General features: G+C 39.2%; 1 protein-coding gene across 1 annotated transcript; it reads left to right on the forward strand.

Annotated features, from left to right (window-relative positions):
• The first annotated feature begins 6,413 nt into the window (after positions 1 to 6,413).
• Sptlc3 (serine palmitoyltransferase long chain base subunit 3) lies at positions 6,414 to 117,133 on the forward strand. Its single transcript, XM_032904299.1, has 12 exons — positions 6,414 to 6,816; positions 30,551 to 30,736; positions 42,206 to 42,360; positions 42,943 to 43,091; positions 54,064 to 54,188; positions 55,912 to 56,005; positions 71,015 to 71,120; positions 79,007 to 79,226; positions 82,599 to 82,725; positions 106,478 to 106,613; positions 111,959 to 112,088; positions 116,129 to 117,133. The coding sequence occupies exons 1-12, from the start codon at positions 6,700 to 6,702 to the stop codon at positions 116,273 to 116,275; spliced, it is 1,692 nt and encodes a 563-aa protein (XP_032760190.1). The 5' UTR covers positions 6,414 to 6,699; the 3' UTR covers positions 116,276 to 117,133.
• The last annotated feature ends 27,046 nt before the right edge of the window (positions 117,134 to 144,179 follow it).

Here is a 144,179-nt window from a genome sequence, read left to right on the forward strand (position 1 = left end):
AATATGAATACCTATTCTAACTTTATAGACATTTGTTTAGTTGTATAGATTCTGGTCTACTTACTTTTGGTGTATGCTGTTTTTATTTATCTTCATTATTTTTATAATAAATTTTATTTGAAAATAAAATTTAATAAGTAAATGTAAAAATATGCATTTTCAAACATCCCTTATAAAGATGATAGAATGACCCTTTGTTACTCTTTACTTATATTTAATTGAAATAATAATGTGGTCAGCAGTGTAACTCTTCTCTCAATTTTCCATATCACAATAACTGGATCTTGTGAGTATATTAACTTAAGTGATAAAAATGGATTTTAAAAAGTGTTAAAAGACACAAAAAATTCAGTTAGATTGGAATGTTTGATAGATCTAATTTAATACAATACTATAGTTAGAAGCAATGTACAACATATTTGCCAATTACTCAAAAATTAGCTGTTAAGTGTTAGCCCACACACAATAAAGATAAGTGTGGTGAGATAATATATGTCAATTATCTTGTCAAAGCCATTCTGTAGTATATGAGTATGTTACAATTCCCATCATGATACACAATATAAATAGTATTTAATTTACATTTTATTTTATGAAAAGAGTCCTTGGTTGATCATAATAGATTATCCATATAATTATACACTTCAGGCTTTCTCAAAGCACTCAACGTTTTGTGGGAACATCAATCATAGGTTTGTCACAGAACAAAAATAAAAACCATGTGACATTCCTAGATTGAAGATGAGAGGAAGGCACAATGGCTGAGTGATTTGAATGACCCATTAATGGTAGAAAACTGAGGAAACCAGATTCTCCCTGTTGTTCTTAGGCTAGTGAGCTCCATCTACATTCAGATCAAACACATCTGTTTCTGATGAAAGTGATGGACATTTCACTTCTATTTATCATGCCTTGCTAAGTAGGAACCGAAATGGATCTTTTTGCTAGGAAAGAATTAGGAAAAACCATTAATTTGTTTGATTTCTTTTCTACACACAAAACTTGCTCTAGAAGATGTTTCAGGACCTCTGCCTCCTTCCAATTGTAGGTTTTTATATGATGATTCAAAGTCAATAGTGTTCCTCTTTGATTCAGATTGTGGACACTTTCTATATATTCTAGTTGAGTTCTTTCTTATTGGAGACATAATAGAACTTTCTGTTTCCAAATTCTTGGAGACTTTATTCAAACAGTGTGTAGAATTTCCCACTCATACCTCTATTAATCTTCAGGATAACCTAGTATTGCTCACTCAATAAAACACATGGATTTTGGATCATCACATCTGATGGACTAGGTGGCATACATTTGTTCTAATTTAGATTCATGCACATAGCCTCTGGGACAAAGAGTTGGGCTCAAGGACCTACTTGGGAGGTGTTCAAGAAAAATGGGTAAGTAAAACAAGGAAAAAAAAGCAAGCTGATAACAGTTTCACAAATATTGTTATTGCTGAGGACAACTGACTGCCATACCACTGGCCACTAAATGAACACACGTCAGATAAAGAAGAAAAGAACAGGCAGGGGTTCTTCGCTCATGACTCCTGTGATCTTTTGGCACAAGTCTGATGCCATGAATGTGAAATCCTTAGTACACATGGGCCCACATTACAGAGCAGAGGGCATCTATAGTCACATAACCTATCCAGATACAGAGAGAGACAGCTGACACATAATAAACTGTCTTACAAGGACCACCATTTAAGTCAAAGCCTAGAGATGCCAGGGAATCTGTGGTTGTAGCTCTAGTGAGGATGTATTTTGGAGCAAAGCCGTGAGGTAGATTTGTATTGCAGATAATCTTTCGAATCTCAGTAGCCCACAAAATCTGGAGATATAAAAACCAAATCTATCTTGATCTTGATTAAAAGCTCTAAACCTAAGCAGATTAAAAGCTATAATTTCCACAAGCTAACAGACAAGTTGATGTGGTTACCTTCTGATTTCTCAATCAATTTCAATGACTTCTGGTTCAGTCCACACTTAATAATTGGTCACATAGAGTTTGCATTTTTATGCCTCTGTGCCTAAATCTTGGTATTGAGGCAGTTTTTGAAGAGACTACACTAATAAGACTTTCTCCAGACTAAATCTTTTAGGAAAATTAAGGTCTATGTAGATTTATGAGTCAACACTGAGATGTCATTAATTCTCCATAACTACTTACAGAATTGCAAAATTTTTACTGTATTGGAAAGGCAAAATAAAATACTTACTTACTGCTTGGCCAGAAGTGAAAATTTTTAAGTCCTAGTAGTCATGGTTATTTCTTTCCTTGGTGGCTAATGCTTGTCAGGTCTATATCAAAAGGGAAGTCATCCATAGTAGGCACACTGTTATCTCTCACCCTGGACCCACGTGTTTTGAGTTCATGAACTTTTTTCATTGTATATTATTCCCAGGGCTTTGAGAGGTCACCTAACCTGTTGAAATGTTGATTTCCACATCAACTCTACTCAATCAAACAGATAAAAATGAAATGATGGATACGTAATAGATTTGCATTGACTTAATTCTGTACAATGCTAACCATTCATTCTGCTCACTTTACGACAACTCTCATCTAGCTAGAGCGTCTTCCAAATGTCCTGAGAAGCCTCTGAGCATCTCTATTGTCTGCTTGGATTCTGTTGGCTTCCCTTGTGTCTGCTCCATTAACGGAGTGTCTTAGAAGCAGATGTCTGGGCAAAACAAAAAGCCATCAGAAAACATAAAATTATCACTGATTGGATTCATTTTTGCTGATCATTATGCAGGGATATGCTAACTTTTATCTTCAACAACTATCTTAAATAGTGGTTATGATCTTAGTTCTTAGAGAGAGGGAGACTGAGGGTGCTTTGTTGATGGCTATATCTGAAGACACAGCAAAAATGAAATAGGTAGTAATTATTCAAACTATTATCAAGTTTACTGATTAAAATTCATTTAGTTAATTAAAAACACTAAAATATTGCTAAATATTTATTGTTTTTACTGTTGAACCTAAAGCCTCCATTCATTTGAACAAAACTTCACATTTATTTAGATAGATGATGCAAAGCAATGACCCACCGCTGAACTCTGTACTCCTAGAAGTAATCCAATGCAAAGTACAGGTAAACTAAGGAGATTTCGAGCAGGCAACATTACACATGCATTGCAATGTGACAGAAAAGGTTCAAGAGTGAAAATGGGGAGAGGCTCAGTCAGCAAAGTGCTTGCTATATTTAAATGCTGGTTACTTACATAAACAGTCAACTTTGTTAGAGATGGGATCATGTACAAGGAGAGACTGTCTCAGAAACTAAGGAACACCAGCAACAGACATACCAAAGTAGACAGGGCAAAGCTCACAGGGCCTTAACCTTGAAAAAGAGCTATGGGCTACTAAGGAGCACAGAGGACAGGAGAATTAGACTTCTCCAGGGAAAAGCACAGTAATTGATTTTTCCAATACAAAATGGTCAGCCCTGAAAACATACATGACAACAATGCACAAGCAGAGCAGGTTACATTTAGAAATATATATGTGTATATATATATATATATGCATGCACATATGTGCATGTGGCAACAATTAGTGAGTAAAGAGGACATGAATTTGAAAGAGAGCAAGGGGAAGGATGTGAGAGGATGTGGGAAAGAAAGAGAATAGAGAAATGACATAACTAGAATCTCAAAGGAAACCAAAAACTCAAGTTGGAAAGAGATTGAAGACACCTGATACTGAACTCTTCTCCACAAGCACCTGCTAACATGTTAACATATATAAACCTGTACATACAGCCTCCACATGCAAACATGCAGGTTCAAGACCTTGTAATAGGTCTCCCTAAAGGCCTACGTGTGGTTACAAAACTTGATAGATAAGAAGAGAGGGAAACATAAGGTGCTTTTGAGATGAGATGTTTCCTTTACGTGTGACTTTTGTCTCCGCGTAGAGAGAAAATGAAGAAAAATATGAAGATGAAGAGAAGCATAAAATGGGAAACATGCAACAAAGGAGAGGAAGAAAGATCTTTTGCTCTCTAAATTGTTAGTTTGATCTTAAAATCCCCATTCAAATCATAGTTTTAGAAGTTGTGGATAAGGCTTCATGATATTCACAGCATGAGCACATACCAGTTCAAGGTTCAAGATTAGGTCTCCAGCATCAAGATTAAAATATCCTTATCAATTCTATAGAGAACAATAGAACTCAGTCAAGAATAACATAATGTCTTCACATTATCATTCTGGGTAACATGAGGCTGTCAGTCAGGCCAACAACAATCAGTCCTTTCTCCCACATCTTTATCCCTCTGTTGTGCAAAATTTAGAAGGAAATAAGCCAGCAAAGCTTTAATGCCCACCACCCACTGTAACAGCCTCAGAAGAAAAACCACAGTCAAAAGTTCATTCTGCTCTGATGACAGGAGTTGGGTCAAATGCAATAAAATTTCTGAGTTGGAAACAAATTGGGCTTGATATAGACAGCATTAATTTAATATCATTGTGCTCCAAACTTTGTCTTACTCATCCAGGCATAAGGGAGATGGGGATATTTGCATGAAAATTATAGTCATATCATCATTACCATGACCTCTTCTGGAAGTCACTTTATTCTGAGATAAATAAGACAATTCAAATAAGGATACAAGGCTCTGGCAACAGATACCATTTTCTATTATTTTGGGGGTTTTTTTGTTTATTTACTGTCTGTTCATTCATTTGTATCATTGGCCCAATAATTGAACTTTATTTCTAGATACCTGGTATTTAAAAGTCTTGATTCTGTACTAAGACAGGAAAATGGGTAATCTCCTCCCTGCTCATTAAGATTCATGACTGACACTGCTATACTAAAAGATAGTAAGATAGTAAATTAACAAGAAAATAATGCGGCCAATGTATTAAATTATAGTTTTATATGACAGTGTCATTCAAGTGGATGATTCAAAGACTCAAGGCGGATTAGTCAGGGTTTTGCTATTCATTTTACACTCAGTTAAGAAAGTCAACAAGACCTATATATTCAGTGTCTTATTAGTCTCTCTTAGCATCTCTCCTCCCAAGAATGAGACAAGGCTCCTGAAAGAGAGTCATGTGGTCTACTGCAAGATGGAGTATGTCAGAGAACTTTATAGTGAGCTCCAAAACACCAAACATTTGAAGAAAGATTAATTGCTAAGACTCATCTCAAAAGCAGGAAGTTTGGTTTCATACATTGAGGAGAGGAATCAGATTGTGATGGGATGAGGAGACAGAAATATTAAAAAGTGAAGAGAGGGTCTCAATTTGTAGTGTGGTCTAGCCTGGAAGTCACTATGCATTCCAAACTGCAAAACTGGCCTAGAATTAGCAATTGGCGTGCCTCCAGCTCTCCAATAATGGGATTACAGGAGTGTCCTGCCATACCTTAAGAACATTACTTCCAAGGCCTTCCGTTTCAGATATGATTGTCTGATCTCAACAGAGGAAAAGCACAAAGGTAAGCTCAGAAACATCAACTGTAAATGGTTGCTAAAACTCAACACGCCATAGTGCCTTTTGATGGAAAGTGGAAGAAGCAGGCCTCTGGTGATTGTTATATTGAAAGAATAGGGCTAGTGAGTACATCAAAGGTACTTGTGGAGAGTGACTTTATGGTCACCATATGCCTTACAACAATAGAGTCAGTGGCAAACTTAAGTGTCATTTTCTACTGTGCTGCAGATATAGTGTCTCATTTTCAATGCAGAAAACCAAAATAAAGAAAAGATACCTGGCTCCTTTAAGGTCATATGATTAAAAAAATAATTGAGAAATGGGGTGTTCTAATAGAGACGGTCATGGCTCCTCTAAGGTTATATCATAAAACCTAATGCATTCCTGGTAAGAAATAGAATATTCTGTCTCACGGACTTCTGTCTGTCAGTCCTAAATTTTAAATGGCCTGGGACCCTTCCACATTTCATCCTTTTGAATGTTGTATGGTGCATATGTTTCTATGTGGATTATGAATATTGCTGTTGTGATTTAATATTTACCATGGCCAGTGATAGGTGTTGACCATTTGCATGTTACTTACACAATTTAGTCACCCCCGTGTACACTCAACCATTTTCAGGGACTAATAACCACAAGCTTCTCTCCCACCTCACCTCCGAAACTCTGTACCCACTGAAAAATTCACTAATCCTTTGTCCCTGTAGCCCCTAGGAGTCACTTATGAATGTTATTTTCTGGCACAAAGAATATTTTTTTAAAAGTTTAGCTTACAAAGAAAATAATTGTAACTATATGCAAAGGGGAGAGGATACAAGAAAGAAAAAACTTTGTAAGTAGCTCTTCAGTACTTTGAACTCTGTGAATGTGCTGTGTATATCTTTAAAAGTCACTCCACCTCTCAGCCCGCCTCCTCAGTAGTTGTCGCTAAATTTTTTTTTTTTTTTTTTGGTTCCCAAGTGTCCTCAGCCTCAAAAAGCAGCTAGCAACGCAAATTCTCTTTGTAGTTTCAGAACAGGTTTGTTGCCATGGATCCCACAACGCAGCTGGAGTAGACTAGTAAAAGGTAACAACTAAAGATCTAGTCAATAGATAGGCTGCGGTTCTTCTTCTGGAAAATCCTGACTGGTAGGATTCCTTTAAAGGCTCTGCCCCAAAGTGCTTTATGTCATTACTTCAACTGCTTGAAAAGTGAAGTTCCAGGAGACCGCAGAAAGAGAACCTGCCTTGGCCCAAGCACTTCCCACTAATGGCCAATCCGAGGGACAGTGCTGGTACTAATGGGACTCTACGCAATCCCAAAACCCAGCCCGGAAAAAGACAGAGCACTGATTGTGTGAAAAATGGAATCTCGAAAGAAGCCCAGGTAAGAAGCTACCTTTTACATCTTTAACCAGCACAGCCAAAATATTTCTGTGTTTCTCTTTGCAACACTGTTTAAGCCAGTCTTTACTAAAAGCAAAAAGAAAGAAAAAAATGGTTTCTTTCATGAGATGTTTTCTTGGGTTGTCTCTGTGTTTTGCCTAATCATTTCTGTATGGCTGTTATGAAGCTTTGATGTGAAAAGGGAATTTCTTCTCCAGATAAGAAATCTGCATACAGAGTCACAAGATCCTAGATTCTTTAAAGTACAGACTTTGTAACTTTTTTTTTAACTCCGGAGCATTCTGGGGGACATGATAGTGAAAGATTAAACTCTTTGGCTCATCAAACAACCTTCTACACTCAGGATGCTTCCAAAGTAAAAGGGAAGTGAGGATAAATCTTTCTGAGATTGTAACCCTTCTCCCTGGTGGAGATGAAATGTGTCTCTGGTTGGAAGGATCTTTTGGATGTTTAATAGAGCATTGTCACAGCCTACTACATAATGACAGGCTAAAATCTATCTTTGAAATTTGACCCCCAGTATTCTTTTCTAAAAAACACTTCAGGAAGTATAGCTTAGGGTATTCTGCACTCTAAGAGCAAAGAAGCATCTTTAAAACAGAAGTTTTATTTCCATTTCATACTTTTCTCCCTCATTTTTGGAACAAGGCTGAGGTTCGGCAAAATATTTGAGAGGTTGTGCTAGGCAAGACAAATTTAAGAAAGTACTCAAAATAATGTCCCAAACCTCTGAGGTTCTTGAATAAAACCAATGTCCATGTTGCATATCATGCCCAGACTCTGGTCTGATTCACATGGTGAGCTAATCTGCTTGAGGACAAATGTGAGTAGACAGATGAGCACACTAACTGGGGTGAGTTGGGAAAGCTGTATGCCGAACCCCATGCAACCCTTCCCTTGTTCAATCACTCTAAGGATACAGCCTCTACTGGGGAAAAGTTCAGATTGTGTCAAGCACACAGAACAGACAAGGCTGGCTAGGTATCAAACTTGTAGGTCCAGTTGAGAGGGGAAGAGAATGCATTCTCAAGAGCCTGGCTTATATAGTGAAATGATATGGTCCCCCAAACATAGCCCTCTCTTACCAAAAGACGTTAGGAAGCATCTACCGGAATCCTCAGTCTGGAGCAGGATGAAGAGAAAGGGCAGAAGAGAAAGCACAGCACTGAACACCATCCACTCAGATCATTGCTAAAATGCCCCTTGTCTCTGACCTACCTGTCTTGCTTGCCACTGTTTACCTTCTAGGTTATTCTGATTCTCAGCTATTTTATTTGAACAGGGATGCCTTCAAACAAGTTTTCTTTATTTATCTTGGTTTCAAAAGTACATTTTAGTGCTTGAAAATGAAAGGGTAAATGGATAGCACAATCATTCCTATGTAAAGTCAGGACCCCAGAGGTACCTAAGTATAAGTGTACAAGACCACCCCATCCTTAGTCATGGAAGCTTCTTCAGGAGCAACTGACAATGTCGCTCCTGTGGCCTTTCTTGACAGCTCTTTTCTCACCAGTGATCCCGATCCTGTTTGCTAAGATATATTTAGATGTTTCTAAGTTGAATTTGGCTTCCACTGAGAGCCTCAGTTGTGCTTAATATTTCCCTGAAACAATAAGCTCTCCTGAGATCCTGACAGGATGAAGCTAACAAGGGCCTATTTTTCTCCCTCCAAAGTATGAAAAAAGTTCTTTAGTATCATGATCCTCAGGCAAAATTTTTAACCCACGGGCCCCTTAACAAGCTAGCCTGGACCAACAACCTTGCCTTTTGGCAAAAACAATCCAAGCATGTGGTGCCTGAGATCAGTGGTCTTCCAATGTCTGCTGGGACTTCAGTCCTATGGGACAGTGCTCAAATCCTACCAGCGTCAAGAAAGGTCCCTTTCCATTTCCTTTTCTGCTTCTTGTGCTCACACCGAAACAGTTCCCTCTTTCACACACAGTTCCTCTGTAAGGTTTCGTTGGCAAAAATTCCCCAGCATAGTAAACTAAAGGTAAACACTGTTAGGCAGATTCTTGGGAATGTCCTTCATTTTCTTCCAGGGTAGCTTGGTGTGAGCTCTGTGGTTCCAGCATGTGGGCTCAGAGGCCAAACCTCACAACTGACCAGAAGCCTGAACTATTCCATTTTGGAAATCATCTAGAGTTTCTTTCTGGAGCTTTTCTGATCCTTAATCCTATTGCCCATCTTCCCTTGGTAAAGCCCCAGATGCCCCAGGGATGAACTGAAACAGGCTTTTTATCACTGATTAAGTCCATTTGTTTGAAAGGCATTGGAGGGATCAAAGTGACTGCTACCACTCTCTTAGGAAAACGTGAATAACCACTGAGCTATGTAGACTATGCTTGAGATGTAGTCATAAGCTCATCACACAGGATGATGCTATTAAGCAATGGTAAAAAAAACTTACTCTCTGAGTTTAACGAAGAAGAAAACAAAAGTATCAAATTCAAATCATTTTCCTTGATTTTTCACCTTTGCACTCAAGCAGAAGGTATAGACAAGAGTATGAAAAGATCAGCGATGTTTACAATATTATAACTTTACACAACATTATAAAAGATACTGAAAATTTCAAATGTAAAATATAAATGAAAGGATGGACTGTAAAGCTGGCTCAGTCAATAACAGCACTTGCTTTTTTTTCAGAGGACCAGGGTTCAAGCCTCAGCACCTATATGGTGGCTCACAATCCCTCTTAACTCCATTTCTAGGAGACCTGGCACCATCTTCTGGGCTCCACCAGCACCAGGCTCGTATAAAAAATAAATCTTTAAAATATATCATTGAAGTGAGAAATTCCTTTACAGTAGCACGAAAATAAAAGGGCGTATGAGTAGATTTTAAATTAAAGTAAAAAATAATGTAGAGAAAGTGACACTTCTGAGATGCATAAAATAAAGCTAGAATAAAATGAAATCCATATATTAACGATAAAAACAATAAGATAAAAAGTTTGCAGTTCTGTCTATGGTGGTTTATAAACCTCATGTGAGTAGAACATTTCTTAAAGCAGACAAACAACTTTAAAATTATGTAGAAAATTAATAAGGAAAAATAAACAGAAAATTGCTCTAAAAAGTAATAATGAGGGAAAATAAACACTGTTATATAAGAAATAACTGAAGACTTTTATAATGACAAATAAGCATACCATAAATATTAGAGGTGATTATAAATCCAAACATAAGAATAATGGGAAATATAGACTAAAATCGTATTCACATAGAGAAAGTCATCATCACTATAGCATAAAACTCAAGATCCACAAAAGAAGAGGTTTAAAACTTACCTTGATAAAAATAAAACATTTCTTTCTGAATGACAAAAGCAAAATTTAAAAACTAAAACACATAAAATCATGAATGGGCACATTATAGGCCAGAAAAGTGTTTACACTTCACAGCATAAAATGAAAAAAAAATTCATTTATGAAGACATTTTAGAACCCAGCATCCAAAATGTCTAAATCCTGAGACAACAATGGAAAAATATATGAAAGAATATAGAATGTGAGAGGATGCTAGAGGATGGACCATCACAGAATCACAAAGAAATAAAGACCCACTTTCTCAGTGGTGTCTATGAAGTGCAAAAATCAAGATGGAATGTAGTTTAAAGAACCTAGTTATTTAGATCAGTACGACCCCAATGCTAAAGCTAATAAATAAAATTGTCAGCCACTGCTTGATGTCACATGCACATTTAATATAATGTGCCTCACTTGATTTTCATAATAATACTTCTAAACCCCTATTTATTTCCATTATTTTGTATAGATAAGGAAATTGGGGTGCTAAGAACATAAATAACTTCTCAAGGTTATAAATGCTAGAAAGAAACCCTGCCAGGAGACCATTCCCCTGGAAAGCCTTGGACCATAATTGTAAGCACAGAATCCAAGAATACTCTGCCGTTCTTCCTACTGCACATCATTCTGTAGTTGAAAGTGTTGCAGGTAACCAAAAATAATAATAATTATAATGCTCTCCAACATGTATTTATCTCTTTCAAAGCACAGGTCATTCTAAATGGCTTTCATCCACCATCTCATTACATTTTGACTTGACTTGCTTCAGCAGTTAAGGAAACAGAATGTTTAATTAAGGTCATCAGCTCATAATAATCAAAACAAAGCTTGGAAATTAGGTTTGCCCAATCCCTAATCTCAAGGCTTTGTTCCCTAATTCACACTGTCTCTCTAAACACAAAACAGTATTAAGAATAAGATATTACAAAGAGGCCCACAGCACGAAGGCACAATGTTAGTATAGACTATGGGTATTATGGGTCGCTTTATCCTTTCTATTTGGTTCTTCATAAAAATGTGAGATCATTTTCGCAAATAACTCCAAACTCACATGTTGGGGCTTTGTATATACAGCACTGCTCAACCACAGAGACACCACAGCAATGAACGATTTGCCTCTGTGGTTCACTTTGAACTTTCTAGGATAAAGAACATAGTTACCCTTGTGACTTAAGTCATGTCGACTCAGAGATAAGCACATAGGACGTGCCGGAATTAAGTTGCCTGGTACTATAGAATGCCTACCGCTTTTAGAAGCTTGCTGCAGGGTACATAGCTTCCATGAATATGTGGCTTGGTGTATGCAAATTTTTCTGAAAAGATTGATATCAGTAAATGATAGGTGACAAAAATAAATGAACAGTGAGTATAAATCATTTATGACATTTCTCATTGAGAGGTAGAATCTCATGCTGTTCCCATTGAACCGAGGTGTGACCTAATGTTTTACATAGATAGTACTAAGTATGACTAAGCAGCACCCTAGGACTTCTGAGGCTCAGTTCAAGAAGACTTATAGCTTGAACCCAGTCTTAATAGAATAGTTACTCTTGAAACTTAGATGGCATTCTTGGCAGGAACAAAGTAGATAAGAACCCAAGTAAGAGGAAGAAAGTGTGCTGTGTTCTTAGCTGAGATGTCTTAAAAGCTTGCAAACCATGAAGTAAGCTAGTTTCATGGTGGCTCCACTTTCATTGGAACCTGTCTGTTTCAATTGATTCTTGGGTCCCATCTGAGCTCTGACAAATGACAGATTTGCAAGTGTTGGTTCTCTTAAGTGTGGTGATGCCTTATGACTCAGCAGGAGGAACTGGACATGTGAGTATTCTATTTGTTTAAAATACATAGGGAAGTCATCTTTCATAGACATTTTCCATACTTGCACATACTTTGAGGAGTTTATTTCAATTACCCATTGCTCTCAAGTTTTGGTCATGATTCCTTCCCCTGTAAATAAACATCTAGCCTATTTTGTTCAGTTTTGTCTTGTTTAGAATAAAGGATTGTGTGTTTAAACTAGATATGTATCTAAAATCCAAATACATCAACTCAAAATCAAAATTATTTGCATAATTGTTTCATCCTGGGAAGACAATAAATGATTTGTCCATCTCACTGTTTTGGGATGTTGTACTAACATCTGATGCCAGAATAAACAAGCTGAAAGAACTCTCGTGATTATTTCCTAACAAAATGTCATTAGGAAATTCATTTCTTTTTCACTATCTACCGGAGATGTTCAATAGTATCTATTAAACTTAGTTATCAAACATTTCCACTCTACTGCTATTGTAGGAGAGTACTCAATAATGTCTGAAATATAGTAAAAGCTTAGTAAATCTAGACATAAATTCTGAATTCCTTCATCCAATGGAAACATCAATCTTCACATTAGTAGTATTTGTCACAAATATTTACTCTCCTTTACCATGGTCTAAATGTTGAATGAGTGATTTCCCCAGAAGTTCACAGTTAAACTTTGATACTCAGTATTGTGGTACACAGGTGATGGAACTTTCAAGAGCAAAGCCTGATGAAGTCATTAGATGACTAGAGCTTGCCCTTGGGAATAGTAAAGGTAGTTCTTTTGGTACCTTGAGTTGGTTCTCATCAGAGGGAGCTACAAGAGTGAAAACAATCCCAGAATCATTCTGCCTCTTTTTCTATATGTGATCTCTTGGGTTTTGTCATGAGGTAATAGAGACAAGAGAGCCATTGTCAGGGCCAGCACTCTTTTTTGAAGACTCAGTCTCCAAGACTGTCCAAGAAATTAACCTCTTTTTAAAATACTTAACTTCAGGCCTGCAGTAAGCAATAAAAACAAACTGATACACTTTTTCCTTAAAGCTTTTCTTCTCTTGGTTTTTAGGATGTACTGCTCTTGGTTTTTCTCCTTTATCAATAACTACTGTTTTCTAGTTTCAGTTATTTCCTGCTGAGGTCTTTGACCTACAAAGAATGGCGACCCAGGAGTCAACACTTTCATCTTTCTTCTTTTCCAATTGCATTGATTCTCATAGGCTGTTTTTCATGATGATCTGACTTTGTCTCCTCACTGCAGTAGGTCTTTTACAAACAGCTATTACACACACACACACACACACACACACACACACACACACACACACACACACACACACACGATTCCCTATTTAATCTCTGGCCTTGAATATTCAAAGAGTTCTTAAACATAACTTATGTGCAACTGAGTGCCTCTTTCCATTGCATAAACCTACTCTGGTTAAGGGACTTCACTTCTCAGTAAACAACTCCATTCTTCTTGTGGCTCATACCAAACACCTAGGCATTAGTACTAAGTTTTCTTCTTCCATTTTTCCTTTTTACATTTCTTAGGTTTTTTGCTTTTTGGTGTGTGTGTGTGTGTGTGTGTGTGTGTGTGTGTGTGTGTGTACATATGTGTGGGTACAAAAGAGGACATTAGATCCTCTGGAACCTGTGAGCTGCCTGATATGTTGGAAATCAAATTCTTTGCGAGAACAGTAAGCACTTTGACTTCTCTAGGACTAAATTTAAAAAAAAAAAAAACTCTGCTGTGTGATACGCAGGATTCATGTAACTATCAAAGTTTTACACTCTGCTCTTATGCATGCCATTGCACTTACAAACTTCCAAGAACATGATGATTAATAACTGTCTTCTTCAATTGGGAGTGGTAGCCCACACCTATATCCCAGCAGAGAAGATATGAGAGTCAGAAGGTCAAGGCCAGCCAAGCCTATAGGCTGAGAATCTATCAGAGAAAGGAAAAGACTTGAGAAAAGGAGAAAAGGAGAGAGGAAAAGGGGAGGGAGGGAGGGAGGGAGGGAGGGAGGGACAGAATATACCATCTTTGTAAAAATCACTAGGCACAAGTTCAGTTTTGACAGCCAGGTACCAGAAACTTTTGGATGACATGCAGACACTACTTTGTGTTCTATTCCAAGCCCGGTACGTTCAAGCTTTTAAAAGTAGGACGTTTTCAAGAAAATAAAGATAGAAATAAAATGTAATTCATGATGTCAGTATGATTCTTACTGCTTCTTAGAAGAAGAAAAAATGCCTAGATTAGAAAAGAAGCTGGCTAATCCCTCAGACAGGTAGGCTTGTCAGCAGATGCTAATAAGTTCTGCATTCCTCAGAATCTGACATCTACAAAAAGTCAGTTTAATCTATTTTCCCATCAGTGACTCCATACACAAAATAATTTTATAAAAACTTAACTAATAAACTTTGACATTGCTCTAGAGTTAAGAACTTTACAAATAATAATTTGTTCCATCCTCAAATAACCACATAGGCTTAAGATGTTTGTTGTGCCCATTTTCTAGATGAAGAAATAGAATATTAGCAAAGTTTCGTGACTAAACATCTAGTGATATATACAGACTTGTCCTTTTGTCTAATTTTGTCACCAGACAAAAAGGCATTTATTATAGCATTTTATTATAAACACTTGCAAACTTACAGAATTTTTAAAAAATTCTACAAAAAATGACTCAGGTATCTATTACATTCTACAGCTGGTATTTTGCTACATTCTGTTCTATATCTATTCATTATCTCTCCTTCTACTTATCCATCAATCCAAATATTTTATGTATTTTAAAGAAGTTGTAGAGCAATTATATTATGTTCCTAAACCACTCAGCATGTATACCACTAACTAGACTTCAAAACTGGCCCATAGTTCTTTTTATTGGAGGAAAAAATTACAAATATATAATGTAGGTCTTTCGGTGAGTTTTGACCCAGACTGTCTTCTGATTAATTTTACTAGATAGATTTTTCTAAGAACATTTGATTGGAGGTTTTTAACTTCTTTGGTATCTTCTGCCCCTGAGATTCTCTCTTCTATCGCCTGCATTTTTGTGGTGAGGCTTGCATCTGTAACTCCTGAACTCTTTCCTATGTTCTCTATCTCCAGTGTTGTCTCCCTCTATGATTTTGTTATTGTTTCTATTTCCATTTTTATATCCTAGATGGTTTTGTTCTACTCCTTCACCTGTTTGGTTGTGTTTTCCTATAACTCTTCAAGGGATTTTTGTGTTTTCTCTTTAAGGGCTTCTACTTGTTTACCTGTGTTGTTCTGTATTTCTTTAAGGGAGTTATTTATGTCCTTCTTAAAGTCCTCCATCATCATAATTAGATGTTATTTTAAATCCAAATCTTGCTTTTTCTGATGTGTTGGACTATCCAGAACTTGCTGAGGTGGGAGAACTGGGTTCTGATGATACCAAGTAGTCTTGGTTTCCATTGCTTAGCTTCTTACACTTGTTGTTCATCATCTGATGTTAGTTGGTGTTGCTGTCTCTGACTAGAGCCTGTCCCTCCTGTGGGCCTGTGGGCCTGTGAGTCTGTGAGCAATGAGAGCACCCCTGGGAGATCAGCTCTCTCCAGGCAGGTTTTCAGTCTGTAAACTTGAGGGACAGCCTTAGCTCTGGGCACAGATAGACAAACATCCTGCCCCGGGCTGGTCAGCGGTTTCTGTGCCCTGTGCTTTACTGGTGGATTCCTCTCTGGACAATTAGTAGAGCAAAAGTGGGGTCTTGCCTGTGGGATTAGAGTGAAAGCACTCCTAAGAGACCAGCTCTCTCTGGGCAGGTTTTGGGGCTTTCACTTCTTAACATGGGAACCAATCTGTAACATGGGAACCAATATACCAATATACAGATTTTCATCTGGTTGGGTAAAGGAGGGGCTCACCTGTCGATTTTCAACTAGAGAAATGTTGATTGTGTAGATCCACAATCCCAGTAGGATCAACAGCTACTTTTATTGTTGTTTTTAGAACATACCAGCTAGTGAAAGGTATTCTGAGATTAGAAATCCTCACAATTCCATCCATCTTTTATCTTAAAATGGAGGAATAGCCATGCAACCAGACTGCCACTGCCTTCCATTATCATCAATATGCGTCTTGGTCTCTCGATATTCAATGGAAGGTCCTTCCTGGGAAGTCACAGGAAGTTTCTTTTTTAAAACAAACAAACAAACAAACAAACAAAAACCCCTCAGTTTCACAACTGATCTCATAAAACTAGAAGGAGCAGCATGAAAGAGTAAAAAGAGATCCTAAGATAGGGGAAAGAGTTATCAAACACAAGAGATACTTCTAAGAAAGGGGAAAGGAGCTCCAAGGAAGGGAACATGGTAGAACAGAGAAGGGACACAAAGGAGAATAAACAAATGTGATATGTATATATGAAAATGCTGTAGTAAAACTCATCATTTTGTATGACCACTTTTAAAAAACATTAAAATTCAATATCATAAAATTGCATCCATCAGAAGTAAATACATTTCTTTTTCCTTCTCAAAATAAAAACTACACATAAAGCCTTCCACTTCTGCCTTAAAACATCAGATAAGAGAAATTAATTACAATTCAAGTTAAGGATTATTATAGACATAAATGCTTACTTTTAAAGTAAACTTCTACTTTAAGAATTACATTTAAAGTAAGTTTGTCCCTTTAAAAATATCATTAATCCTCATGATAAACATTCAAGTTTCACGTAGAAGTAACCAATGTTTGGAAAGATTTGATAGCCATACCTAGCAAACTATAGAAACTGGATCGTCTAACTTTTTCTTAATTGGTTATTGTGTTTGTATACTTTTCAAATGTTATCCCCCGTCATGGTTCCCCAAAGCCTTCCCCACTTCACCCTCCTCCCCCTGCCTCCACAAGGGTGCTCCCCCTCCCACACATCTGCTCTGCCCTATCATTCACAGGACCCAGGGCTTCCCCTCTCTTTGATGCCAGAAAAGGCCATCCTCAACCACATATACAACTGGAACCATGGTTCTCTCCATGTGTACTCTTTGGTTGGTACTTTAGTCCATGGAAGCTCTGGTGGTCTGGTTAGTTGATTTTATTGTTCTTCCCATTGGGTTGCAAGCCCCTTCTAACTCTTTTATTATATTATTATTATTATTATTATTATTATTATTATTGTTGTTGTTGTTGTTGTTGTTGTTTTTATTGGATATTTTTAAATTACTTTTCAAGTGTTATCTCCTTCCAAATCTTTTATGAGGGTATCCCCCCCCCACCCATCCACCCCTACCCGCCTCCCCACCCTAACATTCCCCTACACTGAGGGGTCCAACATTAGCAGGACCAAATGTTTCTCCTCCCATTGGTGCCCAAGAAGGCCATCCTCTGCTACATATGCAGCTGAAGCCATGGGTCTTTGGATTTTGGTTTAGTCCCTGGGAGCTCTGGTTGGTTGATATTGTTCTTATGGGGCTCCAAATCCCTTCAGCTCCTTCAATCTTTTCCCTAACTCCTCCAATGGGGACCCTGCTCTTAGTTCAATGGTTGACTGCAAGCATCACCTCTGTATTTGCTCTGGCAAAGTCTCTCAGGAGACAGCTATATCAGGCTCCTGTCAGTATGAACTTCTTGGCATCAGCAATGTTATCCATCACCAAATCCTTTAGCCCGAATGCCCTATTGATGTCACTCACACAATCACACTTGAATCCAGTTTCACATTGATAGGTCTATGACCTCAAGCAAAAAACTTGACATTTTTGCTTCTTCAGGTTCCTCATCTGGAGCATGGAGATAATAACAGTGCCCGGAATGAGGGTGTTCTAAGAAATAAATACATTAGCATATACAAGTTCCCAGATATTACCAGGCCCTAAGGGAAAAATACTCAATAAGTATGCACATGTTTACGCATGCAAAACACTCTGCAGCTTATAGTTCCACCCCTTTTTTGAAATATTATCAGAATATGATAAGAAGATGCATATTGAAGATGCTTTTACACAGTTATAAACACTTGAATAAAGTATCTAGTCCTCAAATGAAATTAAACTGAATGTTAGCACACCCTATTATGAGCAGATGCAGGTCTTAGGTTGGCTGTAAAAGCAATGCGGTGAATTCAGGATCCACAGTAGATCTTTCCATTGTCACGTTGAATTCTTCTCTTGGTTCTTATCATGCCTATACACATAGCCATACCCGCCTCCCCACCCTGACACACACATACATATATATGTGCGCGTGTGCGCACGCACATACACACACACATACAAAATATCCTATTGCTTATTACTCTTGCTCAAAAAAGTACTTTGACAATTAGTAAAATTGCAAAAATCTATGTGATCACAAAAGAATAATGTTTGAATTCTATCTTGGAATTGCATAACATAGAATTAAAGATTTTATACAGCATATCAGAGAACAAGACTTCCTCTATGTCTCTCTTAAAAATAATTTACCTTTGCCTCACAGTATTACATTATCGTAGAATATCCATTCTACATTATTTTCTTATAAATCTTAACCCAGGCTTACTTCTAGATGCACTATAGGAACATGAGTTAATTCAATCTCTGGTCCCTTTCCCAAGTCATTGGCATCAATGATTCAGCAGGGAATCTGGCTTATGCAATATGGTATGTTGTTCAGTTGCCTACTTTGATATTATTCCAAAAGAAATTTAACTCAACATCTTTTCAACTATTAGAATAATAATGGCAAAAGAGACCCATGTCCTCATAAAACCATATTATTGACATCAAAAATATAGCTTAGTGTTAAGTTCTCCATAGACCCAAGATTTCTGTTCTTAGAGTATAAAACTTCAGAGGGCTGATGCCTATTGGTTCAACCCAGAGAACCTAGACTTCAGAATATCATAAATCTGTAGAAATCAGTTTTTCAAAAAGCTAATCATATTAGTAAAACTTTCTTTTGTCATGATCTAAAAGATTATAATAACTCATTATCCACCACCAATATCACCATAAACCCAAAACAGAAGTGAAGCCAACATCTAAGGGATATAATGTCTGATTAAAAGTAGTCACTGAGATATATGCACATGCACTTATGTGCTTAAAGATGTATGCATGTTGTATGGATAAGAATTTATGCACAATTATCACTTTAAATTGTACCATATATTATATAAGTAAAAATGTTTAGCAAATGTCTTGCAAGAGCTGTAGACCAGCACTTAGGAAAAGTTAGAATCACTAAAGAGAGGCAGAACAATGTGAAAGGGTTGTTTTTATATTTGTCAAACTCCAATACCACAGTTACTCACTCCTACATCTTTTAAAACAGAACCATTTTGCTCCTTTTCAGGAAAACACCACCTTGGTACACTCCTCCGTTTACTGCTGACGTGGCTTTTGTTTGAGTAAACAACTGTGGCCAGTTGCCTAAGATCTCAAAATGACCTGTGGGAAAATATATTTGTCCCACTAGCAATTTCAGGTGCCTGTAAACAACACATCCCATGACGTCACTAAGATCCCAAACTAAACCTTCAAGAAGCCTAGAATTTAACATGTTTGTCAGGCAATGGGAATGACGTAGGACAAGTAGAAGAATCCCACAAATGATGGAATTTAGGCTTAGAGTTAACTAGGACAGCTAGACATTTTGTCCATGGGATCGTGCTTCCTATTAATATTCTTATTAGGCCAACCCAACCAAATATTCATAAATCCAGTCTCATATTCAGAAACAAAAGTGTTCCATACCAGCCTGAGAAAGTGATTTAGTAGCTAAAATAACAATTTGCGTGTACCAGTTTTGGGTCCATTTATTCCTCTCTCGTACCAATAGAGTATTTTGTGATTAGAAACAATGATGACTAAAAGTTACCTGTGTTTCCTACACTGGTTGATCTATGGGTGCAGGTAAATAAATATTTGTAAAAGTTAGACTTGCTCTGAATTTTGTTTTGCATTATATGACACATTGTAAGGAAAAATATAATGAGATAATTATAGTCTGGAATCAAAAAATAAATGATACTGTGAAGGTTATTTGAAGACAGTACATGTACTTTCTGTATAAGCAGAAGGTTTTCACAGAAAATAAGGTAGTTGGACACATTCAATGTTAAAAACGTGATGCAGGTTTTGTGAAGAGTCAGTAGAGGAAGAGGAGGAGGAGAAGGACGAGGAGGAAGAGGAGGAGGAAGAGGAAGAAGAGGAGGAAGAAGAAGAGGAAGAGGAAGAGGAGGAAGAGGAAGAGGAAGAGGAAAAAACGCAGCAAGGGAATAGATGTCTGAAACAAAGAACCAATTCTTAATAAACACAGGACAGAAGGATGGCAGTCGAACCCAAAGAAAATTAGCAATTTCTTCTCCAGACTCAGATGGATATTTGCTTCTGCCAAATACCACTCTCCATTCAGTCTACTGTGGGGACCAGGATGGTTGGGCTAAGCCCCAAATACAACATCTTAACATCAAGGACGAAGCAAAAGAAATCAAATCATCTGAATTCAGAGCAAAATATTACTTGAAAACTATACGCGATTTACATATCCTCCCGCATCCCGTAGCCCTACTCACATTATAATTCACCCATAAATCATTATCTTCTCAGCATTGCAAAAGACTACCTCAAGGCACACCGCATTTTGATATTCAAAACTTGTATCTATTGTTGCTTCATTGCTGTGCAATTTAAGAGAACAGCCTTGTGACTAGGAGTCAAGCTGTCCACGTCAGAATCAACTATATTCAAAGGTAATAGCTAATCAGTTGTATTAACAAAAGTAAAACAAAAATAAGAGATTTAGTCATTAATCATATCTATCTTTTCTCATGTATTTGACTGCAGATATATAGTGAATGTGTATTTCATGCTAGCCCTTATGCTAGAGCCAGCTACACACAAATAAGTCATAGGAACATATCCCAAAATTTCATCTTCTTGATCTGAATACATCTTTCCTCTATTCTTAAAATATGGTTATTTTGTGTGCTAATTTTATCTCACTACTAAATACAAAAATACTTGAGAATAGAAATTCTAAAACAAACTTCCTATGTTGTTTTCACATGACTTGCAGATGTATGCATTTAGTAGTCTTTTTTAGCTATTAGTAAGCATTAGAAGAGGAAGAATGACATCACAGTGGCTATTTTATTTCTGAATTATGTTCTAGTCTAACATGTCTCACGGTCTAGCTTCATATTTCATTTTGGCTTAAACACATGGAGTTGAGTGATTCAATTCAGATACATATTTTCTTGCTTTATTGTCTGGGCCAAGTTACTTAATGCCCTGTTTCCACACACACACACTCCCTCTCCTCCCTTTCTCCTCTCCCCTCCCTCTCCCCTCTCCCCTCTCTCCCCCTCTCCCCTCTCTCCCCTCTCCCTCTCCCCTCCCCCTCTCCCTCTCCCCTCTCTTTCCCTGTCCCTCTTCTCCCCCCCCCCTCTCCTCCTCCTCCTCCTCCTCCTCCTCCTCCTCCTCCTCCCTCCTCCTCCTCCTCCTCCTCCTTCTTCTTCTCTCTTCTTCTTCTTCTTCTCTCTCTCTCTCTCTCTCTCTCTCTCTCTCTCTGTTATTTTATTTATTTACATTTCAAATGTATCCCCCTTCCCAGTTTCACCTCTGCAACCCCCCATCCCATTGGCCCTACCCCTGCTTCTATAAGGATGCTCCACAACCACTCACCTACTCCTGCCTCACCACCCTAGCATTCCCCTACACTGAGACATCAAGCTTTCACAGGACCAAGGTCCTCCCCTCACATTGATGTCAGATAAGGAAATCCTCTGCTACATATGCAGCTGGAGTCATGGGTCCCTCAATGTGTACTCTTTGGTTGGTAGTTTAGTCCTTGGGAGCTCTCGGGGATCTGTTTGGTTGATATTGTTGCTCTTCCTATGGGGTTGCAAAACCCATCAGCTCCTTCAATCCTTCCCTTAACTCCTCCATTGGAGTCTCCATGCTCAGTCTGATAGTTGGTTGAAAGCATCTGCATCTGTATTGGTCAGGCTTGGGAGAACCTCTCAGAGACAGCTATATCAGGTTCCTGTCAGCAAGCACTTCTTGGCATCAGCAATATTGTCTGGGTTTGGTGGCTGCATATGGGATGGATCCCCAGGTGGGACAGTCTGTGGATGGCCTTTCCTTCAGTCTCTGCTTCACTCTTTGTTCCTGTATTTCCTTTAGACAGGAGCAATTCTGGTTAATATTTTTTAGATGGATGGGTGAAATGTTCTATAAATATCTATTAAATCCATTTGATTCATAACTTCTGTTAGTTTTACTGTGTCTCTGTTTAGTTTCTGTTTCCATGATGTGTACATTGGCGAGAGTGGAATGTTGGCGCCAACTACTATTATTGTGTGAGTTTCAATGTGTACTTTGAGCTTTAGTAATGAATCCTTTACAAATGTGGGTGCCCTTGCATTTGGGGCAAAAATGTTCAGAATTGAGAGTTCATCTTGGTAGATTTTTTCCTTTCATGAATATGAAGTGTCCTTCCTCATCTTTTTTGATAATTTTGGTTGGAAGTTGATTTTATTAGATATTAGAATGGTTACTCCGGCTTGTTTCTTGGAACCATTGGTTTGGAAATTTTTTCCAGCCTTTTACTATGAGGTAGTGTCTGTCTTTGTCTCTGAGGTGTGTTTCCTGTATGTAGCAAAATGCTGTGTCCTCTTTATGTATCCAGTGCGTTAGTCTATGTCTTTTTATGAGCGAATTGAGTCCATTGATGTTAAGAGATATTAGGGACCAGTGCTTGTTGCTTCCTGTTATTTTGTTGCTAGAGGTGGAATTATGTTTGTGTAGCTATCTTCCTTTGAGTTTGTTGTAAGAAGATTAATTTCTTGCTTTTTCTTGGGTGTATTGTTCTTCCTTGTGTTGGAGTTTTCCATCTGTTATCCTGTGTAGGGCTGGACTTGTGGGAAGATATTGTTTATATTTGGTTTTATCATAGAATATCTTGGTTTTTCCATATATGTTAATTGAGAATTTTGCTAGATATAATAGTCTGGGCTGGCATTTGTGTTCTATTAGGGTCTGTATGACATCTCCCCAAGATCTGGCTTTTAGCATCTCCAGTCTCTGTTGAGAAGTCTGGTGTAATTCTGATAGGTCTGACTTTATATATTACTTGACATTTTCCCCTTACTGCTTTTAAAATTCTTTTTTGTTCTGTGCATTTGGTGTTTTGATTATTATGTGACAGGAGGAGATTTTTCTGATCCATTTATTTGGGGTTCTGTGGGCTTCTTGTATGTTTATGGGCATCTTTTTTTAGGCTAAAGAAGTTTTCTTACATAATTTTGTTGAAGAGGTTTTGGCCCTTTGAGTTGAGAATCTTCACTCTCTTCTATACCGTTATTCTTGGGTTTGTCCTTTTTATTGTGTTTTGGATTTCTTGGGTGTTTTGAGTTAGGAGCTTTTTGCATTTTCTTTGACTGTTGTGATAATGTTTTCTATGGTATCTTCTGTACCTGTGATTTCCTTTTTTCTCTTGTATTCTGTTGGTGATGCTTGCATTTATGACTCCTGATCTCTTTCCTAGATTTTTCTATCTCCAAGGTTGTCTCCCTTTGTAATGTTTTTATTGTTTCTATTTTCATTTTTAGATCCTGGATGGTTTTGTTCAATTCTTTCACCTGTTTGCCTATGTTCTCCTGTATTTCTTTAAGTGATTTATTTATGTCCTTCTTAAAGTCCTTTATCATCATCGTGAGGTGTGATTTTAAGCCAGAACCTTGCTTTTCATGTATGTTGGAGTATCCAGGTCTTGCTGTGGTGTGGGAACTGGGTTCTGATGATGTCTTGCCATCTGGTTATCTCTGATGTGAGCCAGCCCTGCTGTCTCTGACTAGAGCTTGTCCCTCGGGTGAGCCTGTGAGCGTGTAAGCCTGTGAACATAGAGCACAGATGAAAACCAGAAGCTCTCAACTTCTCTTATTAGGTAAAAATAAACTTTAGATTTCGATTATAGTTGATGATATAGGTGTTTCTCTGACAGGGTAACTTCATTCTCAAAGTTCTGAAATTTTCTTTTCCTTTTTTTCCCCCGATTTTTATTTTTTTTTTTTTTTGAGAAAGGTTTCTTGACAAAGCCTTGGATGTCTAAGAACTTACTATGTAGACAAAGTTGACCTGGAACTCCCAGAGATCTGCATGTCTCTGCCTCCTCAGTGCTAGGATTAAAAACATTACAGGCATAGGCCAGTGCTGCCCAGCATCGAAACTTTTTTAACCATAAACCCAAGCAAAGTTTTGTTGATTAAGAAATTGAATTTTACCCATGCTTCAGGAGAGGAAAGAAAGGAGAAGGAATGAACTACAGTTGGCATCATTTTAGTGTTTTAAACTTTTGTATTTAATTTTTAAAAACCAAAATGAGGGGTTGGGGATTTAGCTCAGTGGTAGAGCGCTTGCCTAGCAAGCACAAGGCCCTGGATTTGGTCCTCAGCTCCGAAAAAGAAAAAATGAATTTTTGGAGGATATCTGTATTTGAACCTAGGAATTTACATGAGCTAGCCATGCCCTGCGTCTCAGCTTTTATCTTAGCCATGAAAAAAAAAAAGAATTCCAATGACATTTTTCTTGTTTTTACATGTTAAAAGATACTGATTTCTTACTGTATAAGCCACCAAACTTCATTGATGCACTCAATGAAAAATTTTTCCACACTCATAAAAGACTCAACTACTCCACCCAGTTTCTTAAGAATTGCAATGTTCTGCAATTTTGAAATATGTCTTCAGAAGTGACCTTGGTTAGTAACATTAAAATAAGGATAAACTAAGGAATATTGGATAGGCTAAGTAAAGAAATGGCACTTCATTTTACTACGTACTTTATGTTAACTAGAACTTAGCCATATTTGTCTGCAAGAGATATGAAAATGTAAAATTGCCATGGGGAGCTGAAAAAGAAAGTGAATAGTCTTTACCACACTGACAATAGTAATAAAATATTTCTAAATCATTTATCAAATTTAACAAAAGTTAGTCTTTATTTTAATTAAAAGATTTATTTATTTATTTTATGTATGTGAATACACTGTAGCTGTCTTCAGACACACCAAAAGAGGGCATCAGATCTCATTACAGATGTTTGTGAGCCACATGTGGGTTTTTAAGTAAACTTTATTTTAAAAATATAACTTGAATATAAAGTAAACATCACACACCAAAATTAACCTAACCCAAAATCTGTACATTTCAATGAACTTTTATCTAAAGAGTGAATAGCTAGATTTCGCTTTGCTTTTATGCAGCTCGACACTTTGTCACTTGATGGGAGTGCTTCCTCCATTCATGTTTGCTATGTGACAAGAATCATGGGTTGACAGCTGCCAGGTTTTCTGTTTTCTTTGGCTTGGCTTTGCTTTCTGGGTGTCTTTTATCTGGTCTAACTTTCACACTTTCTTTGGATTCAGTGAATGCTCTAGTATAATATTTTTATAACTTTAATGATTTTTTTTATTCTTGGATTCTCTTCATAGTTTCTTTGGTACATAACATAAATATACAGAGCTGGTTATGCTGCTCTGTGGTAGAGCACTTGTCTGCTGTGCATAAGCTGCTAGATTCAAGACACAATACTCATATATATATACATATATATACATATATATGTGTGTGTGTATGACTGTATATGTATGCAATATATACTTTATTTTTATACATAGGAAAACCCAATGAGCTGCAGAACTATCTTCTCAATACATTATTCCTTCTTTGTGTGCTTTTATTGTCCTAATGTTGTATCCATATATCTTACAAATTTATAAGTATCATACTCATTTACATTAAATAACTATGTCTTTTTGAGGAGGCTAAAGGAAAGTATGCAAACTAAATGATTCAAATGTACCATTAATATATGCACGCATGTATATGTCCAGATAAATGGACAGAGCAAGAGGGCCAGAGAAGTGTTAATTTTGTTGAAACTCATTTACCATTTCTTGTTCTGCTCATCAGTTTCTGTGGGCTCTCACTGCTATCTCACTTCCTTTCCTTACTCTAATGTAGATTCATTCATATCTAAGTATTTTATGCTACTATTTAGTATGTGTCTATCAACAGCATCAATAGTAAACTTTCACATATTATATTGTACAATATCTTTTAAAGTCATTTGCTAGAAAAAAAGAAACATACACATTATATTCTGATGATTGTATAATAAAGTCTTTCTTTCTTCTTGGGAGGGGAGATGACTGTATTTGAACTGCTGTTTGAGACTTTTAGACTGAAGAATTTTCTTTGGATTATTTTCCTAAGAGCTTTCTTCCGTTCATAAATTCTCCAAGTTATCATTTCTTTCACAGTACCTTTATTTTGCATTCATTTTCTTTTACTCATAAGTTCTCTCAGTTATTGTTTTTCTTGTAACATCATTATTTTACAGTAACTTTTCAATCCTGATTTTTTCCCAATCCACAATTACTGATCCCTCTACATTTAGAATATGTGTCCTTCTGGACACCATCATGTGTGCTAAGTGAGAGCCACCCATATCACCACCATCACTAGGGCAGGATGAGTTGCTTTTTCTTGCTCTTTGTCTTTATCATCCACATTTTTACTATCACATTGATGACAGTGGATCTATTTGCCTTATATCTTATTGTAGATAAAAATAAGCATCTAAATATGTAATCACTACACATCAGAAACATTGCAAGAGCTTCCAGCAAATATTCCTATAATGTTTTACTAGAATTTTTCTATCTCCTTTCTTTCCTCTCAGCTTAAGTTTCTGTTTCTGTAACTGTAAACTGTTTCTGTTTTAAGTGCTATCTCACACTTTTTCCAAGTGGCCCTAGTCATTTCCTTTTCTTTTTCTTTATGTCTGTGCATTTGGGAGCTTTGGATTGTATAAATCCTAACATTTTCTGACCCTTTTGACTTCCAATTTAAGTATACTTCAGAGTCTCCACGCCAATTTTCTAGTTCAATTATTACACACCCCTCTGAAAGGATCTCCCTTTGTTACTCACAGTAGCATTGAATTCATGGTCCTTCTGCCTCCATTTCCCATTTGCTGGGTTTCAGGTATGTGTCAGCATGCCCAAAATTTCCACTATCTTACCCTGCATTTCTCTTTGAGTCTTTTATTTGGTGAGACACTGCTACCATGACTATCTATCTCTTTCAAAAAATGTCTTTTTGGCATTTTGCAATGTATTTATTTTTATTTTATGTGCACTGGTGTTTTGACTACATGTATGTCTGTGTGATGGTGTCAGATCCTCCAGGATAGGAGTTACAGACAGTTGTGAGCTGCCATAGGTGTGCTGGGAATTGAACTTGAGTACTCTGGAAGAGCAGCCAATGCTCTTAACCACTAAGCCATCTCTCCAAGCCACCTTTTTTTTTTTGCATTTTGAACCTATTTGTAATATGTACATATGTTCATAATCTTATACTGACATTTGCCTTTGCTCTCTGTTTTTTTTTTCTTTTTGGAGTTGGTTTTAAATTACTGTCCAAAGTCACTCGCTTTTATCTGAAAGAGCTTTGTTTTTCTTCTAACATTCATGTGTCTTTGCTAAGGCCAAGTTTTGGGTCATTCCCAAGGGCAGTTTCTCTTGCCATCTCTCTCTTACTCTTTGAATAGGTTATGTTTTCCTATTTGTTTACATAGCTCCTGGGTTTATTTTTTTACTAACATTTAAAATAACAATAATAATAATAATAATGATAATGATAATAATATATTGTTGTATCCTCTGACCAAGAATTTGTGTAGATGTATCTCTGTGTATGTGTCTTTGTGTGTACATCTGTGTGACTATACGTGTATCTTTGTGCATATGTGTCTGTGTGAGTCTTTGTGTATGTTTATCTATGTCTGTGAGTTAGTTTGCTCTGGTGGCTTCCCTGAACTACTTCCATAAGATCTGTGGTATCAGAACACAAAGCTCTAAAACTGCTCATGTTTGCTCATATCAGCATTGGAATGACAGTAGTTACAGCAGGACTCTCCTATATGTCATCTTTCCTAGTCACTCTGGTAAGCTACCAGCCTCGATATTCATCACTCTTAGCTGCTTGTCCCATACTTACAAGGCAGTTGTTTTATTGCCTGTTACCCCAACAAGGCACAAGCTTGTCCCATAACCCAACTCAATCAAAATCACTTTCATGGGTGTATTTTTGAAGCCAGTCTTTGAGGTTTGGTCCAACCGCAAAAGGGCTCTCGTTAGCTGTGTACTTCTTTGCTTCTCTGGAAAACTGACTCCTGACTACAGTTTAACCTGAAATTTGTAGAGCCACTGTTGTCTTCTATGCTTCAAATTACAGAAGCATTCCTTATTTTTCTTTTAGGACATATACATACATACACATACACATACACATACACATACACATACACATACACATACACATACACTTACACATACACTTACACATACACATTCATTTACATAAGTCCCGAATTCCCCTGCTTTCTCTTTCAAATAACGTCAAGGATTTAAAGTATTGAGTGCTTTGACATTTTGCATTTTTATGATCAAACTCTCCTCCTCAATAGGTCATTGTTTCATAGCCAGCTGCAGAACAGTTCCCGTGTGTCTGTGTTTCATAAACTGGACTCTGGGTGGCACGGTAACCTTTAGAGATCTTGGCTTTTCTCTTCTACCGTGCAAATTAGGGTAAGGAGAACTGGGGCTGAGGTACTCCCTGCCAAGCCGAGTGCAATCTCCTTCCTGATGGTGAATAGTCAGTGGAGAAAAACATCTCCCTATCTCTTAGTCACAGTTGCATGAAATTGAGCCTTTACACAGCAGCACTGGAGCTTGATGTGAAAGCTCGCATCTCCTCAGGCCACCTTCAACCTGAAGAAAGAAGAAGCCCCATCTTTATAGCCACACCCACTCCTGAGGAAACTTCCTTGTGTTTCTGAGTGAAGAAGCTGGAAGAAGTAGGTTATGGCTTATTACCAGAGACTTTCATTGATCTTTGAGGGTATGTAGTATTGAACAAATACTACATCATATTACTGTTCATAAAATTTCCAAACACTTTGGAAATTTGTAAATTTGTATTTCTTTGTTTATTTTTACCATGGAGTTCCCATGATATTATTAGGAAGATGGAGACACACCACACACACACACACACACAGACACACACACACACACGCACGCACACACAAACCAGCTCCTATAATGAATGCAGAACACTTTGACAGAGTTTTGCCCTCCATGTCATTCACAGTGATTTGTTTTTCTGCTCAGAAATCATTTAACTGCTGCAATATACACAGAGATAATCTCTCTGTCATCACTTAGGAAAGTTCATAAGCTCATCAGTGACAGTTCTTGATGATAATATGCAAAGCCTGCTTGCATTCCACTGTAAGGAGGACAGTGAGCATCATTTTACCTCTAGCCTTCTGAATTCCATTGGCATTTTACCACCCCAGAATGGATTTCATAGCTAAGCTTCCTACCAGTAGAGTGAATAAGGCCTGAACCTTTCCTTTGCTATTCATTGTCAAATGCATTCTCCTTCTTAAGGCCTGATATAGCAACATAAATGAATGTGTGCCATGTTCCATCCATGGGCTACCTCATCTTAAAAGCAACTTTTCATTGATTTTAGATCTTTCTCTCTCTCTCTCTCTCTCTCTCTCTCTCTCTCTCTCCTCTCTCCTCTCCTTCTCTCTCTTTCTCTCTTCCTCCCTTCCTCCCTTCCCCCATGTTTCTCTGCATGTGTGTATGTGTGTGTGTGTGTGTGTGTGTGTGTGTGTGTGTGTATTCCAGGGCCTTGTGCACACTACACACAAAATAACTATGCTCTCTCCATACTCACTAAGGAAAAAGAAAGCCCTTCCTAAGTGGTTTTACTGAGTTTAATTTAATAAAGGAATATTCCCATCTGTTAAGAAATCATTTGTATATTTCCAGTGAAATAACATAATAATAAAACTATATGAAATATTTTTTTCTATTAATCTATAAAGCAAATATTAATGGAGCTAGTGTGAGCAAGTCAATGTGACAAGAATTAGTACAGTTTGTTGCTAAATGTCTATCCACTGTGACATTAATTTCTAAAAGAGAAAGATTTTTTTGTTTGGTTCACAGACACATTTAAACTTAGCTTTCCTAATAAACTGTACAACATACAAAGATAAAATAAGAGCATGTTTCTTTTCAACCTGAAATAACAGGAGATGATTTTACTAGAATGATCTTGCTGCCTCTTTGTTGAATTTGTCTGTTTGTAACTTTCTATGGAAAAATACAAATTGATAGCAGTGTTCAGAGTTAGTGTTTCAAGGGAGACACTGACCATGGGTCCCTACGGCACAAAAGTGCAAAGTGCTGATTGTTCCTGTCATGTACTTAAAAGATTTGGGTTAGGCAATGAGCCTGAGCTCACAATCTTGAAGGAATTCATGGAGCTCCATTTTGGAATCTTCAAAGCATCCATTCTTCAATAACTTTTCACCAAGTTATTGTAAAGTAAATATGTGTTGCTGTTTTTCCTTCTCAATGATCAGATTTCAATATCTTTCAAACAGCTTTAATACACTTTAATGAGTTCTTTAGATTTTAAAGGCCAAAAGTTTAAGAATACAAGTATATGTTCAATGAGAAACTGCTGATCTTGGATTTTCTTTGTGTTTTCAGCAAAATAGGAAGGCAGAGGAGGACGACAAACTTGTCTTTAAGTCCTACCCAGAGCCCCCACTTTATGTCTTCGTTTTCACATACATGGGATATGGAATTGGCATGCTATTCGGCTATCTCAGAGACTTCATGAGAAACTGGGGAATAGAAAAATGCAACGCAGCTGTAGAGCGAGAAGAACAAAAGGTAAGTATGCTTGCATCCCCAGGTCTGTGTCAGTGTCTACCCCTCTCAAATAGTGATTCAGGCCCAGACCCTAGAAACAAGGACATGTCCAGAAACCATTCACCAGAAAGTCCATTCATCTCCACTTACTACGTGGTCTCTGATGTATTTGTGGCCTTTTTGTTTGTTTGTTACAAACATTTATTGGAATACTATTAATTATCAGGTACAGAGTTTAAGTTTTCTTGTTCATTATCACATTTAACGTAGACAGTATTTCCATAACCTGTATGATAAACGATCATTTTAATCCTGAACCAATGAGAAAGACAGCAGTGGAAGCAAGGACACCTGGGAGGAACTCTGCTCTGCTTTTCTAGATTCAGTATCTTTGCGGTCTATTCCAAAATAAAAATGTGTACCTTGGTGAAATGTGACGTTTTAATTTCATGTAGAACAGGATTTCTCAACATGTTCACTACTGGTATGACTCATTAGATGATTCCTCTGGAAAGCCCTGTACACTGAAGGAATTCAAACAGCATCCCTGACCTCCACACACTAGATTTCCCATTAGCACTGGCTGACACACATAATAATGATCAAGTCACCGCATTTAGAACCAGTTACACGGCTATTTTTAAAGTATCTATATTGCCTTTTTTCTTTACTGAGCTAGAAAATAAATGTAAAGATAATCGAAGATCTACCCTGTATGTATATATAATTAGTTCTTTGGGAAATTGATACATGTCTTGATCATATTCACAGCCTCCAACATTTCTTTTCACTTCCACAACCCTCCCTTACCCACACAATCTTTGTGTGCCACCCCCTGTCCCCACTTAACCCCTCAAGTGCAATTTGTGATGCCCAAAATAATCTTGGGTGTGTGGCCTTTCACACATGGAAATTTACCATGTCAACTTACCGGAAGATGTGTACTCTTAAAATCATCTGACTTTCCATCTTCCAGAAACTCTAAATAACCAATAGTTCCTCAGCACTAGTGTGACTTCATGCCCACGTTCCCTCTCAGTGCTGGAATTTAGTCTGTCTTGATGTTGTATGGGTCTTGTGCATGGTGTGACATCATACATGTCACTCCCTACTGCGTGTGGAAGACACTGTCTTCTTGTAGTTATCCACTTCTCTTGTTTTTGTTTGTTTATTTAGGATTCTTCCTCCCCAGTGATCTCTAAGTCTTGAGAGGAAAGGGTCCCTATATCAGTGCTCCATTTAGTGTTGCTCATTCTTCAGCCTCTCATCCTCTGCACCTTGACTAGTTGAAGGTCTTTCTTGTGTTGATCATCATATACTACAAGGAGAGACATCTCTGATTTATGTTGAGAGATATATTACTCTTTGGGTACAATCTAATAGAAAACTATTAGGGCAGACATAACCCTCCCCTTCAAAAAGCTAACCATAAAATAAGATGCTGATAAGAAGCCAGATAAATAAGTAGAGGGCACTAGGAGAGATTTTAAGAGTGCCTGACTTAAACGTGTTGCTGAGAAAAGGATCCTGGGATGAACAAAATTAAATTATGAACATAGACCAGTAAGAGTAAATGGCAAAGGGTAGATGTTCTTTAAAAAAAGGGATAGTGATACAAGATGGCCCAGGGATAAGAGGATAGTCAAAAAATCAAGGAACTCCAGTGTTTGAGTATGAAGACAAAGTCCATGTGAAAGTCAAGTAGAGTCAGACTCTAATTATTTTATAAGCCATGAATGTTTATTATAAGAAAAATGAGAAAATACTGATAGATGCAGAAGAATGTAGATTTGTAGATTTAGAAAGATTATTCTCTCTGCACTATGAAGAATGGATTTCAGAAAGAGGACAGAGGTACAAAAAAATTTCTAGGTGAGACAGTGAGGCTGGGACCAAGGTAATGAAAACAGGGCAGTGATAAAAGATAAAGCTAAGAGATGTTGAAAAAGTGCCACAACAGTTGGTCTCTTGGAGAAACAGGGAGATAAAGACTGCACCCATGGTTTTGGTGTGGGCGGCTGTGGATGTGTCATCGTTTACTCAAATGGGAGATAGAGAAGAAAGATTATTAGAAGTGCAAAGTGGCTGAGTCTTCGTTTCCAAGTTTTATTTAAAGAATTGGCTGCTAAATATATAAAGATAGACCTCAGGAGAAAACTCTCAAGGTAAATCTGTGGCATCCTCTGTGAGTCTTCATCCTAGCCATGTGTACCAAAGCCAAAGAAGTAAATAGGATCTCCAGGGCATGTCTAGAATGGGCAAACAGACAAAAGAAAGATGAGATGAACTTTAGAGAATTGAATAGCTATCAGAGATGGACATTCAATTTAATTTCTTTTGAATTCAAGAAACAGAAGCAAAGTTACACCGAAGAAGGCCTACAGTTCACTTCTCTATGAGTTGTGGAAGAGATTGGTAAAAGGAAAATGGAGTTGCAAGCCCCTTCAGCTCCTTCAGTGCTTACTCTAATTCAGCCCCATAAGAACAACAATACCAACCAACCAGAACTTCCAGGGACTAAACCACTACCCAAAGAGTACACATGGACAGACCCATGGCTCCAGCTGCATATGTAGCAGAGGATGGACTTGTTGGGCACCAATGGGAGGAGAAGCCCTTGGTCCTGCCAAGGCTGGTCCCCCCATTGTAAGGAAATGGTAAGGTGGGGAGGCAGAAGGCAGGTGGTTGGGGCGGGGAAACAGCCTCATAGAAGAAGGGGGAAGGTGGATATGATGGGGGCTTAGGGAGGGGAAGCCAGGAAAGGAAATAACATTTGAAATGTAAATAAAAAATATCCAATCAAAAAAAAGGAAAACGGAACTGCTTTTGAAGATATTTACACAGAAATCAACTCTTGCTTGCAAGTAGGAAAATATAATAGAAGGGACGCCAAATGATCTCAAGTTTCCCACTTGAGCAGAGACACTGGTGACAATGTCAGTCATTGCAGTGAAATAGTCCTATATTAACAATCATGATGGTCCAGACCCAGCAGAAACCTAAGCCTGTCTTGGAGCTCAGTGAATGGGAAGACCCTTTGGGATCATTCTGAACTGAAATAAGAGCACTGGGCCTTGAGGCTTTTGCAGTGAGAGGGATTTTTATCAGAGACCCTTGTGGAGGAAAATTCCCTTCAGGCCCGGGAAATATTCACAAAGCTATAAAGCCCCAATGTGCCCAGGAAAGAGAGGAATGGGTAACTCATTCAGTCTTGAATATGTTATGGGCAGCACACAGTAGCCTGTACTTTAACTTTTGTCTCCAGTGTTACAATAATTGACCACAGAAAGAAGGTGTGGCAATAAATACTTCAGTAGTTTATAATTCTTTATAAAACATTTCAGTCTGTCCTGTGAAGCAGATTGATGCAATATAGTCTCCTTCATAAGCATGCTTTTCATATTTGTTACTTGTCTCATTTGAGCGCCTTTAGAAATTTAGAGGTTCTAGAGTAGAGGATTATAATTATTAATAACTATATTCTTTGGATGTGACTTAGTCCTCCCAATCCTAGCTTCAGTCTGAGCCTTTGTTTAATGCCCTATACTTCTGTCAGTATCCTTGCCTTGTGTTAACAAACTTTATAAACCACATCTTGAAGACTATTTATCAAAGCTTTTAATAAGCTAATTCCCAGTGGCCAATGGTTCTTTCTAGTGAGAATAAGCATTATTGTATTATAAACAACATCGCTAGTGGTACAAAGTACATAGCCCCCTTAGAAGAAACCAGTTATGAGAAATAGCTTCAGAAAAGGATCATAAATTAACAATGCAGACAATGTTTTTCTCAAAGAACATAAATGGATGCTTTTATTTCCCCTTTCCCTTTTTAATAACCAAATATAAGAACCCACTAATTCAATTTTCCTAAGATTTCTCAATCAAACAAAATGATTGTTTTGTTTCTTCAAACAAAAATATTACCATAAATTAGTATTTGTTTGCTCTTATGTAGTTCTGATTTCTTACACAAATGCCTTCAAATTGATTCCAAAACATAAAGGCTCTTTTATTTGCTTGAATAAGAATATCCTTTCCCATAGACTCAGATGTGGACACTTGGTCCAGAGTCCGTGGCATTGTTTCTGGAAGTTCACAAGCAGTAGTCCTACTGAAGGAAGTATGTCACTTGTGGGCAGGCTTCACTAAAGCTTCACTCTACTTCCTGTTTGCTACCTCTGATCTGCTTTGTATGGGTTGCAGCTTCCTGTCCTTTGGGTGGTTCCTGCCACTTGCTGCTAGGCCACTCTGCTTTGATGGAAGTTTGTCCCTCTGGACCCATAAACCAAAATAAACGCTCTTTCTGACCTTTCCCAGATCCTGGGGTTTTATCACAGTACCAGAAAAGCAACTAATTCAGCTTTGATGAACTCTTTTTATTTTACTAAGAAGGAAAAGAATACAAAATTCCAAAACGCATTCCATGATTATAATACAGGCTCAGAGCTCTTGATAAAATTTTCAGTAAACTCTAGAACAGAAAAGAACAACATAGACAGGCACAGACTCAATTGTTTTTCTTTTGCTTTTTTTTTTCATTGCTTATTTTCTCCACTTTCCTCTTCATTTTTGAGTACTTTATGTGAGTTTTTCTTGCTGATCTCTGTTTGTCTTTTTAATTCAAAACCAGCTTTAGAATTGAAACATAAAGTCCTCTGCTAAATGATTATCATGATAAGATACTTAATAATCCAACTTGATAAAATCTAGGAACTATCAGCAGGTATATTTATTGAAGACTTCTAAAATACCAAGCACAAATTCTGCCACCCCACATTTCTCAAGTGCCAATGGCCATGATGTCTGAGAGCCTTTGTAAGATCTGACATTTAACAAGATTCCAGCTTGGTATAAAGCTCTGAAGTTGAAACATTGTCTCCATGTACACCTAACTAGTGTTGATTCCTCATCAAGTACATCACAGACACCTCTGGCATAGAAGATGCAACCTGAAACATAGAAGATGCAACAAATGGCAACTATATAAAAATCTAGAAGAATATTCACATTTGCAGTAATTATAATTTGTCCTGTGTCATCCATGTTATGGATCCTGAGAAAATATCAAAATGGTCTCAAAGAAGATTTCTCCTAAGCATTGTGAAGGACAGAGTCCATTAATGTAACCAAGTGATATAACAGACAGATGGCTCAGGCACTGATCTTGCTATGTAAGCCTATACAGTCTACAGAGCTTTGAGGGGTACCCCTAATAAGTGATTATATTAAGTTTTTGAGATAGTAATATTAGACTAGTGCTTTTGTAGCCTTGGTTATTCATTGAAATCAATGGGTTTTAATTTAAAAAAAATGCCTCGGTCTTACACAACAACCCCCTGATCTAACTACTTGAGGTAAAGCCTGGATAAAGGGGTACATACACACGTGCTCAGTATACAAGCATAATCTGTAAGCTGAGCTCTGAGCTAGTACTTCAGAATGATGCTTCTCAAGCTTGTCATGTATACAAATGAAGGGATGATATTCATCATCTAATGATGATTCCATAGGACCAAGATCCTTCGTTTCTAAACATGATCAGAGGAGAAGCCAATGCCTGTTATTCCAGAAGCCCTGCCTTGGAAGGTCAGCCATCACCCATATTTAGGTGGTGGCAGTACTATTGCTAGCTGACCCTGGGTTTTCATCTCCTTTCACATGTCAACCTAGGTGCCATCAGTTCCATGAATGATCATATATACTTTATTGACGAGGTAGGTTTTTGAGGTTCGTTCTCCATAACTAGCAACTGATGATAAGATTGAGGCAAATTTGAGCACACATCCTAGACAGTTGGTCTGTCCAAAGGGTTTGTCATTACCAGCTTTCTTCCTCCAGTACTACTGCTAGTAACTCTACTCCATCTCTCAAGGTCTCATTCACAAGATTTTAAGCTCTCTTTATTCCTTGTATTCACTTTTTGCTGCCTCTGTTCGGTTTAAATTCCGTGACCTGCGATATACACTCTTACTTGATATACATTCTTGCCTAAGGGGAGGGGGCTGCTTCCCCTTTAAACTGAGGATCACTAAGTTCCAGGTGGTTGAGCAGTGTCAATCAATCACATAGTACATTTAGCCACTGACTATTGTCTACATTCTCTTCCCTTTCCAAGCCCCCAGTACCTCTTGACTCTCTTGATGTTCAATAATAATCTATTGCTTTCTACTTTATTGAAAAAATGACAGGGATGAGACCATGCATTCTTTATTATTATTATTATTATTATTATTATTATTATTATTATTATTATTAACTTGAGTATTTCTTATATACATTTCGAGTGTTATTCCCTTTCCCGGTTTCCGGGCAAACATCCCCCTCCCCCCTCCCATTCCTTATGGGTGTTCCCCTCCCATCCCTCCCCCCCTTGCTGCCCTCTCCCCAACAGTCTAGTTCACTGGGGGTTCAGTCTTAGCAGGACCCAGGGCTTCCCCTTCCACTGGTGCTCTTACTAGGATATTCATTGCTACCTATGAGGTCAGAGTCCAGGGTCAGTCCATGTATAGTCTTTGGGTAGTGGCTTAGTCCCTGGAAGCTCTGTTTGGTTGAGACCATGCATTCTTACTTCTTCCTTTACTCTCCCAGTTATGCATCTGAGCTTCTACTCCAGGCCACTGCCTTCCACACTTTTTCCCAGATCAGTAAATTGTGTTTCTGACAGTCCAGGACTCTGTACAAAAGCCTCCAAGTCACCCTTGATGTTGCCCTTTCTCTTGTGCCCCAAGTCAAATCTTTCAGCAATTATTGGTTGTCCTGTGTTCAAAATATGTTTATCACCAGATAGTTGTTCTTCACCACCCATCATGCTGCAGGTCTGTCTAAACTACTATTTTGTCTTACCCAATGAACTTGATGTCCATCCTCTAGCCCTATGAGCTCTTCTCAACAGACAGCCAATATGATTCTTTTAAAACCCAAGTCAAGCCACATCCCATCTTTGTCCATAACTCTTTAATGTCTGTCCAAGTCACTAACTAAAATCATATCGGGAGGAAGCACTGCAAAATGTGGTCCCCTCTTTTGTCTCTAATTTGTCACCTCTACCACTCTCCCCTGGTTCACTCTACTTCAAACACCAAGATCTCCTGGATCTTTCTCAAACTCCTCTTGCTCACCCCATCTAATGCAGGGTTTTTTTAATTTCCATTTCATTTTTCTTGGAATGGTCTTCCCATGAGTATTTACACAGCTCACTCCTGCTTCAACTCTCCCTGTAAAACCAATAGCCAGTCATCAAGATAGCACATCAGGTAAAGGTCCCCAATACCCACTGATCAATGTAGCGCCATACAGTTATTAATATAGCTCTGCAATATAACGAAATCATAAACACTAAAACCTCCAGCAATTCTTTCATTGTTCAGAATTGTTTTGGTCATTCTGGAATTTTTGCATTTCCATATGAAATTTAAGATATTTTTCTAGTTATATGAGAAGTGCATTGGAATTTTGACAGGGAATTATGTTCAATATGTAAATCCCCAATTTCACAATAATAATCCTAATTCATAGGCATGGGAGAGCTTTCCCTCTTCTCATATTTTCTTGAATTATCTTCTATGTCCTAAAGTTTCTGTTATTCTAGTCTTTCAATTACTTAATTGGATTTATTCCAAGATTTCTTCTAGGTTAATATTGATGGGATTATTTCCTGATTCTATGAGATCTCCTGATTTTTTATTAATCATATATTCTATTTCTTTTCTGAATGCATTTGGCAGTTATAGAAATTATCTAGTAGAGTCTTTAGGGACTTTTATGTATAGAATCATTGGCAAACAAGTATGGTTTTGTCTCTTTCCTATTATATCCACTTTATCTCTTTTCTTTTGTAGTGAGGACATTTCAGATCTTTTGTTTTATCAAACTCAAAATACAGAGTGCATTCTTATAAATAGGACCACCCATCCTGTCCATTCATTCTCTAGCACTTACTCATCCTGCAAAACCCAAATTCTGGGCGAGTCAGAATTTCTGATTTATGCAGTAATATTTTCTGACATTCTGTTACTTTTTCTGTTGAGGCTTTACCTTTGACACTTGGGAAGTATTAGTTTAACTAACCATATCAGCTTAGAGAAAATATAAAAATTTCCATAATGCAAAAAGGATCAATACTATTTTGTATCTATTGTTTTAGGTGGAATCCACTCATTTATGCATATCATCCCCTAATCACTGAGTCCTTATTGTCTCTATTACACCAAGCTTTTTGTGTCAGAAATATAAGAAAAAATTAGTGAGCCAAGCAACAAATCAAATCTACAGATAGATAGCAATAAGTCCAATAACAAGAGTTCTTTTTCTCTGAAACACTATGAACACTCTCTGAAACATTATGACGTCAAGGAGGAAACAAACTGTATCTTTTTTCCTGTGAGAGCATGCAAAGATGTTAAAAACTCATCTAATAAACTCATAGAGTTTTTAATAACAAAATCTATATCATAGCTATTAGAGAAATTGAGTGACTTGAAATTGTCATATGTAACCAGTGGAGTGGCAAATAAGAAATTCCTTCCATGAGTGTTTATGAGTATTCTTCCCCCTAAGAAATCATGAAACTATCACTGAGCACCATAGAGAGAAATAACAGAAAGTAGTGTGACTGGGGTATAGCCACTTGCCATCAAATGTTGCATGTTCTCTTTATTTCTCTCTCAAGTTAACCAACTCAAGGAGCTGGTTGCCAACTCAGGTAGGCAAACCAGTATCACAAAGCTTCCTCAATGGCTTTCTCGTATCCCTTCTCAAGAAACCATCTCCATCCCATAAAGAAGAGCAAAAATAGCAACCACAAGAGTGAGAAAACTCATTCCCAATTATTCAGCACTTCCTCCTTGACTGTAGAAGAGAGTTTAATCTCAGACAGCTGTATAAGTCTCCTTCACTCTATGCCTAGTCAGCACAGTATATCCACACTGTGGGAGAAGTTAGAGGGTAAGATGAGAAAGGTGGCCAGAGGCCACATGAATCACAAACTGGCTTTGACTTTGAAGAAAGTGGGTTCTGAACAAAGGACAACCTGATATACCAGTTGGTTAATTCTTACTCATTCATCTCAAATACTTTCTGTATTTCTAGCAAACAAGTCTACTTACATATTAGAGCCTCCAGATTTATTCTTGCCCATCATAACCTCATCTCATCTGCCTTAAGACTACCTCCAAGGTTTTTTTTCCATAAAGTCTTCCCAATTCTTCCAACAAGTTATGCTTCTCTGTCCTGCTCTAATTCTGTGAATACCCAAAGCACTTGGCTCAGGCCATAGTTATGGCTTTTGTACTTTCTGCCTACCGTCAACTATTATGAGCCAAATGATAAAATCACAGATGCTCTGTGTGGTGGTTTGAATATGCTTGACCCATGGAGTAGCATTCTTAGGAAGTATAAGCCTTGTTGGAAGAAATGTGTCACTTTGAGTGTGGGCTTTGAGACCCTTCTCTTAGCTGCCTAGACGCCAGTCTTCTCCTGTTTGCCTTCAGAACAAGAACTCTCAGATCTCCCAGCACCAAGCCTGCCTGAACTCTACCATGCTTCCCACCATGATGATGACAGACTGAACTGCTGAACCCATAAGCCAGCCCCAATTAAATGTTATCCTTTGTAAGAGTTCCAAGAAGGATGACAAAAGCACAGATCCACCAGGAATGAAAGTATGGGTCACACCTCCAGGAAAAGAGCCAAGACCCGCTGAGGTGCTTGCAAAGGGTAGAGGAAATACAGAATGGATAGTAGAGGAAGGTTGTTATAAATACCATCTAAGACCACATGGCCAGATGCAGAAATGAGAGTTGTAAATGATGTGAGTGCTTCTGTTTTATTTTGTTACTAAAAGATAATTTCTAGGGGACAATGACCTATTCTAAATTTACAATGCATGTGCGATTATATGAGGCATAGTTTATATCACGTTAATTATATTCATGACCTGGTTTCTGTTTTCATTTGGACTTGAGATAGGATTTGTGTCAAGTTGACAAGAGGTAGATTGTGATGGCTATTCCCAGTTGCCAACTTGACTGTATCTGGAATGAACTACAATTTAGAAGTGAAGGGCACACCTGTAACCTGGATCTTGAAGCTGGAAGACACAGGCTTTGAATCCAGAACTTGAATCATAGTGGCCATAGTAAGCTTAGGCCCAGGCAAGGTGATTCATGCCTTTAATCCCAGGAGACAGAGGCAAGCAGATCTGTGAGTTCAAGGCTAGCCTGGTATAGAGCAAGTTCCAAGAACAGCCTAGGTCCAGGTGTGGTGGTACACACCATTATTCTGAGTCATGCCTTCCTGCTGGAGGCCTACACAAGGACAATGGATGAAGGAAGGCTTCCTTCTTCTCTGCCTATTTGCACTTACTTGCCAGCATTTCTATTGGAACCTACCTCTTCAGGATCCCAGCTTATACAGAAGACTGGCTGAAACACCTAGCCTCATGGGACTGAACAACTACTAGATTCTTGGACTTTCTATTCATAAATATCCATTGTTGGGCTAGTTAGAATGCAGACTATAAGTCATTCCAATAACTTCCTTTAATATATAAAGATATTCCGTAAGTTCTGTGACTCTAGATACTAAGACTCTCTGCTTTGAACCTCAGGTCATCTGCAGAGCTTACATTCATGGGTGACATTTTGTACAAGGACATAAGCTGGCATCTCTGCTACAAGAGAGATCTGGTCCCTCCACAACCTTGTCATTTCAGTTCCTGGATCTAGGCACACCACAGCTAGCTACCTGCCAACAACAGTTTTGCCAACGGTCTTCAAATTATTTCCTCAAATCAAAATCAAGTTTCTCATGATTAGTGAGAACTCCTGCCGTAGTTCACATTCACCGTACTTCTGAAAATATAGCGCATGAATCTATTTAGACTAATAATACCAATATTTCAACTATTTTTCCAACTTAACTGCTTGAGCATCCCAACCCTATAGCTGAAATAACCACTTCTTAAAGCAAACAAACAAGCAAGCTTCCTTGTCTCTGCCACCTTCTTTTTAATTCAACTAGCATCTTTGTTTATCTTTTTTTACTTCCCAGCACTGAGGATTGAATTTAGGACCTTATATATAAAGTTTATCACAGAGACACCTTGCCAGCTATTTGATTCTACTTTTCTTTCTCTCTCTCCCATTAAATTGCTAAGGCTAGTCTTAAATTTACTCTGTGGCATAGGCCAGCTTTGAATGTGTAATCTTCCTAACTCAGCCACCTAAATACCTATGATTACAGACATGTGCCACAGAGGCCACATTTTTCTTTCATGTTAAGAGACAGGTTCTTCAGGCATGGAGGCCCCACAGTTTTGTGAGCTCCATTTGTTCTCCCATCCATCTGTCCTTGCTCAACAAAAGCCTTCTTCATTGATTAACTAGGCCCTTCCTCTTCTCTCAGATATCAATTGCAAATAAGATCTTTTTAAAAATGAAAATAAAAAAAGACTAAAACTAACCTTCTACCTCCACTTCTGTCATAACAGGATTTTGTGCCGCTGTATCAGGACTTTGAGAACTTTTATACAAGAAACCTTTACATGAGAATCAGAGACAGCTGGAGTCACACAGTCTGCAGTGTCCCAGTACCTAACTTTGACATAATGGAAAAAGTGACAGATGACTATAACTGGACATTCAGGTGAAGCATCCGGCTGCAAGGGTTTAATGGGTAGAGTCTCAGTGAAACTCCAGCATGGATACAAGGTTACGGATCTGAAAAACCCAAGGTGTGAATGAGGTTGATCTTGCACTACTCAGCCCTTTGCAGTTTCTCATGATATGTTGCAAGAAAGGAACTTAAGCTGACAAAGTGGTTCCTTCACAGTCTATAATAATTAACAGAGCCAACCTTGAAAAGTCTTTGTCAACTTTCTTGTCAAATTGTACCTTCTTGATTTCTCAATGATAGACTCAGTGACTGCTGTGGTCTTTTTTTTTTCTTTAGAAGGATTTGTAGCACTTTCAACCAGAACTTGAATGTCATAAAATCAATCATTTGGGGGAACCACTGCCTAGTAATATGCAGAGACCAGGAAATTTCACTAATGCTGTGTCTCACTACCAGGTTATATTTGCCTAATAAAAAAGAACACATTATCCCATAGACAATACAGGTTAAAATGGAAAAGACAATGTGAGGCTTGGACCAAACTGAAGTCTTTGAGACAGTAGAATATTAAGTGAGATAGACCCATGTGTTCACTTCCTCATTTCCCTACAGGCATACTGGAAAAGTTATCAAAAATGTTATCAACATGGCCTCCTACAACTACCTTGGCCTTGCATCAAAATACAATGAGTCAATGGAGAAAGTTAAGGACACTATAGAAAAGTATGGTGTAGGTGTAGCCAGCACCAGAAATGAAATGGGTAAGTAAATTGATTAGTTTGGAATTTTGTCCTTTTGGGTCTCAGATTCATGGTACTACATATCAAATCAGGATTGTGTCAAGGCTGTGTGCCTCAAATAAATGTGGTAAAATTGAATAAGAAAAAGAGGAGGAAAAGGAGGGGGCAAGAGGGGAAAAAGGAAAGAAGAGGAGGAGGAGGAGAAAGAAAGTGAAAGAAGAAAAACCGCTAGTGCTAGCCAGCATCCCAGTCATTACCAACTTAATTTCTCTATTTTCTTTGATCAATGGTGTGTTGTCTTCATCAATAGGATCTTACCATCAAATTCTGGTGAGCAATCAAGAACACTGATAATGGTTTCCTTTGTCTTGGGGTCTCTGGGACACCTATGACCAATAACTCATGGGGAGGTGGCCAAAACATCTGGCATTTGGGATTCTTTTTAATTGATATCCTATAGCTTCTGGAATGAACACAATTCTCTAAGTGGAATAACACCAACTAAACTTGTTGGGGTGTGTGTGTGTGTGTGTGTGTGTGTGTGTGTGTGTGTGTGTGTGTGTGTGTGATGCTTATAAAATAGTAGCTAAAACTCCAGAGCCAATCATAACTGCTCATATTTTTTAGTAAGGATATCTTTCTAATTTCCATTTGGCCTTTGAGCTAGGGGGTAAATGAGGTAGCACTAGGTCACTGGGAAGCAGAAGGTCTACCCCACTTAGACAGGAGACATCCATAATGTTTTGTTGGATGTTTAAGCAAACACCAGAGGAATAAAGCGAGCTATAAAAATCACAGATTTAGTGATTTCTTGGGATGTTACTTCAAGAGCTAGTAATACCAATACTAGTGCTGTGAATAATCAAACAGAAGACAGTCTCAAAGATAATAATACTTCAACTCAGTGAAAGAGAACATCTTTCATCATATAGACAAAAGCCAAACTAAAAGGGCAGCTGGACACAGACAATGATTTGCCACCAGAAAAGGCCACATACAGACATAATCCTCTTTGTACATTTCAGCAAACCCAGAGATATTAAGCAGGAGTAAGTTTTCATTCTTATACTATCTGTTCATAACCTGAATCTCTCATTCATTTTCTGAGCCAAATTCTAAGACATGGATGTTAACAGGTTTTGTGCAAATAATGAAAGACCCAAAGATAAGCTACCTATGCTAATCATAAAAAAAACAGGATGAAATATGAAGACCATAGGTGATGGAATAAATAAACAAAAGAGTTTACTTGAAAGCATCCTGCAACATAAAAGTAATATTGACATGAAAAAAATATGAAAATCATTATTCCGGAAGCCATTCATCTGAAATAATTTCAAGTAACTGTTAGAATATATACCTCATATTCTCATTTAAGAAAATGTTAAATGTTGCAAATTGAATAGCAACAGGTTTGCCTCCTAAAAAGAATTCCTCATACTCTGAGAACTACCAGAAACTAGATAGCATGGCTGACTTTCCCAAAGTCCAGCAGTCTTTTACTTTGTTTAGCATAAACACATATGACTGGCAGATAATATCTGTAAGTGGAAAATGGTAAGTAGCTAAGAAACACGCCCCCCCCCAAAAAAATCAATGAAGTGAGTTAGTTGAAATCTTTGAACATACTTTGACACATGCTCTTCCCCATGTCTTCAAACCCAGGAAAGGTTAATTTTGGAGAAACCACAGAGAAATATTTCTTTTGTTTCTCTTCATTTCTCACATTAGTTCTACCAAAATGTATGGGGTTTTTTTTTCATCCTTCTTCCTCTGCACACACCAAGGTTATGACTAGATGACATATGAAGTATATCATTTGCACATAATCCCAATGCCGTATGTGATGCTGTAGTATCACCTGGTACTCTTAATCAAATCGCAAGTTCAAATCTCAGAAAATACATGGAATTTTACAAAAGCAATACTAGTGTCAGCTCATGTCAACTTGGTGAATTGTCAGCACTTGGAGGTGGGAGGGGAGCCAGCCTGGACTACAGAGTTAGTTCTAGGACAGCCAAGGCCACGCAGAGAAACCCTGTCTCAAAAGAAAAGGAGGAAGAGGAGGAAGAGGAGGAGGAGGAGGAGGAAGAAGAAGAAGGAGGAGGAGGAGGAGGAGGAGGAAGGAGGAGGAGGAGGAGGAGGGGAGGAGGAGGAAGGGAAGGAGGGGAGGGAGGAGGGAGAGGAGGGAGGAGGGAGGAAGGGGAAGGAAGGGAAGGAAGGGAAGGGAAGGAAGGAAGGAGGAAAGGAAAGGAAAGGAAAGAAAGAAAGGAAAGGAAAGGAAAGGAAAGGAAAGGAAAGGAAAAAGAAAACCTGCTTACTTTAAACACACGTCCATTTAGGCACATTCCTTCAACTATAATTATAGTTTTGGGGTGCAGCCATTGATACTTTTATTTTTCAAATCATCAAAATGAAAAGATCACATTGACTTAGGACCCAATAAAAACACAAAAGGATGTGCTTAGGACACATTTCCATCTGAGTGTCAGCTGCAACGCTTGCGTTATTAGTAAGATGCTACTTTGCTGAAATCTGTTTAAGAACTCTGCCCTTTACCACTAGTATGTAAATCCTCTGTCCTTCTGCTGCAGCATAACTTCATGACTAGTCCTGTACTCTCACTCACCTCAACTACCAAGTCATCTCTTTCTGGTTTTTGTCAAGTGATTTGAAGCTAAATAGGAAATATATAGTTTCACTAATTCGAACTTCTGAAGGAAAGGCCAGCTTGGAGCCACAAATCAGTAAAAATCAGAAGACACTTTAAATAAATATTGACTTAAGATGTTCAAGTTTCTTTGGAATGAGTAGTTTTAAGAAATTGCTATAAGGTAGAGATCCTTTTTGTTAAGTGACTCCTGGATAAGTATGCTAGGGAGATAGCTCAGTGGTAGAGTACTTTCCTAGCATGCACAAGGCAAACTACTACAAGAGATTTTTGAATGAAAATAATTTTATGCAAATCAATACCACAAAGATGTTTATAACAATTAATTTCATTATAGAAGTTACAAAGATTCTCCATTCCAGTTATTTTACTTATATAGCAAACCCCTTTGTCAAAAATGGTGTCAGACCAAATTATTGTAAGTTCTGATTAATGAAATGACATTGCCTTCTGCTCAAGTCTCTTTATTTTTCTCTAAGGGTCCTTGTAAGGAATAGGGTACTCTCAGAGGAATTGTTTCAGAGTAGAAACCTGAAAATATGTCTTGGTTTCTGAAAGCCTTTTGTCAATTTCCTGAGACCTAATAGAGTTCTGGCAATGCAATTGCCCTTCCCCTGACAACATTAGCTATTATACACAAGCCAGATTTCAAAAGGCACAGATATCTCCAAAAGTATTAAAACTAACCCTGTAGGTTAGCCAAGCAAGTATTATATGTCAATGTGACGTGCCAATAATTTTACCTCAGTACACAAATGCCTAAAAAGGCACACCTGGAGTGACATAAGTAGAGATTCTCAGAAGTTGATAATTTGCAGATAAACTTCTACCTTCTGACTCAAGAAGGTAAAATACACAGTCCAGGCACAATTTTTAATGACTTGCCATTGCTAGGGTCCATATGCTGAGATCTCAAAACTAAGACTAATTCTCCTGGATATCACTAAAGAGCACATTGCATTATACCAAAGTGCTCATACGTAAAGCCAAAGGCCTACTCATTCAAGATTCAGTAAGTAATCGAGGAGCTCTTTGCTCTGTACTTTTGCAAGATAAGACTGAGGTTTCCAGTTTTACTAATTTGACAAAAAGAATAAGAATAAAAAATTGTGATACAGAAGTGTACATGAAATTATAATTCTGGTATTCATAAAGTATTACCCAACACTACCTCCCTTTAACTCCTTCTGGTGCCCTCAACTCACCCCCTCTCCCTACTAGATTTATGTACTTGACTCACGACAACCTTCATTAGGAATACAAATGCTAACAAATATTAGCATGGATGTACTTAAGGTGAAACATTTATACACTGCTAGCCAGAGTGCAAATTTGTGTGGCCATTTTGGATATCAGTCTGGAGGTTTCTTGGAAAACTGGAACTCAAAGTCTAGTTTGCCACTCCTGGGCATATACCAAAGGATATTGTATCTTACTAAAAAGATACTTGGAGATCCATAATTCACTGTTGCTATATTTACAATGGTGCAATCAATTTATGTCCACTAACTGACAAATAGATGATAAAATGTAGAATGTGTAGATAACAGATTTTTACTTGGATGTAAAGAAAAATGAAATCATAAAATGTTCAGGTAAGTGGATGGAACTGGAAAAGAAATTATACTCAGTGCAGTAACCTGGTCTCAAAAAGATAAGCATTTCATGTTATCTCTCATGTGGAATCCAGATTTAAATCTCACACACACACACAGAGAGAGAGAGAGAGAGAGAGAGAGAGAGAGAGAGAGAGAGAGAGATGCTCACATACAAAGATGTTACTATATGAGCCAGTGAACAAGTTAATTTGCTTGATATTTTCACTGAAAATAGAGAGAATTCCAGAGGCAGAAAGATTCAAACATGGAGAGGAATGGAAGTGAGAAAACAATGGAGTGAGGAAGACATCAGAAATGAAAAAGCTGAACAGAGATTTACATCATTTACATCATCACTGTAGAACACAGGCGACACAGAAGAACAGAGGAAAATACTCTAGAGTTAAAGGCTTAAGTGCATGAGAGTTGGGAGACAGCAGAGAAAAAGGGCTAGGGCATGAACTAACCAAAACTATGCAGAAGCTTAATAGAAACCCATGACTTGATGAGATTATTTTCAAACATAATATGTTTTAAAGGGAATTTGAATAGAGCTATCCTTCACGGGTAGACTATGCTACTCCCACACGACTTGAATTCGTAAGTTAAAAATCTCTATTCCAGGCACGGGGATCTCCCTGGGAGTTATTAGTCAGAAAGTCCTCAAGGGGACTCCCAACAACACAGGATGCTGTTATTGTTTTTAGTTGCCCATGAAAACTAAATGGTAAGACTATATTGCTGGAGACACCACTTAGTTTGGGACTCAGGGCATTGAGAAATCAACATTGATTGTCAAGAAAATTCTCTCTCTGCTTGCTAGATTTCATAGAGCATGGTGAGTCTCAGCATATTTCTGAGAGAGAAAGACAACAGTGCTCTCACCAAGTCGTAGGCCCTGAATACTACAGTCTTGTTTTTAATTTTGTCAGTACTGAGGACTAAATTCAGTATGCAACATAAGTATTTTACCAACTGAAATATAACCATAACCCCCGAATCAGAATCTATTGCTTAAGAAATGTTCTAGGGAGGCCCACACACACACACACACACACACACCCACACACACCCACACACACACACACACACACACACACACACACACACACACACACACACACACACACACACACACACACACACACACACACACACACACACACTCACATCACACACACACACTCATACACACACTCACACACACACATACACACACTCACACACACACACACACACACACACACACACACACACACACACACATCACACTACACACACACTCACATACACACACACACACTCATGGGTTACTATATGAACTACTGAGCATGTTGATTTGCTTGATATTTTACTGTCTAAATATGTAGCAAATACCATGTTTACATTAAAAAAAATCAAAAAGTGATCTGCTGCAAGATAATGTCATCTATGTATGACCAGCAACTGAATCCATGAAATCTCAACAATGCAGTGCCTAAATAAAACCTGAAAAATTAGACACCAGTTGGCATGCCAACACGGATGGAAACATCTCTCAAAGCACATACCAAGAGAGAGATCTGAGGACAATTAATGGTTACTGAGAATGGGAGATCAGTCTTCCCCAGGTTATACAGTCCCAAAAGTACATATACATATGAGCAACATTAAATGAACTCAACAAGTTGTATACATAGTAATGTGTGTGTGTGTGTGTGTGTGTGTGTGTGTGTGTGTAACAATAGTAATTAAAGAATAAGAGGCCATGATGTTGAGAAGAAGTGAGAGAGAAAGAGCTGGAGGGAAGAAAGAGGAGAGAAAATGATTTCGATACAGTACTCATGCATGCAGTTCTCAAGAAATGAACATTAAAAGGAAAAAAAACAGAAATAAAAGAAAAAACATGGGCTGGAGAGATGGCTCAGAGGTTGATCACACTGGCTGCTGTTCCCAGAGGTCCTGAGTTCAAATCCTACCACAAGGTGACTCACAACCATCTGTAATGTGATCTTGATGCCCTACTCTGGCATGCAAAAGAACATGCAGATAGAACACACATACATTAAACAAATGAATCTTTTAAAAAATGAAAACACGAAGTGGAGATGTCATTTTGTCAGCTTAACACTTCTTCTGTCACCAGCATTACCATGAAAATGTGTTGCAATCACCCAACTATGCCTCCCTTAGACACTTGACCTGCATTCTGATTCTAATTATCTAATGGTTAATCTAACAAGAGGTAGTGAGTGTTCTGTTTAAAGTGAAGTGCTACGTAGGCGTGCCAATGCAAGTGCCTTTCGCTGTTTGTCTCTGAAGACAGCAACCAGACAAGGTATCTAGTCTCACATCTCTCTCTGTGTGCTTACCTACAAACTGCAAGTAACAGAACCAGGTACACAAAGACTTCCGTGTGATTCCTTTAGACACAAGGACTAATGCTAGCTTGGATATAGGAAGCCTCAGTGCACGCAAAGTGGCACAGATATGAACTGATCCGCAGCACCATTAGAACAGGCAGATGGGAAGAGCTGGCGGGTCTTCATGTTAAATGGCAACCTGTGCTGAGGCCAAGACTAGAAAGAGTCTGAAAACAGGCTCTTATGGACCAAATGAGACTAGTCACAGATAGGGAAATCGCTTCACACATGACACAGAGGAAGAATTGGTAGCTGCGAAATGGACTTCTCAATTATACCCTTCCCCACCCGATATCAATCAGTGTTAGTACGCCAGTGTTAAAGCCAGAGATCTGTACATTTTGACTGAGGGTGAACCAGTCAGCATCACTAAAAATCCAACAGAAACATGTAGTCCCTGCCCAGAATATTGGTCATTTATCCTGAATCTACTTTTTATTCACTTGACTCCTGCCAATGTACTTGATGTTTGACATCAGAAAATATCACTTAGTGAGCTGCCAAGAGCATAGACCCAGTTCATATTTGTTCTTTTATTCACAGAGCAGATTTTAATAGCCTTCTGGATAAGGAAAACATCAAAGTAATAACAGGAGTCAATATATACATAGCACAGCAATTCGTACACCCACTGACACTAGCCAAATCAAAATGATTGTGCATCTGTTTGTTCCTTCAGCTAGGATGATAGTTGTGCCTTCTTGGGATTTACAAAGGGCAGTATTTATATAACAAAGGCCGACTGTTGAATGTTATTTTTAAAACTACCCAACTATTTGAACTACCAGCTGTAACTTATCATCTCTACTACATGGAGACACACCCCAATGTCTATAGAAAGGAAGCTCCTTAACTTTCTAACAATTACTTGCTCTCTTGAATCATCCTTTATTTTTTAGCATAGAGTTATAAGAAAGTGGCATGTACTTAATTTTAAAAGCCATGTTTTCATTGATTTGTAAGGAATTCCTTGTTTTGGAAAACCTCCCAAGAGAGTCTTTGGCACATGCACATCCCATAGCTGCTTGACTGTCTATTTGCCTAACAGCACATCCCACACCATCCTGAGGACTTTCGGTGATTGAATTAGCTAAATATGTGGAACAGCAGGTTTAGAAAGAACAAAGGTGGAGATCTGTCTTAATTATCTGTCCACATCTGTCTAGGTGTAACATAGATACTCAGTTAATCCCCTAAGCGGGAAAGATTTATGAGAAAAGTTACTGAGTTGACTCATTTGGCCTCCTTTTATCTTTAAGCAGCTTCTCTGGATATTGATATTTACTGCCCAGTTACTTTGTTGCTTTGGTTCCTTTCTAATTGTATCCCCTACTCTTAGCTCTTCATTCTCCACAAAAAGCCTCCATATAACTCCCTAGGTTCATATTGAATGCTAGTGCAAAAGAAGGCATGGTGCCCATCAGGATAAAAACTCTACTACAGTATCACAGTGTTTGTTCCCATGAGCATTCTGATGTCCTTAGTATCTGCGGAAGTCAGGGAATCTTGGGTGCCTGTCTGCACACTATGTGCTCCTTTTGTAATGGAGATTTTCCAATTTCTGGAATCAACTGAGTAGTATTAATCATTGTGGGATAGTGATGATATAATTAATCTGAGTAGTTTTGCCTTGGGCAGCTAGAAGGAGGCGGAGAATGACTCACACGTTGGGTGGATATGAGAAATCGAGTGGGAGAAGCCACTATGACAGGAAACGATTCTATATGGAAGAAAGAGCATGTGTAATGTCAAGAGATGCTAAACCCTATCTTCCAATCTCCTTACCAACTTTCAGGGACAATAGCCAAAGACCACTCAGCTGTTAATAGCAAATCTATGGAGAGAGCCCAGTCTCCTACCTTTTGGTTGCCTACTCCTTGAACCATTCCCTTTAGAAGGCAATGTCTTCTAAATAAATAAAAATGAATCCCAGTACATGATCATGTGTTCACGTTTTCATCTTCAAAGTTCATTTACTCTTTCTGTGGTGTGTGTATATTTATTTGACATAAATATTTACTGATCTATGTCAAATATATCAATTTGACCTATATCAAATATATATCAAACATATTTTTTGTTTGATGATACAAATATTATATCAAAACTCCAACGTTTTGTACATTTTGTTATGGTTTGTGTGTATGTGTGACATATGTGTAGAAATCAGGGAATTATTCCATGGAGTTAGTTCTCTCCTTCCACTGAGTTCTGGGAAAAGAACTCAGATCATTAGGTTTGCATGATAAATTCTTTTCTCATCCAATCCATGTCTCCAATGTGACAATTTAACTGCTCCACTGAACCTCGAGTAAGAATGACTGTACTGTATGTTGTTCTGACAGCTGTAGGGATAAATGAATTCAGGTTTGAGATGGCCACCAACCAGCTTCTGTATAATACTGTGGTTTTTCAAAAAAGATAATGGTTACTCTTCAAAAATCCTACTTAATATTGAATACAAAAATATTAAGAATTAACTCTTTGAACTGACCACTTAATACTTCCTAAAATTTATCTTCAACCATTTTAGCATAATGGTGCTAACAAACCAGTGATAATAGAATTCTGTTATTTCATCCTGAATAGCAATATGTATTGATTGCTATGTTACACTGAAGGGAACATGTTTATAATGGGCCTTAACATGGCAACAATATTACTCTTTCTTAAATCTCAACAGCAGCTTCTAAATCCTGTAGGTACAAGTTACATCTCTTCACTTGTGTGTTTTTCTATTATCAAACCTGAATTTATTTATCCAAAGTGTCAGAAGCAGCCCACCATATGGTCATTCTTACTCAAGGATTGCCAGGATAGTTAAAAGTTTAAGTCGTCACTTTGGACAGAAGGCTAAATGGATATCGTCATTTACCATGCAAACCTAACCAAATCTATCTTTCAGGGAAAATGTCAAGTAAAATTATAATGCAAGATCTGTCATTTAAAATTTACTATTTAAATGCATATAATCAATACAAAATCTCCTGGTGTTTTTTATATCCATATTACATCTCAATGCACACACTAAATTTTCCATGAATGGAGTCAAATGAAATCATATTCAAATACTAATAAGGTGTTTAGTAGGAAATATTTTTGAAGGACATTAATTTTAAAGTTGAAACCAAGTTAATAAGATTCAAATATAGAGTTCAGATCTGCAATTTCACTAACTACAGGTAGCTAGTAGTTATGATATGAGCTGCTGTAACTATAAAAGGTAAAACGATTACATACAAAATTTAGAAAGCATTAGTGTTTGCTACCAGCAGGAAGTAATATGGTTATAATATTTAAGAAGAGATCAGTAAACAAGGATATAAAAGGTTATGGTCTCGGTGTGGTGATACACACCTAACCGAGAACTCAGAGAGTTGAGGTAAGAGGCTCACTAATTTGAAGGCAGTCAGGACAACTGTAATAAGAGAAGGTGTCAACGAAAAGAAAGGAGAGAAAAAGAGTAGGTGGTGAGAAGATGAGGAAGCAAAGTAAGAGAGGGAAGAGGAGAGAGGATGAGAGGTCATGAGAAGTAAAACAAGCATTCAAAGTTAGGTTGAATGATCTGTTGGGTTTTCTGTGAAACAATTTTAAACTTCTTTAAACAATTTTAAACTTTTTTCTTCTCTGTAAAGTAATAGTAACTACACTAGTGGAAGTCGAAGATTAAATGAAATCATTCTGATGGCAGACTTGTCAGAGTATCTAATATATTCCAAAGATTTGATAAACACTATTGTTTATTGATAAATACTATTGCCCTTAGTAGCTATAGACGTTGCTGAATCTGTGTGCATTTAAGTAAATGAACTCTCTAAGAGAATTGCAACAATTATCTGTGAGACGTAGGAAATGTGGTGTGTTTTATAAGTTCTATTTCACTGCAAAAATGCATATGGGAGAAGCCATAAGTATATAGTTCAATGCAGCCATAAGTATACATCTCAATGGATTTTTACAAAGCAGATACACATGTGTATTCAACAACATCCAATTACAGAGCATTCAGAGAATCCCAAAATTCTTGTCACATTAAAAAAAAAAAAAAAAAAAAAACCACTGCCCTGACATATTTGCAAACTTTATCCCCACCACTGTTTGAGGCAGTATTTTTGTTTTTCATTAGGCTAATTGAACTGTGTTTGCAAAACTAACACATACATTTTCTAGCAAGTGGACTTTGAGTTGTCGTTAAATTGGAGCTATGACAGAGATTCTTGCTATGCTACAGGTCTGTGTTGATGTACGTATAGTAGGATTTAAGGTTTTAAACTTGGGCTTGCTCAAAAGCGAGGGTCATTCCTCCTGTAACTTCTGCTTAGGGTCCTTGGATATACACAACGAGCTGGAGGATCTCATGGCTAAGTTCTTGAATGTGGAAGCGGCGATGGTTTTCGGGATGGGATTCGCAACCAACTCGACGAATATCCCTATATTTGTTGGAAAGGTAAGAATTTCTTGCCATGTGTCTTCTGCTGTACTATTCCCAAGAATTACACCTCTGAATAAGTCCTTTATCAAAAGTGTTGCCCAAAAGGTCCTTTTCCTAACATCAAAATCTTTGGTTAAATGTATCAGCGTAGTCTAGAAATTCTCTTGATTGTGATACTCCTGGTTATTGAATTGCTAGATTAAATGTGGCTCAAATGTCATAGTAGCTCAAATTTAATAGTAGCTTAGAAAAAGCCTGTGTTATGGACTTCATATTTGTCATGTAGCAAGTACTTACTAAACACTACTTTAGACCAAAAAAAATTCCTATTTCATCCATTCATTCATTTAGTTGACTAATTATTGAGATTCTGCATGTCATGGTATGAAGCCATATATGTGATGTAAGAGGATGAATAAGCCCTGTGCCTTGTAAATTCAAGTGTTTGAAGCCTGGTGGAGAAACAAGATACTAAATGAAATCGGATAGGTACTCCAGGACTAGAGCATACATACATGAGGAATGATAAGAGTCACCCACTCTTCTTGAGATAGTCTGCGATGCTTACACTAGAATCAGGAGAAGAGAACACTGATAGGTGAGCACATTGTTTCTTGGAACAATGAAGAAGGGACTGCATTTGCAAAGCATAAAAGCAGGACTAGAACGCAGATTCATGAAGCGAGAAGAGATCCACAATGAAGACACACACCAAATCACACAAAACCTCATATAGTAAATCATGCCAGCGTGAATTAAGATAATACCATTAAAAATAGAGTAGTTGTGGAAATGTTAATTTTAATGATATATTAGCTTCTGATATAATATATATTAACATTTAACACAAAAAATATGGGACTTCTTGAAAGTAACAGCTGCCTTATTTGTAGTAGTTACACGGCTAAAGAACAAAGAAGTGAGGTATCATGAGGTTTACAATAATTCTCAAATGTATCCAAAGAAAATTATACATATATTCTTCACTAATGAAAATAAGACCATTTTTCTAGCTTTAACCTCAAAACCCTAAAACATATTGCATGTGAATTACCAAAATATAAAGAAGAAGTCAATTACAAATGGTCACAGAAAACAAAAGTGAACCATCGTAGTTCTGAATTCTGGGTATTCGTGAACACCTCCCTAATGTATGCATTTTAAAAGAAAAACAAATATATGAGAATAATTTAAAAGCAGTAACAATTTCTGCTCACCTCACACTGGCTTTCCGTGCACAGTTTTACAAATTCAAAGTTTTTAACTGTAAAACACAGATGCTTCTGTGTTGACACAGAAGGGATGTTGGCACAGGAAGAAAGAGAATACAAGGTGAGACTTTGCGATGCCTTATTATAAAAAGCCCTGGGCTGCCAGGAGAACTAATGGGACCATCCAAATAATGTAGCACAGAATTGGGTACCAAGCAAGTGGATAGCCCGCCACAAAATATCAGCCTTCCAGTCAAAGCTCAGTCCTTTAGATTCTTGCTAGTGCTTAAGACAACCTTGCTGTTGAAAACTATTTGTGAATGTTCCAGTAAGGATGCAATGGTTTACAAACAGCTGTCATCTTGAGCTAGCAGAAAGATCAGCTTGCATCCAAATGAATCCCTGGTGAAATTCAACCTTTTCAAATTAAGTAGAGTTCTGATTTAACATGAATTTTGGTATTTTCTAGTTCCCATATGCTGTCTTTCTTTTCATTATCTTGTGGTCTATGTTTGTTTTCTGCACAGGGATGCCTCATTTTAAGTGACGAGTTCAACCACACTTCAGTCATCCTGGGGTCTCGACTCTCAGGCGCAGTCATAAGACCCTTCAAACACAATAGTGAGTATCTCTGCGTTTACTCAACATGCACTGCCTTGGTCCTAGACAAAGGTCAAGATTATTAGTAGGGACTTTGTCCTTGCTTTTCAAACTGGCAACTTAGCCTAATGAAAGACAATTACGTTTATAGTCACTGCTGCCTTGTTAACCTCTGGTGACCTGGAACAAATGGCTGAAGTGTATTAAACATCCAGATTGCTAAGTGTTACCAAAACACATTAATGTCACTGTTAGCGGTCTTGTGATGTGGCCTCTAAAGATGTGATTGATATCTTCAGATGCCATTTAATGACCAGTTGTGTTGTAATTCTCCCCTTTGTGTAACCTTGTCTTGAGAAGGTCCTAATACTTTAAATTTTGCACTTAAGGAAAAAGTTAGCTTTTATTTTCTTGGCATAATGCCTCATTTCCCTGTTCCTATATATAAAATACTCATATCACCAAATACTCTTAGATGCCTTTTAAATGTCCTGTCAGAGGCTAGAGAGATGGCTTAAGAATTTAGAGCACTTATTTCTTTTGTAGAGAACCAAGGTCCAGAGAACCAAGAACCAGCACACACATGATAGCTTGCAACCATCTGTAACTCCAGTAATGGGATCGGATACTCTCTTCTGACTGTTGTAGGCACCAGGCACACACATTATGCACATACGAAATACATACATACATACATACATACATACCTCACACATACATACATACATACATACATACATACATACATACATATATACAAGCAGGGAAAGCATTCATAGACATGAAATGAAATAAAAATAAATCTAAAAAATTTTCAATGTCCTTGCAGGCTCTGTGCTGCATGGTTGAAAGGTGAGGATAAGGCAGAAAGCTACCCCTTCACTCTTTAGAGATCAGATCAGACACCATCAAAAGTCTTAGGAAAACACCTTAAAAGAAGTAGGTCATGGTTGGTGACAACTATGTCCTATGATTCCAACTGCATTCCCAATTTGTGCCACTTTCTCTAAACCCTTTGATCTTTCTTGCATTCAATGTCCTCATCTGTAAAGCTAAGGAAGACATTGACACATGTGATCTGTTAAAGTTCTGCTTCTGGTACATTGAAATCAGAGCTGCCCCTGCTCCATTCCTGCGCATGCTGCATGCTCATGTAAGTACCCACACACATGCGTGCATACATACACACACACATGCTTGCACGCATGCACACACACACACACACACACACACACTTTGTAAAAAATTTCTTACCACCTTTCCCTCTTTCCATTCCCCTCGACTTTTTTTGTTCCTATTCCTTAGTGTGCCCTTCATTCCAGAAGTTCACAAAGAGTAACTAAAACAAAGACTGGTAACAATCAGGAAGGATTGTCTTGGTTCCTTTATGCATACCTCAGAGCAATCTCAATCCATAGAACAAATGTCTCGAGTAAGAGGAAAGAAAATGCATGAGAGTGTTTGTAGTGAGAATTTTGGAGTTTTGGTTTCTTTAAAACCACAGCTATGCTATAAGAACGTGTTTTTATTTTAAACCCAGGTGTGGAGTGAGAGGCTGCTTCAGACTGTTCATAGCAGCTGACTATTATGTGCCTTGTGCTCCAGCACAGGCATGGTTTTGCCAGCTGCAGACAGTCTCTGCAAATGTGTTACCTTTGGAATTCTGGGAATTTTCCAGAGGGTATATAAATGCTAGTGAGCCGAGAGGCAGGGTTGGTCATTGTTGGTCATTTGGAAGAGACGGTTGCCATTTGATAGTGGTCATGGTCAAAGAAGAAACAAAGGGAAATAAATTATATTCAGGGATGTGTTTCTCCCTTCCAGCCTTCTCTCTCCTACCTAGTGTTAGGGGATTGAAAGGATACAATAAAGTGGGAGAAGGATAAAAGGAAGGAGAACCCACAAAGTAGAAAAAAAGAACAGTATGAACTTTCCCAAGTAAACACAGTGAACTCCTTTCCTAACAAGTGGAGTGTCCATTGAAAACCTGCTCTCACTGAAAAAGGACATGGGAATGAGGGGTTGGGGAATCACCATGCATTAGAGAACTATTTCCAGCATCTGTGAATAGATGGCTATGATGGAATGAGGTCCAGGCCCAGGCACTCTAGAAGAATAAGATTGTAGACATGTGGTTCAACTCTGATATGTAGTTCAGGGTGATTTAAAATATGGTGTCCTCCTTTATTGTGTTTGCAACAAATATTCAGCTTTTCAGTTCATTATTAGATAAATTGTAGTTATGTTGATTTGCCATCTATTATCACAACCAGTTTCAAATTACTTTGCTAGTACCAAGAATTCATGTTTGAAGTACACATCTTTTAGGAATTTAAAGAAGTATGTTAGTGCTGGTTATAATGGTGCCTTTCAGTAAGCTTCTCACTCAGGAGGGGCTCAGTTAAGAGGATCACAAGTTCAAAGTCACGCTGGTATGCATAGTGGAGCTCCACGACACAAGGATGAAGTCAAAGAAGACACAGTAACTTTTTGATTATGTGGTCAGAGAAAGTATCATTGTTATTAACACAAATATGCTTAATGCTTTTAACTTTCTTGCATGACAGGTGACTGGTGATAAAAACTTATATCTGGAAATGAATAAACCATGTATACGTTTAGCACAGTAGTCTCGCTTTCAGAATAGATATGCTGGGTGGGTTGTCATTTATTTGGAACAAGTGAGCTGAGTCATTATCAATATTGATTTCTTATTTCTTCAATTCATTCTACATAGCAATAGTTTGTGACTATAACTTTATAATCTAGGCACCTAGGGACTATCTGTGGGAGATTAATGATTGTTCCCACCTCCACACCAACTTATACAATTATTTGGGTTAAGATTAATATATATCTAAAGATAGAAGACCTAAATCTTATTTTAATTTTTGTATTAATTAATTTTTTACCATTTAATATCTGCATAAAGTTCTCTGGGTACACTCACCCTCCAACCCCCTTTCCTCCCTCCAGTTTCTGTCATTTCCCCCTTGTCCATACGAGTTCCTTTACAACATTCATGTCTTTTTGTCTTGTTTTGCAACCCAGGTAGTGGAAGAAATTTCTAAGAAAAAAAATGATATAAAATAACCTTATGTTAAATACTGAAATAAATTGGCCCAGCCACAGCCTGTGACTTATTACCAGTTCCAACTGGTTAGTGATTCTTTAGGGACCTGCAGTAGTATAATCTAAAACAAGCAACACAAAGCACACCACACAAGCAACCATTTAGTATCTTCCTTAGGTTTCTACTCCCAGGATAAGAATCCCAGTGAAACTACAGAGAGAGAAGAGTAGAATAGTAACCAATCAGGAAGAAGTCACATAATGCTTGGAGAGCTAGGGGAAAAACCAACACTAAGTGATGGACACATGAACATTTTGTATTTAAATGGGATATCTGAGGATTCTCCATCATTTACACAGGATGCAAAGCAGAAAACATCAAATTAAATGTGTGATAAAAGCCAAGTTCTTGCCTTGGCAATATTGTAAAGGACAAAAGCAAGCAGAGAAAATAATTCACTATAAAAGATACTGAAGATGGTCACACTATACTTGGTCTTAGATCACGAATGACAAGAGATAATGTTACTCCTAAGCCAATTTGCAAATTTGGATGATAGACAGATAAACTTAATGGTGCTAAATAAGAGTAATGCATCATGGTAGGTAGCTATAGTATCTATCAGCTATAAGCTTACGTTTGTAAAGACTTGTATAGAAAACAAAGAGGAATGTGTAATAAAGAGTATGTGTAGTTCATGAAGCCGAAACTACTATATTTGGATCCTTATAGGATAAATCAACTGGCCCTGCCATGGTCATATAAGAGTGTACATCTGTGCTTAGGGAATATGTAGTGAACAATTTAGAGGCACAGAACACTGAATATTTAACTTAGTCTCAAAAGAAATAATTAGATAGATGATGGATAGATAGATAGATAGATAGATAGATAGATAGATAGATAGATAGATAGATAGATAGACAGATAGATAGGTAATTGATGATAGATACATAGATACATAAATACCTAGATATATAAAGCAAGGGAAATAGTGCATTGAAAGATGAATCTAGGTCAGGTGAATGAGTGTTTTGGATTATTCCTATTCTATTCTTAAAGTTTTCTGAAGATGAAAAATACATTAATTTATGCTTCTGTTTCTAAGTCTTCAACTCTACTGATACTATAATTAGTATTCATTTTTAATCATCGAAGTTTTTACACAGCTTTTCAAATACTTGTCCTATTCAACAATTCCTCTTCATGCTGCCTTCTTTTCCCAGAAAATGGATGACACTTTATATTTATAATAAATGCCAGCTGCAGTGATTTTTGTACCAGAAACTAGCACTTATTAAGAATTTATTGTATACCAGATGTCTGGCTATTGACATTGCCTTTGCATTTATTTGCTCGTTTAATTAGTCCTGCAGAAAACATAATGAGATAGGACCTAATTAATAAATGAAGAGTTATGGTTTGGAGGTATTTAGGAAACTCTCCAAAATAATCTGGGGAAGGGAATGAACTCAAAGAAAGTGCGTGGGAAAATGCCATAGGGAGACCTGTTGCTTTGTATGCTAATTCAAGTTTTTAAATGATCCTACAAGTACAACAGTGTACCTAGAACTCTTTGGGAAAATGTTGACCTTCCCAGTTCATTAGAACTATGCCATTTAGTCATCATTTACCACCTCCTAGTCCACAGACATGCGGTATGAGTGAGCCGCTACTGTTTAGTTTTCTGTGGAAACAATAAATAAATAAATAAATAAATAAATAAATAAATAAATAAATCTCTGAAACATGGCAGTGCTCTAATCCCCAGAACCTGTGGATGCCTTGTTATCTGGAAATGGAGTTAAAGTTACAGAGAGAATTCTGTGTGCCAATCAATTAACTTTAAATTTAAGCCTCTACATGGGTCTAGCGTGATAATTGGGTCCCTACAAATGAAGCAAAATGAAGGGTTGTCAGAGTAATGTAAAATGAGAAAAACTTCAACTTTCGCTTTTAGTTTTGAAGATGGAAGAACACATTCTAAGGGAAAGCAGGACCTAGAAGCAGAAAACTGTGAGGAAGCAAAGTCTGAGCTAAAACTCTGAGAAAGGTGCCAGTCCTGCCAAAGCTGTGAAATCACTCAGGCAGACCTATTGCAGACTTCTGATCTCCAGATTTGTTAAGACCTTAAGTCTGTGTTGTTTTAGTCAATAATTTGGTCAATTTTCTGGAAGCATCAGTAAGAAACAAATACAAGTCCTTTGCTCCGTCTCACCAGTGTGCATCATGCAGCTTTGTGTCCCATTCGCATCGTGAAAGCACCACCTTTGGTGTCAGAGCTAGATCCAGGGTCCACTGAATAACTACTTTCTTGAGAAGTGAAGGACATGAGAATGTGTATGGAGTGAGTAAGAATTAGATGGGGCAACAATACAAATGATTCTCATGTCTGCTGGCTCGACTTGCAGCTTTGTGACTCTCCTGAACACTCATCCAGAGATTAGAATGACATAGCTATTTAGGGTTCTGTAGAAAGTGCCAAACTGCATGCATGACACATGGAACCAGGCCAAATAAAAAGCTAATGCCATGAAAAACACCAGATCCTTTATTATTAGCTCTGAAGACTTTTTACTCTTTTTAACTAATTAAGTAATTAATTTTAATTTTACATCCCAATGGCAGCTTTCTCTCCTGTCTCTCCTCCCAGTCCTTCCCTCTCACCTCTTCTCCTGAACAATCTCCAGTTCTTCCTTTCTACTCAGAAAAGGAGAGGGCTCCCATTTATCAATCTGCCTTGGTATATCAAGTTGCAGTAGATCTAGGAACATTTTCTCCTATTGAGGCTAGACAAATGTGGGGAAAGGATCCAAGGGCAGGCAACAGAATCAGAGACAGCCCCTGCTCCTGCTGTTAGGAATCCTACATTAAGACTGAGATGTACGAATGTTACATATGTGAAGCCTAGGTTCATCCCATGCAAGCTACCATGATGTTTCAGTCTCCACGGCTTTCACAGGCCCAGGTTAGTTGATTCTGTAGTGGTGGTGTCCTTGACCTCTCTGATTCCTTCAGTCTTTCCTCTCCCAATTCCAGAGGATACTCCAAGCTCTACCTAATGTTTGGCTGTGGGTCTCTACAGCTATTTCCATCAGTTGCTGAATCAAATCTCTCAGATAACCGATATGCTAGGTCCTGTCTACAAGTATAGGGGAATATCATTAATTGAATCAGAGGTAGGCACTCTCTCATGACATGGGTTTCAAGATGGGCCAGTCCTTGGTTAACCTTTCTGATCCATCTTTATCCTGGTACCTCTTGTAGGCAGGACAAATTATAGGTCTAATGTTTTCTGACTGGGTTGGTGTCCCAGTCCCTGCATTGGACGTATTGCCTGGTTACAGGAGATGACCATTTCAGGCTCCATATTCCCCATTGCTAGGAGTTTGAGCTAGAATCGGCCTCTTAGATTCCTGGGAATTTCCATTGTCCTAAGTTCTAGCTCTTTCCAGAGATGTTCCACACCCTATGGATTCCAGTTCTCTCTCCCTCCACTTCCCCCCAGCTTTGATCCCTGCTGGTCACCCCCAATCTCTCTCCTACCCAGTTCCCTCCATCCACTCACCCCGATGTCTATTCTATTTCCCACACTCAGCGAGATTTAAGTATCCTCGAGGGCTCTCTTGTTACTTAGCTTCTCTGGGTCTGTGGATTATAGCATTGGTATCCTGTAGTTTATGGCTAATATTCACTTATAAGTAAGGTTGTCTTTCAGGGCCTGGCTTAACTCACCCAAAATTATATTGTCTAGTTCAATCCATTTGCCTGCAAATTTCATGATGTCATTGTTTTTAATAGCTGAGTAATATTCCATTGTGTAAGTGTACTACACATGTTCTTTATCCATTCTTCAGGTAAGAATGGATAGGTTGTTTCCAGTTTCTGTCTATTACAAACAAAGCTGGTATAAGCATAGTTGAGCAAGTGTCCCAGTGTTGTGTTAGAGCATCTTTTGGATATATGCCCAGAAGTGGTATAGCTGGGTCCTTGGGTAGAACTATTCCCAATTTTCTGAGAGCTGCCAAGTTGATTGCCAAAGTGGTTACACAAGTTTGCACTCCCACAAGCAATGGAGGAGTTTTTCACTTGCTCCACATCCTCGTCATCTACTGTCACTGGAGGTTCTGATCTTAGTCATTCTGACAGGTGTAAGGGTCATTTTGTTTTGCATTTCCCTGGTGACTAAGGATGTTGACTATTTTAGTGCTTCTCAGCCATTGGATATTCCTCTGTTGAGAATTAGCTGTTTAGATCTGTGCCCCCATTTTTAAACTGTTATTTGATTTGTTGATACCTAGTTTCATGAGTCCTTTATAATTTTGAATATCAGCCCTTTGTCAGAGGCAGGGTTGGTGAAGATCTTTTCCATTCTGTAGGCTGCCATTTTCTCCTTTTAATGGTGTCCTTGGTCTTACAGAAGCTTTTCAGTTTCATGAGGTCCCATTTATTAGTTGTTAATCTTATCGCCTGAGCTGTTAGTGCTCTGCTCAGAAGTTGTCTCCTGTATCAATGCGTTCAAAGCTATCCCCCACTTTCTCTTCTGTCAAATTTAGTGTATCCAACTTTATGTTGATGCCTTTGATCCACTTGGACTTGAGTTTTGTGCAGGGTAATTAATATGGATCTATTTGAATCCTTCTACATGTAGTCATCCGGTTAGACCAGCACTATTTGTTGAAGACACTTTCTTTTTTTCCATTGCATAATTTTGGCTTCTTTGTCAAAAAGTCAAGTGTCCATAGGTGTGTGGCTTTACTTCTGGGTTTTTAAGTCAATTCCATTGATCAACATGTCTGTTTTTATACCAATACCACATATTTTTATCACTATTGCTTGAAAACAGGGATAGAAATACCTCAAGGATTTCTTTTATTGTATGGAATTGTTTTAGTTGTCCTGAATTTTTTTCTATATGAAATTAAGAATCATTCTTTTAAAGTCTGTAAAGAATTCCTTTGGAAATTTGATAGGAATTGCACTGAATTGCACAATAGAATGCTTTTGGTAAGATGGCCATTTTTACTATGTTAATCCAACCTATCCATGAGTGTGGGATATCTTTTCATCTTCTAATATATTTTTCTATTTATTTCTTTAAACGACTTGAAGATCTTGTCACATAGATTGTTCACTTGCTTGAATAGTTACACTAAGATATTTTATATTATTTATACCTATTGTGAAGTGTATTGTTTCTCTAATTTCTTTCTCATTCTTTTCACCGTTTGTATATAGGAAGACAGAGATTGTAGCTAGTCACTTTGCTGAAGCTATTTATCAGGTGTAGGAGTTTCCTGGTACAATTTTTGGAGTCACGTATATATACTATCACATCATCTGCAATTAGCAATATTTTTATTTATTCCTTTCCAATTTATATCCCCTTGATCACCTTTAATTGTTTTATTGCTCTAGCTAAATCTTCAAGCACTATATTGAATAAACATTGAGAGAGTAGACAGCCTTTTCTTGTCCTTGATTTTAGTGGAATTGCCTTTCATTTCTCTTCACTTAACTTGATGTCGGCTATGTATACAGATGTGAACTTGCTGTATATTGCCTCTGTTGTGTTTAGGGATGCACCTTATGTCTATGACCTTTCTCTAAGACTTTTAAAATGTAGGGGTGCTGGATTTTGTGAAGGGCTTTTTCAGCATCGAATGAAATGATTGTGTGGCTGTAGGGTTTTTTTTTCTTCCAGTTTGTTTATATGGTAGATTACACTGATAGATTTTCATATGTTAAACCACCTCTGCATCATTGGTATAAAGCCTACATGACAAAGGACAGGTTCATAAGGGTGACTACCCATACCAGGACATCTCAAAACACTGAAAGTATGGAATTCAATGAAACCCAAAGTTTGTTTCTTTTTATGGACTGTTTTCCATCTCAACTTCTCTTCACACCTTAATTACACTTACATTACTTACTTTTCCCATTGCTGTGCCAAGATACCTGGCAGAAACAACTTAAAGAAGAAGAGGTTATGGGGCAGGTGGCTTCATGGCATCCACACTCAGGATGCAGAGAGCGATGACTGGTTGCACTCAACTTGCTTTCCTCTTCTCAATCTGTCAAGGACCCATCCCCCCCACCCCCGTACACTGCACAGAATAGTATCATTCATGCATAGAATAGGTTACCATCCCTCCTCATTAAACATCTCTGGAAATGCCCTTCAAAGACAGGCTCAGAGATTAGTCTCTAAGGTGGTTCTAAATCTCATCAAGGGGCAGTCAAGATGAACCATCACAAAATTTCTCTAAAAGTTAGGAGAAAGAAAATTCTGCTTTGATGTAATAACAGTGTGCTCTTTGTCATGGGATACCTATACACAAACCAGTATTCTTGGCTTTTGCATTCTGCATATGAAGTAACTAGATGCAGAGTATAGAAAGCTACTCTAGCATTGTAACAAATAGCAAAATAAACTTCCAGTCCTGTATCGATGGGTTCAGCTAGTAACTACAATCTCTTCTCTATTTCCCTCCCTGTCTTCAACGTTCACATGAGGAACTAAGACCACCAAGCAGAAAGTTCTGAAGGGAAAGAAACTTAGAACCTTCAAAGGGTTCTTCCTATGATTGGCAAAGTACCAAGTAAATTTTTAGCAGTGTTCTGTTCAAAGCTGGGACCAGTAGTCCTATACCTACAGGCTAGTAGTCCTTGGATAGTAAAATGTTGAGGATAAGTGACAGCTAAAATTAAGAGTCTCTGATTGCAAACCTATCACAGCCTTTAAATAATTAGTCCATTCAATTTGCAACAACCATAATACATAGTTCTCTGTTTTACCCCCACATTACTACAAACAGCCCCCAGAGTGTTTGAATTACATACCTAAAGTCACCCAAACATCAAATAGCAGGAGCTAAACTTCAAGTCCAAGTTTGTTGCTTTGTGTTCATTCTTTTCTCCCAGCAGCAGACCCTGAGATAAGAAGAATTTAAGTAAACCTCTCTTGTTTAGAAAGTAAATTAGAGAAGCATGGGAGGTGAAAGAGGAGCAGAGATAAGAAGGAAACAGCAGCCCAAGAAAGGGTACCATCAAGCAGGTACCACAGTGTCCAAGACCTCATCTAATGAAAAACTGTGGCTACCAATATTCCCTGAGAGATGAGGGATGCAGAAAATAATATGTAAGCACCAATTTCTTTTGCAATAAATTTAAAGCTACTACTTTTGCAGACCAAGCATTGTTCTCCAGAACCACCCCCCAAACAAAAGGATCTTGGGGGATGGGGGATGGCAAAGAATGTCCTATGCTTGTAAAAACTAGCTGAGCTAAAGGGATATAGTTAGGACATTTACATAGCTACAGCATTTGATACAACTTAATCATCAGCTACTGCTGGAACATTTGAAAGACCCGGCCAGCTGTGGAACCTTTTGAAAATTCCATACTATAACAGGGCTATGGCAGCCCCATACCATTAGCAGCTGGAATCTTCCCTCAGATATATAGTTTAGCTTTGCCATTCTTACCTGTTATGAACTAAGGGTCTCTTTGTGTTTTCTACTGTAGGAAGATTCAATGAAACAGCCTACTCCTAGATTGGCTCACTATATATCATAAAATAAGTTTTCCAGCAATGCAGCTTAACTTGAGGAGCCAGCTCCAACCAGGGGCCAGTTTGTTCTCCACTGATTCTAGAGCATTTCTTTAGTGTTTTTAATTAGAATATGTTAATTGCATATAATAATGGGTTTAATTGACTTTTCATATATGTATATAATGTATTTATTTTGATTATATTACAGGCCCCATTCTCTTCTCTTGTCCTCCTCTGACTCTTGCTGATTCTCTTCCTCCTAAAGAATCCCCTTTTTACCTTTACATTATTGTGAATCAATAAATTTCATTAGATATACCTGCAGAAGCATGGTTATTTATAGAGGTATAAACAATCAGTGTATATACCACTGAAGAAAATCTCAATCTCTCTCTCTGTCTCTCTCTGTCTCTCTCTGTCTCTGTCTCTCTCTCTCTCTCTCTCTCTCTCTCTCTCTCTCTCTCTCCCCCTGCCTAGCCATTAAACTCCTAAAATATCAGAGTGGAGTGAGGCCTACTGAGTCTCTCCCTTCTAACAATCCTCTCTGAGGATTCTGGAGCATTTTGAAGAAATGGAGTAACAAGAGTTTCACACACTTCACTAGAATTCTCTCTCCATAAAAGGCACCATTCAATCATTCACAATTTACAGATTTATTGTTTCATCTTAGAACATTCATTTTTATTTTCTAATCATCTCTTTTAATTCTTTGACAATTTAACACATTATCATTTTATCATATTGTCTCCTTTCACCACTTCTCCTATATCTATCCCCTATTCAATTACCAGACAACTTTATATCCTCCTTTTAAAAACCCTATCAACCTTATGCTGCCAATTTACCTTTAGTTATATGGCTATTTGTTGGAGAATAGTCAACCTCCTAGAAAACACACCATTAAAAAGAACTAACGCTTCCTTTCCTGGCAACTAACAATTTTCAATAGCCCCTCAGCTAAGGAGGGGACTCTGTCCACATCTCCTCTTCATTCTGAGATGCTGTGTATTTAGATTTTTCATAAACCTTATGCATGGTGTCACAACTGCTTAGAATTCATATATACAACTGCCTTGCTATGTCTGGAAGATAGTATTTCCTTGTAGTGATCCACCACCCTCTCCTCTTACAATCTTTCTGCTCCATCCTCCACAATGATTCCTGAGCCTTAGACAAAAGGCTAATTCAGGGATGAGCATGCCAAACTTTCTCATTTTCAGCCCCTTGGCCAGTTGTGTGTCTCTGTGTTGAGCATCATCTACTGCAAAAAGGAAGCTTCTCTGATGACGTTCGGGAGAAGCACTAATCTGTACAATAGCCACTAGGAGTTAGTTTAACCCTATGTCCATTTAGTGGAGTAATAATAGTACCTTCTTGCTGAGATCTAACCATAGGTTTTGGGCTTTGATAATCATTCTAAAAATCGGTTCCACCTTGTAGAACGGGCCTTAAATGCAATGATAAAGTAGTTGATTACTCCCGATATCCGTGCTGCTATTGCCCAGGAGGTGTGTCAGGCTGACAGTTACTGGAGCTTTCAGAGGTCACAGCTAGACAAAATTCATGATGACTTTTCTCCTCCAGCAACATACACAGTTCCTTTCAGCACTGTGAAAGTAGGGATGAAGCTCCCAGTATAGAATCAGCTTACTCTATCCCCATTCTATGACCCAAGTATGTAGTGTTTCCAGCAATAGTTTCTTACCATCAATTTCTAGAAGATAACCAAAACAATGACAGAAGCCTACAATATTTGAGGCTCTATGGGGCCTCACTTGCCAACAACTCTATTAGAGGTTATCTCATAATGACACTGGAGTTTCTACTTGCTATCTGTGGTGTCTAGCGAAGGCATTGTTAACTCATTAGAGTTAACTCCATTTAAACTCTTTGTATATATGCTTTATGTATATATTTATATTTTAGAATGCCTATATATAGAGGTCTTCGTGACTTTTTCAGAAGTTCATTGGTGTTAATTATCCCTCCTTGTACTCCATCTCTTATTGTCTTATCTCCCAACCCCATTTAAAGTTTGTTTCATTATTCTCCTTTATACGGAAACAACTATTAAAATGAGCGTTATTATGTCACTGCATTAAAATAATATCTAGTTTATCTCAATTGGACTTACTTTTATTAGGATGTCATCAAAGCCACCCTCATCGCGTCTCACTTCAATACAAAAAAGAAAAAATTGAAAAGGTGGTGTTTTCTTAAACATAAATTCTTGTTCATCATCTTTGTTCATTCATAGGCTAACAGCCGGCAGTAGACCATAGAACAAAGAGCTATCTCCTTTGCTCCCAGATAGTCGATCTAAAAGCAAAGTGCAAACAAGCTAGCAATACCTGTGGGGATTTATAAGCCCTGAGAATATCAAACAGAAAAGTTGCCTCTTTTTTTTTTTTTTTTGTCTCCTTGGCTGCCATCTAGTGGTGACTCATCAGTTGAGAGATGTCTTAAAAAAAATTAATAATAATACAGTTTGCTAAGAAAACCTTAGCTCCAAACAAAATGCAACTGTCCTTTCTAGAAACTCTTATCTACCTATACCTTTCCTCCTTATGGCCCATGATCTTCATAAAAATAAATGTGAGTCAATCATCCAAAAGTGATGCAATACCATACAGTACCAAGATATATTCCATGGAGTAGAGATAAGAAGAGTAATAACAAGTTACATAATAAGTGTTTCAAAGAAGAATAGATTCATTATGACAGGAAAGGGGGTGAGAGAGACTCCTGCTCGGGTATGCATCATGTCTAATGGGAGACTTGGGTGATGAATGGGTGCCTTTCAGACAGACAAGAGCAGGAGACTGTGTTGGAGACCACAAGAAGCTGTCTCAGGGGAGCATTCAAAGACGAGTTCAGAAAGGGCTTTCTGAGACTTTATTAGTTTACTATTGTAATAAAAAAAGAGTTTACCATTTCAGTACCATGCACCAATCAGCATTTAATTGTCATTCAGCATTGTAATAACTGATAATAACCAGATAACTTCCCTGTCATCTTCCCCTAGGTCTATCCAAGGGCCAGTGGATTTTCTTGAGCAAAAATATAGAGTAGAAATATATTAATCTAAATAAACATGCACATTAGTCTCTTTCACTCACTTTGACTTTAAATGGCAAATTTTTAAAAATCCATAAAACACCCAGTAGCTGAGTTGATTCCTAAATCTTTCCAGATGGCCTCTCAGCTCAAGCCCAGCCAACTTCCTCCTACTGAAAAATACATGACATGTCTTTGCTCTCGCTAGTCTTGATTTTTGCAATAAAAGTGAACATGGATGCTCTAACAGATTTCTTGCTCTCCATCATTTTGGAGTTCAAGAAGGCGGTTCCAGGGCTCTCAGAAAAGGCAGGTAAAGGTTGTGGTTACAAATATGGAACATAGTATAGATTCAAAGTCCAACTCAGATATTTACAATCACGGGCCTTAGACCAGCACTTCTCAACCTGTAGGTCACAACCCCTTTGGGAGGTTGAATAATTATTTCAGATATTTATATTACAATTTATAACAGTAGCAAAATTACAGTTATGAAGTAGCAATGAAAGTCATTTTATGGTTGGGGGAATCACCACAACATGAGGAACTGTATTAAAGGGTTATAGGCTAGGAAGATTGAAAACCACTGCCTTACCAAATCCTCTGTAACCCAGTTGCCTGACCCAACAAATGAAGAACCATGTAGGGTTTTTTCCACAGGTGCCCTGTGAGAATTAAAATGACCTACCCCAAAGAATACAGTTAGAAATTATCAGGCGCACACACACACACACACACACACACACACACACACACAAATAACTGGGGCTCAGTAATTGTCAACTACTGGTAATGTGTCCAGAGCTCTCAAATATTTCACAAAAGACTGCCAATTATGTCACAACCTGAACAGTACTGAAATATCTGACAATTCCAAATTCAAGGCCCCAAGGATAATGAGATCTCTAGCACCATGCAGGTGCTCCACACAAATCTCTAACGTACCCAGGTCAAAACACCTGAGGAGGGCCTGGCAATCGCATCTCTCAGAGTTCATTTTTTTGCCTAGCAACAAAGCTTCATCTTCACTAGGTAATTCTCTATGGTCCAGACCTCCAAGTTCTCTCAGACATCAAAGAGAAGTTACCAGAGCTTTAAACTGACTCAGCCTGCTTGTAATGAGGAACCTCCTCATCCTCCCAGAGTTACATTTGAATAGAAAATGAACCTCTATATCTCACAGGCTTCTCTGATTCCGACGTCACCTCCTCAAAGTCCAGGTCTGAGTCTGAGCCTGAAAATGAATACACAAATAGTTCTGATACCCTCTCAAGAAACAAAAGGAGGAAAGCAAACAAAAGCTCTCTTGTAATTCAATTTCTATTTTTCACCTTATTTAAAGATATGCAAAACCTAGAGAAGCTCCTGAGAGAAGCTATCATCCGTGGCCAGCCTCACACGGGGAGAGCTTGGAAAAAGATTCTCATCCTGGTAGAGGGAATCTACAGGTATGTAAATAAATGAAGGCATTTGACATTCAGAGGCTCACAGCAAGCTGTCCAATGGAGATGAGATTGCCTTTCTGGCTAAAGAAAGAAGTTGTTTATAGATGCCATGGAGGAAGGTCAGATAGAGCTACTGATGGGAGTGGCGAGGACTAGGGTCTTCTGTCTTATCTACAGTTCTGTGCATTTGCAGAAACACTCTGGAGGCTGACATGCTGATAAAACATTCCTTGGAAATGTCCTCATTACTGATTTGTGTTGTACTTTCCAGTGTCCTACATTTCAAAGAAATTGTGTCTGGGCTATTCAGCATTGGGATGTCCCAAGATATGTATGGTCATAGACGTTTAAGTGGGTGTCCCCAACCCCCCTATGTGCACAGTGAACTCAAGCCCTTCCCCAGTCAACACCAGTTAGGTTAATGACTGCCATAAGAGTACAAGGGACTAATTCTTCTTCTGAGTGAGGGCAGAGATGTGTTGATCTCAACATTTGGCGATCATTTTCCTGCCTTCTTCAAGCTGAGCAGGCAAAATACCCACTAAGTCGTTCAGAGCAGTACTTTTATATTGCTGGCTGTGATTGAATTTGTTTCATTCTGTGTCTAAATCAATTACCATGGCTCAAATGAAAATTGCACCCAAGCGCTTCTGTTTACACCCTATTCTGTAAGCCAAGGAAATATTATCTCAGGGCGCCCTTTTAAAATCAATTCTCAAGCAATCCTTACAGCAGAGAAACCTGGGGCTGTATTCCCTATGAACTGCTTATAGAGAAATGAAATACAAAGAGAGGAAGTGGGGAGTTGGATAACTCCCAGTGGAGAGTATGGCTGCAAAGGAGACACGGGAATGATGGTGAATGCTCCCTCTGCAGCCCATCCTCTGGCCTGAAGAGCAAAGAACTTTGCTATATAAACAATTTATCGTTTTCCAACTTGAAGCCTCTTCGACTAAAATCAAATAAGGTTATGAAGATATTATTTCTATTATAATTAAACACTGTCTGTCATGAGTCAATACTGAGTAACAAAATAAATGTACCCCAATCCCTTCTGGGGTGCAGGAGAGTGAATGCCCCCCAGTTGAAGATAATATAAAAACTGGAGTCACTTTTTTAAACTTCAAATGATTATAGTTCTGTACATTCTGAGTACTACTGTGGGGTTGCAATGATGGCAGGTCATCGTAGATTGCTTTCTTCAAAATTATCTCCTAAGATCAGCCCAGGGGTGCGCCATTCTTATGAAGTCTCTAAAGCAGTGGTATTTATAAAGCTGGGGTAATCTTTTGCTCCTATCCCAAACCAGGGAGCATTTGGCAGGTTTTAGTGGCCACACATGAAGTAGAATACTATTGACATCTAGTGGGGAGAGGCTGGGAATGCTCCTGAACATCCTGCAAAGCATGCAGTGTTCAGAAGAATTCTGTAGCTCAAAACAGCAACAATGCCAGGGCTTACAAAGCCCTGTTCTAGGGTCCCTATCGACTCACTGGCCCAAAACTTGATACTTTTAGAGAGTAATCTCATACTGAGCCTGTGCTGTCATAACCTTACATGGAAAGTATTCTCCCTGTGTGGTTTGTAGCAACTGCCAGCCTGGGAGGGATTCAAGTACCCCTTGTCTAAACACCTGTCATTCAGGTTTGGGCCTATGATAGGATGAATTGGCTGAGGGAAGGCAGACTGTCCATCTCCATTAACTGGAACCAAAAGAACACAACTTCAAACAAATGGAACTTATTTCCACTGAAGGAAGGTTACCCTCTAAGTGCTTAGATCATGGCTGAAGTTAGAAGTCCATCACTAGTCTCAAGACAAACATTCTCATCAGAAACCACTCCAGCAGCAGGACTTATGAGGGGCTAGGATAGGCTTTGTCTTATCCTATCAGGAGGAGAGGAATTTCAGGTGTGGTGTTCTAGCCCCAAGCTAATGAGACACTAAACCACAATTTAGCAATGGTGGCCCCTCAGTTAAATACTGTTGTATAACAAGCCACTCCAAAGAATAAAGATTTACAGGGATCATTTCTTATTTTCCTTGATCGTGTGAGTCAGATCTGCTGTCCCACACAGTTTTCACTGAGCTCGTTCACATGGCTGCCATCAAGTATGAATGGAATATCCAACATTACCTCATTCACCCATTTAGCACTGTCTTTTAGGAGGTGACTAAGGTGCCTTTTCCTCATTCAGACAAATCTGCTTTTATTCAGTCATCTATTCAGAGCTTCCTTACAACACAGTCCTTGGCTTCCAAGACAGAAAACTCAGAAGTTGCCATTGTTAAGAGAGTGGCCCAGAACTGTTGCTGTGCCCCATTGGCCAAACACATGAGAGAGCTAACCTTGACTCCAGAAAAGGTGAATTATACTTTAAGTTTTGATAGCAAGATCAGATTATGAACAAAGTAATGGAAGGCTTGCAGGTTTCTATCTTTATATCAGTCCATTTCAGATCAATCAATCTAGGATGTACAAATAGAAAAGGTTCTATGTCCATGAACTTGATACCACTGAAAGTTTCCTCGTATCTTCTCTGTGTAATAACTATGTTATCCCAACAACCTCTATCCTTCAGAATGGCTCAAGTTCTTGCTTTGTAAACTAAGACCAGCCTAACATGAATTCTAGAGCAAAACTCTAGTTGAAAAGCCTTCACACAAGCATGTTGATTTAGAACTAACACTAGAAAATTACTTTCCATAGAATTTTCCAAAGAGACAGAGTTGGGAATATGAGACCAATAGTTGCCAAGGCCACTTTCATTCTTGAGAAGGGTGTTGTAGATACATGCCTGGTTAGTAGCTATCCAAAGCCTCTTTTGAATTTTACCTCCTAAGGTTGTTTTGGTGGTGGTGATGGTTGTTATGTTGTTGTTGTTGTTGTTGTTGTTGCTGTTGTTGTTGTTTTGTCTCTTACTTATGTGCCCTCATCACACATTGCTCTCCTGCAACAATTTTTTCATAACTTCATGATAACTTGAAAGTTAATCAAGTCATAAAGTTTCAAGTAGGCTTCAGAATAGGTGTCTAGACTAAGAATCCAGAACACAACATAAATAACAACCAATAATATTTTTAATTGTCTTACCTGGGATTGTTATTTTTTTCAGAGAATATATAGGAGTCAAGATTTGGGGCTATACCTAAGACCTGGATTCAAATCCTAGTATTGGAGCCCATAGTTGTGTGCCCTCTATAAAACATATATGCATGTATTAAGAAAGATAATATAAGCCAGTCTCTGATCATATAAGCATATCATGTAAGTAGAGTCCCCCCCACAACAAAGAATTACTATCTTCATAATCTTGTTTGTTTTTAGTTGAAGAAGTTTCAAGTTGGAAAACAATAAACTGTCTATGCAGCAAAATTGTTTGCTCTTCAGACAGAAGAGGGCGGGCTCCAGAGAGAGGATTCATATAGCCTATGTGCCTGCTCCTTGCTAAACATTTCAGGCGTACAAATTGCACAAACTTGCTGAGATCATTAAAAGATGAAACAGGGCTCTGAGGCCAAGATAAATTGTCCTGGAGCAGACTAATAAAATGAAGCAGAGTTGAGATTACAAACCAGATGGCCCTGGTGGAGCAAGGCTTGATGTAGATAGAACAGGCAATCTATCTGTAGACACCCAATTCATAAACACTGAAAGTGCAAAATCACTCTGACTTATAGTAATACTATCTAGACTTCAGTTTCTCTGTAAATTATTGGGATTGAAAATTCAAGTCTAAAATTCCATGAATCCTCAATTTGGGGTCTGAAAGTCAAATATTATTTTAGTGTTCCCATCTGATTTCCTAATACCGTGTTAAACATGCATTGTTGTCAGTTGGAGAACATTGCTGTAATCCTGACACTGGCAACAGTCTAGGATCTTCCCAAAGGAGAAAAATTTACACCAGGACACAGAGAGTAAAAGCGAATTATCAAAATTTATTGTAGTCAGTGAGAAAGCAAAAGGGAAATGCACCTTGGCTCAAGACAGAGCTGAACTAAAAGGTAGTCACAAAACACTGTCTCTAGTATCTGAACTCATAAGTCTTGGTCTACTACCCAAGAGGCAGTCTTGAATGGTCTCCTACCAAGAACAGTGAAGACTTTCTTAGAAGTCATTCTTACCTATAATTTAGTCTATTACCACTAGATATATTAGATGAAAGAGTATGTTTATAAACCTAAGTATCTATAAAGCTGAGGTTACTAGAATATGGGAACTTCCTGTTACTGGAGCTGATGGCTAGAGTCTGGCAAGACTCTATTTTTTTCACTGTTTTTCTCTGAGACCTGTTCTTCCTCTCAGCTGGTCAAGGTGGCTGTTTTATACCCAGCTAAAAATCCTCTTACTTCCCCAAATTTGTTGTTTTAACACTAAAAATCATTTTATCCCTAACATTTGAGTTTTAACTGTATCATTTTTTGGAGAATCTGAGGAGAACAAATTCCTTTTCAATTTGTAATGGCTAAAAAAGTATCTCAAAAGGATTCAAAATCATGCTGCTGGCATAGTTGGAGCCTACATTTTCAAAATCAAAAGAATTAGCCATCCCTTCCCAAGTTACACATACAAGTCATTGGTGAAATACTAGAATAGACTAAGAGGCCTTCTCCCTCGAAACATAAAAATTTGAGAATAATGTCAGTGGTAAACTTTCTCCAGTTCTCTATGATTTCAGTGTGTACATTATCAAACGAATTATCAAGATTTATTGTAGTCAGTGAGAAAGTCAACGGGAAATGAACCTTGACTCAAGACAGAGACAAGAAAGATATGACATATCAACAAAGAATAAGATGAATTTATCTTAACCCCCTTCCCCTCTGTCTCCCTGTTTTCTCTCTATCTCAGTCTCTCTCTTCTCCCCTTCCTTTTCCTCTTATCTGCATTCCCCCCTTCCCTTTTACCCTCTTAACCTCTCTGTCTCTATCTCCCTTCCTTCTTTTATCCTTTCTCTTGGTTTAAACCCTGGGCCTGATGTGGAGAGTTTTATACCATACAGGTTATCTGAACTGTGGTTTAATTTTTAGTTTCCATGTGGAGGGAAGGGTGATGAGAGGAATATTTCAAAATAATATATAAAGAAGTAATTCGCTGACTTGTGGGTTAAAGAATTATTCAGGTCCCTAGACAGAGCCCCAAATTAACTGATGACATTATCTTTTTTAAAATAGCTATATTTTATTTCTTTTTATTCTATTAAAGTCAAAAGAAAATCAAAACCTTTTAGCCAGGAAAAAGATGACAACATGCCATGTGTTTTTCCTTACTGCTTTTGGTCTTGATTGTTTTGACAGAAACTAGTGGTAATAACCCAGATAACCATTTTCTACATGTACCGAGATTCATTCTCCCACTACAACAAAATATTCAGTGGGAATTCAATAATACTGAGGAGGAAAATTATACCTTAGTGTGAATGAATATAGCTGTATAGAAGCCGAGTTCTTATTAGGACTCCATGTGTGCCTGGCATGACCTCTAAAAATCAGCAGTATTGTAGTCATCAATCTTGGAGAATGAAATACAAACCAGGTGGGCAGTTTCCTTACATCAGCTAGAGCAGCCCATGGAAAGATGGCTAATTAGCTGTGGAGACTGTCTATAAACACTGTTCAGTGTTAACTTTGCCTCCTGCCAGATTCAGTCCCGGGGGTGGGGGGGAATGAATGGCTGTTTGTGTCATATCAGGTTTCTAGCATATTTGTGTTACCAAATTACAGCACTTTATAGACAAGAAGAAGGTATAAGGATTCTTAGGGTTTGAAGCCATTTATCAAGTTTGACCCCTGCAATGGCACCATATGCCTCATTTTAGAAGATTCAACATAGAACGTAAGGGCTACCATTTTCTCATGTCAGGCCTCAGTGAAACTCTCCCTCTGAGCACCCTGAGTGCCTGGGATGGCAGATGGCAAGCACGGTGAATGTCAGCGATCCTGTGAGGATCCTGTGAGGGCAGCTTCACCATCATGCTTATAACATATAAGATTGAAGCCTAGGATAACAGAAGACATCATATATGCTGCCCGAGTTCCTGCTTAGAAAGCGCTGTGGCTATAATCCAAGCCCAAGGTAGGCAGACAGCCGTATTCCTCTTCCTCAGTAGAGACAACTTTAATAAAGAATTTAAAGTAGTGTTGGAAGTAACTCACAGACTTGCATAAGGGAAGAGGACCATTTGGTCTTGCATTAAAAATCAGACCACGGCCATCCAAAATGACCTTGTAAAGTACCCATGTGCTGCATCTGTCAATGGTTAAACTCAGCTACTTTGGTCAGGGTAGCTGTGAGACTCAATGGACTGTTTTGACTGAATCAACCTAACACATAAACTTATTTTTTAATGGATTATATACAATCTGATACCTAACAGGGGAAGGGGGAGAAGTTCGGTGCTCTTCAAATGATTAGCCTTGAACTAAACTGAAAGGTCGCTTGAACTGTTTGACAAGCTGCACTGTGTTGTAAACATATGAGTCTGTTTTCATAGAACCAGCCTGTCTGTACAGTCCAAACTGAGCAGTGCAGACAGCCGGCAGCATTTTGAAGGCCAAGTAGGGACACCATTCTTTAAAACACATTGAGATCACGAGGTGCCATGCAAATATAAAATTTACTTCTACCTAGTAGTTGGCTTTATGTTACCCTTCTCTACAGACTTGAAACGTTTTACAATTTGCAATAGCATGGGAAATAAAACACCTAGACACTCTTGATCAGTGCATATACTAAAAATCAGACGACAGAGATTAGCATGACCCTGGGCAAGAAGAACATGCCAATCTGTAAAGCCACTCATATCCTTTTAAAACACACAGAGTGTACAACACACACACAAAAATAAACTTTAAACTGTGGGTTTCAGTTAATGTATCAATATTGGCTCATTAAATTGTAAAAAGAAAATTAAGAAAATGTCCCACACTCATGGGTGACATTAATGTCAAGAGAAACCTGGTAAGACTGAGGATACAACGATCCTCTGAATCTTGCACTCAGTTATTCTATAAATCTAAAACTGTTATTACAAGAAATTGCATCAATTCAGTTTTTTTTAAAAACTGAAATCTAAAACTTAGAAAACTAAAATAAATAATAAAATAGGTCTAAAGCAAAGGATAGGTTAGCGGCAATAAATGTTGTTCCCCAAGTGCTGTTCCCAGACACTGGTGTGAGCTCATCCTGGAAGTTTGTATACCCTCCCCCTCCCACCCCCAGGCACCTCGGGAATCTCTGTAGGAGGAACCTAGAAAGCGGTGCCTTAAAACTATCAAATGATTTTAAGGCCTCGTAAACTTCTGTCCCATCACTCTGAAGAAATATGAACAAAGGGTGCCACCAGGAGCCTCACATAGACTGAGTTGTTGTGTGTGCTGAGCAGGGTACAAAGGGGTGTTCTACTGTGCTCTAATGAACACTATGGTCTCTGAAGGTCTGTGTGTTTGAATTCCCCACTTTAATCTTCAACAATTCAAATGCCAAATTTAGATATGGCAGACCTGATCACACAAACAATAGCAGCTAGATCAAAGTGACTCGGAGTGAAGCACTTCTATTAAGCCTATCCCAAAGCTCTTATCTAACTGCAATAATCAGATTTACAAACAAATTAGGTCAACAATATGGCTAGTTCATTCCTGAGTTGAGAATTAAGGTTGACAACCCAACCCACCAAGTATTTTATTCAAGTAGAGTGGACTCCCAGAGAAGCCTTCCAAGATTGAAATGCTGTCTTTGCTGAATAAAAAAAAACATACCTGAGAAGTGTGACCATTCCTTGTCAGTGCCTGACACTGGCTTTCTAGTGTGCACTGGAGGGACGCTAACGGAGATCTCAAGAAGGATGTTCACTACTTACCAAGCCTTTTTCCTTCTGTGCTAGCATGGAAGGTTCCATTGTGAACCTTCCCCAGATAGTGGCTCTAAAGAAGAAATACAAGGCTTACCTCTACATGGATGAAGCTCACAGTATTGGCTGTACAGGTACCATGGGCCAAGGCATCCGAGAGTTGTTTGGACTGGCCCCTGAAGATATCGACATATACATGGGTACATTCACCAAAAGCTTCGCGGCTTCCGGAGGCTATATAGCTGGGAAAAAGGTAAGAAAGGAACCTCTTGTTAGAGTAGATCCTAAATACCCTACTGAAACAAAAATTGGGGTTCCTCTAAAGTTCATGTCATCTTCAGTTGAGCTCACCTGTACCATAGAGTAAAGAAAAGTGTGAAAAGAAGAATCATCACATTACAAACTAACAACAGTAGGAAGGACACCGGTGTGGAGAGTACGTGGGAGAGAGAGAGCTCTGCTGGACTATGTCTGGGAGGTATTGTAGAATAACCACCAATCAGTCTTGTAGACCAATAGTGGGAAGATCAATTTCACAAAGAAGCAATAGTACATACCAAGCCACAGATGTGAGAAGGAATCTTACATGAACTCTGAGGGAGTAGGGTGGACAGATGGATGGCTCAGCAGTTGGGTACTGTTTGTCCTTCTGGGTTCAACTCTGAGCACCCCATAGAGGCTCGCTACTATCTGAAGCTCCGGTCTCAGGGGTCTGAAGCCTCAGCTGACACTGTACCAATATAGTATACAGACACACATTCTGGCAAGACATACCTACAAATTTTTAATTCAAACATGTGTGTGTGTGTGTGTGTGTGTGTGTGTGCGTGTGTTGGAAATAGCAACAGTGAGAAAAGTGGCTGGCCTCATGAATTTTACAAGTTTTCACCTAAACGACAGCAGAATAAAAAAATAAGATTATTTTTATGAAAAATAACTCATTTCTATGATGTTAGATAAGCCATCGTCTCTAGTCTCTAAATGATTTAAAAATTTGGGTCAGATGACATTAGGCTATTACATGAGCATCGGCCCTGCTGTCTTGTGCTTATATTATTGAAGATTTGTTAATGAAAAGTAAAATAATAAACATTGGAAGAAATTTTAAAGAGGAAAGAGGAAGAGCAAATATTCAGAGAAAGACTTAAGGGGCAAGAGAACTCATGACCTCTTCTTTCTCCAAATCATCGCAGTTGTCCCTCCAAGCCTACAACTGTTCCAAAGACCCTGTGGGATAGCTCCAACTAGTAGGGCATTGTGGGCCCCACAGGAGTGCATGGAGGTGCTATTCACAGGATATCTAAAGTTTCTAGGACCTTACCCACTGACCAGCAGGAACAAAACTCCAGCCGACTGCTCAACCAGTTAGACCAATTGGGGTACATTAGCGGAAAGCAGTCCTATCACTAAAAGTTGGAGCTTAAAACACCAGGTTGCATCTTAGTCACTTACAATGCATGAGACGTGCAGATGCCTAAAACTCCGTTTGAAGTGATCTTTGCCCTCTTGCAACTGCAACTTTCTTCCCTACTCAAAGAGTTGTATTTCAAACCCCTCTACTTTCCTGTGGGGATGAGCTAGGTAATGCTAGAAACACAGGGAATGCCAGCCCCTCAAAGGCTTCAGCAAAGTCTAGCGAAAGGTTAAATATTTCCTTCCTAACTGTCACATCAGCAGGATCAGAAGGTCTCAAATTTAGGAGCTGTCTGATCCGGATTACCTTGCTTTGTGAGGCTATGGGCGGCTTTGATTACTTTAGCAGCAGCTCTAAGCCACAAAACTTTTAACCAAGCGTAACTCTGTTTCCTGAGCCAAGGGCACCTGAATAAACTAAAGCAAGCAGATCCTTGAAATGTTGTTAAATTTGTTGGATGTCACATTTTTCTCCTTGGAGTGCCTTTATTTGATACCTACTTTAAACAAAGGCCCAGGAAGGACAGGTTCCCTGGGATCCTGTTGCCGGTTCTCTGTTCTGAAGGAAGGTGCAGGATTTCAAAAATGGAATACTCTTGTCTACATGGGCTCTACTCTCCTTTGAGTTACAGATCAGGCAATTGTAAAAATTATCATTACTGCATTAATCAGGACTCCTTCCACGCCACTCCTCCTTCTCCTAGCCCAGGTTATTCTGCAGTATCTCAATTCACCGCCAGGTGGCATCATGAATTAGAGAGCGTTTGGCAGGGGCTCCTGAGCCAGGCTGAGAAACATAGCCGTAAAACATCAACGTGCAAAACCTTGAAGGCACAGACAGAGCTCGATACATGGAACTGAGCAAGAGAATGGAGACCACAGATCTTGAAAACAAGTGGACTCAAAACTCTAGAAAAAGATAAAAATGCCTGGCCCTGAAATTTCCTGTTAATCTTAGTACACAGAGACAGTATTCCTAAAAACTGCAACTGGGATGTTCTAGGAATGTTTGTAGAGCTGAGTTTTGCACATTAGAGACCAGATGAATCGTGCATCTTGGAAACAAGTGACAGGGGAAATAGGTTGGTGCTAAGGTTTCAGAAAGCAGGGCTTTGATTGAGAGTCTCCATTTTATCCCCCTTTAACTATTGTTACTAAGTAACAAATTCACCTGGGAGGATCAGGGATTACTTCCAAACTGAAGTGGTTTCTCAAAAGTCTATGGGACTCTTGTCTTTTGCTCTTCGAGTTTGAAGCTCTGTTGATGGACAGTAAACTAAGGAGGCTATCCTTCCATGAAGGTCCAGGTGAAAATTCCGACAATCACTTCGTCTTTCATGTCAGGACCGTCGGTGTCTATGGAAAAGGCGGGAGTTGATAAGGTTGAGTTCTTTTCTTTTTCAATTTTCAATGTCAGTTATTTCCATAATGGCTGGAAGGATGTACTTGACACTGCTCATCTTCTGTTCTCCTCTAAGCATGGGTCCTGCATCTTCTTAGACGCCTGCTGTCAGTCACTGGCTTCTCCCAGGCTCCTTGACGATTGGTAAATAAGCAAGGCAGAGATTGTCCTTGTGACAGATAGACGGCAGGGTTGTGATTCTAAAAGGAGGGAAATGGGAAGGAAACATCTCCTCTTCTCTTCTTCCAAGTTGTCTTTTCTTCCTCCTCAGTCTTCATGTTTCAGAGCGTCCTAGATCTCATCTCCTCAGTAGAACATACCCTGAGAGCTCTCCTAGAAGTACCCGTTCTCTTTCCTCTGCACCTTGCAAGCTATTGCATGACTCCTTCTGCAAGGACTCCTAGTTTTCACGGCAGAATTGCTAACATTCTCAAGGCACAAAAAGAACCAGATTTTGCTCTGGTTCTTTGTTCACAAAAGAACCAGGTCATCAGCCATTCCTGTGCATTTGCTCTTGTGCAAGGCAGATCTATCAGAAACCATTTTGCCTGCACATGCTCAGTTTTACCTTATAAAGCAGAACGAAATTTGTAGGTCCCTCCCAGTCTTGTACGGTTTCTAGGATTTAATGGGAAAGACTAAGGAAAGTAGAGGGTGGGGGAGCAGAACAGGTAGTTCACTATTACCCATTGAAAGGTGGACAGACCACTGATGTCTCTTGAGGACCTAAACAAATGTTGTGCTGTAATGTACAGAGGACAAGTTCTGAAAATTGTTTGCTTCCATTTTGGGTTTCTGTCTTTATTTTAGGAAATTGTGGATTATGTACGGGTTCAGTCGCATAGTGCTACATATGCTACATCCATGAGTCCTGTCGTAGCAGCGCAAATCATCAGATCATTGAAGATAATGATGGGATATGAGGGAAACTTTGGAGGTAAGGAGTCTATGGAGACCTCAGCTCCCAAGAACTCGCCCAGGCTTCTGCCTGTCAATCTCCTACCTTCTCAAATACATACTTGTGTCTCATGAAGCTCAATTTTTTAATAGAGTCAGGTGATGGATGAGCATACTAGAACTACTATCACCACACACACGCACATACACACACATAGAAATACACACACACACATACACATACACACACACACACACGGACACACACACCACAGCACACCATCCCACAAACACTTTGCTAAAATAAATACATTCAGGTTTCAGCAACAAATTAATATGATCATCAAATTTGGATCATGTTTGTGTGACCGGTGGTTAAAATGAAATAAGCAGTATCTCTGTGTATGTGTATATGGTTGTGCAAACATATATGAGTATGTGCATTTGTATGTATGTGTGTGTCTATATGTGTTTGCATATACATGTGTGTCTATATACATAAATTATATATACACATATATACATATATATGTATGTGTTTGCTGTCCCTTGTGCTTCTCTGAGATGAGGACCTTCAATTTAATAATTTTAATGTTTTATTACCAGAGGTTGGGCAAGGGAAAAGCACAACTGGCCATGTGAAGATATTTAAATTCTCACTATTATTCCAGTCATTCATGTGTCACTGTGTCACTTCAGCTAAAATGTGCTATTTTACTTAACTCAAATGATCCTAATCTGCTCTTTGGAGAATTGTTTCATTGATGCCTCACAGAATTAATTCTCTTTCCATCTTTCAGATTCAATCTCTAAAGCTTCTACTAAATGTTATGATAAATAAAGCAGTCTAACAGCCAGGGAGCTAGCTAGTGAGTACAAGTGAGAAAAGGCAAATTATACCGGCATATAGATAAAGATGATATAGATATATGTATAGATATATAGATAGATATGGTATATATCATATATCTGGCACCAAACCCTGTGTTTACTGCAACCTTCTATACCCACTTTATAGAATGTATGGGAATATCTATCATTAATAATATGACAAGAATACTTATGTGTTTCACAAAAAAAAAATTTTTTTTTTACTTCAAGCCAATCTGAAACTGGAATGTTCTGCAATCTGAAACATTTTAAGCACTGACTCAGAGAGGCCCTAAGTGGAACATTCCACCCTCATCTTCACATGGTAGGACACCCAAAATGCAGGTATACTAAAAATGTTTTATAAAGTTGTCTATGGGTACAAGGCATAGCAGCACGTACCTATAATCTCAGCACTTGAGTGGCAGGTAGATCATGGGTTTGAGGCCAACCTGGGTTACAGAATGATACCCTATGTGAAAAAACATCCTGAAGATTGTATGTGTATGAAATATCAACAAATTTTGTGGTTTGACTTAAGGTCCATCCTCAAGATATATATGCAAATATTCTCCAAAAATTCAAAATCCAAAATTTTATGGTCCTAAGCATTGATGATCAGGAACACCCTGTATCCCTAATATAAATCAGATAACAAGAAACTTGTCAGTTGAACTAGGGCCTCCACTCACCTTCACACTTAACAACCACTATGGTTCTTCCAATGAGCCTTCCTGCTTGCCAGAATATTATTTTTTTTAAATTAAAGACGGAGTTTGTTTTATCACTAAAGCTGGAAAATGTCTCACAAGATGTTTCCTTTTCTACCATGTGAAATAAAATGGCTGGTGGATCGTTTTAGAATCCTCTGTGTGTGTGTGTGTGTGTGTGTGTGTGTGTGTGTGTGTGTGTGTGTTGTATATTTGTATTTTTTGACTGAAATGTAATAAAAGGCTGAGAACCCAGTTTAGGGAGCCCTGATGACGCAAATAGAATTGATTTCTGTAGTGTTACTTAGGATCATGTGATACTCTGCAAGTGAATAGCTCACCCAACTTTGGCCAGGTGACTTAACTTTTCTTTGTTCTAGTTCCCCCAGCTATGAAATGAAAGTAATAACATTTATTCATTGAGATTCTACGGCAAATGAGTAAATCCATGTAAAGTACTCAGGAATGTCTGGAAACAATGGTGAATTTTATATAATGGTTTGCTGTTATTTGCTATTTGTTATTGTTCCTCTGGCATTAAAAAATGTGTGAAAGCTCTCTGATTCTGTACAAAACGTCTTAGGGAAGAAATGACATAGGACTGAATGTCATTCCAGGTCTTGGATTGGTCAGGATGAGCAAGGTTAGGTTACCATAACAACCCCTGAAAAATCTTGTTACTGTAACAGAACTAAGGCTTATTTCTTGCATTCTGGTGGTGAGATCATTTTATGTGTTTTTTTTTTATGTATCCTGGTTTTGTTTTATTTGCTTTTGTTTGTTTATTGTTTGTTGTTGATGTTTGGTTGGTTGGTTGGTTGGTTTTGTTTTTCGAGACAGGATTTCTCTGGTTAATTCTGTCTGTCCTGAAACTCCAGAACTCAGAGATCCACCTGCATGACTTCCAAGTGCTGGGATTAAAAGCATGGGCAACCACTGCCAAACTTTCCTTCCTTCCTTCCTTCCTTCCTTCCTTCCTTCCTTCCTTCCTTCCTTCCTTCCTACCTACCTACCTACCTACTTTCCTTCCTTTCTTTCTTCATAATATAATCTTTGACAACCAGTAAGGGAGTCCATCCCTGAGAGAAGCTAATTTCCTGCTCCCAACAACCACTAGTTGTCAGTAGTTCTTTGTCTAGGGATGGGATATCATGAAATTCCCCTCCTTCCACATTAACAGGTCCTTATATTCTTAGCATCACAATTAAAATGCTTTACCTCCTGTCTCTTGCCGTCTTACGAGGTAAAAGAAAACAGAACGCTGTGTGTCAAAATAGACATAGGAAGAAACTTAAGACAGTTTTTTTTTTCAAATACACGAACAAAGAAAAGTGGTTCCCTTTGAAAGAATCATCAGCCAAGTCTCAGGTAACTCTGTCTGGCGCATCTTTTGAAGGATTCAAAGGCACTCTGGGAATGATCACATTGACCTCGTTTGTAACAATGCCTGCTCAAATGAATAGGAGAGGTGAGAGTACGGCATTAAGTTAGCCTTCTCTACAAAGATGTGCTCAGAATAAAGTTGACCAAAGCACCAAGAGACACATCATTCCTAGATCTGCCACACAAGCTTTGAGAAAGAGGAGCCTGGCTCCAAGCCTTCTTCAGTCTACTGCAGCCCTGACTGGAGCCTTTCAAGGCTTTGTTATGGGCAAGTTTGGGGAGCGGTTGGCCAGATCCGTTCCTTGATGAATGTCTTTACTTTAATCTGCAATGCAAAGCCATACGCTTCAAAGAGAGGCTAGCTACAGCAATAAGGTCAGTGTTCCTTTGATGCCAAGGTTCAAAGATGAAATAGCAGCCCCAGCGAAATGACAATGTTTATGCACAAACAGCCACCTTCACTCTGCAACCAGGCTGCTGGTGGAGTTAATGCACACAGGCTGAGGGTCTGCAGGCTGGGTGTGCGTTCCATATGCACCAAGGCCCGTTTAATCTCCTAGCCTGTCACTCTGGAGTACACTGAGCCCAATGTGGAGATTTGATTTCTCCATCCTAATGGTTGTTGGGTGGTCTCCCAGCTAAACCAATGTTGTAAGCTCCTTAAGGGCAAGAAATGTGTCTTGAATTAATTCTGTGTTCCTCTGAGTGTCAAACTCAGTGCTCAGCTTAATAAATACGTCATGACTCAACTTCCATCTCGCCAGCCTTCTGGATTTCAGGTCCTGTGTGCTATGGAAGATTGTGGGGAGTTTTATCCCAAGGAACTGGGAGTCAGAATGCAGTCCACTCCAGTGTGGCACCTGAAAGGACCTTTCAGTAGAGGGGGGAATACTTGAGAGATCTAGAAAAATTATAGTTCTGTCACTGGCTTAATCTAGATGTTAAGCAAACAACCACAAGGGATAAAGCCCCAAATGATGCCAACAGCTTCCCTACAGAAAACAATGTCATCTGTTGTCTTGTTTTATTTAATTCTTTAATGGACATTTTTTTCCAGTTAGTCTCTTTCGATTTCCAATCTCTACCATGTATCCCTAATCCCTCTTTCCCCAACTATGGACAGTCGTCCACTTCTCAAAGATGGTGGAGGTTGAATTGTAGAAATAATGAAGAGATGTCACCTACAGCCAGATTACGTGTGGCTCAGAGTCTGACGTGTTCCCTCTCTTAACTCAGTTCCGCCACTGAAAGTCAAGATAGGGGAAGGATTAAGTGATACGGTGCAGAAAGTGAGTATCATATGGTGCCGATACACAAGAGAACATAACAAAGCCGCTGTGGTTTTTACCTTCCCTGCTCTCTTCCCTTCCTTCCCCAAATATCTTCAGTAGTTTTTGCCCACCTTGGAATTCTCCATTGTTCTAAAACTTGATGACTACTCTTTTGCAAATCCTGCAACACTTGCTTTAAAATATCCCTGTAATCTGGTCACCTCTCAAACTCCACTCCTCAGGGCAGCTGGAATACCTATTGAAATATTCTGCCCGTTTCTGTCTTGGCTTTTTATGCTTTGTCCTCTGCACAAATCATGCTCTTTAGCAATTATTCCGACTGCATAAACTTACAGGGTACAGTATAATGATTTAACATAAGCATGCAGTGTGAGTGATGGGCAAATCAGAACTGTTAGTAGTTCTATTCTTTGAATGTCTTAAAAGCTTTGAATAACATAATCATTTTATATTTGTAGGATACAGAGTAACATTTCAGTATACATGTACAATATACTCAGAAAATTGAGGTAGTTAACATTTCTAACTGCTTAATGCTTTCTTTGCATTTCAACTCCTATTTCCTATTTACTCATAAATAGTAGAGCATTGTAGATTGCTTTCCCATGATTTTTAGAACACTAAAATCTATTTTGCTATGATTGGGTATCTGTTGTCTATCCTCTCTTCATCCCTTCTTCCTTAACCCTTCCCGGCCTCTAATAAATCCATTCTGTGTTCTTGCTGACTTTGAAAACTAGCATCTACATGAGAGAAACCCTAACTAGTTAAAAGGAGAAAATATAAGTCATGCCATCCTGCACCAATTCCATCAGTTTCCCATTCACTCCATATGGGCTCCAGTGGCCCACAGGCTCTCCAGACTGCTCCCTCACATATCTTAGGATCTTCCCCTTCATCTCCTGAGTCCTGGAATTCAGGAGCCCTCAAACCAACTTCCACAGAAAGGCCTTTGCACTTTCTGGTTCCTCTAGAGTAGCTCTTCTGTGGCTCCACCCATGTCTGCTCAGAGTTGGTCTCTGGAGGACCTGTTGCATCCTGTGTGCCTCGGTCGTCATCTCCCCCCTTCCCTTCACTTCAGTTTTCATTCTATCCATGTGTATTCTTTCTTTTCTCTCAAACTCCAAGAGAAGTGACTCTTTTCATTAAGCACGCCAAGAGTAGCACTCTGCAAGCATGGTCCGAGGTTCCTGGGCAAAGATTGACTGAACGACAGCAATGTTCTCCCTTGCCCTTTTGTCTGAACAAATAAATGCCTCTGATCTCCTTTGCATCATTGTGCTTGTGATTCCTCTCTTTGAAAAGCACTGATCCCTTTCCGCAGCATGGTCTTGCTGGTATCCTTCCAAAACAAACTTCCCTTCCCTCTTCTTCTTTTACAACCACTGTTCCCCTCACCCTCTCCTGGCAGCAAACCTCTGAGGGGTTCACTACCCAGCCAACTTGCTCCCTTGTCTTCAGGCTTGCTTTGGCTCCTGCCCTCCATTCTGAGGATTTTGCTCTCCTACTGCTCTCCTGGTCTTCATCCTGCCCAGTTGGCCTTGACCCCTTGACAAGCTTCTCCATTCTTAACAACCTTCAGGTACTATTGTCCTCTGGTTTTCCGTGTATTATTACTTTTTCCCCCATTCCCTTTTCTGTAAGGCCTCTTCCTCTGTCTGAACATGTCTGAATCCTAGCCTCTGTTTCCGGTACAATTCTCTGACACAAGTGTCTTCTCATGGTTACTTATAACAGTGTGACTCCACCTGGGAGAATGGTTAAGACAACTTGCTAATGCCAAATAATTCTGCATGAATGCTTGCTGTGTTATTCAGTGCCTGGGTGCTGCTGACAGTATTAGTTTCAGGGGCCACTCTCTGAGAATCACCATTGAATAATGAACTCATCTTAGTCATTTCTCCTTCCCATTCAACACTAATGAGTTATGGATTTCTTATAGCTAGAAGCCATCATTTTCACATCATTGGCTACCAGCACTCACCTGACACCTACTAAGCTATTGAGACATGTATTCAAATTGAATTGCAAGTCAATATGTCTAGTTCCAATTGTGCCACGATATAGATGCTGATAAAATAGCTATTGGGGCATTTTGGGAAACATCTATTCATCAAAAGAATTGGGTTCTGAATGCTTCATATCAGCCATCTAAGTAACTGAACTTGCTCACCAAGGTCAGCCTTTGTCCTTGTAATTCTGGTCTATGTCCATGTGTCCCTTTGCTCATAACTTTTGTATGTTTATTTTAATGCCTTCACTGTAGGGGGTTGATGTCCATCTGTCTTTCATCACCTCATGTTTCAGGAAGATGGGAGAGCAGGATGGGAGAAGGACGATGACTACATACATAGTATGCTATGGTGGTTCTCAAAGGGTGGTCCCTGGACAAGCGTGTCAACATCACCTGGGGCATGTTAGAACTGTACTAGACATTTTCATTTGGAGTCAGAAACTCTGGGGGTGGGGTCAACAAGCAGTCTTACCATCCCTCCAGGGGCTTGGGAAGCAGCCTCATTTGAAAACCACATTTCCATATAAAAGGAAGGAACCAGGTAAGGGTATTTTGCAGAGGGAAAAAGAGCAGTGGACAGCTTTCTGGCAAACATAGACAAAGCTAGACAACCTTGCAGAAAGGAGGCCCGAGGACTGGAAAATGTGAGAGAAGCAGAAAAAGAAAAGTATGAAAGATGTTTTGATCCACTTTCCTAAGCCACCATTTAAAGTCAAGCATGAACTGGGTTCACTCAGTTACTGGGAGTGCTTGTCCATCAGCCCTGGTATGGGTGACACTTGGCAACAGGACACTTAGCAAAGGGCTTTTGCCCACAGAACTGAGTGTTCTTCATAACAGGTCTTCCTGTAAACCTGTGCTTTCATAAAACCCCCTGAGATCTATAAAGTCATAAGAGCTAATGGTTACAACCCTAGTTATACTGTTCCCTTTGATCATCGCTGTCTGGCTGAGACATTATTTCCTTAGTAATTCTTCCTCCTTGGGATACAAAGGATGGTGTCCATAAAATCCACTTTAATTCTTGTCTGTGAATGTCTGGGGTACTATTGGTAAAGGGAAGGTATCATTGTGATCCCAAAGCTACATTTTAAAAGACCGCTATGGTCGCGCAACCTGATGATTCCACTGTCGAAGAAGCAAAGACAGGCAGATCCCCAGGCTTGCTGATCCAAAGCCAGTGAGAGACCCTGACTGAACAAAAAAGAAAAAGGTGAATGGGACCTGAGGTGTAAGACCCAAGACTGTTTTCTGGCCTCCACATGAACATTTGCACATAGACACAAAAACTATTCTTCATTTTGATGATTATGTGTAATTCAGGATACTGAAGCAAGAGGATCTTCATTGGGGGACTAGCCTTGGCTATAATAGTAACTTTGATGTCAGCCTGGGCAACTTAGTGAGACCCTATCTCACTAAACCATAAGGGACAAGACAGAGGGCTCAACGATTAAGAGCAATTGCTGCTCTTGTGGATGTCCTGGATTAAGTTTCCAACACACACATCGGGCAGCTCACAACCACTTGTAATTTCTGGGAAATCCAGTTCCCTCTTCTGGTGTCCACAGGCACCTGCACACAAATGATGCTTACAGATATATCCAGGCACATACGTATGTATATAAAATAATAATTTTAAAGCATCAACAGTAATATTAACAGTTGACTAATTATTACTCTTATAAATTATTTCAGCAGTGTGTCTACAGTAGGACTAGTCATTTTGGTTAGTAAGGAGATCTACAGTGGCAAGTCTGATACATGTTGATTACTTAGTAACTTATAGTCATATGTTTCAAAGTCATCACTAGAAAGAATGGAGTTTCCTACCATTATGTAGGATTTGCTTAGTTTTGCACTATGATTATCATAGTCCTTTCAACTACATTTCCTGAAGTGACTGTCACATTTTTGGCATCATGGTATCGAAGCGATATGGTCACTGTTTTAAGAAAAGATGATATGCTCAATCTAATGTGACATATAAATGTAGGATTCTAACACTTTGTCATAGTTACAGATTTATATCCCAATGGAAGAACAGCTGTAGATCCCACCCAGCACTTAAGTAGCCTCTCTGATAGGGTGTGGCCTTTAGAACAGCATATTTCTATTTATTTAAAGACCCATATCTTTGCGTAGTATAGAATTTTGTGAGGCATCAGTTCTTTCACCTAAAAATGTTAGCTGGAAACAGGAGTGTGACATGATTCTAGGAATAATTAACAAATCTAATTTGAACTACTCAAATGACTAGCTGATTCCTTATGTGATGAAAATGGTTATAAAGAATCCATTACTATGATCTTATCCACGATCTCCAAGCTGTGACCTCAGTGTCAAGCTGCTAAGATCATAGCAAAATTTCTGAGTCATAAAGTTATCCTTTGCCATCACATGCCTAGAAAATGTTTATTGACAGCTAAGACACCAGCAACGCCTATTGACAGGAAAAGGATAGGGGAAATTACTCTCACAAAATATACATGCAGAACTCCAATTCCTAACGTGTGATATTTTATTTCACGAGCTTACATCTGCCTCATTCTCAAATTTCCTGTCCTTAAGGGACAAATGTATGAAAGGTAGAACGTGCTATTATCTTCAAAGTCTTGTGTTAGCTGAATGACTTCATTCAGTTTGACCATTGGCCAGTCTCATTGGCTATTCTCAGGGACTTTTACCTCCCAAGACATGTTCAATGTTTTAGCTCCATCTAAATAGCCTTTATTCCTCCCCATAACCTACCAAATCCTTCTCTGCCTCTTGAATGCCTGACCATCTTTCTAAGCCCTAATTCATGTCCCTAGACAATCATCATCATCATCATCATCTCTACTTCATCTAGTGTTCAGCAGTTTTGTTTTGTTGCTGTTTATTCCAGTTACTTTAGTCACACATATATCTAATGGAGCTCTTCAAACCAGCAATGATCAGGTATTAAGTCACATCTTGAGGCATCAAACTTGTGAATGACTGCACCTCTGCACATTAAATGTTGGCTTCAGGACAAATCAGATCCCCCTCAAGCTTTGCAATCTGCACACCATCTAAGAGCACTTGCACCATTCTTCCCTTAAATGTCATCTACGGAGCTATATTTGGTTCAAATGTTAGAATTAGAATCACTCACTGGGTGGGTCCATGTATGAGCCCAAATCAAGATTCACTTTTCTAACCTCTTGATAAATGAATGCTTTTACATTGTGTCCACTAGTATTTGTCTAGACATAGAAGTGAAGTAGGTAGACTGAGTAATTCAAGCCAGCATTGCCCAAATAGCAGAAGCAAAACTATGCCTTTAATTATCCAAGCAGGCTAATGGAATCCCTCACTTAACGCTTCCGGTGGAAACACCATCTAAAATTCAAAGGTGCATTTGACTTTTTAATACATAGCAATCAACAGCAATTGTGCCCCATCTAACCCTGTCTGTCCAAGAGACTACATTTCTCAAATAAAGGTGAGTAGGCTGACTCTGGTATCTGATGTAATCTTTTATTCCTTCCTTCCCTCTCTTTCTCTGTCATAATGAGCATTTGCACTCCAATGTCTTTTTCTGTGGGGTTGTGCTGTGCATGGTAATGAGAAATTCCACAGGAAAATGTAGGTTTTCCTTTATATTGCACAGTTAATAAAAGGTAGCAGGGCATTAGGATTCTGGATTCTTGATAGCTCTTTATAGTAATCACTCATTACAGATTTGTGGATCAGTGAAGGTATCTTGGTTGAGAGAACAGACAACTCCCAGCATATCCCAACATATCATTCATTTAGCACAATAGTAATTTACTTCTTCCTCGAGTTACAAGGTGGAGACACAGGATTGCAAGTTCAGTGCCAGCCTAGACAACATAGCAAGACTCTGTCTCTAAACAAAAGAAGCCTGGGGTTGTAGATGGACACTAGGCCGGTGTGTAACACCCTCAGTTCAATCCATAGTACAGTAATGGGGGTGGGGAGGGAGAATGAAGACTTCTCCTAAACTTGCCAGCAGGGCAAGGAACTTGGACTATGCATGACACTTTCATGGGCTGTGACTGGAGAGGTATATTACCGTTCTCCAAAATCCACTGGCCATAACCCAATCACATGATTTTGGCAAACCACAGAGAAGTTTAGAAGGGAAAAGGAAACCATCCACTCGTGAGAATAACACTCACCTTTGGTAAAAAAGGTTACCAGTCTTTGCCATCCTTAGTCTTCCTGAGGGACTTTACAATCTTGTACATTTTAGGCAGTTACCCAGTCTTTCTCCAATGACTGAGTAGATAAACTCTTGAACTGAATATAATGTGAGTAGCTAAGAACAAAGGGGAAATGGTGCCCAAAGGACTAGAAGGATCTCTTTCTTTCATGTAAGCTCTCGAGGCTACTTGTCCTGCTTGACCACAACCACCTCCCTTTCCTTTTTTTTTTTTTTTTTTTTTTACAGAACTGTGCTCTACCATAGAGCATAGTGATAATGTTAGCATTGTGTTATAAACTCTGCAGCACCATATATTTTATGGTGACAAAAAATGGACCCTGAGGATGATACTTCACAAGAAAAAAAATAAAATTGACACGAAATTAGAAAAGGTCTTGAATTTATACAGAAACAGAGAAAAAGTCTTTTTTGGAAAATTTTTAAGGGCTATAACAAAACAAAAAATGGTGCTGTTATCAGAAATGTATAAATTATAATTTAAGAATGTGACCACTTGGGTTAATTATCTGAACTTGGATGGATTTATTTACTTATTTATTTATTTATTTATTTATTTTAGTCAGTTCCCACTATTGTACTTAGCTCCTCTTGAATTCATTTCAGAGCAGAGACTAAAGGAAGTTAATATCTAAGGAGGGATGGGAGCCTCAAGTGTTCATATTGTGGTCAGAGGCAGCCCTTGGCTTGCTTAGTGACCAAACACAGAAGTCTGAATTCTGAGCCGAGAGAATGGGACCTGGGTATCCCATACCAAGACTGAGTTCATAAGAAAACACCCTGATTAGCTTCACCCTAAGCATTTCACTGTTTTAGAAAAGAACCATTTGTTACTATTGTTACACGGTTAAGTGGACAAGCCCTTGCCAAATAGTTCATTCTGAGACTTTTGTAAAATTTCTAAAGCTTAAATGTCTGGGTTTCATTCAATTGCTAAGAGAAATGCTAAATAAAATGCCAGAGTCTTTCATGTAACCCCATTATTTTTGAAACTCATTTTTCTAATGTACCTGTTAGAAAGAAGACAAAGAGAAAAGAAAAAAAGTGAGTGAGTGATATTTAGAATATATTTAATCTAAAAAAACATACTTCATTTCTGAATCCTTTTGTCTAGATAATTCCATTCATCCTGACCATTTAAAAGGTTATCATGAGACAGGCAAGTGAGGCACTGACCCTGCTCCTAACCCAACGTGGACTTGGAGAAAGTGGCACCAGCCCCTTCCAGCTGTGACCTTCAACCTTTGCTCTGATCCCTGGAACAGGACACACATATTTTTACACTTGAGTTTGATAGGTTTAAAAACAAGTGTCTAAGTGGAAAGATTTAGGGCATGGAGACCAAGAAAGAAGGGAGCACATTGGACTGGGTGACAACCATTAGCTGTCAAGAGGAATTTGGTTTGTTCCCCACTGGTTTTTCGGTTTGGGTTTTGGTTGTTTTCAGGAGATGCAGTACAAACTTCTTTCATCAGATGTTGCTTTGCTCCCATGCAAGGCTGCTTGCAAGCTGTGAAGCATGCATATTCGTTTCTATCACCAAGCTCATCCTGACTGTGTTTCTCTAGAAACTTATTCTTCACTCGAAACTCTGTCCCTTCTGTTAGGAAGAGATAGTAAGAAGCCTAAAAAGGACTCTGATCCATGGGGTAACCCATCTATCTTTAAACAGTTTAAAAAGTCTTCTCACACTGCTCATTGTCTTTTGCAGCAAGAGCTCAGAGAATAGGAACTGAGGAGTGGGGGTGTGGGGGGGCTGCTAGTTTTTTTTTTCTTCCTTCCAAAGTCAGCAACATGTTTGTTCTGTTCCTCTGAGATCCCTTGATGAATATAAGAGGCATTGACAGAATTCCATGCAAAGTGCACCGTCTGAGGGTCCTGGCATCGCAGGCCCTTGGCATTGTCGAGGGAGGAATTAGCTGCTGCTTCCTAAATATATTTGCCACTTGGTTACCAGCTGGAGACAGAGAAAGAAGCCGAGAAGGAAGCAGAGGGCACGGAGAGCTGCGTTTTCTAAATGGTTTCAGGCCACTGGCATTTCAGCAACAGCTAATACAAACCAGATGTCAGGTGCTACGCTCCACTGGCTTTCAACTGAGGGCCTGCCTCCGTCCATGATTAATCACCTGCACTGGTGGGTAGAGAAGGTCTACCTGGTCTTTTTGTGTGAGCAGACCTAAGGTCGGGGCCAGCAATCAAGGTGGCAGGCATGTGCCTCCCTGCCTCATTGCTGCTCCTATATGCACAGGACAACTTCAGTTTGTCCAATGAACACAAAATTAGCCAACACATTGAACTCTTGGATAGGAAGGGGATATTTGCCTGATTACACAGAAACACCTGGCAAACTTCTCCAGGACCTTGTGCCTCCTCGTTTTCTTCATCTTAGGGGTTAGCTAATGATAGAATTTTTATGTCAGACTAGAGAAATCAGCCCTGGCTTGTAAGTCCTTCCAAAGTTTGCTTGGGAGCAAATCTTAAAGGGACATGTTTGGATTTTTTTAGATGAGACAGAGACCAAGATCCTGTGGCCCCTTCCTCTCAGCCATTCAAAGCCCTGCTGAAGCTTCTTCCTCCTCTTAGACTCTCTCTCAGTCAAAAGACTCTGAGACCGGGAGTTGTGAGGTAACACACATGGAATCCCACACTATTTCAGTACAACTAGAGAAGCAAAGAAGATAACTCTCTTTGTCTCGTCTTCTGCAGTGAAGAGGGGCTGGTATTCCGCACCAGCCTTGGTTTCTCTCATCGTGAGCTCATGTACAACTGTGCAGTGAAACTTACTCAGCCGCACTCTGGCTTGGAGAATTTTCAGAGAGGAAACCAGCTACCTCACCAGCCTCAGCTGGGGAGGATTAAGCAGGTGGATTCATGCCTAAGAAGCCCAGCATGTGTGAGTTTGAGCTACAAGGAATCTATTAGCTCTGTGTGTCTGCATAACAAATTGCCCCATGTGGCCCTTTAAAACAATGCTCCATTTAGTATCCGTTGCCTTGGTGACAATCTGAGCAGAGCTTCCTCGGGAAGCTGAACTAAGATGGCACCATCTACTCTTTGCAACAACTCAGGCTCCTCTCCCATAACCAAACTCAATTCTTTGGGGCTGCATTTGGATTGAGGTCCCCATGTTCTCGTTGGCTGGATGCCAGAGTCATTCTCCACATGTGGTGGTCACTCGCTCCTTAGCAGTTGCTCCTTATCCTCAAAGACAGTACAAGTCTCCTGAGCCAGTCAGACGTCTTTCCTTAAATCTCTCTCTTCCAGAAGGCTCTCGTCTAAGGTGTCCCTGCTTGCTCATATCTCTAGAGCTTTTAGAAGTGTGTGTGTGTGTGTGTGTGTGTGTGTGTGTGTGTGTGTGTGTGTGTGTCTGTGTCTGTGTGTGTATGCGCTTGCACGCACGCATGTATGAGACAACTACAAGGGTTACATTCCCAGCAATGATCTGTTTCACACTGAAGACTTAGAGTGAAAAATTACTCCAGGGAACACTAAATTCTGAGAGACAGGAAAGTAATGAGAGCAAATCCCTGGCACGTGCACCACACACACACAGACACAGACACACACACACACACACACACACACACACACACACACACACACACACAAAGGACTAAAGGACAGCCTGATAGGACTGTAGGGCATTGGCCACAAGGAGAGCTTTTGGGAGCAAATCCAAGTCAAGCAGCCAGGTTTTAGCTCAAACTAATGGTTTTTACTATTTTTGAACTGTGGAATTTTTTTTGAAGCCCATTGTAAAAATTACACATATTTTGTTTAATTTTACGACATTGAATTTCTTCTGGGCCTGTCGCTCCACTAAGTGATTACTGTTTAATCTTCACACTAGAAAGAAATGTGCAGTATAGCCAGCATTATTCACAGTTTTACAGGTGAGGAAGGGAAGATGCAGAGTGAGGAAGTACAGACCCGTGGTGGGAGTTTCTTTTGAACCCTGGAGATTGGGTTCACAGCCCTCTGGCACTTGATCTTGGTAGTGGTGTTATATGGGGGAAGGATCAGTCTCCCCACTTGTGATCAAATAGTAAAAACTGAAGTTTTTTTAAACAAATTAGCTGACTGTCCCCAGTTGCTCAATCCAGAACTTTCTTTTAACATATCCTTTGCCTCTGTGCCCCAACTTCAAACAGGCTGCCACTCTGCTGACTAATTTACACTGTCTCCAGCTTATATCCTAACTCTACGAAATTCCTATTTCTCATTCACCCACCCATCCCAAACAGGTCATTTTCTACCTATGATACGGCTATCTCTCCCATTACCAACTCTCCAAATCAGACTTGGTAGCATTTGAATATTACATTGGTCTAGTTCTCTTGTCCTTCCATGAATGTCATTCAAGCATTATGAGCAATGGAGCTACCCAATCTGGTAACTCGAAGCAAACTTCTATGCACAAGTCATGAGCTTATCACTTCCAAATCTCTTCTCCCAACATCCAGAGCATTTCCTTCCTGGGGCACTTAATGTTCCCCCATTCTGTTATGATAGTATTAATCTAGTTTGGAGGACCCTGGAAAATAGTGGTATCCAAGTTACTCTTCTATTGCCGTAAGGAAACAGGATGATCAAGGCAAATTATAAAGCAAAACATTTAATTTGGAACTCATGGTGGATGAATGTTGAGTCTATGACCACCATGTTGAGGAACATGGCAGCCAGCAAGCAGGATGCTAGATCAGTAACTGAGCACTTACATCCTTCTCCACAGATATGAGACAGAGAGAGCTGACTGAAACTTCAAAGCCTGCCCCCAACGACATACCCCCACCAATAGGGGCACATCTCCTAGTTCACAAACTAGGGAATCAAGCATTCAAATATAGGAGCCATAGTGACCTTTCTTATCCCAATGGCCACAAGTGGGAACACTCATCTTTCAATCGTCTCCTGAATACAGCTGTCATCTGTATATGAGAAGTCATATATGTCAGCAAGTCCTGAATTATCATCCTCCTACAACCTGAAATACAATTACCATCATCCCCAGTTATTAGACTGGTGAACTGACACACAACAGGATGTTAGGTTTTTAATCATCAAAAAAGGGGGAATCACATAAAACCCTCCAACAGATATACTGACTAGTCCCAGAATCTCTTTTGATTCTTCTCTACTGTCTTCAGTTACAATTTATTTTATTGTTATATTATTATCCTTATCATCATTATTACTGTTACTGAATCAACAATCTCAATGTAATGTGTCACTTTGTGCTGTGGTTCTTAACTAGAGTTAGACATCACAATTTTCCCATGAGCTCTTTTAAAAGGTCAACTCCAGACCTTCTAGAACATAATCTCTGAAGTGGAAGGTTGATATGCCTGCTAGTTCCTTTACTTGCTTAAAATAATGTCTTTCATTATTTTCATACATTTTACTTATATTTATTCCCATCACCTTCTCTTGTACCCTTTCCTTCTGATCTCCATCTTCCCTCAAAATACTGTCTTCTTTATACTTTCATATGAACACACACACACACACACACACACTTAGATATATGCATATATAATATATAATACATATATTTTATAGAGAGAGAAAGAGGGAGGGAGAGAAAAGAAAGAGAGAGGCAGGGAGAAATTGATTCTGCATACAAAAGAAAATTTGTCTTACTTTCCAATTAGCCTCAATTTTTAAAAATTCCAGAAACTTTTGTCGTCTCCTTTTGTTAAAAATCACTAATTCGTGAGGACTCTGGAAAGTCCATCCCTTCTTTAATGTATTAAATTCTACTATTAGAGATTTGCGAGGCTACTGCTCTCCATTTAAATGCAAATGAACCATTTAATTAATAATATTCACGAGACTTATCACGGTGATACTCCTGTCAGATGGCATGCCTGCCTCTTGATTAGATCATTTCTCTTCAGAGTTCCAAAATTCCATGGTCCATTCCTGCTCCCACAGCCAGTGCAGCTTCTGCATGTCATAAGAGCTTTCTGTGTGTCAAATGCATTCATGCTTATGTCATGAGACTCACGCATAACCAATGACCTAACTCTTGAGAATCTTATAAGCAGATCCAGTTTCCACATTATCTTGGCAATACTTTCATAATCCTCAAACCTCAGTTTCCACATCGGTAAAGGATTCCAAAACATCACGCTCTGGCTCCTCCTTAGTGTGCAGATGGCCTTTCTCATCCTGCTCGGTGAGTGAAGTCCCTGTCAGTGTGTTTGAGCAGCTTTGTAGTAGTAGCTCTTTAGAGTCCTTGAAATCAGGCCATGAAGATAGCTACCCCTGCCTGACGTCCAATCTGCCCCTCTGTGTACATTCCCCAGGGCCCGGACTGCACAGACTAAAGAGCCTCTAGCACTTGCGTATGCGGCTATAAAACATGCCGTAACCTTGGAATCCTGACATCAAAAGGGAGAGCTCCACTGCCTTATAAAAAATGTGTGCTTCTCTAAGCAAACCACTCCAAACGCTGTTGTCTCCACCCCACTGGGAAGCCTGTCACTGCTAATGAGGTTCTTAGGTTCTCACCGCCCATAGCCTCTTCATCTTCCCTGAGATCTCTCTGCCCCTGAGTGTCTCGGAAACAAAATGTCCTGTCTGGTGTCCAGTGCTTAAAAATAACAGACACTGGGTTCCTGCTGCCACATGGAAACTTTACTGCCGGGCTGCTCAGCACCCCACACTCTGGGTCATGCGAGGGAAGCAGTCAGGGGAACGCCAGCACTAAGAAAGGGTTTATACTACTGTAGGCATTCTCTAATGTCGACTTGATTTTCCATGGGCTAATTTTTCTGAAATACCAACTGCTTAAATGGTGAGAAATGTACTATAAGAAGATACTTTCCATCTATGGAGACAAGGACCTCATTTTTCAACTAATACTGCCCAAGCTGGAGTGTAAGATTGCTCAAGTCAGTGTTCTGACAGTAGTGGTGTGCTAAATCATTTAAGCGAGGGTAGGCTATGTGTATTCCCACATGTCCATTTTTTTTTCCTTTTCTTTTTTTTCGGAGCTGGGGACCGAACCCAGGGCCTTGCGTTTGCTAGGCAAGCGCTCTACCACTGAGCTAAATCCCCAACCCACATGTCCATTTTTAAGCAGGAGAACACTAGAGTAAGTCACCCGTTGGCATCTGGATATATATATATATATATATATATATATATTCCTCTGCTAAAAACTGAGAGTGACACTGTGTTGGCCCAGGGGATCGTCAAACCGTCTCTTTTTCTTTCTCAATCGGAGAGACAAATGCCTGCCCACCCACCCACTCCACCCGGAGCATGCCAATGCTTTGGTGGGGAAGACATTTTCCCCCTCTAAGCAGGGCACTCTGTCAGTTTCCACTATCCGCAATTCCTTCTGCTCCTCCAGCAGACTGAGTTGTCCTAAACATATTTCTGGAAACGCCACAAACCATTGTTTTTATTAGGGGACTGCAAAGCTTTGTAGTGAGAGGCTTTGTGTTTTATTTGTTTTCCTTCCTCTGCCCCAGCTGTTTTTGTTTTAACAGCATCGGAGGGAAGGTTAAAGTATTCGTGGCCTCTGTTAACCCAGCTCATCTCTCAGGCAGTTAGGGCTGGAAATCTGAAAGGCGAGAATGGCAGCACATCGCTCATTTGCAGGCCTGGGTTCATCCTTAACCACACCTCTACCTTCTGAAGGGGATCAGGCAGATGAGGGGGCTGATCTCAAGTTGAGTGAGCACTTTGGAGCAGAGAACTACCAGGAAAGCAGGTTACCCACACAAAAGGAGAGCAGGATTCGGTTACTACCTAGATATGATATCTAACTGCTGCTAACTCTCCATTTTTTATTTTCAAATCCAACTTTGGAGTCAAAAAGTAGCCAGGTACCTGCCATGAGCACGCACAGCCTTATGGGTAAACTAGCAATAGCACCAGTTTCTGAAATTACCAAATCTCCTTTTGAAAATTCATGCCCAGTGCTATCCCCAGAGTCCACAATCCAGTGGGTCTTGGGTACAGCCTTGGCATGTGGTGATGGATTCTACAACCTCTCCAGGCAAATCCAGGTGACACTGATGCTGCTGAAAACTAGGGAAACAGATTAACTGCCAAGCATGTCCTAGATGCCAGCCGTCATACCGATCAGGTCTCTTGCTTTAGCAGTCTTCACACCCCCCCCACCCCCATCTTCCTGAGATAATCTTATCTTTACCTTGCAGATAACAGTGAGGTTGTTTTAGGGACTAAAGTTATCCAAGTCCAGCTTGATGGCAAGTCACTTAACTCCAAAGCCTATTCGTTCCCCTCACAACACTCAGCCCCGAGTTTAGCAAAACAAACACATAAATTCTCTAGAAGCCGGTGTTAAAATCATCTCATTCATTTCTTTAGCTGACTGGGGCCTTCTCTGTCTTGTATAGACTCTGCAGCAGGAGAGGCTGGAGCTCTGTAATTAGCAGCTTTGTGTCTTTCAAACAGGATCTGGCTGCAGTGCCCAGTCTGCAGAATGCCTGGGTGCTGTCTCGACAGCAACCATTCCTGTGCACAAGGACCCTGCCAAATATTTCTTCTGCTTTTACCAAGCTCTCTTCAAGCACGGATCTCAAAGCACACCATAATTAGTACAATCACCCACATCCTGTCTAGATGAGCAGCGTTTTATATGTACAAATTCCCCTTTGCCCCCAGGCCCTTCAGGAGAATGCAAATGTTTTCAACTTTAAAGAGTGAGGAATAGAGTAATTGAAAGGAGCTGTATCTTGGCCAATACCAAAGACCTCAAAGGCATTTAGAGTTGACCTGTATGAGAAAGCATGGTGACTACAAAGTGTGTGGTGGTGGCTTATCAGCCGTAACTGTGCTGATAAGTGGTTCAAAGACAGGAAAGACGGGACAAGAATGACCCTTCCAGTGCTTACAAATCAGATAAACTCAGAACCAAAATTCTGACTGGTTTTATTAAGTTTTCGAAGTTTCTAGAAGTGGTGACGTGGTGACACTGGCTTATGATCCAGTTACTTGAGGTAATTGAGGAAGAGAAGACAGACGGGGCCAATTAAGTAGCAGGGCTGTCCAATGATAGATGAGTCATTGGAGGCAAGTGCAAAGATAATGCCACTGGGAAAAGCAATTTAAATCATCTGTGTACTTCCCGACCAGGAAATCCTCCGAGTCTTTGAGGGGGAATATTTAGGAACCATCAGGCCCAGCCTGATGAAGTCATCTGTTCACCGTGTAGCTAACAATCAACAAAAGTGCTGAGCACACGAGAAGACAGGCCATATGGAACACATTTGGGTGGCTGGGATATGTATCCATGCCTTCTCTCAGTCACCTTCATATCACCTCTTACCACATCCCTCTTCTAGTCTGTTGGCCCATTCTCCCTATTCTATGTTCTTATCTCCCTAGACGCGCAGTTCCAAAGTATAGGTGAATTTTTAAGGCAAATAGCACCCCTCCTAATTTCTAGTTTTATACTTCAAAAAGGACACCCCATGTACACATACAAGCTCCCAAAAGACATTTCAGCATATTATAAAGCAATTCTTTTTTAAATGACTTAAGAAGTTGTGACTACTCGGTAGAATTTACACAGATGACCCTGTATATTTACACACAATTGACAAATCTAGAATTGGAGAGCAGAGACATCATTTTTATTGTTGTTCCTTTGGGTTCTCGAATGGAGGTGGGGGGGGAGAAAATATATACATGAAAATAAACCATTCTTGCAACTCCCTGTCTCTTTCAATCCAGTGGCCCTCTTAGAATCTCAGAGAAAAGCTTGTTATCAGTGGTTGTCACATTGAAAAATACCTGGAATATTATTTCATCTCCTGCGTGCTTGCTCTCTCTCTCCTCCCTTTTAGTTCACCCCCCCCCCATCACAACATTTAAGTATTGGGTCCTTCCATCTGTCCACAAGCATCCCTCCTCTTTCTTTGGGCAATCGTCCCTTGCTCTGGCTCATCACAACTCACTTAGTCCTCTGCCACCCTCCTATGGTACCCGTCGTTGCACCATTGCATTGCTTCTCTAACTGGCTGTTCTTCTCTGCTGTTTTTCTACCTCATTACTTATTCACAATTTAGATCCCAGCTGGGTCATCACTGGAGTCAGGCTACCTTGTTCTTGCTCTAATCTCCCTAGTGTGAACTATCATAGCACCACATAACTTTCCTCTTCGGTGTTCATTAGAGTATGGATGTATCTCTATCATCTATAACTGTCTCCATCCATATCCATATCTATCCAATTGGACTATTTGATTTCACACCTCCCTTCCAACCAATCACGATCTTTCTCCATTGATGCATATTTTCCTCTCATTGCTGCCAGAGAACTTTGTCTGTTCTCCACAGCACGCCGTCGCTTTTCTTAACCAATGACTGACTCTATCTCATGGATTCTGCTAAAACTTTTTCTCCTCTTCTACTAATGCTGTTCTATCAAGTGTTAGTTTTAAGTTTTTCATATCTAAACTCTACTAGCAAGAAGATATCTATCATCTCTTTGCAAAAATTCCTGTGGCAGTCTATATCATGATTCCCTGACCAATATCCAAATGAACACCCCTTAGGTCAAGGGAATCTCTACCTCCTGTCTGTGGCCAGGATTAGGAAACTAGAATGCAACAGATGTTTTGTTTTTATATTTTGGTTTTTTTTTATTTTTTCTATCATAATCTGCTTACCAGGAAGTAAGGATCTTCCTTGAAACCTGGAGTTAGATAAGGAACAATTACAGAAAATCGTTGGCAAATGAGGCATTTAACTCTTGATGTTCTACTCAACAAAATCTTCATTCCTCTGTGTATACAGTTGGCATAATTAGTCAATTAATGTTAGGTCTCTTTAGAACTAATGTTCAAAGAAAATTTGTGAAAGAAGATCTAAATGTATTTGGGGAATGACCAATCTTATCATTCAACACACTAGACAACTAGATAAACAAATGACTTCAGGAGGACATTCTGCTGGTTCACTTTAACATATATATATATAATCTTCAGGATCCCACAGCCAAAGTGGAAGCCCTTCACAAGGTTTCCCCTTTACCAGGCTTTGGACTCTTAATCCTCAATGTCTGCCTAATCCTTTACAACATGAGGACTTCGACTTCTCCACTTTTTCTATTATAAAATACGGGCATAATTGTGATCAGTTAATATTGTAGAGGTAGAAAACATAGCCACCCTCTATTCATTATCTTGACAGAACCCTAGTGTTCAGGTTAACAAACCAAATTCCAGAACCCAATTTCTTAGGCTAAATTCTGGCTTGAGTAAGTACTTGCTTTCCCTTATGTATTATACAAGATTACAGTACCTACCTTGATATTATCATAATAAAATAGTAATAGATAAGTTACAAAAGAGGACCTGTCTATAACTGTGATGACATTACATATATATGGATTATAATCATTGTTATTGCTGACATCTTTTCAATATTTATTTAATTCTTTCTGTGTCTCTGTCTCTGTCTCTCTGTCTCTCTCTGTCTCTGTCTCTCTCTGTCTCTGTCTCTGTCTCCCTGTCTCTCTGTCTCTGTCTCTGTCTCTCTGTCTCTGTCTCTCTGTCTCTCTCTGTCTCTCTGTCTCTCTCTCTCTCTCTTTCCCTGTGTGTGTGTGTGTGTGTGTGTGTTTGTGTGTGTGTGTGTGTGTGTATGGGTAGATCAGAGGTTATTTCTTTCCTTCAACCTTGTGGGATGCAGGGATCAAACTAAAAGGACATCAGACTTTTTCCTATAACCACTGATCCATCTCACAAGCACTCTATTCATATTATTTATTGCGATTGCTGTATCCTGCCTGGTCAAAGTAGTGGCCATCTGTCACTAGAAATATTTGCTCATAGGTGACAGAAAAGATCACTTGCTAGTTCACACAACAAAAAGTCCAAATGATGGTCCTAGCTTACCCATGGCTAGATACAAGTGTTTCACTTAAGACATTCACTATCTGTGCCTCAGGTTGTATCAGAATCAATAACATTCTTGGCAGGTTTCCTTAGTGAGTTGACAAAGATCTAGTTTCTCATTCTTTCCCTTCTGAAACAAAGACTGATATTTCCAAATATTTTTTCCATCATTGAACCAACAATCAGAAGGATAGAGTATTCCAATAGGCCAAATCAATGCAACAAAAGAAGTGTGTCAAGCTTATGCAAATATCATCAGCTACTGGAGGAAAGATGCTGAACCGAAGATTCCACAGTTCAATCATTTTTCAACGACCAAGATGACTGCAATCAACATGTTTCCTGAAGTTTTCACCTTTGTTCTCTAGAGAGTTACAAACACTCACCAGTGATATTCAAAATGTTGAATAACTTCTAAATAACCTTCATCTGATTTTAATGAGCACCTAACTAATAAGAATGGAGGTCAGCTAGAGACAGCCACAACTACAGTAACACATTCCTCCCGAATAGCAACCCTTTGCCAAAGGCTAGTACTGAGTTAACTTCTAGGACACTTAAATATTGAATCCCATTCATTCTCATTGAGTAAACACCCTCTAACTCTGGCTTGTTTCTTCGTCTATATCCACTAAAGGAAGGACTGATAGAAGCAGATTTCTTCAGAACTTTTTCCTCTCCTTATGAGATTGACACATTACCTACTGCACTAACGAGGTCCCTTTTCTCTTCTCTAATTCCCTTTGTCATCTTATGTATGTGACCACAGGACTAAGGCACTTTGGATAGAGGATTTTTTTAAACTTAACTAAGGCATAAATACGTATGACATAGACACATGTTTTGCCTGCCCTATTTCAGACCAATGTTGTCTTTACTTTCTGGCTGAGAAAAGCAGAGGTCCTTTTTGTCCATCCCCTCTGTTGTTTGCTTATGAAACAAACCTGGTCTCAGCTGGCCCCATCCTTCGTCAGTGGCATGTTATTTCTTTAAATTGAAGTTATATAAATTTCCCTTTGGTTAGAGACTCAGTTTACTACTTTAATGAGCTGGTTCAGTTTGGATAAAAAAATGTTACCAATAACTGATGTGTGTGTGTGTGTGTGTGTGTGTGTGTGTGTCTGTGTGTGTGTGTGTGTGTGTGTGTACATACATTTCTTATTACACTTTCTTCTCATGATTTAATGATTAAAACACTGGGCATAGAGTCTAAACAGAAGAGGCACTTGCTCCCACTAGTCCTACAGCACTTAACACACCCTTCTCCCATCTTCTCTCCCAAGCACAACACAGTACTGTGTCTGATCATCCTATTTCCAACTCCTCTTAGCAGATAAGCAAGCCCACAGGGAGGAAAATGTTTGCCAGGTTGAGCTAACCTTTACTTCCCTCTTCCTGATGGAGACAGAAGGGATTCATGCCTGTGTCCTTTCAGGTGTGCAGAGAATACAGCAACTTAGAGAAAACATAAAATATTTCCGACGGCGACTTATAGAGATGGGATTCATCATCTATGGCAATGACTACTCTCCCGTGGTCCCTGTGCTCCTCTACATGCCTGCTAAAGTGTCGTGAGTATCCACTGACCCTCAGAATCATGCTGATGCCCCGTGTGTCATAACAAAGATGGGATGTTTGATACCATGAGGTTTCTCAGTTCATGAAGTAGATTATGTGCTTGGAGAGGTGCTTGAGTTTTGACCTGAGACACACAGCTTCTCAGAAGCCATCTGCCAGCATCTTCAGAAGTTTTTCCATGTACCTTGCAGTAAAAGAAACAGGCACCAAGACCCACCTCTCTACACCATTTTCAAGCACTGGAAATTTGGGGGAATGGCTTACATGAATTGTAAGAAAGATGGTCTTGAGCCTCCTTCTAACACGAGACTGTCCCTCCAACACATAACCTCAGTACCGGAGCTTTCTGTTTGACCAACTGTGAGGGTTTGTATATGCTTGGCCCAGGGAGTGGCATGATTAGAAGGTATGGCCCTGTTGGAGTAGGTGTGTCACTGTGGATGTGAGCTGTAAGACCCTCATCCTAGCTGCCTGTATGTCAATATTCTGCTAGCAGCCTTCAGATGAAGATATAGAATTCTGAACTCCTCCTGAGCCTGCCTGGATGCTGCCATGTTCCCTCCTTGATGATAATGGACTGAACCTCAGAACCTATAAGCCAGCTCCAATTAAATGTTCTCCTTATAAGACATGCCTTGGTCATGGTGTCTGTTCACCGCAGCAAACCCTAACTAAGACACCCATCATCCATCTACCTGAACAGATAGATAATTTAGAATACAAAAAATACCATTAAAAGAATTTGGAGCCTAGCCTGTTGAGAACTCATTCTGAGTAGCAGTAAGTCATAAATTCTCAAAAGACTCATTCTTCTAAACATATCCTTATGTGATTTTTGCCTCAGCAAAATATCAAGCAGCTGAAAGTTGCATGTGAGTGAGTCATTTAGCAGGCTATACCATCAGCTTCAGTCAACCCTTTGTTCACAGATGTAGGTTAAAGAAACAAAGCACTGAGTGCCCAAGGAGACAGAATACACCACCATCCTGCTCAGTGCAATGGCAGGAGAGGAATGACAATGGAGATTCTACAGAGCCATTAATCTAACCAGATTCCACCTTCTAAGTTTTAAGGGCACAAAAGAACACATGCACTCATTCAAAAATGACTAGATAAATAGCATGCTCGACAAGGAAGATTTCAAACTTAGAGCAGAACTACCTAAGATTTCACAAATAGATCAAAGGAAGGCACTCAATATAAACTTGTTGCAGTTCACAACGCATGGTAACAGAGTAAGAGCAGTAAGGGGCATACAGGAAGCTAGAGACTGGAGTTAGAATCTCAACAAGTTAGATGAGTGAATAGTCCAATGAGGAGTCCATTAATAGTAAAAAAAAAAAAAAAGCACACATTTTTAATTAAATTTGTTTTTATTCTGATACATAAAATATAAAAATTATGCACATTAATAGGGTATCTCTTCATGGTGAAAATATTTTTTAAACATTTTTGAGCTTGTAGAGATATATAATTTGTCATTTTGTCAGAACTGAATTTCAAATGCATTTCAGATTTACTAATATATATATTTCATGTCACAGTGATTCGTGATGTTGTAGTAAGAGGTTATGAATCAGTTTTGGCTCCTCTTCTCCCTTAGAGAATCTTGGACAAGTGAGCCAACAGTTTCTGAATACCAGTTTCCTCCTGATGAAATAAGATATATTAGTGCTCTGTTCCTGAGATTAAATACTATAAAGGGCTGAGGATATAATTCAGTCATAGAACAGTTACCTGACACACACGAAATCCTGGCCCCACTCTGCAGTACTGAAGGAAAAGAAAAGAAAAGGTATCTACAGCATCTGGAATGATGCTTGTCATGTAAGAGTTATTCAAGCCCTGTTGTTATTAATAACTCGAATCACATTAGTGCTTACTACAGCTCTTGATTCAATGTATTCCATCATTGCCAACTACTAGTACAGCCACTGTGCTAATTAGTAGTAGTTTCAACTGAGAAGACAGTTAAGTTGCCATGGTGGTATGGTTCCCCAAGATAACCGTTGTAGTTAATAAAGAACTCCTGGAAAAGTACTGAACAAGCCGTGACTCTGCATTACTTATCCTAGATTGGACCACAAGTCCCGGTTCCCTGCCTCTTACGGTTGTTGTTCAGGAGAAGCTAACATTGCTTATATTGGTTATATTCTAAGTAAGGCTTTTTAACCTTTCTGAACACTCACCATGGATGTAGTGGTTGCTCCCAGTTTATAAGTGGAACTATGAAACTAACAAAGGCTTAAATTTCTTCCTTAGATTCACCCAGGTTGTAATCAGGAACCTAAGAATCCAACGCCATTTTCCTTTGCCCATAGACTGGAGCTCTGAAACCTGCAGCACAGTCTTTCAAGCTTTAGTCTACATCTCATTAAAGCAACACAGAGTGTTGAGCTAACAGTCTTGAATGTTGTCTTTGACAACTCAAATTGTATCAGTCAGCTTGACCAAAAAAAGGCTATTTAAGGAAACCCAGGCTAGGTGGCATAGAAAGTCGTGGGGTCTATTTGTGGGGACAGTTATCTGCAGGACATTGCCCACCTGCCTGGCACTGCTTCCTTCTATGATGTTCCTTCTGTTGAAAGGTTATATGTAGAGAAGCTTTCAAAACAGGGAGTAAATTGTATGAGCTTGTGTGAGTGCACTTGTTTTCATTTTCACGTTTAAAACCTTTGATGCCAGGGGCTGAGGAGACACAGAACAGTTGCTAAAATGACTCCCCGATCCCCATCACTTAGGTAAAATCACTGAGTGCACAGCTGTAATCATAACTCTGGGGATACAAGGCAGGCAGATCCTTGGGGCTCCTGGGCCAGTTGGTCCCACCAAACTGAAGAGTTTCAGGCCCAGTAAGCTTCAAATTAATAATTAAAAGAGAGGTAATGAAGCTGAAAAGGAGTGGGCAGGATTTGGGAGACGTTAAAGTAGGAAGTGTGGGTGGAAATGATGTAAAAACACTATTTATGTATAAAGTTGTCAAATTTCATAATAAAATATATATTGAAAAAAAAGTGGAGCAGAATTGGAGAGGACAGTCCAAACCCACCTCTGCTTCCTAGAGCACATATGTCTACATACATGCACATAAACACACGAAGTTTTTAAGAATTCAAACTTACGATGTTCTTAAAAATTGAGAGTTCTTCAAATTCCTCTACCCATATGAGATTAAAAATAATATCAAGTGTGGTGTAGTTTTGAATATATTGCAACAGTACAATCATCTGTGGTGTTTCATACAATGTAATTCCTGCCATAAAATGTGGAAATCAGTCAGGCAAGATGGCTCAGCAGGTAAAGACACTTGCACCAAGCCTGATGACCTGAGTTTGATTCCTGGAATACACGTGGTGGAAGGAGAAAAACGACTCTAAAATGATGTCCTCTGACCTACATACATGTGCCGTGGCACACATGCCTTCACACATCCACATGAAATAAATAAACAGGTATAAAAAACTCAAGTACACACATAAAGAATATAGTACATTCAGCCTGAGGTACAAGGTTTATACTTCCCCTAAATGTCATTGTCACTTGGAAGATTTTGGTATGCAAGTTGTTATAGTGCCACATCCACTGCAATGCTAATGCTTATTATTATTATTATTATTATTATTATTATTATTATTATTATCATCATTACTACTACTACTACTACTACTACTACTACTACTACTACTTCTTTATATTCTTGGTAACTTCTAGCCTATGGCAACTCTGATTTCCTTTGAGGGTTACATATCCAGAGACTCATTATATAAAATGTAATCATCTATATTCTCTGAGATAGTCTAAGTTTTAAATTCAGAAATGTTCCTGGGAGGCCCTAGATTATCCTAACAAACAAACAGTTATACAGTTTTTTGCAACATTCTTTGACAAAAGTCACTTCCTTTGATACAAAGGGACCCGTGTCAGACTGTGAAATGGTCTTCTGGGAGCCCCGACACCTAGCCTGAGATCATGGGTCAGGTGGCTTGTATCTAGCAATAAAGCACTTGACTTGTTTCTCAGACAATTCTGTGCTCTCATCCTGTGCAGTGCTGTGGGCAGCCTTCCATAGGGTGATCAAGACGGCAGAAAGAACAGCCCCTGTTTTCAAACTTTCTCAGCTAGAAAGTCTGGCCGCCTTGTAGCCTCCTCAGTAGAAATCAAAGCGGGGATTCTTGCCTTGTCCAAACCAGAGCGGCAGAAGGATTGTGTGTTCGGTTGATTTTTAGAGTCTCCACTGTTTTATTTGATAACATGAATTCTGCACAAGGCAAACAAATAGCAAGGTGGATGAATGGGCGGGCAGTCTGATTCAGTTATCTTCTCTAAAATATGGCTATGCTTCCAGCCTAACATAGCATGCCAGCAAGCACTGAATGCTAAGAACAGACATGAGACCTTGACATCACTTGTGGCTAGAGCCACTCAGCAATTAAGATTTCCTGCAGAGGGTGACAGAGCCCAAAGAGAAAAAGAACTTATCGGGGGCAGGGGAGGGTGTTCCTTTTTGATCTGACTTTGGCTCTTAGAGTGAGCGATTTAGAGTCTTTGAGTTTAATATTCTGGGATCGTTACTGATGTTAACTTTGAAATAAACCAAGAGCAGAAGATGGAAGGAAGGATGGGGGGAAGAGGAGACTTATAGGTTTCTCTACCTCCAAGAGCTTTGTAGTCAGTCCTATGGCTGGCATCCTATAGGCTGCAAGCACCCATGAGGTTCTCTTACCTCGTGAATCGCCTCATCCCTTGAAGCCAGACAATAGGTCATTCTGTTTGTACACACCTCCATATGTTTACTCACAAATAAAAAAATAAAAAAGAAAGAGGAGACCTTTGCCAACACTCTCTTCTCGTTTGATGTAGCATGTACCCTTCACTTCTGGTGTAGGGCTATCAAATCCTGATCTCCAAATTACAGTCACTAAGTAGCCCTTCTTGAAATGTCCACAATCAATGCTGCAGTTCAACCTTTTTAAAACATACAGGTTTACATTTAATAAGTGTTATTTCCCATGTCATTACATCATGCTGGCTGGTTCGATTCCTAGTCCATGAACTCCGCAGATCAGGAAGTTCATATCAGTGCAAGATTGTTACACCAGCATGTCCTGCCCAATACCAAAGGCTCTGTACTGACCGCTATCCAACCACTGTGTCAGCTTCCATAATAAGCACACACTAGCTAGAAGGGACAACAAGTCATTGTCCTTTCTCTTGACGTGTTGTGTGGGAGAAAGGTCAAGCATCCTTTTCTTAATATCATTTTAAAAAAGAACATGTTCTCTTTTTCAGTGGGACAATTCTATCTTCTCTCAGTTAACTTTTTTCCTCTTTCCCTAAGGGCTTTTGGAAGACTTTTGCTTAAGAAAAAGATTGCGGTGGTGGTCGTTGGATTTCCAGCTACTTCTCTGCCAGAAGGTCGGGCTAGGTTCAGCCTTTCCTCAGCTCATACTCGGGAGATGTTAGACACAGTGAGTATCCGTCCACCAACAGAGTGACTACGCCTGCTACCACAGATGCTGAGCAAACACGTTCACTGAGACATCGTAGGGTTCTCTAGAGTGACTTACAAAAAGAAAACTCAGGACCAATAAAACTCACCGCTAAATGTCTTTGAAAGAAACAAACAAGCAGACAAACAAATAAACAAAAAGAAACCACTGTGGTGTGTCAGTAATGTCCAACAACATGCCCAAATTACCAGACAGAGAAGAAAATCCATTTACTGAAGGCTGGATTAAAGTCAGAATTCTGGTTTCATAGAAAAGCCTGAGTAGTCAAATGTTTTATTTGTCTGCTCTGAAAAGTAAAGCTCGTCTTACATGCACCTTAAGGGTTGTGGCCTGGTTTTTTAACAGGTACAAAAGCATCTGTAATAAAATATGAGCTAAATTAAACAATATTTATAGGAAAATGATACTTTTTTTATATAATATCAATCACATTTGAGTGAGGAAGTAGCCATTTAAAATGTATTTTATTATCACTTCATTCTAAGTTTTATACAAATAATATCAGGACACTAAGCCATCGCAGTCAGTCTGAAGTTAACTAACCCATAATATGAATGCATTTTTATAAGCAATGATGTGTAAGAATCATATTCAAAACCCGGAACAAAAAGATTAGACAATGTTGACAAGCTAGATTAATAACAAAGTGATAATAATTCCAGACAGAATAAGTTAACCATGAGAAGACAACAGCGAACTCTGTGGGAGCAGAAAAGTGAGGTTGATTATTACAGTATTGAATCCTTATGAGGAAAGTGACTTTTCAGATGGGCATTGTTAAGTAACAATTATGAAGCCTCGCTGGGTCTGTCTGACCAGTAGAGCAACGTGATCAGTCACGGTGAAGTAAGTGTGACAAGTGGGTTAGGGAGGAAAGAGCTCAGTGAAAGGGACATGAAGTGGAGCCATCTAAACTAAACAAGAGCTGACAAGTGGTTTCCATCCAGTGGTGATGGAAACAACAACAAAAATGAATCTACAACCACACACTATGAATACATGACTTGCCAAGGTTTGACAAGTCATTCAGCCTGAGCAGAGAGGACCAAGGGTAGTTCTCTAGCTCTCCAGGCTTGGCAAGCAGAAGGATGGGCAAACGATACATGAGAAGAAATGGTAAGTATCAGAGTATCCATCTTTAGTGAGAAGGGAGGAATACGGCCAACGCAGACCTGTACACTAAGAGTATGTGCCTCTGGACTGTTGATAACAGTGAAAACTGATTCTAGAGCTCAGGAAGAGTTGAAAGCCTAGAGCTACTGTAGTTTACAGAACTGCGGATATGTGGAAGCCAAAGATAAAAGACCAAATTGTTGAGAAATGAACAACAGTGGTCAGAGGAAAGGCAGACTCTGGGAGAGCACCTACTTCCTGAGACATGGAATTGCAGGATGAAAATAGGTAGAATGTAGGTAGAGCTAAAATTGCCAGGAAGGCTATATACTACTATAGTACACTAGACACCAAACAGTTTCCAGAAAACAACAAAAAGCGGAAAAGCTACCTAAATATAAGAAAGTTCAAATAGGGTAAGAGATGAGAAGAAACTTTTAAACTAGCAATTACTGGGAGCTCGGTGTTCCTCAGAGTGGGCGGTTTTATGAGAATGCAAGGAACAAAAAGGAGAACACAAGGAATAAAAGGGTGAAAAGTATTCTTTGAGCTTGAATTACACACATACACACTACAGTGAGAGAGGGCTGCAGATGCAGGGAGGAGGGTAGAAGGAGAAGCAGATGGGTGAGGAAAGAGATTAAGACAAATACAGAGACAGAACAGGTCGAAAGAGAGGTGAGAGAGAAAGAGCCACGGGAGAGATAGAGAGACAGAGAGATGGCAACCCAGGGGATGTGGCAGAAGAGAGGAGAGAGGCAGAGACAGAAAGAGATAAATAGAGACAGAAAAGAGATAGAGAGACAGTGATTGATAGACAAGGGGGGAGGAAAGGGGAGAGGAAGAGATGGGGAGGAGGCAAGAGACAGACAAAGAAGGAAATGAGGAGAGACAGAGGAGATAAATGAGAAGAGACAGAGACAGAGGCAGAGACAGAAAGAGACTGAAAGAGAAAGGAAAGTAGAAAGAGAAAACCAGACAGAGAGACAGAAGAGGAGAGAGGGAAAGAAATGATGGGAGAAATTGAAAGAAAAAGAGAGGAGAGAGGGGAGGGGGCAGAAGGAAGCTGGAGGAAGCTTGTACTATTTACACAAGGAAGTAAGAAGAGAGCAAGGAGGACACCTTACAAACTGAAAATGAACAGGGAATAAGCTCCAAAAGGTGACAGAAATGAGACACATAGCAGAGAAGGCATCTTACCCTTTCTATTCGAAACACCATTAAGACATCAAATATAGCTAACTGTAATAACCAGACATTGAGCTCACATTTACAAATTCTTCATTGCTATAAAATACCTGACATGCTAGGAGCACGGCTGTGTCAACTCAAGAGCTACTCTTGAGCTCATACATGCATTTCAGTGTAAACTCATGAGCTGTTATTGAAGATAACATAGAGTGAAACTTGAACCTGTTCAACAGTTAAGGGGCTAAGGTAGCAACTGGACGTGAACACTCATAGATTATAAACAACAGTACACAAAAGCAGTCAGAGGGCCGGGGAGATGGTCAGTTGGAAAAGTGCTTACTGTCTGTCTGCAAGCCCTAGGACCTGGGTATGGATTCAAAGCCATCACGTAAAAAGCTGGGTATAGTAGCATGTGTACCTGCAATCCTAGCACTGGAGAAGCAGAGCTTAGCAGAGCCCTAGAACTTGTTAAATTCATAACCTTCAGGTTCAGGGAGACCCTGTCTCAACTATTAAAGTGGAGAACAATACAGAAAGTATTGACCTGGCCTATGCCTTGCCTTCGGGCACATATACAGACGTTCATGTCTTGGATGTGTGTGTATACTCGTGAGTACACATACATGTTCAAAACATCCACAAAGAAAAAGAGAGGGAGGAAGGTATCATTCAGATATCAGGTTGGGAACAGAAAAGACACAGGCTAGTGTAACAACCTCCTTTCCTGGCTCCTTTGTGACAGCTCTTTTTACTCTACTTCTGAGGGAAAGATGATAAATACATACCCACCCAGTGGCTTCTCGGTAGTACCCCAGGAGAATATGTATCTGCTTCCTTAAAACCACCTCCAGTGTAAACCCCATGCAGTAAGAATGTCCTCCCTTCTAACCCCTGTCTCAGAGATGCCCATGACTCTATGGTATTCTTCCATACTTCAGCAAGGACTTTGATATAAAACTGAAATGTGTGCGGCCATGATTCTTTGTGAGTCTAAGTTATGCTATTCTACCGAGTGTAGGAGTGGGCATTTTAAAAATGAGTTTTGGGAGGACTGAAGAGGTAGCTATGAAGTTATATGCAAGTCTCAAGATAAAGAAAAGATTTAGATGGGGCAGAGGTCTTAAGTTCCTCTCATCGCATGCCTAAAACAGAACATTCACAATGTTGACTTAGAGCATTAGAGAGGATTATCATCCTTTACTTCTCTAGAATGCTAATGGAGACTAGCTCAGTTGATAAAATGCTTACATGCAAGCATGAGGACCTGAGTTCAGTTCCCAGAACCCACTTTTACAAAGCTTAGTGTAATGACATGTGCTTGTAATATGAACACTGGAAAGGCAGACAAAGAGGAATTACTGAAACGGCACTGACCAGCTAGCTTCAGGACAGACAGCGAGAGGCCCTGTCTCAAGAAACAAGACAGATAACTCCTGAATAACGACACCCATGGTTGTTCTCTGGTATCGCACATATGTACACACACGAGCAGGTATACCTGTGCACATACATGTACCCACCGAGACAAATAAATTAAAGTTCTTCTAGGACTTACAATCCAAATCCCAATGCTATGGATTTTTGCTGGAAAAACATTACTATGGGTCTTTGGAAAGTTTACCATTAACCTGAGCTCTGCAAAGCAGGCCACTGAGGAGTTGAAAGATAACTTATGGAAGGACATCTCATTGCAGGTTTTGGAAGTCGTTGATAAAATCGGTGATCTCCTGAATGTGAAGTATTTCCCATACAAGAAGTCAGGACGGGCTGTACTCTACAATAAGGAGAGTTTTGACAATGAAGCAAGCTTTGAAGAGAAGAGCTCTGAACCAGAAGCCTAAGTTTTAGGCTCTAAATAGAACATAAAGACTACCGGAAAGACCTCCCTCTCTCTTTATCTCAAAAGTAATATAATTGTATTTTACCCCTTCTAAGGACAATTTTATTTTTCAAACAAACTTAGTTGAAGAAGGGAAATAATCATTTATTTAATGTCTCAAACCTGCTGCTACCAAGTGAAAGAATATAATTCTAGATTTAAGTTTTCCCTCTCCTTTGCTGTAAATACACACATACGTGCAAATGGTAGTAAGCCTGTGTTTTAGCTGCTTTTGGGTCAGGCCTTATCAGGGTCTCCAACTAAAATGAAAGGATTTTGATTTTTTACTTGATAATCTTCCTGTGTACCATCTGCACACAAGAAAAAGTGTCAGAGAGGAGCTGGGTCCCTCGTTCCACTCGAAATAGTTCATATGTGTCGTGGGAAGCTCCAGAAAAGGAGAAGACAACGTTGCTTCTGTTTGTCACATTTGGACTTTATCCAAGGACAGGTGTCAAAAGACACAGTTAATGCTTGGGAGAGAATACAGAACTGGCTGGTGGCGAGCAGAGACGTCTTTGAAGTGAGCCTCCTTTTTCCTCTTGATGTTCTCCTACAGCTTTATTGTTAAGCTCTAAGGACTGGAAAGTTCATGTCTCTTGTTTTCTAAAGAGGAGGAAGAAAAGCAATCACAAGCCAGTTTTGGACCTAGACTAAAACTATAAAATTAAAACAACCCAAATGATGCTGGTGCCATGCAGAGGGAGCTTAAAAACGCTTGGCCTTTATTGCTTTAAGGAATATCTTCCCATTTTTCTATTGAATACTGAGTACGTAGTGAAACTCAATTTCCCTTACAACACATTCCCAAATTACACTTGAAAAAATGGATTGGTGCATTATTTAAGGTATTTAAAAGTCTCTTTTAAGGCTATACAGATACAGGTCCAGTGAATCATATCCTCCCTAGCACATCTACCCAGATTTGGTGAGAAGTGGCATTGCACACTTTTATGCAACTATGATTCACCCTCCTCACACACACAAAATGACACACTCGTCTCTGAAAAATTAGTCCTCGGCTAATTGGTTCTAGTTGGTATGGAAAAAGCCCGTGGAAAACCTTATCTTTAACAAGCTCCCAGATGGTGCCCAGACTTGGAAACTCCAAAGAGCAGTGGTGACCTTTTAGCCACGCTTCTGAAACAGTTCGAATGAGTTACAGAACATTCCACTCCATCAAATGACACTGTAAACAAATCACTTCAAAAGAGGTTTGGCTCTGTGTGACACAGATGGGCCCAAGCTTTCATGCTGTGCAGGGAGACAGAAATTCAACCTACAACGAGCAGCGCTGGACAGGCCAACACTGATGCTCAAAGATCATTGAAGAAGAAAGAGATCATTGTGTGAAGCTTTTTAAAAAGTATAGCCCACTGATGGATTATCATATTTTTAGTGAATCCTGTGGGGCTGGGAAGATGACTTAGCAGTTGAGAGCATTTGCTCTTTCTGAAAGAACCTGAGTTCAGTTCCTAGTGCCCAGGTTGGACTGTTCAGAACCACCTGTAACTCCAGCTCTGTGGCTATCTGATGGCTCTGGATTCCATGGGCACCAGAACTCACATGAACACACCCACCACACTCAGACTCACACATATGCACACAGTTAAAATATAATAAAAAATAAGTCGTTTTTTAAAAGTGGTTTCCAGTTATAAATGGTGAGAAGCTAAAGGAATGGATGCTGTGGTGAAAGAGAAAAAGAAATGCGTACTATACACACAGCTCGCTGCTCATCTGGAGACCGATCTGATAACTGGACTCCAATCCTTCAAGTGATCTGGTACAGCATTACTTCTGCAGAGAAAATGCATGCCATATAAATGCATAAAGATAGTAATATATGTAGGTCTTTTCTTTTTTAATATGAGCATCAAATGAAGTTGTTCTTAGTAAATCATCTAAAGAAAGTATAGAATACCTGGAGTTCAAAACAAGAGATGCAAGGTAAAGAGGTAAGAGGAAGATTGTACCCAAGCTCCATCAAGCAGTAAGCATCCCCTTTCTTCTCTAGCTATGTCTGTGATCTTCCTCTACAGTGCCACACCTGCTCTAAGATTTTAAACCACCAGATGGACAGGTATCTTCCTGAGCAAGAATGCCCATGCTTATTTCTTGCATGAAGGAACTTGAGTTCAGTTTACCATAAAGAATTTACACTTCTGCCTAGCATACAGAGCCAAAAGGAGGTTCTTCCTTTTTCCTTAAGCTCTGAGGGTCCTGGAGTAACTTGTTACCTTCCCATACAATTATAAAAAGACTTACTTTTGTCAGGGTCTATGATGAATATACATTTAGGAGAAGAAATACAACTCCATTGGAATGCTTCTTGAGTGAGGAGAGACCCTGAATTCATCCATAGCAATATTGACTATATATCATATAGAAAGTTGTAAATTTTAAGAAATGCTGATTTTTAGGAAATAAAATCCTCAACCACTAACATTAATTAAGACTGATTTCAACTTCAAAGAAATTATACACTTTTACTAATCAGAGTTTGAGTCTGTTGCCATTAAGGATTCCTGAATTACAGTGTTTTACATCCCAACCATCTTATGTGTATGTAGTCATACACACACATATGCATGGATGCTTTTATTATTCTTTTTAGAAAGGAAGCAAAGCAATCAATAGAGAGATGAGTATCTGATGGAATGATTGAGAGATAGATGTTCTGGAAATCAGCTTTTGAGGAAACAGACGCTGAAGGTTTCAGACTGATGTTTGTAAGGAAGAAAAATTTGTATAATGAAAAAATGATAAAGACCTATTTCCAATCTTGGTAGAACAGTGTCATAGATACTCAGCCTACTTCCTTTCGACATGTTTCAGTTGGACAGAGACCACCAGTTGGACAGGTTTAAGAATTTATTAGGAAGCTTGTTAACATGACAAACCATGTGACTCACACCAGACCACCACTGAAACTGATTGCAGTGGTGCCCAAGGGACTGCATTTTAACAAGCCTCTCCAGGTAATTCCAATGGATGCCAGAATTTGTAAAGCATTATTAGAGTTTTTGGTAGACCAGTTGGCTCCTATAACATAGCAGGGAACTTTTCTGATTCTTGTTGATGTTTAAGGGTGTTTATACTTGTAAGCTGAAGTGATTTTAGTCCATGCACTTCCTTTCCCTCTCAATGAGTCACTTTCTAAGGAATGTCTGTTTACAAAAAAAAAAAAAAAAAAAAAAAAAAAGACCCAAGGTTGAGAAAGCCTTCTACAAGATGCCTCTTGACCTCTTTTTCCATTGTAGTTGTTTTCTTTCTCTTTTTCTAACATTGTCCTCCCATCTCTCCATACCTTTAAAAAGAAAAGTCCAACTATTACAGCTTTGCAGTAGAATGTTATTCTTGCCAGCTCTTTGAACATTTGATGTCCCTCTGCATCACCTTTCAGAGGTAGCGGATACATGAAATCTTAGCTCTTGTTTTAAAATCTAAGATCAGATGAATACTTGAACTATCTTGAATACACACTTTGATTTATGACAATCAAACTTTTGAAAATAGTAACAATGTATGTGTAGTCTCTTCTCTTAGAACACCATACCCTGCTGTGTAGTGTTTTGTAAATCAGGAAGAGAGTATTTCCCTGGTGCTGGGATTAAGGATTCCTGAATTAGAGTATTTTACATCCCAACCATTTTATGTGCATGTACTCATACACACACATATGCATGGATGCTTTTATTATTCTTTTTAGAAAGGAAGCAAAGCAATCAATAGAGAGATGAGTATCTGATGGAATGATTGATAGATAGATGTTCTGGAAATCAGCTTTTGGGGAAACAAAAAAGAGAGAGCTCATTGATAAATCATTTCCCATGCAAGAATGAGGCTCATTTGAGCTTAGTTACATAAAAATCCAGCACTTGCATAAAAAACCAAGCATGGTGGTATATGCTCATAATCCTAGCACCAGGAAGGCAAAAGCAGGTAGCCTTCTGGAACTTACTGGCCAATCTACCTAGGCTTATTGAGGAGCTCCAGGTCCTAATGAGAGATCTTCTTTCTAAAAATAAGTGTACAGCTCCTGAGGAACAGCATTTAACATTGATCTCTTGCCTACACATACACATAAACATAAACCCACACATATACACACACACAGTAGACTATTTCTAGGCAACTACTGTCGCATATCATCTTGTGGTATTATAAAATAAAGTATATAGGGTGTGAACATAATGTTTGTTTCACTGAAACAAATTTGAGATGACCAGTCTCACTTTCTTCTGCCTGTGAAATGTTACTTTAATAAATAAATCACTAAAATTGAGTTATAAAAATCATAAATGTTTTCGTGTTTATGTCATTTTCATGAATCTGGGGTTTGGGGGAGACTGGAGTAGAAAGTTGTGTCTAGGAATTTTACTACAGGCAATTGGTGGAGGTAGATATATCTAGAGAAGCATATGCTTTCTTGAGAACCAGTTGTACATAGCTCCTTCTAGATCCTTCAGTGACATCACAATGGGAGCATGGTAGTGGCCATTGTGAGAGAAGTGATACCACAGAAATCAGCAAACACTACAAATCATGGATCTGACTTTTAAAACTTCAATAGTAGACCACTGAAACCACACTCGACAGTACAATGAATGTACAGTAGCATGATCATTTTACATTGATTTATAGCACAGACCTCAGTCAAATCCATGTGGAACCATGAAGTTTTGTTGTCCCTTAACACTAACCCAAACTAAAGGAACAAAAGGAGCTTCATGTCGGCCAAACAAAGCTCCCAGGAAGAAGTATAGGATGGGGCATTAGCAAAATGAGTTAATTCTGTTCAGTTGAAGAGGATTCCTCTCACCTATCATTTAAGATTTATTTCTGAGATAGCTACTTAAAATTAATAATGGAAAAAATAAACAGTAAAATAGACTAGCATGATGATTCCAATCCACCTATCCCCATGCTCTGAGCATTGGCACTTTGTGACTGGGCTTTTTAATACCTCCCCCAAACACACTCTCCCTCGCATTAGATTACTTTAAAGTGAACCCTGGAAATCATTTCATTTCATGACTAAGTATTTCCTGGAGCCCTTTGAAAAGGCAGTGATGTCTTAATTTGTTCCTCCTTTCAACCTCATTAAAATACAACTCTTTGGAATAACGTCAGCATCAACATGAATCAAACATGAGCCCTTGCGGTCTCTATCTCCTTAGCAAGTCATGAATTCCGTGGTTCAAAACTAAGAATCCATTCTGAAATAGGCAAATGATGTCCTGAGAGCTAATCGGCCAATCCTCTTTAGACACAGGGCTAAGCACTTCTACGAACACAGTCAGTCTCCTGGGTATTGTTGTATAAGTTAACAAAAATTTCTTGGAAGGTGTTTGGTATTCATGCCCAGAGCATAAGGAGGAGTTCTAGGACTCTGGTGGTATGGTTATTTTCCTAGGCACGTGCCCTCTTCCTTACAAAGGGGACTTTCTTTAGGGGTTATTTCAGTTAATCTTTGCATATTAGCAAAGGTAATTCAATCAAAAATGAAAGAACAAGTCAAACCAGTTTACTCGTTGGAAAAGGTTGATGCCTATGCCAGTTTGGGATTACGGTAAGACTTGTGATTGTAATTCTGCTCTCAGCCTTCGGTTCAAATGAGGAGCTGAAAGCCAAAATTTGCAAGTCAACTGCACCAAAACCTTATCATCGAAATAAATCAGTAAAATACCTAACAGAAGGTCAGAATAGAAGGAAAAGAGGATTTTTTTTTCCTGCAGCATGAAACAGTACAGCCTTTTATTCAGGCCAGATGCTAATTTTTATATCAAAAATATTGATTGAAGGAACTAGTGATTTTGGCTCACACCCAAGTTTATTCAGGATCTTTCTTAATTAGGTTTGGGTCGGCTGCAATGCCCATGGCCAAGGGTAAGTCTGGCTCCAATCACCAAGATGTGTTCTCTACTTCCTCACGGGCCAAGGACTAAGGCAAGGAAATTGCAGCTTCTTTGTTTCTCCAGCCCCAAAGTTTGTTTTTTCCAGATTCAAAGCATGCGTGGGGAAAATTTGTAAGGAAGACCAAAAGGAACAGAGTGGTAGTGGATTAAATGTAGTGAGCTCAGTTTACCCTGCATCTTAAAGGTGGTGAGATCGGTCTACCCTGCACCATGCCTGAGTCAATACCCATTTGACATAATTTATACAAGTCCTTTTAAAAATGTTACCCACATGAAACATCGATAAATCATGGCCACAAAGTATAGAGAGCTCTAACAAAATGAATTTTCCACAGTATGTAAAGTAGCATGTTGATGTGTGTGTGTGTGTGTGTGTGTGTGCGTGCACGCGTAACTTAATTCTGCTAAAAAATTCTGACAAAATAACTATGACTTTTTGACTCTAAAAATGTTCTTAAGTACACATTCAAAATAAAAACTTATAAGCTATTTTATTAATAAGAAAATCTAATTAGGGCCCACTAAATATTAGATATTTCCTACATAAATGATTCTACAACTCCTACATACCCATACACTGTACAAAAAAAAATTTATTAAAGTGGATCTATTATATGTAGTAAGATAAAAACTTATTGAGAAAATAAATAGAATTTTTATTACACGATTTATTTACAAGCACCAAACAGAAGGAAATATGACTGGTTAATTTGCATTAATCAATACAGCCCTTTATTATTATAAGGTTAAAAGTCCAGAGATTTTCAGATATTTGAGGAAAATTAGCAACAGTCAAATGAGTAGCCAAAGTGAAAAGGAAAAACATTCACTGGCAGACACAGACAATTTGAAGAAGGGAGAATTCCCGGATGTTCCAAACACAAACCATGTAGGTTAATCTGATAAAGATACATCCATAAGGATGGGCTGTCTTAAAAGGAAACAGAGCTCATGAAAATTCAAAATTACCTAGCATTTAAATGTTTAATGAACATAAATCAATAGAAAGCAAAAACATATATTTACATGTCTCTTAGAATATGAAGCAAGGACAAACAAAGGAAACCATGAGAGAAGATGTATCAAAAAGGAAAGCAAACATCCATCTGATAAGTTAAAATGGATGAATAGGAAGCATGGAACACAGAAAAGAAAAACAAGTAAAAAAAATAAAAGAACCGTTTCCCTGGTGCTGTAACAAAACAAAAAGAACCGGGCTAGTAGGCGCTAAGAGGAAGACTAAAAGGTTCTCACATAACAGGAATTGTTAGCTTCCAAGAATAAACAGAAGGGTTTCAATGTTTATAGCTAGAGAAACAACAAAACGATCGCACATAAAATGGTAGGAGTAACTGGTGTCACTATTGAATGTTACAAGCATGTCCTTCAGACAGTTCATATCAATGTCCCCGCCCCTTTATGTTATGTAGAACAGCCATTCCTTCCATATGCACGAATGCCACTAGCATTCTATAATCATTCAGAAAAAGTGGCTCTCATTGATGCCCAGTGGCCATTTAAAAGACACCTTTTCATATGTATGGTGCCTGCTTGTCTTTTGCGCTTTTCTTGTTTGTAGTCCGATACAGTTCGTATTACAAAATCTGATGCTGGAAGACAGGGAAGCAATGTCTGCAGAATTCAATGGGAAATGGCTTTCGATTTAAAATTCTTCATATAGAAATATCTACCTAATAAAAGGAGATAAAATAGGAGCATGCATAAGCATGTGTTGTGTTTGTGTGTATGTGTGTGTGTGTGTGTGTGTGTGTGTGTGCACACGCATGCAATGTATGTACCAAGAAAATGCTCTAGACCACTGCATTCAGATTTTCACTTATTTTTATGTGTGATCTAAGTTGCCTAAGCCAGCCTAAAATTGACTATAAATTGAAATATAAAGTTAGGATGGCCAAGAACTTGCACCTTTCTTGCCTCAACTTTCTAAATAGCTGAAATTACTGGCTTCTGGAATCACGCTTAGATTTTTTTTTTTTTTTGAAATGAATATATTCTTCTTTTTAAAAAAAAAATCACTTACAAATGTTCCAATAAACACTTCTTTTTTTTGGATTGTTTCTATTAAATTTTTGTATTGGATATATTTTTTTATTTACATTTCAAATGTTATTCTCCTTTCCAGTTTCCTGTCCATAAGCCCCCATTCCCTCCCCCTCCCCCATAAAGGTGTCCCCCTATCTTTCCCCCCTTACTACCACCACCCCAACATTCCCCTGCACTGGGGGTCCAACCTTGGCAGGACCAAGGACTTCCCCTTAAACACTTCTAAGATAAAAGAAGACACAGTAGCCAAGAAGCCAGGAGTAGAATTCAGTAAAATGCTATATTCAATGAAAAAGATCCCGCAGAATAATCGAATATAGTTTTTAAAAAAGGGGTGAGGCTATATTTTACTCCAAATGGAATTCTAATTTGGTATCCCTGGTTATAATTCCTCAGGATCCTCCAAGTCCATGGTATTTCTAGCCTGTGGTAAAACCAACCCTCATGCCTTGGTCCCAGCGTGCATGACTGAGGCTCCCATTCGAGTTTATGAAAAGGGAAACGTGGAAGAGACAGCTAGCTATCCCTGCCTGATGGCTGACTTAACTCTGACACTGGACGCGTTTAGAAAGAATAGACCAACCCTTATTCTACGATCTAAAAGGTAATACTCTAGTACCTTGAGATCCAGTACTGCTGTTAGACCCACTTCATTTCCTAATATGAAATGTGAAGGCCTGTAAGTTCCTTCCATGCTCTATTCACAGAGGCCACAACCAGTCTGTTACCCACAGCTGCACATCCGGAAGTTCATCTTATCTTTCTTTCTCATTACCCTTGGATACATTCACTGAGTTCCTCAGAAATGCTATAGCTCTGGTCACAGTTTCCAAGATAACTGTCACTTGTGCATGCTCACAGCAAAGACACCTTAGAAAAGCTTGTCTGGAGAAGAGGAGGTGGCACTGTATCCATGGTATCTTGGTGACCAGATCCATGAGCGTGTTCTGTCTGACCCATATGCTCCTTGGGATATGAAAAGAGAGGTGACAGTCTTCTCACCTCTGTGATCTTCCCTCTGCCTCTCAGATTGTCACACCTCATTGCAGGACACTCCTGGGTTTCATTAGTTATGGGGAAAGCAAGCAAAAGGGTATTATTTTCCCGATTGGCTCTCTTAAATTTCACTTTCACAGGGTAATAATCTGGAGTCAGCACTCCAATGAAACGCTAGAAAAGAGAAACCACAGTCCACTTTACGACTTGTTTACCCATCTGCATCTTCCGTGCACACGTTCCTAGAGTGCCCTGCTCCTGGGTTATGACCTTTCAGAGTTTTGCAGCTGGTTCAAAGCTACTCTTCAGTGACAGTTTTAGAGCTAGGAGAAGTAGACACTAAAAAATAACAGCACATACACAAAGTGTGCTTCTGCCCTATCCCTGTGAACTGCCTTCCTGTTTTCGTCATCTAGCCTTCGGCATGAATATATGAGATTGATAGGACAATAGAATTTATATGTGTTAGGTCCTCACTTTGTAGAAGTAAGAATATATAGGTGGATGCTTTCACGGAGTTTCTGCTCCTCATAATCCTAGGGGCATGTCAAGGTATTTTGGATTTATACTTCCAAAGTTTATGATGAAACAGATGCTCTATGAAGGGGTAAAACGTAAAACAAGAGAGAAGCAAGTGAAATTCATTTAAGAAATTGTTTAAAAACTCATGCTCATTTTATTCTTGAATTATAAAATACTGCAAAGAGGACAAATCCTTTCTGTATTCTATGATATGTATCGTTTCTATGTATAATATTAAAAGTGCATCTCTCTAATGTACAGTCCCATTTCTGAACATTTGTTTCTGAACATTAGTCAAAGGGCAGAAGGGCACAGGTATATTTGTATAAAAGGGGTCATTCTGGAAGGAGTGGAAACAGTGTAAGGGTCAGAGGAACAGGGAGCTTCTGTTGAGGTCACGTCTTCTGAGAATATCCAAAGCTATACCTAGAACATCTCACAAACATGGCTGCCTAAACATTACCTGCGCAAAAGGGACACCAATGGACTTTCTAATATGAACCGTGGGAAAGCTAGGAGCCCTCAACCTTAGCCGAACAACTATAGGCAACTAAGGAAGGCTGAGCATGGGAGAAACAGTCCTCCTCAGAGAAGAGGATAACAATGGGTTATCCAATACTAAATAATCAGCCCTGAAAACATCCATAAAAGTGACATTATATGTACAGTTTTTAAAAAGGGCTCATGAATTCGAAAACGAGCAAGGAGGGGTACATGGGAAGATTTGAAGGAAAGGATGGAAGGAAGGCCAGGAATGACATAATTATAATTTCAAAAGTCTACAAGAACAAGTTTTTTAAAAGTGCATTAAATTCATATATGATAATGAAAGCTGCTATTTTGTACAATATTAATTGTACAATATTAATCTATTTTTAAAAGAAATATCTAAAAGCTTTAGCCATATAAAGCCAGTTCCTGTTAGTACTATGGTCTAAATAATCAGAAATGCTCCCATTACAGAGAGAAATACTAGGGCACCGTCACATTTATATAAATGTGGGGACCTGCAGGAAAGTTAGAAAAGCAGTGCTGGTGGGAAATGAAGAAACTGAAAGCTTAAATTGTAGCAGAGGACTTGAAACTCCGACCTTTGGTCTCCAGAACATGGAGTTTTAATGCCTACATAATGATGAACAATGAGGACTTGGGCCAGTAAAAAGTGAGAAATTAGTTTCCGGTAATTAATTAAACATAATTAATATGGTGATAAAATGAGGTTTTTTTTCTGTCTAGATTCTGTTTAGATTGAAGGGAGGAAATGAAGCAGCTTGAGAAACCATAACCTTGTCGGTTTAGTTTGCAGATATTTATTGCAGAATGTTGGAGAAAAATTAATTAATATATAATATGTTCTATGTTGTAATGCAGTTGGAAGACACAAAAACACAGTGGAGAAATAATCCACAATGAGCTAGAGAAGTAGAAACAGATTTGAAAAATTATCTAGACATTTTCCAATAGACAGGACTGAAAAATTCTACGTATGCAATTGAAGAAAGAAGGATCAGAATTGGTGTGTGAAATAAAACTTAGTAATATAAAGAGATGCTGGAAAACATAATCTTAATAGGTGGCTAAAACAGAAGGTTAGGCTTAGTTTAGTAAAGACTGAGTGCAAGAAACAGTCATTCAGGTGTGATTCAGAGAGCTAAATAGAAAAATTTAGGAGTGTAAGAAAGAAGGAAATATATAAAGACAGCGAAAGGAAATTTTTTGCTAAAAGCTAAATGTTTGAAATAAATGTAAGTTTCTATGAATAGGAGACTTATTTTAGTTTTACTATTTTATTTAAGATTTAATTGGATTTAACTTAAAGTACTTACCTATTATTTGATAGTTAAGAAGATTCACCTAATACTGTTGACAGTATAATCAGTTTTGCAAACTAAAGATTTAAACTGTACTTCGGGGCTGGGAAGAAAAGTGATTGCTGTGCAAGCATGAGGACCTAGGTCTGATGCCAGAACCCTCCCTCCACGAAAAGAAAGGCCAGACTTGGTGGTGAACTCTTGTGTTCCCAACACTGAGGAAGTAAGGACACAAGGATCACTGGCGCTTTCTGGCCATCTAGTCTACCTAATGAGAGACAGGATGTTCCTGAAGATAAAATCTGAAGTTGTCCTCTGTTCTCCACAGGCACATGCAGCACACACACACACACACACACACACACACACACACACACACAAGCTTCCACACATGCACATGCACACACATTTATATATGTCCATTAAAACTAAAAGGGCCTAAGAGATCATACTATTCTTGCTGAAGATTCAAATTCAGTTCTTAGCATTCACTTAGTTGGGTAACTCACAATGGCCTGTAGCTCCAGCTCTTGTAGATCTGAGAACTTCTTCAGGCTTCCACAGGCACTTGTACTCATGTGCACATACCCATACATATACCGTACTCATGTGCATGTACCCATACATATACTGTACTCATGTGCATATACCTATACATATACTGTACTCATGTGCATATACCCATACATATTCATATAGACATACACATACAATGAAACAATTTTAAAAATCCTTTAAAAAAATTAAATGTGTTGATGTAAGTACACAGAGAAAGGTCTAAATTTTCTCTGCATAAGTAGGAAATTGTGTGTGTGTGTGTGTGTGTGTGTGTGCGTGTGTGTGCTCATTTGTGTGTCCCAGTCATTGTGTTTGCATGCACACACGCATATATACAAGTATGTATGCAATTATCTGCAATTAAAAAATAAAATTAATTAATCTTATGGAAAACAACTCAAAATGCTGCTTTCGGATTTGCAGCCCTTTCTTGGCCCAAATGGCTAGGTGCTGAGCACAGAGGATTGTACTTTTGTGTTGCTCATAGTTTTGTGGCTATGTATTCAGAGATAAACGTGTAGAACCCCTAGAGAGTGTTTGGAGCCACGCAGAGTGAAACACGGACCTCAAATATGGAGTAACTCTCACAAAAGAGCTATCATCTGGATTCTGTGGAAGCCCTGGCCAGTTTGTCCCTCCTTAGATCCATCTACTCTGGAGAGATTCCTGTAATTTTATGGGACACTTATTACATTCTGTGAAGGCACTCACAGTTGTACCCAACCCTGTTGTGTAGAATGAACATTATTTCCCCGGTGCACTAACTTCCCCTCATGCTAGAGTCTGTCTATGCTATAGGGGGACAAGGGTGGCTATTTTCAGTGTTCAAAGTGGGCAGTCTTCCTGGTAGTCACCACCCCTCCCCTCCCCCGTTGCTTTGGCTAGCTTCTCATGTTCCTTCTGAATCCTTATCCCAGGGGGTGAGGGTCACTCACAAACAGCCAGATGCTTGCAAGAAAGAAACCAATAGGGAAAAAAATAAGTTCCAGGTATTAATTCTGCCTGGAATAAGAAGCTTCAAACGCTGCCCTAGGTACCTAAAATGGTGCTGCAGCACCAATGGGTGTCAAAAGAGTTTCATCACTGTGCCTACTAGTCCTTCACCAGTTGTAGTTTTACTTTTAATCTTCGACCGAGGAAAACCCAATCCCTGCTTTTTCTTCCAGCGAGGATGCTGTCATCTCTAACTTTTCTCAATATTGGAATTCTGAAGTTGCCAGTAAATGCTTGTTAACTCACTTGTTTTACTGTAGTTTTATGGAGTTTGTACTGTTTTCTTTATCCATCTGTCTTTTATGTCTCCTATGATGCTGATGTCATCATGAGACCAGATTGCTTTCCACACATACAAAGATATCTAAAAATTACACAGCTAAATATTTTCTCATGGATGCATAAAACTTAAAATGAAATAATAAGACCCCTTGCTTGCTCTCATCTCTTTTACTTTGATGCAATTCACTGGCCATGTGTTTATTAGAACCTGACGATTTAATTGGTGACAACCAACCAAGGCCCATCCCTAAGAACAGGCGCCATTCCACAAAGAGAGCAAACTGCACAGCTGCGCAGAAGGAGAAGTGTGGGCCGGGATGCAGGGAGGGCAGCCAGGATTTCCCCAAAGTCCTGCATTGCTTCACCATCTGTGAGCACAGTAGGATTCCTCCTCCTTTATAGCATGTGACTAGTAAGCCTTCCTCAGCCACCCCTCAAAGGCCTCATAAGGAGAAAATAAGAATTTACATAGCAGTACTTAATAACCTGTAAAGCGCTGAGCAGTGAAGCTTCTGGGTGAGCTCCCAGGGCGAGCATTACTCAGTTGCTGGAAGTGACCTATGCAGATGCACCAGGTCTTTCTTAGTCCTAGATGCAGCAATCTGCTGCCAACCGCAGGCACCCAGATCCCTTCGTCTGGAGGTTTTCTCTGGACACCAGCTGAGTGCGAGTCTGTTCATGTGCATTAAAGGATTAGATGACAGTCATCTTTCCCTAACCCAGGAGCAGCAAGGCTATGGCAGAGATAGCTTAGTGTGTATTTCTCCAGAGCAGAGATCGTTCTGAGACCTGAAATGTGCCTTCATAGATCTGTAGTGGTACAGCATGATGAGGTGCTCATGGTCCTTTGCATGAAATATGTATATATGTATGTATGTATGTATGTATGTATGTATGTATATATATATATGTATTTTTGTTTTATCATTCCCTCCTCACGTGGTTCCTACCCCTGCTTCTAGGCATCAACACCAAAATCAACTTCTATGCTTCTGTTCTGATCTTGGAGCTGGTTTCTAAAGAAGAAAATAAGTTTGCATATCAAACTAGTCTTGCACAGATAATAGAATGCTGATTGGTTATGAACGTTGTATGCCAGACGATTACTCCAGAATATATCCGACACTTCTTTTTAAGTTATTTCTGAGTGAGTTTTCATTGTCTATGTATAGGGTACCTTTGTTTCTAATTAATTCATTATGTTGCTGGGCTGAGGGTCAGACTTGGCCTGCCTCCAGAGAAAGATAAAACACAAGCAATGGTACCCAGATGTATTTTTCTCAAAGCCCTGTCCTGAAGATAGATAATGCTATTAGAAAGTAGAACCTACAATTAGTATATTTATCAGTAAAATACCCACTAGACTGTGATAAATTTGTGTTTGAAGGTAAAAGAGAAAATATGTTTAAGATGCATTTACTTAGCTCCATTTAAAAAAAAGTCCTGCTTCGCCCTGAGCTCATTTCTATTGTAACAAGCTATTAAACTATACTGAACTAGCCTTTTAATTTAGGTTCATATGAAATGATGTCTGGTGGTGTTTTTGTGAACATTTCAAAGGTACAATTCAATTTCTAGCAAGAACGCATAGAAATATCATAAAGTGGGTATCTAGTTGTATTTATTGTTGCATTTTATAATTGAATTCAATTTTTGTTAAACCTTTATCTGTTCTAAGACTCAGAAACTTCCTTCTTGCTCTTCCCTCCTCCTGAAGTCTCTAAATGACTAACTTTAGGTAATAGTATGTCTTTCTACTACCTAAAATTGTGACTTCACTTGCCACACGTGGATGGGGGAGCATGGTGGAAATGCCATATGCATCTATGCATGTATGCACAGAATATAATGTAGATTGGACTTAGAAGACAATGTGAAAAAGAACTGGTAAGGTGGGGTTGGGTGCAGGTGTGTGTATGTATACATGCTTGCACATGGGGACACAAATATGTGGTTGTAGATGTAAATGGAGGGAAAGGTTCACATTGAGTGTCTCCTTCTATTGCTCTTCACCCTCTCTCTTGAAGCAAAGTTTCCCACTGGACCCAGAAATCACTATTTCAAGCTAGCCTAGATAGCCAAATTTCTCTAGCAATAGCTTGTTCTGCCTCTCAAGTGTTAGAATTATAGGCATCTGCCAAGCCAGCTCAGCTATACATGGGGTCTAGAAATCCAAACTCTAGTTTTCATGCTTGAATAGCAAGTGCTTTATTTAGTGAGTCCTCTACCCAGCACACTAATGAGTTTTGAATTGATATATGTTGAAATACTTTGGGGTTACACCGAGTTTAATATTTATAACCTCATCTCTTTTTTCTTGATATGGCCCCCAGACAGTTTTAAAGTGTGAATGTGGTTCTTATTTGTGGGCAACATCGTATTTCTGCCATTCAGTGCAGACCTTAAGTAATTCCCAAACCACCCCTACAGTGTCTTTTGTCATGAAAGCGCTGATCTGTTTCAGGAGTGATACAAATAAATCACCAGTTGTTTATCTATTTAAGTTCCAGGGAGCTTATCCAACAAATTTATTCTTCATTAGTGACTGGCTCATAGCAGAGTGGAAAGTATAGGTCACAAAATAAGAAGCAGAGAAAATAAAAGTATAAGTGACCAAGGACTGGTGACTCTATGTTTTTGGCATGCTCAATGGATTGATGAACCTTACATGTTCCTGGAAGGGCCCAGAGTAATTACACAAAAGAACTACAATGTGTTTCCTGGCCATTTGTGAATTATATTTCATATAATATCACACTAAAAATTAAGGTTCTTGATTTATCTGGTAAAAAGAATCACCCATCCACCCAGCACATATTCAACTCAGCAAAACTGCCAGTTCTGGGAAAGTCAGACTCAAAATCAAAAACTAAGATGATCAATTAGGATCAAAAACCCTCTCTAACTGACCATCTACAATGGCAGCAATGATTACAACCATAAAGAAAGGAGAGGTACTGCTTTGGGCTAGAAGAAGTCACCACTGATGGCTGCTTCTGTGCCCCATAACAGCCCTGAATGATCAGCCTCATGTTGTAAGTAATATAATTAAGCTTCAAAGTTGACAACCCTATTGCACTGAATGGGAAAGTTCACACTCTGATCCCTCCTATTACTTTTAGATTTTCCAGTCTGTAGTCAAAGACTTTGTCCACACAAACTCAAAAACCTACCTCTTTGCTCCAATGAGCTCTGTCCTGTGCAGAAAGAGAACAACTGTGGCTGGTCAAGAGCAGTGCTCTATGTAACATATATGATGAAGTCCTCATTCCCTGCTTGCTTTCTAAAAATCAAGATTCTTATCGTCAAAGAAGAAGAAGGTCGTGTAGTTTTCAATTTGTTTCTGAATTTCTGGGGTTCAAATTCTATCCTGGCCAATAACTTAGCAAGAAGCTTTTAAATAATCTTAACCCCTTTGCATTCCTAATTCCTGATTTGGCTAATACATTGGTTACAATGAAGGAAACAAAACAGGGTTTTACTTGTATGCATCTGCCATTGTAATTATGGCCTCCCTAAGACGGAAAGTATTTCAAAAGAAAAATTTTAGGCTTGCCATCTATCCTGAATAAAGGGAACAAATCCTTTTTAGAGTTTTGACCAGTTGCTATTAGGAGCCTGGAAATTTTCATCCTGTCATTTTAATATTAGTCTCTGCATAATAAACATTTTAGTTGCTTGGGAATGCCTACATGTTTTAAGTGCAAGAAGAGCATCATCAGTCAAGACTGTTATAAACACGTACCACAGGTTAGGAGGCTTACAAACACGAGGATTTATTTCTCCTGCGTTGAAGGCTGAAAATCCAGAGTAGCACTGCTTTCTAGTTTTCATAAAGACCCTGTTCCAGGGTATAGACTGCCAACTTCTCATTATATTAAAGTAGGAAATGAAAGAAAGATAGAAAAGACAAGAAGGAAGAGGAGAAAGAAGAGAGAGAAAATATTAAGTTCCCTGTGCACATCCTGTTCCCCATTTCACAGTACTGGAAACTGAAAGCCAGGGGACAGTATGTGCCAGGCAAGTGAGAGAAATCTTTAGTCCTGGGTGTCCCTTTTCCAAAAATACAAATCCTCAGAGCTCTTCCTTCATCAGCCAATTGCCACCAAAGTCCTGACTAATAGCATCACATGGAGGATATATACAATGCCACATGAATGGAGAAGAGAATATATGCACACGACCCATTCACAAATTGCAAACATTTAATATCACAGATACCTGCTTGACCAAATTTAAATGAATACTTATTTATGATTTCTACACCATTCACAGTCTTTATTATTACTCCTGTTTTTTGCATTTGTTTTTATAAATGGTTTCTATCTGAGTAACAACAGGGCATAAATTATTCTATACCTCTATCAACTTCTCCTTTGAATGCATCCCCAACCCTAACCAGTCCATCAGCCTAAACCTAAATCTTTCCTAGCCCTAATTCTACACTAACCCAATTCTAATCTTAACACTAGTCCAACCATAACATTCACCCAACCCCAACCCTAACACAAATGCTACCCTTAACTCTAGAAATACACAATGTATTACACTTTCATGCATTCATGCATTGAGTATAAAAGACCTGGATCCTGCACTCACAAGACCACTCTAGTGAGAGAGAAAAACAAGCCTATTTGTTTCGTCTCTGTATTTAACTCAATGCTCCTTGACAGGAAGGAACGCTTTCCATCTTATGGCACAGAGAGTATCAGAAATGCTTCTGAAGGGGTGAATAGATAGCTCACTGGTTACGAGTGCTTGTTGCTCTTGCAGAAGACTTCAGGTCAACACCCAGCCCCCACATAGTAGCTCACCACTATCTGTAATCCCAATTCTAGGGGATCCAATGTCCTCATCTGGCCTTTGAGAGCACCAGAAGTCAATATGTCACACATATTACATGTAGGCGAAAATGCTTATATACATAAAATAAAATAAATCTTTAAAAATAATTTAAGGTACTACCTCTGAAAATGGCCAATAACTGATAAATGGATTTTCCAACTACATTCAAAACTGACTTTGCATATAAGCCTCTAGGACTGACAGTTGAGATTCTCAGGGAAAATGCTATCTATTGGCACTGGAGTTCCCATCATCTCTGCTTTGTGTCCAGTGGTGGGTTTCTGTGACAGTCTTAATTTGTTATAAAGAAAAGCTTCATTGAGGAGGGATGACAGCTCCCCTTATCTGTGGATAAAAGGATAAGGTTTAGAATGTACTTAGGAATTATACTCATCTATCAAAGTGGTGGCAATAGATTCTCTTCTACAATCCATAAACTCACTACCACTGGAGAATTGGCTAGGTTTCCAGTACAAGGTGTGATTTTCCTCCTCTGTAGTGAACCCGTAAGTCCAATTAGACAGCTGTTGGTTAACACCAACATGAGAGTGCCTCTCGTTGCGCCTTTAGATATCCTGACATCTGACTACTGTTGGGGTTCACAGGTGTTACAGCTGTGCAGAACCGCTTCCTCCCTCAGCAGACTGCACAGTTCTCTCTGACTGGAGAACTGACTGGAGGAAGCTATACCAAAGGAGGCTTTCAGATTAGATCCAGCTTGAATCACCCAAGTCCCTTGTCTCTCATGACATAAGCATTCATTTTATTCTGTAATAGGGACTTACCTTCAACTTCTAAGAGGCAACCCAGGGTAACAACAAGATCTTGTATTATTTGGAGCACTCAGATTGCCCTGACAATGACTCAAAAGGAGGTCTCTCATGCCTGGAACTTGGAGTTTTGTTAGTGTATAGTTCTTGTCAGCCCCAGTTGCAACATAACTTCATTTAGGATTTTATAATAGATAGATAAATTATATATACATAATGTTAGATAAATATAAAAATAATAAGATTCCTTAAGGCTTTATTCAACAACCTTGGTGTTATTTGTCCATCCTCCCTCCTTATCCTTCAGTATTGACCTTCTTCCCGCCCTCCCCAGTTGATGTTCCCTCCCTGTTCTTAGATACATCTGCAGCACAGCTCCTGCCTCTATGACTAAGAGAATTACCACAGAAGAGTGGCTGGAAAGATTGTAAAAGCTAGACTATCAGGAAGTCTACCGTGAGACTCTCTCCTAGCAATGGCTTCGTAAACAAGACAGGAACAATGAGAATATCAATAGACAATCCAATGCAAATTGGGGAGGAATCTTGGGGAGTCCTACTTCTAGATAGAAGACTGCAGGAAACTAATGATTGCTGAGCGAGGAGGATTAACCTCTCCCAGGAATGAGCTCCATTGTTGGGTAATCAATACAAAGTGGTCAGCCCTGGAACCACATATAAATAACAAAAACGGACTCAGTAGATTGTAATTTTGAGCATACATATACCATATAAATGTATATGTAACAATAATAATCCAAGAAAAAGAGGCTATAAATCTGAGAGAGACATGGGAGACTTGGAAAGATTGGAGAATGGGAACATAGGAGAGGCTTGGGGCAGGAAAGGGAAAGGCCGAAGTGATATAATTACATTTTAATTATAAATATTTTAAAAATAAAATCGGAACACACATACGTTATTTGCTTGAGATGGAAAAACAGTGAAACAGGCAGAGCCTATATTCAAGCAGCTGCGTGGCCTGGACCAAGAGTCTAGAAAGTAAGAGTCAAGCTCTTGTTGCTCCTTTATGTCAGGAATTCTAGCTCGCTGAAGGTGTTCTGCACTGGGAACCCCCTGTTTTGATAGCACCCTTCCTGCACTGTTACAGGAGCCCCCAGCTAAATCACTTAGAGATACCCAGTTTCACAGCAAACAGGTGAGGGTAGCTCTAGAAATTCACTGCAGGTAAAGTTTCCCTCTTCAAAAAGACTCTAAGTAAACAAACCAGCAAAATTTCTCTCAGAACACATTAATATGAGTCTATTTTCCTAAACTTAAAAGATGGATATTTTTTACCTTTGTTCAGTGCTGGGGAGCAAGCCCCCAGCATGCTGTGCGTGCTTAGCACGTACTCTTCTAGCACTTAGCTACGGCCCAACCTTGGCTTTTGAGACGGGGTCCCACTACATTGCCCAAGCCGGCCTCCAACTTGGCCTCATTCTGCCTCAACCTCCTGTCAGGTTAAGCTGCACTTCTCCTAAACCAGTAACACCAGGAATGTCTCCTCTGCTGCAATTAACCTTAAATTGTTTCCTGGAGTTAATCAATCTCACGGACAATTAATAATCCTCGGTAACTCAGGAATCATCACTGTCAGTCTCCCAGCCTCGCTTTAAATGGTTCCCTCTGAGGCTTCCTGGCTCCCTCTGTCCTGCTAAGGCAGCTGTGGAGTGCCATATTCGAGGCTGGAGAAAAGCACCATTCATAACCAGTTTGAGTCACTTTGAAACAATCGTACTCGATCCATCTAAATCTAGCACATAGAGTAAAAAATAAATAAATAAAACCGAAAAGCATCGATAAAGTAACCAAAGAAGGAGAGTGCTGTTTGGGGTGAATTTGTCCCCATTTAGATTCTGTTACCCATGGCAGCGCCAGTGCCACATATCCCGATGAGGGGGAGGAGCTAGACTGAGGCTTCATTAGCCATAATGATAATTGCGTTCCATTTTCAAAGAGGCTATTATCCCCAAGGCTTGAAGTGTGCTATAAACATTAATTAATTTAAGCTCTGGGTAGCCCAGTACCATTCTGCCTTTTGTAAAGAAGAGTAAACAGAAGTGAGCAGTGATCAAAAGTTAAGTGGTTTCCCAGGGCTCATTCAGTCAGCCCGTATAGCTAGCTGTAAACAAAACCCAACCTGAATGACAACCCCAGTGGCCCTCAATGGCCCAGGAGGCCAGCGGCAGAGCAGAGGGAAGGAGGACATAGCTATATTTTAACCAGACTTGGAATAAATTTCACTTATTGTATTTAGTAGTGAGCAAACTCTGTGACCCGACGAATAAAAAGGACCACCACTTGTGGCTAACAACTACCTCTTCTTTCCAGCTTTTTCTTTTATTGGTTATTTTATGTATTTACGTTTCAAATGTTATCCCCTTCCTCCTCCCATCCCCCCATCCCTTTCCTCTTCCCCTCCCTCTCCTCCTGCTTCTATGGAGATGCTCCCACTCCCACCCTCCCACTCCCACCCACCCACTACCACCTCAACACCCTAGCATTCCCGTACACTGGGGAAAAGAGCCTTCACAGAACCAAGGGTTTCTCTTCCTATCAGACAATGCCATCCTCTGCTACATATGCGGCTGGAGCCTTGGGTCCCTCCATGTCTACTCATTGGTTGGTGGTGTAGTCCCTGGAAGCTCTGGGGGATTCTGGTTGGTTGATGTTGTGTTCTTCCTATGGGGTTGCAAATCCCTTCAGCTCCTTCAGTCCTTTCTCTAACTCCTCCACACTCTGTCTGATGGTTTGCTGCAAGCATCCACATCTTTATCAGTAAGGCTCTGGCAGAGCCTCTCAGGAGACATCCATATCAGGCTCCTGTTAACAAGCACTTGTTGGCATCAGCAATAGGGACTGGGTTTGGTAGCTGCATATGGGATGGATCCCCAGGTGGGGCAGTCTCTGGATGACCTTTTCTTTGGTCCCTGCTCCACTCTTTGTCCCTGTATTTCCTCCTGTGAGTATTTTATTCTCCCTTCTAAGAAGGACTGAAGCATCCACATTTTGGTCTTCTTCTTGAGCATATGGTCTGTGAATTGTTTCTTAGATATTCTGAGCTTTGAGGCTAATTTCTACTTATCAGTGAGTAGATACTATGTGTGTTTGTTTTTGATTGGGTTACCTCACTCAGGATGATATTTTCTAATTCCATCCATTTGCCTAAGAACTTCATGTAGTCATATATTTTAATAGCTGAGTAGTTCTCCATTGTGTAGATGTACCACATTTTCAATATCCATTCCTCTGTTGAAGGGCATCAGGGATCTTTCTAGCTTCTGGCTATTATAAATAAGGCTGCTATGAACATAGTGGAGCACGTGTCTTTGTTATATGTTGAAGTATCTTTTGAGTGTGTGCCCAGGAATGGTATAGCTAGGGCCTCAGGTAATACTATGTCCAATTTTCTGAGGAACCACCAGACTGTTCCAGAGTGGTTATACCAGCTTGCAATCCCACCAACAATGGGGGAGTGTTCCTCTTTTTCCACATTCTTTTTAAAGCAAAACTTCTCAAACTTGAATCTGCATCCACATCACCTGGGAGTCTTGTTCACCAACAGATCTGGAGTCAGCATATTGGTGATAAGATTCTTCACAGAAGCATGCACCTGACCATGCCGATGTTGCTAGTGAATGCCTTGTGTGACAACTTCCTGTGTTGTTTTCCTTCTGGCTGGGTTTTTCTCTATCCAACACTGTTGTGCTTGACTTTTTCCAGTACCCATGTGCTATACTTTTATGCCTCCTACCCCTTCAAGATTGGTGTATCATATTTATAGCAGGGAGAAGATCCTCAGAGCTCAGTTCTAGGAGCTTTGACCTTATTTGGAATTTAGAGACAGAGTTGCAAGCATAATGTGCTCCTACTATCAGGCTGAGATCTGGCTCACCTGCCCTTTGATCCCAGCATGGAGACTGCCAGTCCTTTGAGGAGCTCTGCCTTGGCTCTTCCGACAAAATGCACAACGGGAATTTCACTTTGTGATATTTATTATACAATATAAGTATTTTTAGTATTTCTTGGTCTTTCCCTTAAAGAGGAAGCACTCAATTAAAAAGAAGCATCAGGGAGTACAAAAATTTGTATTGTTTGAGTAATGAGCAAATATGATTAAGAAACAAAGCATGGGTTGCATTTAAACAATCTCAAGGCACAAAGATGGGAAAATATTTAATCAGACAGTCATGATTCTCCTTTCTTTTTTTTCCTACATGAAGATCAGTCTGGGCATTTAAAAACATTTGAGTAAAATTTTCCAGTTTTTCACCATAAACAAATTTACCAAGGACAGAGTTATCTATAACAGATGCAGCTAATTGGGTTGGGAATTTAGCTCAGTGGTAGAGTGCTTGCTTGCCTAGCAAGCGCAAGGCCCCAGGTTCGGTCCTTAGCTCTGGGGAAAAAAACAAAAACAAAATAACAAACAGATACAGGTAGTTGTCCAAGATCTAGAGTTGGATTGAGCTCAGAAAAACTAATAGTCTAGTTTATCATCACATGCACAGAGGTAAGAGCTTTCAGGGAGACCCCATTGAAGAGTGGGGTGGACCCTTTTAGGACACACTGAGCCTAGAATTTCCCAAGCAAGGAGAGAATGGTGCCAGATGAGTGGAGCCTACTCTCCCAAACAGAGAAATTCTTGGTTATCCTTAGAGACTCATTATTACACTACACAAGCAAGGGAGAAGGTGGAGAGGACCAGAGCATTGAGGGAACTTGTCAGAGATGCCAAAGACCTGACTTGAGTGGCCAGTCAAGGGACCAGACGATGATGAATTCCAATTCTGTCTAGAAGCAAAGAATGACGAAGACTTGCTCATAGATGAGCTGCACAGGGTGTAGAGCTGCTACTTAGAGTTTTACACATCATAATTGTTAGCACAAATCTTTAAACACTGCCAATCAATTTTAAAATAAGACCCATAGTGCCTGACTAGTATAAAAGTTCTCCACATGCTGCTTATGCTACTAAAAGCATAAATGTCTATGTGAAAAGGAAGACAATGAGAAGAAGAAATACAACCAGATATTTCACTCAGAAATATCTCACCACGATGTGCTTAATCTTCTCTGAAAACATAAACTGTAAAAACTCAACCATGAAGAAAACTTAGGAGGAAGCAGTAAAAAATGATAGCTCGTTAATAAGTGTTGAAGCTGTCCTCTATTCCTGACCAAAGTCTGCCTGCAGCTCTGATGCAGACAGACACATGCTGACCAATATCCAGTAACAGTTGGCTCTCAAAAGTCATGACACCACCACTATTTCACTGACACACAGGACTGTGTGTTGACTGGGTTTCTTTGGACCCCCTCAGCAAATGAAAGTATCGAGCTTCCTCTTGCATTCTAGAAAAGGTCTGTCTTACCAGAAGTTTTACAGATAGCTCCTAGCCAAATTGTACACACAGCAACTAGCCTTGATATGGTGGACGAATGTGTCGAATGTTGAGGTCATGGTTTCAGACTCATTCACATTAATTCAGATTCACACACACAACAGCCAGAAGAAACTATTATCACCCCCACTTCGTGAGGAGAACTGCAGTAAAGAGGATGTTTGGACATTGATAATGCTACTTTGAACCCTCTCTGTAAAGTCTGTAGATAAAATAACAGTAATATTTCTGCTATCTTAACTGTGCTTTTATCTGGATCTGCAATACAAACACCCATTTCACTGTTTATGAACAAGGCTTTATTAGGCTCTTGTAAAGCTACTGGGAGAATTTACACTTTCACCTGCCTCACAGCACCTGGGGTAATCATCCATTTTAATCACGTGTGTCTTTATCGATAAAACTGATCGCAACATGACAATGTAGTTATTTGACTCAGCTAACGTGGAAAATAGCTACGGGTTTAATTAGGAGCAATTTAATATACATTTTTATAACTGATGCCTATTTCTCTTCATGCCACAACTTGCAGGGAATTAAGTTATAAAAATAGTTTATATGCCTATAAAGACCGCAAGCTCTACTCAATTGAAAACAAAGAAGGTAATTTGTACTGTCAAACCATCTTCTTAAACTTCAGATGAGGGATGGGGGGCGGAGGAGCTGGGAGGTTCAGAGTAAGAGATAAAAAAAGTCTGTATGGACAAGCTCACCTTTTGAAACAAGCTTTGACCCAATGCCTTAAACTCAGTTCGAAGCTACAATAAATGAAGTCTCCAACAGTTGAAAACTTGCAAGCGGGCGTACACAGCTTCCCAAGCCTCTTCCCAAGAGACTTACGACTGCTCTAAGATATGTAAGTGTCCTCATGAATATAATAACTCAGTATTACTCAATATGTTCAAAGACAAACTTAGTCAGGCTTTTAAGTGCTAATTGCATTTGGATTCCCTTAGCTTTATCTCGGGTGCTTATTTAAGTTTAAAATTACCCCATTGCTTTCACAACAGAATCCCCCACCTTTGAAGGGAGGCAGGTTCCAGGGACTCCTTAGAGGTCCAGATTGTTCTGCCTGTCTGAATTACTTGGGTTCAGTTATTTCCCATCTACAGCTCAGTTTTCCTTCGCTATTTCCAGGATCCCTTGCTGATCTTTCTCGAGGGCCTGTTCTAGCTATTTTTAAAATAAAAAAAAAATTTTTTTTTGCTTGACCACAGAAATACTGCTGGAGCCACCTTTCACAATTGTAACAGTGCATTGTGTGACTGGGTGTGTGAGCGAAACATCTTCATCCTTGGAGGATTGTATTTTCTTCCAAGGCAAATTAATTCCGCTGTGGAATTGAGAGAAGCAGTTGATAGGTTAAGGGCCTTAAGTCAAGACAGGGCCTAAGATACTCTGTCTGAAAAGCAGTGAGGCACCTTCATCAGCCCAGGGCTACCTTCCTGAGAGCCTGACTGAAGAACAGGATTAAGGGAACGTAGACAGCAGTGGCCATCACTGGGCCCAAAAAGCAACGGGCTTCATCTGGTCTTATTACCTCTTGCCAAAAAGGTTTTTATATTTTCCAAAAAGGTCTATTCCTGAAGTCTTCTCCACATCTCTCTCATCCCTTTTGAAACAGTAGGTACCCCAGGCAAAAGTTCAATTATCACACTTTTTTTTTAGGTCTAAAATGGCATGCCATTGATTCTATCCACATGCCACTATTCAAAAAAGTCCCATGGCCAGTTAGTATTATCCAGAGAGACACAACCAACAGGATGTGTATGTGGTTAGAATGTATGGCTATAAATATCAACATCGGCATTGATACAGGTAGAAAATTATCATAAAGAATTGAGTCATATATATATGAGCTTAGAGGTCTCATTCTGTGCTGTGAGAGCTGAAAAGTCAAAGAAGCCAGTAGAGGTAGACTTATTCTCTGCTTGATGGATGGAACTTCTGCCCTCAACTGACACTTACACCATCCATTCTCCAGTACGGTAGACTGTAAAAGCCATCGCCTCTCCTCCTCTTCCCTTTCCTGTATCTCTGTAATATACCTTCATAGCTCTTCCCACAGGAAACCTGGGACTATTTGCTCTTCAGTTGAATCTGGCCTAGTTTTGTGACTGTTGTAGACATAGAATTCAGCATTTTTGAGCCTATACTCAAGAGTCTTTTGCCTAGTGAACATTACTAAAAGAACAACAGTCTAAACTAGCCTGACAGGCAATGAGAGAGCACATGTAATAAAGTTGTGTGGCCCAAGCTTAGGGCCAACAATACTTAGCCTCCATGGAACCTGATTAGAGTTGTATGGTGAGACCAGTTAAAATGAGCCAACTTACTCAAGTAACTCACAATCTTGTGAGACACATTGTTTTGAGATATTCAATTTTAGGATGGTTTTGTATTAGGTAAGGTCCTGCTATCATGATAAAAAAAAAATACCATGGCTAAGGCAACTTGGGGAAGAAACAGTTTGTTTCGGTTTATGAGTTCCAGAGGTGTACAAGCCCATCCTTGCAGGAGGACATGACAGTAAGCTCCATGCAGAACGACAGAAGCAGGATGCGGAGAAGTCACATTGTAAACCATAAGCCTGAAGCGAAAGTGAGCTGGAAGTAGGGCACAGCCATTACCTCTCAACACTTATCTCCAGTTGACTTCCTCCAATTAGCCCATGCTTACTGGTGGGCTGCCTACGAGTGCCACCAACTGAAAGCCAAGTGTCCAAGTGCCTGAGCCTACGGACACATTTCTCTTTTAAGTCACCATGTGTTAGTCACACAAACATAGTCATTATTGATACAGAGAGAATGTATCAACCCAGTCTTCCACATGCACAGTGTGCCGATGTTGTCCTTTCTCATGGTGCACTGGTCAGTGTCAGATTAAAGGATGCGATATATGCTGAAACTTTAAACACGCTAATGGAGGTGGAGAGGCCTCTTAGAGTTTCCACCCTTGACCATGAAGCCCCAGCTTAGGAAGTTATTATTCCTTCTATGCGTGCCCTGGAATGCAGGCACAAATAAACAGACTTGAAGACTTGAAACCTGTAGTCTTCCCTGGACCAGCAAGATAAGTCTGATCAAATTCATCTGAAGGTAGGTGTGTGTGTGTGTGTGTGTGTGTGTGTGTGTGTGTGTGTGTGTGTGTGTTTAAAAAGTTTGGCTTTGTAATCTGCTGAGATTTTGCCATTTTTTAATGTCCCAGACATTGCTTTATTCGATTAAAAAACTTTTATATACATGGATGTTTTGTCTACATGTGTGGCTGGTCACCACATATGTGCAATACCCACAGAGAACAAAAGAGGACATTGGATCCCCTAGAACTGTATTTATAGATGGTTTTGAGCCACGATGTAGAAGCTGAGAATCGATCCCTGTCCTCTCAGAGAGCAGACAGTTCTCTGAACCACCGAGCCATCAAGTCTTCAGCCTCAGATATCACCATTGTCATTTAGTAATATTAACAAAGCAGAAACTTACGTAATGAGAATGGCCCCTATAGGCTTCTGTGCTTGGATGCTGGTCATTAGTTGGCTAACTTTTTGCAAGGATTTGAGGGTGTGGCTTTGTTGGAGGAGGCATGACCTTGTTAGAGGAGGTGTGTCACTAGGAGTAAGTTTTGAGGTTTCTCTCTCTCTCCCTCCCTCCTCTTTCTCCCCCTCCCTCTCCCTGCCCCTCCCCCTCCCTTTCCA

This window comes from Rattus rattus, chromosome 5 (genome assembly GCF_011064425.1).
Source record: "Rattus rattus isolate New Zealand chromosome 5, Rrattus_CSIRO_v1, whole genome shotgun sequence".
Taxonomy (NCBI): domain Eukaryota; kingdom Metazoa; phylum Chordata; class Mammalia; order Rodentia; family Muridae; genus Rattus; species Rattus rattus.

Coding starts and splice junctions, on each gene's coding strand:
- Sptlc3 (XM_032904299.1), top strand. CDS start 6,700: ATGGCCAATCCGAGGGACAGTGCTGGTACTAATGGGACTCTACGCAAT. Junction 42,361..42,942: donor GACTATAACTGGACATTCAG/GTGAAGCATCCG, acceptor ATTTCCCTACAG/GCATACTGGAAAAGTTATCA. Junction 106,614..111,958: donor TACATGCCTGCTAAAGTGTC/GTGAGTATCCAC, acceptor TCTTTCCCTAAG/GGCTTTTGGAAGACTTTTGC.